Raw genomic sequence first — 130,103 nt, forward strand, 5'->3', positions numbered from 1 at the left:
CCACGTGTGCCTGCCAGCCAGGGGTCTTCTGTGAGGGAAGGGAGAAGGACCTGAGGACGGGCTGTCCCCTCGGGGAGACTGGCTGGGGTCTGCCTGGAGTACTCAGTGCCATCTGTGAGCTCAGCAGCACTGTGCAGCCAGGTGAGCAAAGGGCGGAGGGCGTGGGAAGGCAGTCCATACTTCCTGGAAGTTGTCAAAATCCCTTTCCAGGAAACGTGAGGTGTGGGAGACAAGTGTTGCCCACAGCATAAGATTTTTCCAGATCCCAATTTATTTCCCAGTGAGGAAGGCCACTTTTGTAAATAATCGGATCCCTGGCACCTCATTTTCAGGTAACTGGGCATCATGCATCCCAAATATAGTCAATGGAAACTGATGTATAGCAAACAGTAACACTTTAGTGAAAAAAAGCACAGGGAGCTGTTGCCACAACTCCGTTGAAGAGCTGCATGCCAGTGACCTAAAGGGCATTGGCTGTGTGCACCAGTGGGGTCAGGGCCACGGGGAGTGGTCTTTTCTGAGGAGCGGAAGAGATCTGAAGAGCTCCGTTCTGTTACGGTGACCTCAGCCCCACAGAGGGTGGCCTCGAAGGGGTATGGGGAAGAGGGAACCCCCTGCCTTCCAGTGGGTCTGAAGAGCGGTGACTCCCCTCCATTCCAAGTGACTTGCTCAAGGGGAGACCAGACCCCCGGGGACCCTTTTCTGAAATCTATGAGAAGCTTCAGGAGACCAGACCAGCTGCGCCAATTTCCTTCCACAGAAGCTTTGACCCACAACGACCCATATCAGGATCTCTCGCGATTACTGCTCTAAAGTGTGCCTTCTAAGACTCAAGGCAGATGATTGTGAAATTATGATTCTGTCCTTTATCTGCCTTCTGCAGAACTTCAGACGTCAGGCCTGTCAGCTTTTTCTCACCAGAACAGCCCTTCCACCCACTGGCCGTGGCTGCAGCATCCTTTCCCGCCTGCCCCAGGTCTTTGCAGGAAGGCCTGGATGATGTCGGTTCCAAACGGTCTGAGGAGATGAGAAGCAGAAGACGGCACCGTCTGTGAAGATGGAGGGCTGGAGGTGTGGCTCCTACTGGCTCCTGAGAGCCAGTTCTTGACTTTTCAAGGATTTTGTGAGCCGGTTCACATCACATTGGTAGCTTTAGATGGACCAGAGCAGGCTTATTGACACCATAGAAATTGGCAAATGCTATCATTGAGGGCTTTGTGTTCACTCAGAGAGCCGGTTGTTGGCACTCACCGTCACACCACTGCCCCACTGCCCTGCTGGCTTTACCACCTTCGGGGACCACACTCGTCCTTACGGAAAGCAGTTTCCCTCCTCCTGAGTGAACCCCAAACCTGCTCCCCCTTCCTCTTGAGCATGCACACACGGCAGTAAGAGCCTATGCAGGTTTCTTCGCAACCATAAAGGCTAGAACCCGTCATCTGGGCAGAAAGGATTGTAAGTCAGTCATCCATTAGCATCTGACACTAGCGACCTGCTTCTCCCTCTGGACACAGGCCCCCGTGCTCTGGCCTCTGTAGGGGTGGCTTGTGGACTTTTCCCCCAGGCGAGCTCCATTCTGGGTGAGGTCCTCAGGAGTGGCGGCTCCACCGTGAATGAACCTTTTGAGATGCCTTTGTCAGCAAATCAGAGTCTTGCAGCAGATTAAAACCAGACTAGAAGAAAGGAAAATCTGTCCAGGATAGGTTTCTTCCTTACTCTCTGCAAAATTAACATCTCATCTGAGTCTCATTTTCCCTTGAAGAAAACTAGTCCAGCACTGAAGTTCCACACACATGAAATCTTATTTCTGTCTTCAGTTACCGGATCCTATCGTGTGGCTCACCAGAAAAGCTGTGTGGCCGGCAACCTATGGCTGAGCGTTTCTACGTAAGTCAGTCATCATTCCCACAATTCCCTGCCTTCTGGTGGTGATTCATTTTGCTAACACCTTAAGATCTTGGCACCTACGTTTATGAAAGATACTGGACCGAAACTTTTCCTGTCTCAAAATTTACTTTTTGGGTTTTGCAACAAGGCTATTCTGGTTTCTTAACACAAGTTATCCATTCTCTGGAGTTTATGTAAGATTGCCATTAATATTTTCCTAGATTTACTAATGAGGTCATCTGAGCCTGTAGATTTGTTGGTGGGAAGATTTTAAACTACAGATTCAATTTCTTGTCTCAGTTTCAGTGAGTGTTTTCTAGAAAGTTGCCCGTTTTATCCCGATTTTCAAATGTATTGGTATAGAACGTTTGGAACAGCTTCTTATAGGCTCTGTAATGATGTCTCACTTTTCTCCATTCCTAATGGACTGAGGAGAGGACAGAGATGAACAGGGCAGGCCATGGAGCAGCATGAGCCAAGCCCTGGCACAGAGAATGGACCAAGAGCTGGACCTGATTATTTGGAGGTCTGGGGCATGTGCCCCAAGGCTATAGAGGGTCACCAGACCAGGTCCTGCTGATACTGGAGGGGTTCACCTGTTGGCAGAAGTAGCTGCCATTTGATTGGATGGTTCCATCAGCCTGGGGTCCTGGAAACAACCTGAGTGACTCTGCAGCTTGAAGCCAGAGGCAGGACAACCATCACCCCTCCTACAGGCTCTGCTGCCCTATCGGGGCCCCATTTCCTGGGCCTGACATCTCCGTGAGGCACGATTACCCCAGGCCCCACCCCCACGCTTGCCTGAGCCCAGCTCATCGTCAACAGTCACACCCACCCATGTCACCTTCTTATGCCAGCCCTGCTCTGCATGGTCCTGCCCTCTCTGGCCTCCAGCTCAACCCCCTGCCACTTTTTCTGATGCCCTCACATCCACCTTGCTCCACCACCCAGCCAGCTGAAGGCAGATGTCACCCTGGGCCACCTGCTCAGCTTGGATCAAGTGGGGACCTATCCAGGCAATAATGGCCAGGACCCTCACAGGCTGGAGCAGAGCTGGCATGGCTGTGCTGCCACAGGACCCAGACATACCCACGGCCTGGTGTCCAATGGACCCCAGAACTCAGGACAGAGCCCAAGGGGAACATGTCATCGCTTTAGCCTCAAAACTTTAACAAATAGTGCTTCTTTGCCTCCGAATAGAGGTGAGTGTCCTCCTTTGTGAATGACCCACTTATTTTCACTCACCCATCCATGTGTGTGCTATCTTCAATTTTCAGCATTAGGATGACAGGACTGTAGCGGCTTTAAACAGTCTCACGTGATCACCGTTTTAGGAAATACTGACGCGGAAGCCTGGCGCTGGGGCGTCAGAGAGGGCGTCCCTCCAGTCAGCCGTGGACTCAACTCAACTCAATTCTCGACAACGAGCTGTTTTTGAGAACTAAGCGTGAGCCACGCTCTCTGGTAAGCATCAGGCAACACAGCAGGAAGCAGGACCGGTTCCTGCCTCAGGAGCTTGTAAAAGCAAAGAAATCGTTTCAGTCGGCCGGGTGCTCGGGACAGGTCCCGAGAGGAAGCAGCGCAGATGGCTGAGAGAAAGAACTTGATTTCTCAGTGGCGCTGGGGTGGGGTCTGGGGAGGGTGCACGTCTGTCCCCTGCCAGGGCTCTGATGTCCACCCCCGGCCCCTGCGGCTGCTGCTGAGCCCGGAAAGGGACAACAAGTGGGTCTTGGGGCGGGCCCTTTGGGGCGGGGGAGGCCTCAGGTCCCCGTGCCAGGAGGGCCCCCTTAAGGAGCCTGTCGCAGAAGGCTGGTGGCCATGGATGCTTCTGAAGGAGCTGCAGGCCTGCCTCCCAGGCTGCTGGCTGCACCGCCAGGGCAGTCACCTCACGACCTGGGAGGACCGCCAGAGTGAGGGGCCGGATTTGCCAGTGCCACCAGCTCTGCGTCTCCTCCAGCTTGGGCACCTGGTGAAGAGGAACAAGTTGGGCTCCGCGACGGGCTTCCTGGTGCTGGCTAGAAGGGGTGCTGTTCTCCAGCCAGCACTCCTGGTCCTCTGCGCAGTGGCAGTCCTGGGGAGGCACTGAGGTCCACGGGGCAGAGAGGCAGCTGTCCCTGTCCCACAGCAGGTGCCACGAGGGCTCGCAGAAAGTGGTCTGAGTGTTGGATGCCTCTTCGGGCCGGGCCCCATGTCCCTCCCACCCCCTTTCCTCTCCACCCTCTTCCACGATGCTCTGACCCTCAGGGCCGAGCCAGTCCACCCCCCAATCTTGTCCCCTGTTCTTATCTGGGTCCCTATCCCTCTGCCCTGTCCCTATTCCATCCACCATCTCCTTATTCCTGCCCCTCGTCTGTCCTGCTGTACCTCTGTCTGGGTTCCTCGGGCCCCTCCCTATATCCCTGTCTGTCTCTCTGACTTCCTCTCTTGCTGTCTGCCCCCGCCCCTCCTCTCTCTCCTCCTCCTCTCCCCAAACCCCAACAAGAGGCGACTGCAACCTTGGAGTAGGCTCTGCAGGCCGTCCTGGGGTTTGGCGGCCTGGATGGGACTGGCAGTGGGGGCGGGTGCGCAGGGGAGCAGCAGCAGCAGGGGCGGCAGGACCAGCGGGCGCCACATGGCTGGGAGGGCTGGGCAGCTGGGAGGGGGCGAGGGGTGCGGTCAGAGGCCGTGCCCTTTGTCCAGGCCCCGCCCCTTCCCCAGGCCCCGCCTCCCATCCCGCCCAACCCCTCTATATCCCTCTTCTGTCCCCTCTCCCCGGTGTGCCAGGCCCACCGCCCCCGAGACCCCGCACCGCACGCCCAGGCGCCAGTCACTCTTCACTTGCCTGCAGCCCTGCTGTGTCTTCCGGGCGCCTGCGTGTCTGCCCGCGGCCCGGTCACCGGCATCGGCTCCCCAAGGACTGTTAGATCCAGAGAGCGCTCACCTGAGCGCCCGGGAATGCCTCCTTGAGCCCGAGCCACGCCCCCTGATGACCACGCCTCCAGCCCGAGCCACGCCCCTCCACTGCTACGCCCTAAGCTTCACACAAAGGCCACGCCCTATGACATAGCCACGCCCCATCCTCTGTGAGGCCCCGTCAATCCTATACACAAAGGCCACTCCCCCATGGCATAGCCACGCCCCGTCTGCCACGCCCCCACCCACTGGCCACGCCCCACGACCTAGTCACGCCCACATTCTTTAACCACTCCCCTGGAGTCGAGGCAAGTCCCCACGCACTGGCCTCCTCCCTATCGCGGTGACCACGGCCCCAAGTCAGGGCGTCGCCTCTATTTGTTGAGCAAGGCCCTGCAGACCCACCCACCCCTTGCCCCTCTTCCCTGACTCGAGTCCCGCCCTTGTAGCAGCAGGCCACGCCCCCCGAATTAAGTCACCCAGCGCTGTCAGCCCAGAACTCCTCCTTCGGGGCAGTCCTGGGTCCCTCACTCACGTCTCTAAATTCTCCATTCTTCTTGAACATATGGAGTACATTTATAATGGCTGTTTTAACGTCCTTACCTACTGATTCCGTCACCTGTGTCATTTCTGGGTCCTTGTATTGACTGACTTTTCTCATCATGGGTTGTAGCTTTTGGCTTCTTTGCATGCCTAGTAATGTTTTAGTGAAAGCTTGACATTGTGAATTTTATGCTGTCAGGAGCTCACAAGTCAGCAATTCAGTGGTAGTTCACCAATTTGACAGGAACTACATAAATATGGTTTCTTTAACGCGAAAGATTTTTTTTGTCATGATTACCAAGGTGGCAATTGGAGGGAATTATACTTTATTTCTGTGTGGCTTTCACATAATTTAATTTGGGGACTATGCTAACCATGCTGTGACACTGGTCATGATTTCCCCTCTTTGAAGAGTTTAGTTGGCAGGACAACATACGTGGGCATAATTTGGGATGGAACAAGGAACAGGGAGGGAAGTTTTTGTTCTCAGGTATAGGTGGTCTTGCATTAACGTCTTTTGAACCATTTAAGAGACTTTAGAGAAAAATCTGGAAACTTAACTGCTAAGCGGAACAGTAGTAAATACGGGAATGGGGGGCACCTCATGATGAAGGGCTGGTAGGAAAGGGGGCCTGGCCTTGCTTGACCATCCGCCTCGTGGCTGAGCCCTAAGCTTAGCCAGCCCTCCCCCTCCCCAGGCCCCCAGGCCGAGTGCTTTTATCCTTTGTGGTGCAAAGTCTCACTTAACCCTTTCTTTCACTGACTCACATTTATGCTGTTAACTGTGTATCTTACATTTGCTGAAAGGATTACCCAAAAACCTCTTACATATAATTTTTCATCAAATCAAACTCACCGTTATATTTATTTACCTCCAAGAAAGGTCATCTCTATGATAGGGTAATGGTTAAGATGCACCCCGAATTCAGAAATGTGAGAGACAATTTGTCTGAGAAAACATGAGAGGCTCACACACATTGGTTCTTTATTGAAGAGGCAGTTCAGATCCATCTACATATGCAAGAAGGTAGGATGACAAACCAAGTATGTAATGGCCCTGTCACCTTTCCAAATATTTTACTTAAAATATACATTATATTAAGCTTTAAGGTCACAGTGTAGGAAATCATAGTAGTTGCCATTAAAAACTACCATAAGGAGTATTTCCTGCACAGAATTATGCAAAATCTACCATTTAATTCCTGTTGTGCAGCATATTCATATCTATCTAGAAAAATATGGCAAGAGTGCTGAGCAACAAAAATGGTCGACACATGATTTTTAAAAAAATTTTATGAAAGTATAATATACATGCAGAAAAATACACATATCTTAAGTGCATAGAACACTCAGATATCCAGCACCCACACTGAGACAGAGTACCACCAACACCAGATACCACCCCTGCAGCCTTGGCCAAGCCTAACCACGGCCCCAAATTCTACCTGCACAGACAAATTTTGCCTTTCTACTTCACATGAATGGAAACATCCAGGATGTTTGCTTTTGTGTCTGGATTAGTTCATTCAGCATCGTTTGGGAAAGTGAACTAGGTTACTGCATGTACTTAGAATTTGGTTGTTCTCATTGTTTTCCAGTATTCTCTGGAGGAAACATACCACATAAGTTCATTCTACTGCACAGATGCCTTCAGAAAGTTCTCGGCTTTTTGCAGTTTTATGCCATGAACATTCTAGTACATGTCCTTTGGTGGACATACACATGCATGGTGGACATGCATGTGCATTCCTGCCAGGTTTGGGTTAAAGGGGTATACATACATTCAGCTGTACGTCCTAGCTTTCCAAAATTGTCCTATCAATTGGCAATACCACCAGCAGCATGGGAGAGCTCCTGTCGCTTAGATCCTTGCCAAAACTTGATGCTTTCTCATTTTCACCTTTTAGTGGGTGGGTAGTAGTACCACTTGGTGCTTTAAATCTGCATTTTCCTGATTACTAATAAAATTAACATACCTTTTCGTGTTTCTTGGCCATCTGGCTGTTCCCTTTTGTGAAGTGGATGTCCAAGTCTTTTGCTCATTATTTTTTTCTTGTTGACTTGTAGGTGTTTTATATTTTAGCTCAGAGGTCAGCAACCATGGCCTGCTGGCCAAATCGACTGCCACGAGTGTTTGCGAATAAAGTTTTATTGGGACATAGTTATGTTCATTCGTTTACATACTGTATATGGCTTTCACACTACAGCAGCAGTCAGGCAGTTGACAGAGAACTTCTAGCTTGTAAAGCCCAAAACAGAATCTGGCCCCTTACAAAACGTTTACCAACCCCTCTTCAACTCCCTGCTGACGCATGTATGAATTGCAAATACCTTCTCCCCCCCTGCGGTTTGCCTATTTGTTTTAATGGTGTCTTTTTGATAAACACAAGTTTTTAAACTTAATATGTCCAAATTAACAAGTTTTACTTTATGGTTTAGTGCTTTTGGGGGTCTTAAAACTTTGCTTACTTTAAGGTTACAATCTCCAAAGCTTTCTTAAAGCTTTATTATTTTACATTTTCATATTTAAACCTGCAATCCATCTAAACTGATTTTCCTACTAAATTATGAAATTTAATTAACAAGGCATTTATTGGAAAGAACACTTTCCTTGCCACCACTACACTGCATTATCACCTTATTCTGTCCCATGGCCAATGTGTTTATCTCTGCACCATCATTCCTATGGCTTCATAACAGGTCTTGATATCCTGCTATGTAAGTTCTCTAGCTCCATCTAGTCTAAAAGAAACCCTTGACTATTAGCAGTCTTCTGAATTTTCACGTTTATAATTAGCTTAATTTTGATTAAAGAACTTGCTAGAACCTTAAGATGGCACTGAATATACGAACTAATTTGGGAGAAGCCGACATCTTTTTAAGATTGTCCTGGAATCCACAAACAAGACATATCCCTCTGTTTGGTAGTTTTTGGTTTTGGATACAGTTCTTGAAAATATGGTAGTCAGTACTTTTTCTCCTAGGCACTTGAGGATTTTTGATGCTACTGTAAGCAGTATTGCTTTTAGAAATTTCATTTTCTATGTTTGTTCCTGGTATACTGAAAAAAATTTTTGCATAATGATCTTGTATGTAGAGACCTTGTTAAATTTACTAATTCTAATTATCTGTATATTCTTCAGAATTTCCTATGTACAAAATCGTGTCATCGGCAAATAAAAGTTTTACAGGTTCTTCCTAATCCTTATGCCTTTTGATTATTTTTTCTTCCCTGACTTCGCCGGCTAGGCCCTTCTGCACAATACTGAATAAAATTAGTGGTAGCAGATAGCCTTGTCTATTTTCCTAATGCTGGGAGAAAACTTTCAGTATTTCACCATTAGTCGTGCTGTTTGTTGTAGTTTAAGACACGCTTTATCCAATTAACAAAGTTCCTTCCTATCCACAGTTTGTTAGGAACATAAGTGGAGGTGGATTTTGCCACACGAATTTCCTGCATACTAGAGAACTTTTCCCCATGGGATGTGTGGCAGTGATTGAGTTGTGATGATTAAAATACCCTCGCATTCCAGTCGCTCACTGTTTTCTCCATTTCTCCAAAATGGAAACCGTCTCCATTTAGTTCACTCAGGTTTGGTTCCCGTGACCACTAGAAATGAGTTCCCGACAATCAGAATGGAATTATGATTGGATGAGACTTATCAGGTTGTATGTACCCTCTGTGTCACGTGAAGAAATGCTAGACAGCCAAACTCTCCCAGCGAGGAATGAGGGGAGAAAGGGAACAGAGTTAATCAACCAAAGATGCCTGCCAGAAACCTGTGTTTTTTGTTCCAAAATACTGAGACGAAGGGGCAGTGCACAAAACAATGATACTGTATTCACATCAAATAAAAGTATAGATAAAATTTCTGAATTACAGAATAGTGGCACACTGCACATTCAAACCTATGGATTAAAAAACGAGAGTGGTCTCAGAGCTGGGAATACAATACAGCTGTCCTCTTACACGGAAACGGACTTAATTCCAAATTATCTACGTGTAGTTTATGAAAATAGTATGTTTTAAAATCTTTTTATGCTCAAACGTGGTTGAAAACCTTATAAAAATCACTGGATCCTCTACTGATGAGGCATTCATTAAAAACCCATTTGTGAATGCCCCTAAAGAATAGAAAGTTATGTACTGAACTATTTTGTACCTATCAAACATCTCACCAACAGTATATCCTGCGCTAGTACATTTTGCCATCTTAATGCTCAGATATTTAATATTGCCTTTTCACAAATTATTCAAATCCAAACTTACATAGAATTGCATAGAATTAGTTACATTGCATTTTTAAAACATGATAGAAACTGACATATATGTATTTAATGCTACTGTTCTCATCAACTTCTGATGATTTGAAAATTTCATGGTATACAACGGTTTACTTGGAACTGATAGCTTAGGATCTCTTTCCCATAAACATTTGACTTTATATCAGAAATATGGCTTTTAGTATGACATATTTCCAAGACAACATATTTTTCCATGTTCATCACTTGGACAGATTTCGCCTTGGCATGATTCCCTGATATGTAACTACAATTTGAACCCAAAATAAATATTAAATATTTATAAAGTTTCACTCCTGGAGAAATTACCTAGTGTCCAACGAGTTGTAGGTCTTGCTGAAGGATCTACTTCTTGTTGCGTTCTTAGGGATTCTGCTCTGCGAAAATTCAGATTAAAACGACTCTAATGCCTAAAGGCTTTTCCTCATTCAGAAACATAACTTTCAAACGACGACATGTGACTCCCTATTGGATTTCCCGTATCCATTACACTCAGAGGGTTTTCTAAAATAAAACCTGACCTCACAGGAGATTTCCCACGTCAAGTACATTCACATTCCCTCTCCTGTGAATTCTCTGATGGCTGTTGAAGGCTGATCTGTGGTGGAATTTCTTCCCACATTCGTTACATTCATAGGGCTTCTCCCCTGAATGGGTCCTATAGTGAACAGTGAGGTATGACTTCTGTGAAAACACTTTTCCACATTCGTTACATTCATAGGGTTTCTCTCCTGAATGGCTTCTGTAATGTACGGTGAGGTTTGACATTCGGGAAAAGACTTTCCCACACTTACTACATTCATAGGGCTTCTCTCCTGAATGAATTCGATGATGTATAGTGAGATAAGACTTCTGAGAGAAGAACTTCCCACATTCGTAACACTCATAGGGTTTCTCTCCTGTGTGTACTCTTTGATGTCTAAACAGGGATGAATTATGGGAGAAGGTTTTCCCACATTCGCTACACCCATAGGGCTTCTCTTCTGAATGACTTCTGTAATGTATAGTGTAGTATGACAACTCGGAGAACAATTTCCCACATATGTTACACTCATAGGATTTCTCCCCTTTTGGAAGTGACTGGTGCCCGTTGAAGGCTGGATTTTCAAGGAAGGTTTTCCCACATTCATTACATTCATAGGGTTTCTCTCCTAAAGTCGTATGATGGTCAGTGAGATGTGAGAACTTTCCACATTCACTACATTCATGGGGTTTCTCATCTGTGTGTACTTTCCGATGTCTAATGAAGGCTGAATTTAAATTGAAGGTTTTCCCACATTCATTGCATTCATAGGGTTTCTCTTCTAAATGACTTCTATAATGTATAGTGAGGTATGACACCCGAGAAAAGAATTTCCCACATTCGCTACATTGATAGGGCTTCTCTCCTGTGTGGGTTCTCTGATGTGTAATGAGGGTAGATTTTCGGTAGTAGGATTTCCCACAGTCGTTACATTTATAGAGTTTCTCTCCTGTGTGTGTTCTCTGATGGTCACTGAGGGCTGACTTGCGGGAGAAGGATTTCCCACACTCGTTACATGGGTAGGGTCTCTCTCCTGAATGATTTCTCTGATGTAGGGTGAGATGTGTTTTTTGGCAGAAGGTTTTCCCACATTCATTACATTCATAGGGTTTCTCTCCTGAATGAGTTCTCAGATGTTGAGTGAGATGTAACTTCTGACAGAAGGTCTTCCCACACTCATTACATTTATAGGGCTTCTCCTCTAAGTGGGATCTCCGATGTACAGTGAGGGTTCCCTTTTGGCTGAAGGATTTCCCACACACATTACATTCGTAAGGTTTCTCTCCTGTGTGAGCTCTCTGATGTATAATGAATTTTGACTTTTTACAGAAGGATTTCCCACACTCACTGCATTCAAAGGGCTTCAACTCCATCTGTGACCTCTGGTATATGTTAAAATTTGACATCTGGATGAAGCCTGGTCCAGAATCATTCCACTCATAGGGCTTCTCTCCCAGGTAAGCTCTCTTATGAGTAATGAAAACAGCTTCATTGCCTAAGGCTTCCATGCATTCGTTATATTCAAAGGGCTTCTTCAAAATATTAATTTTCTGAAGAATATTTTCTTCATTTTGAGAAGAGCTTTTCTCATTTTGAAATTCATAGGGGTTCTCTCCATGGTCCATTTTCCCACATTCACTACACTCATCAGATTTCTTTCTTGCATAACTTCCATCACTAATAATTAATTCCGAAGTAGATTCTAAATTCTTTCCACATGAGACACAATTATGAGACATCATGCCTGAAGGAACAAGGCTTGTTTTGGTATTATAAGTTTTATCAAACGCATTCTCTCTCTCTTCAATCAGGGTTTTGCTGTTGATATGAACAGCTTGCTTTGAATGTTCATCTTCATTTTCTTGGATTCTCTCTATGAGGTCATCAACTTTCCAAATTTCTAAAAAAAGGAATAAAATTAAACAAACCTTGTGAATCTCAAGATTGGGCCAGCTATAGGACAGGAGTGGTACTTGACTGCCCTATTGTGGGGTTGACTCTGGCTTTAAGGCCAATCTCCACAGATAAAAATAAATACAAGTGTATAGTCATCTTTCCCCCTTGATTTATCACACAAGACAGACAGACAGACACACAGGGGTGGGGGAGGTATGAGGAAGAGATGAGGGTGGAAGAGGGCTCGACAATAGTGGAAAAAGGAAGAGTAAATTCACACTGAACACAAGTACCTTTGTTACTTTACAAATATGTTCAAAACTTTGGTAGAAAAGGGGAAATAAATCCAAAAAATTACAAGTAGAGGACAAAGTCATTGAAAAAATGCTAGATTCAGGCAGAAAAGAGACTCAGGGCAAATGGGGTCAGTGGGAGAAGAACAATCCTGACATATATTCAGAGGAGAGATTCAAGCATGGACTGCATTTAGGAGAAAGATTACGATTTCACTTCATACCGAGATTATGACGGTGACATCTTCACCAGCCTAGACCCTTGCAAAATCTTTGCCCTTCTACTCTGCACATAAATCTAAATAAATATTTGAAAAGCTCAAATTTCCTTGTGTTTAGAGAGAGTCACACAAGCAGGCCTGACTCACAGTCGCCTAGAAGGAGAGGTCCAGGCACGTGAATGTCTGAAGGAAATGTAAGACAGACCAGATGACAAGACCTCTTTCCCCTAAGATGAGCTCTCTGGAGGGTGCTGACAGTCTTATTTAACCCTAACTGAACCTGTTGTTTGCACAACAGAGCACGTGGCCAAGAGCACTGGACCCCAGCTCCAGCACTTCACTGGCTGGGGGACCCTGGGCAAGTCACCTCATCTGAAATGTTCACAGCGGAGCCTAAATCAGAGGGCTGGAGAAGGACTAACTTACTTAGTCCATGTAAACTGCTTAGGATAGTTTGCAACACAAAATCCATGCTCACTAAGTTTCACTTTTAATTTTCTTTCAATTTGCTAACTTAAATTTCCTAAAACCAGTCATGTTCCTGACATAATACCCTTCCTTAATTCTGAATACAAACAAGAGCTCCCTCTTCCTGGGTCTCACTTGGTGTAAAAGCTTCAGTATGAGATTTCCGATGCTGCCCGTACAATATTGACTTTTATTTCCACATATCTTAATTTTTGGATCCTCTGAACTACTGTCAGTTGCTCTCATCCACGTTCAATGCAACACTGACAGTTCTGTGCTCAGAAATCTACAACATCCCTGAGCCCAAATACCAACAGAAAAAAACCAGAAAAGTTATCATTCCCCAATAAGATTTTTCATTATCTGGATTCAAAATATATATTCAAACTAGCTGTGATATTGTGATTTATTGTAAGAAACATATAATTGGTCTTCATCCCTATTTTTGACTCACAGCTCCCAAAACCCTTGGAATTTCCAAAGAGTTGAGAGTGAAAAAGTTGTCGCTTGTTTCTGTTAATGAAGGTCATTTTTGGACCCACCCAAGGGTGGGGACTGGTTGGCAGGAGAACCAGCTCTGTGATTGGAGGATTGGAACTTTCAGCCCCACCCCGATTTCCAGGGAGGGTAGGGGAGTGTGAGGTTGAATTGACTGTCAATGTCCAGTGACTTCCTCAATCATGACAATGCAATGAAGCCTTTATAAAAACCCAGAAGGATGGCTCATCAACCCCTTTTTCAGACAGCTCCACGCTGGGGAACCAGAACACTGCCACGTGCCACCGTGTGGGGCCCCAAGCTCCACTGGGACCTTGTTCAGGACGTCATCCTACATATCTCCTCATCTGACTGCTGATTCCCTTCCTTTAATGGCCTTTGTAATAAATCGGTAATCTAGTGAATAAATAAGTTTTCTTGAGTTCTGTGAGCAGTTCTAGCAAATCAATCAAAACTGGAGAGGGGGTCGTGGGAACCTCTCATTTATAGCCAGCCGGTCAAGTGCAGGTTACAACCTAGACTTGTGATGGGCACCCTGGGCTGGAGGGGTCTTTGGAACCCCCAGTTTGTAGCCAACCGGTCACTCAGAAGCAGAGGAAACAACCTGTGCAGGTAGACAGTGTCAGAATTAAGGTGAATTCCCAAATACATGCTGCATCTGAGAACTGCTTGTTGGTGTGGGGAAGCCACACACACACACACACACACACACACACAGAGCAACGCTGGGACTGGGTCCAGGAACCCTTTGCACTAGCATTGCACTAATCTTCCAAAGACCTTCTGCTGCAGGAAGCCTCGGCTGTGCTGTGCTTATTCCCAACCACCATCTGTGCTCGTGTTCTTGTTCACTCAATCTGACTGTCACTGTTGGCTATACTCAAAACCTATCTATGTTTCCAGGGGGGCTTTGAAATATTTATCAAATCTCTTGCCAGCTTTTTGAAGTTCTCTTTCCCTTAAAACTTAAAGTAGCTTTAACTCAAAGTTGTCTACCCTGTATCTGAATATAAACATTGCAGGTGAGGGCTGAACTTTAAACTAGATCACGCAGCTATGTTTTCCTTTCCCGACTAAAACCTGCGCTTGTGCAAAGTATGACTTCCCATTTTCTTTGAATCTGCCCAAACAGAAACTAAAGGCATAGCTCCTAATCCGAATCAAATGAGGTGCTTTCAAGTTCTACTCCAATCCCTTCTGTTTTATCTGAATCTGCAGTTCAGAATACATTCTCTCTCAATGAATAAACAACAGAGGTCTTTCATTTACTGAGCTCCTCAGTTAGTCAATAAAAAAATCCACGGAGTGCCTACTATGCGCTACGTATCAAAGCAGGGTAAAAAGAGCCTTCCTCTTTGGAGGATTATAATTCAGATGGAGAAAGACGCTCCACCAACAGAAACATGCCACTACATGGCAGAGCACTCGGCCACCTCTCACTGCTGTGCTAATGAGCACCAAGGGGAAAGGATGTTACGATGGGCATGGTGGGTGAGCAAGGAAGGAAACTTCAGGGAGGAGCTGAAGTTTTAAGCTCAAATTTAAAGGCTAAAGTTCTAGAGATTCTGTTTCACAAGCGTGTGAATGTAGTTACCAATGAACTGTCCACTTAAAAATGGCTACAATGATAAACTTTATTTTTCACTACAATTAAGGAAGGAAAATATATTATCTGGGCAAGTAAAGTGCATGCAAAAGACAAGGACAATGACAGCCTGAATGGAAGACATTTAGAAATCTGGCATTTAACAAGCCTGGGGAAACAGAGAACATTAATCCTGATAGGCAACATCGCATCACACTCAAGGAGAGGAGAATTTAAATTCCCTTTAAGAAGAACCGTTACAGGCTTATCTTGTCAGTCTAGTGACAGGATCAAGCGGAGGTCTTAGACAAACAGACTGTGCCCTTTCCAATAGGATTCTAAGTAATTCAGGTAGGAGGAAATAATGTTTACACCAATGTCAGAAATGCATGAGAATATGCAGAAAAATTTCAAGGCACTGCACAAAATACAAAAACCCCAGAAAACACTAGTACAATGTAAGAAATAAAGGGAGGTGGAGAAGACGCACAGTCTGTGGTTTGGAGAGTCTGAGAAAGAAGGAAGTGGACTGTGTCACTGACACTGTCACCGATCACGTAAAGAGCCAACTAGACCACAGGTTAAAGGCGTCAGATACCAATTTAGAGGAGCAGCATAAACACAAACAAAAAAAGCCTTAATAGCTGAGACTACATGAACCCTTTTAAGGTACACAAAGAAAACTAAACAAGTGGAAAACAGACCAGAGGAGGGCACTCCCAAGGAAGGCAAAAGAATGAACGGAAATTCACTTAGGAAATACACATCTCCTGAACATCTACTGTGGACCCTTGACAGAGAGGCAGACAAGACACGAATGAGCACTGGGGGAAAGAGGAAGGCCCAACTGTGTCGCCTCACCAGACCCACCCAGGGCGCACCCCAAAGATAGAGACAGGCACTTCAGAACAAGCACGGGGCACGCCAGGAGCGGCAGTGACTGACCTCACCAGCTGAGGCTGAGGGCGAGGTTTGGTACCTGAGTGCACAGATGGGGAAGTGAAACTGGGGCAGAAAATCAGCCTGAGGCATTTCACAGCAAGGAGGGAAAGAAAATGGAAGATAAAAAGAAGGAACGTGAAAGCGTTGAGTTAATTTTTGAATGCCTGAAAACAAAAGAATTCTGTGGTGACGGAGAGTAGGTAAGTCACGGAGAATGCACGGGACAGAGGAAGGAAGGATCCTTGGTGCTGGTAAGCAGGGACAATCCATCAAATGTAAAACAAAGTAAAATCAGAAAGGGAGTCTGAGCGTCCGTGTGGGAGGGCAACGCCACTGGGTACCGGGAGGTATGATTTAGGGCACCCGAGGAGTGGACAGACCACAGTGACTCCAAAGGCCCAGAGTGGACACGTGCACAAGTGTAAAACTCTACTAACTTACCTGCATGACCCCGACACGGGAATTCACCCTCGGCCACCCACGGCTCTTCGCCTTGCTCCAACTTGACGATCACGTTCGGTTTGGTGCTATCGTACCCTGGCAATGAGAAACGGAGGGCCTTGGACCAGCTGCTTGGCGTCGGGACCTCCGAGGAGATGGTGCTGCCTCAGAGGCCGTGTGACAAAGTGCCCTATTTTTCAAAATTAGTACCTATCATTGGAGAAGCAAAGACGCGAATGCTCTACTTGGCGACCAAAAGGAATTAAATGGTCTTTTTACTTAATTTCTTCAGACTCGAGAAATAAAATCATTAAATTGGAAGCCTTCACATAGCAGCGGCTCAGAAAGCGAGCTCTCCTCACCCAGGGACACGAGATGGCTGTAGTTCTCCAGCATCACATCCCTGTAGGTCGTCTTCTCATCAGGGTCCAGCTGCTGCCACTCCTCCTGCGTGAAGTCCACGGCCACATCCTTGAACGACACTGGCCCCTGTAATGGCACCGCGATCGGAACTGGGTGACGTGGAGAAGGCACACGGGGACAAGAGCTTACCGAGCTCGCTGGTAAAGTTAACTACGAACATTGAGAACCTGATTTTATGTTACAGATCACGGAAGGAAAACCACCACATTGGAAACATGACTGCCTTTGGATTCTTTAATGTGTCCCCCCCACAAAAAACCGCAAAACAAATCCCTCAAACCAAAAAACATCTGAGTTCCAATTTTGCAACTGAACTATCTTGAGGTTTGGGGGCAAAGAGGAGAAAAACACCATTCCTGTTTGCAAAAAGCTTTTGTCGTGATAAAGGAGACACCATGTAAATAAACACACATTTCAGTCCTCGCCATTCCTTCAGCTGCCTTTGTGGGCTGGGGTCGGGCCTCCTCTTCCCGACCTCTCCACGCTGGTGCCCCCAGACTCAGGTCCTGGTCTCCCCCTCTGCACTCTCACTGCTCTGCTGCCCTTGGCCTCATTCAGCTCTTTGATTTTTTGACTCTTTAGTCTCACAGCCGCTATCTCTACCGACCTGCGTGACTAAGCTTCTACTTCCTTCAAGTTTTATCTTGAATATTTTCTCTTGAACATCTCTTTCTGGCAGCAATTAATATTCGTTGCTTGAATGAATGCCCAAGGTGTCAGAGTGCTGTCCACCAGGTGGAGTGGTATAACCAAAGAGAAGCAAATTATTTTAATTTTACCTTGCCAGATTAAGCTTCACGAGGTGTTAAAGTGCCAACGGCAAAAACCGAACTAGCATTAATACTTAAGAGGCTGGCAGAGAAGAAGAGGGCAGAGAGACCAAGAAAGGACTTTCTGAAGGACAGCTTTTTGACAGCAGGACTTGACTATAATCCAACAGAGCAGTTGAACATACACGATTACTTTCCTGCCTCACAAACAAAACTCCCAAAAAGTCCAATTCAAAGAAATTAAAAAATAGAGCACTGGAACCCAGGGGTTACCAGGAGCAGGAATTTTTTTGAGGAAGTTCTCGACACGTGGAGCCGAGTAGAAGGTGAGAAATCAGAGCTGCAGGACACACAGCTTTACTCAGGGCAGATGTGGGCCCACAGCAGGAGTGCGGCCCAGACTCCCCAGCAGGGCCCTGGGACTCTCCAGGCCCATCACGGGGGCAGCACAGCCACTGACTGACAGGGAAATCAACCCCAGGAGCGGCTCCCTGCTTTCAGGGCACAGAGCAGCCAGACGAAGGGTGCGTCTGATGAGAACGCTCTGGCTGCGGGCACTGAGCCCAGACGCACAGCAGAAGGCAGCGCACTTTGGACCTCTGTGGTTAGGGTGACCACACACTCGCTGTCCAAACAGAAAGCTCCTGGCTGGGACCAACGTTAGACTAAACGGGAGAGCAGGGATAGAGGTGCCGTGGCAGAGGACCTCAGGCAAACGGGGACATGCACTCAGCCCTATCCGTGTTGGGCGTGGATGGTTTTCCTCAAGGTGACTCTTGGAAAACCCCTCTCAGTGTAAAGCAACTTGAGCGACTTAAACTTGTCTGCCAGCCGCCAGGTCAAAGTGGAGTGCTTCCTATGAATTCTGTGCATCAGAAAACACTATCAACAGAGGAAAAAGGCAGCCCACAGAATGGGAAAATATACGGCTACTACGAAAAAAACAGGAAATAACAAATGTTGGAGAAATGTAGAACCCTTGTGCATATTGCTGGGCACGTAAAATGCCACAGTCACTGGAAAACGCTATGGTGGCTCCTCAAAACTTAAAAATAGATGGGGCTGGCCCCGTGGCCGAGTGGTTAAGTTCACGAGCTCTGCTGCAGGCGGCCCAGTGTTTCGTTGGTTCGAATCCTGGGTGTGGACATGGCACTGCTCATCAAACCACGCTGAGGCAGCGTCCCACATGCCACAACTAGAAGGACCCACAACGAAGAATATACAACTATGTACCTTGGGGCTTTGGGGAGAAAAAGGAAACAAAGAAAGTCTTAAAAAAAAAAAAAAAAAAGCTTAAAAATAGAATTACCATGTGATCCAGCAATTCTGCTTCTGGGCATATACTCAACAGAATTGAAAGCAGGGACCTGAAGAGACATTCACACGCCTAAACTTACAGCAGCATTATTCACAACAGCTAAAACACAGCAGTAACCCAGGCGTCCACTGACTGACGAATGACAAGCAAAAGGTGGTATCTACGTACAATGGGACGTTATTCAGCCTTAAAAAGGAAGGAGACTCTGACATAGTCTACCACATGTGAACGAACCGCGAGGACATCGTGCTAAGTAAAATAAGGCAGATGCAAAGAGACGTACTGTATGACTGCACTTAGATGAAGTCCTCAGAGCAATCAAAAGCAGAGACAAAGCAGAATGGTGGCTGGGCTGAGGAAGGGGACACTGGGAGTTAGGGTTTAATGGGGACAGAGGCTCAGTTTTGCAGGATAAGTGTTCTGGAGACGGATGGTGGTGATGGTTACACAACAGTATGAATCTATTTAATACCACTGGCCTGTACACTTAAAAATGGTCAAGCTAGGGGCCAGCCTGCTGGCATAGCGGTTAAGTTTGTCCATTCCGTTTTGGTGGCCTGGGGTTTGCAGGCTTGGATCTTGGAGGTGGACCTATGCACCGCTCATCAAGCCAAGCTGTGGCAGCGTCCCACATACAAAATAGAGGAAGATTGGCACAGATGTTAGCTCAGGGCCAATCTTACTCACCAAGGGAAAAAAAAGGTTAAGATAATAAATTTCATGATATATTTATTTTACCACAAAAGAAAATACTGGAAAAAAAAAATGAAGTGATGTCTGTCTAAATACATATCCCTACGCACTCACTTCTGGAGCTGTGTCCATCCCCTCCATAAAGGAAAGAGGAGTCAAACGGGGTCAGCAGTCGAATATATTCACATTAGCCATTAGTAATCATTCTCTCAAAAACTGAAATTGAAAAATCAAGAAACATCAGGTCATTGAGGAAACCAGTGTAAATAAAAAATAAATGCCAACATTTTTGGGATACAGTAAAAGTGGTTCTAAGAGGGAAGTTTATAGCAATTCAGGCCTACCTCAACAAACAAGAAAAATCTCAAATAAACAATCTAACAGTGCACCTAAAGGAACTGGAAAAATAAGAACAAACAAAGGCCAAAATCAGTGGAAGGAAGGAAATGATAAAAATCAGAGCAGAAATAAATGTAATAGAGACTAAAAAAAAACCCAGAAAAAAATCAATGAAACAAAGAGCTGGTTCTTTGAAAAGATACACAAAAGAGACAAACCTTTAGCTAGACCCACCAAGGAAAAAAGAGAAGGCTTGAATAAATAAAATCAGAGATGAAAAAGGAGAAATTACAATGGACACCTCAGATATACAAAAGACTATAAGAGAATACTATGAAAAGGTATACGCCAACAAATTGGATAACCTATGAGAAGTGATAAATTCTTCAAGCCATACAACCTTCCCAAACAGAATCAAGAAGAAACAGAGAATTTGAATAGCCCAATCACCAGGAAGGAGATGGAAACAGTAATCAAAAAGCTCCCAAAAAATAAAAGTCCAGGACCAGACAGCTTCCCTGGTGAATTGTACCAAACATTCAAAGAAGAGTTAATACTTATCCTTCTCAAACTCTCCCAAAAAATTGAAGAGGAGGGGAAGCTTCCTAACTCATTCTATGAGGCCAACATTACACTCATACCAAAACCAGACAAGGACAACACAAAAAAAGAAAATTACAGGCCAGTATCACTCATGAACACTGATGCAAATATCCTCAACAAGATACTAGCAAATCGAATACAACAATATATTAAAAAGTTCATACATCATGATCAAATGGGATTTATTTCAGGGATGCAGGGATGGCTCAACAGCTGCAGATCAATCAATGTGATACACCACATTAACAAAACAAAGAGTAAAAATCACATGATCACCTCAATAGATGCGGAGAAAGCATTTGACGAGATATAGCATCCATTTATAATAAAAACTCTGAATAAAATGAGTATAGAAGGAAAGTTCCTCAACATAATAAAGGCCATATATGACAAACCCACAGCAAATATCATTCTCAATGGAGAAAAACAGAAACCCATCCCTCTAAGAACAGGAACCAGACAAGGATGCCAACTGTCACCACTCTTATTTATCATAGTATTGGAAGTCCTAGCCAGAGCAATCAGGCAGGAAAAAGAAATAAAAGGGATGCAAATTGGAAAGGAAGAAGTAAAACTGTCACTATTTGCAGATGACATGATTTTATATATAGAAAACCCTAAAGAATTCACCAAAAAACTTTTAGAAATAATAAATGAATACAGTAAACTTGCAGGGTACAAAATCAACATAAAAAAATCAGTTGTGTTTCTCTACACTAACAACGAATTAGCAGAGAGAGAAACTAAGAATACAAACCCAATTATAATTGGAACAAAAAGAATAAAATACCTAGGAATAAATTTAACCAAAGAGGTGAAAGATCTGTACACTGAAAACTATAAAACATTGTTGAAAGAAACTGAAGACGACACATAGAAAGACATTCTATGCTCTTGGATAGGAAGAATTAACATAGTTAAAATGTCCAGACTCCCTAAAGCAATCTACAGATTCAATGCAATCCCCATCCAATGACATTTTTCACAGAAATAGAATAAAGAATCCTAAAATTTATATGGCACAACAAAAGACCCCAAATAGCCAAAGGAATCCTGAGAAAAAAGAACAAAGATGGAGGTATCATGCTCCCTGATTTAAAAATATACTACAAAGTTATAGTAAATTGAAACAGCACGGTACTGGCACAAAAGCAGACACACAGATCAACGGAACAGAACGGAGAGCCCAGAAATCAACCCAGACACCTATGGACAGCTAATTTTTGACAAAGGAGCCAAGAGCATATAATGGAGAAAGGAAAGTCTCTTCAATAAATGGTGTTGGGAAAACTGGAGAGTCATGTGCAAAAGAACGAAAGTATCTTACACCATACACAAAAATCAACTCAAAATAGATTAAAGACTTGAATGTAAGACATGAAACCATAAAACTTCTGGAAGAAAACATAGGTAGTACCCTCTTTGATGTTGGTCTTAGCAGCATATTTTCAAGTCCCATGTCTGACCGGGCAAGGGAAACAACAGGAAAAATAAACAAATGAGACTACATCAAACTAAAAAGCTTCTGCACAGCAAAGGAAACCATCGACAAAATGAAAGGACGATATAACAATTGGGAGAAGATATTTCCAAACCATATATCTGACGAGGGGTTAATATCCAAAATGTATAAAGAACTCATACACCCCAACAAGAAAAAAACTAACAACCTGATTAAAAAATGGGCAAAAGATCTGAACAGACATTTCTCCAAAGAAGATATACAGATGGCCAACAGGCACACGAAAAGATGTTCCACATCACTAATCATTAGGGAGATGCAAGTCAAAACTATAAGGAGACAGGGGGTGGCCCCACGGGCGAGTGGTTAAGTTCACGTGCTCCAGCCTGGGGTTCACCAGTTCAGATCCTGGGTGCCGATTAGCACCGCTCATCAAGCCGTGTTGAGGCAGCATCCCACACAGAAGAGCTAGAAGGACCTACAGCTAGGATATACAACTATGGTGGGGGGTGGTTTGGGGAGAAAAAGAGGAGGACAGGTGACAGATGTTAGCGCAAGGCCAATCCTCCTTACCAGAAAGCATACCTTAAAAAAAACACAACCCCCTCCTTCCCAAGGACGTGGACTCCAAAAAGAACACAAAAAACAAAAAACTACAATGAGATATCACCTCATGCCGGTCAGAATGGCTATAACTAACAAGACACGAAATAAGTGTTGGAGAGGACGTGGAGAGAAGGGAACCCCCGTACACTGCTGGTGGGAGTGCAGACTGGTGCAGGCACTATGGAAAGCAGTATAGAGTATCCTCAGAAAATTAAGAATAGATCTACCATATGATCCAGCTATCTCACTGCTGGGTATTTATCCAAAGAACCTGAAAACACAAATGCGTAAAGATACTTGCATCCTCATGTTCACTGTAGCATTTTTCACAATAGCCAAGACTTGGAAGCAACCTAGGTGCCCATCAAGGGATGAATGGATAAAGATGTGGTATGTAGACACGATGGAATACTACTCATCCATAGAAACGAGGAAGTCTTGCCATTTGCGACAACACGGGTGGACCTTGAGGGTATTATGCCAAGTGAAATAAGTCAGAGGGGGAAATCAAATATCATATGATCTCTCATAAGTGGAAGATAAAAACAACGCACAAACACAGAGAGACAGAGACTGGATTGGTGGTTACCAGAGGGGAAGGCGGGAAGGGAGGAGGGGGAAAGGAGGCACAAGTGGTGATGGATTGTAATTAATCTTTGGGGGTTGAACATGATGTAATCTACACAGAAATTGAAATATAAGACGTACACCTGAAATTTACATAATGTTATAAACCAGTATTACCTCAATAAAAAAATTTCCTATAACTGAGAAAAAAAAATAAGCATCAAGATGAACAACTCAACAATGACAGAACCAAATTCATAAAGGAAAGAACTTTTTTCCTGTTGATTTATATTTTTTAATAGATTAAGCAGGATACTGCTCCCTTGAAATGAGAACATTCTGCTAAGAAACAGCCATCAAAGAATACTTAGAAATTAAAGAGTGGATTGTTGAATTAAAAAAAATATCCTCAAGTAACAAGCTTGAATAACAAATGGGACATACAATATATAAGTTAGAAAATTTCTCAGAAAATAAGAAATTGAAATGGTGAAAGAAAATTTGAGACATGCCAACCAGATCCAACAGATACAAAATCTTTAGAAAGAGAGAACCAGGAGGATGAACAAAAAAAAAAAAAATCAAAGGCAGAAGTGAAAATGGTGCCTGTGCTCAGAAAGCTGGGAGCCTTCACATCAAAAGCCTGTCTAATGTGAAAACAAGAACATTGGGGAAAATACAGAGATCCAGAAATCTCTTGATAAAATATCCAAAATTGAAAAATTAAGAAAAAAATCCTAAACTTATAGAGAAAAAAATATACTAGTTACCCTGGTAACTGACGTTCCACTCAGCTGAGAGGAAGCAGTGGAGAGCTGCCCAGGACTTCCGGAAGAGAGAGGATTTGGGACGCAGAGCTGGACACCAGCTGAACCATCACTGAAGCCTAAGGACACCACAAAGGTGTTTTCAGAAAAGCAAGAGCGTTTATTCCCAAAGAAGACAGTTTCCTTGAAGCGTTCGCTGATGTCCTCCACGGGAACCCAGGAGATCCAACAGGGAGGAGCACAGGGACGTGGAAACCTCGCTGACAGGCCAGCCAGAAAGGGCCTTCGGTGCTGTCATAAGGAGCAGTTCTAGGCACGGGAAAGGTTTAACTCGTATTCTCGAAGGGACGCACTCAGCAGACACGCTCCTCATCCTATTCTGTACAAGGATGTATCGACAGTGGGTTTGCATCCACTGACAGCCACACTGTGTGGGTCCCACGGCTGAGATTCCCCAAGACCACGGAAGTAGAGCTGCTCCACTGACCAGTGAGAACCCAAAGACCACCCAAGACCATCCAGAGGGCAGCCAATGAGCACTCAGGACCCCTACTGAAGAAATAACCTGTGGGTGAAGTCAGTCCAGAAGGCAAGGGGTGGAGGGGGTTAGCAGACTGGTCAATCAAATAAATAAATCAAATCACATACCAGCATCACTTATATCAACATAGATGTTCAAAATAAAACATTAGTAAACAACCCAATACCAGATGGAAAAGATAATATGTAATAGCTAAATGGGACCTGTTCTGAGACTACAGATTGGTTTAATATTTGGAAACCCATTAACATAATATGCCACTATAATTCAGCCAAGAAGAAAATTCTTCTCTCTCCAAACATGCTGAACAAGCCTCTGACATTTTTCAAAATGCATACCTGATTAAAAAAAACCCTCAAGAAAATAGGAATTGATGGATACTTCACAAATACGAATATATGTATATACACACACTTTTATACCCTAATATGCATAGTACATATGACATACACATATGTATGTGATAGATATGCACATCTATCTCAATTTAAATAAGCACATATATACACTTTTTCTTTTTTCTTTTTTTTTTGGTGAGGAACATTGGCCCTGAGCTCACATCTGTGCCAATTCTCCTGTATTTTATATGGAGGACACCACCACAGCATGGCTCGATGAGCAGTTCAGAGCTATGCACCCAGGATCAGAACTCACGAACCCTGGGCCACCAAAGCGGAGTGCATGAACTTAACCACTATGCCGCTGGGCTGGCCTCTACACTTTTTAAGTTTACACACTCACCCCCACATGCACCCACATATATATTCATGCTTCAGGCCTCTCAGGTCTAAAGCCAGGATGTTACTTTATGGAGAAACGCTAGACACATTCCCACTAAGATCAGGAACCAGGCAAAACGCTCACTCTCTCCAATTAGAGAAAAGAATTAGAGGCATAATAATCAATAAGAAAAAGTAAAACTACTTCTACCCGCAGACGGTATACTATACATAGAAAACTGAGAAATCAACAATGAAACCAATTTAATAAAAGAACTCTGATAGGTAGCAGGATATATAACAACACACACAAAGCAACAGCCCTCGCTACATAAACAAGAGTTAGAAGATGTAATTCCAGTGTACGCACAGTGCACAGTAGGAAAAGAAAAGAGAAAACTCTAACAAGAGACGTACAAAATCTATACTAAGAAAATTTTAAAACACTCCCGAAAGAATGGAAGTAGACTTGAACAAACAGAACGATATCCTTTGTTCTTGGATAGGTCAACTTAACAATACAAAGATGTCAGTTACCCTAAATTACTTTAAAAATATATGACCCCAATAAAAATACCAAAGAGCTTTTTCCTGGAACTACACAAGTTGACACTAAAGTTCGTATGAGGGGGAAAAATCAAGAACAGCTAGTAAGATCTCCAAAGAAAAGCTGTGAAGGGAGTCTAAATTACGATATTTAAAAGCTAGCCTCTATGACTAAAAGTTTGGTACTGGCACATGAATGGAGACAGACCAGGAAAAGAAAGAGAATAAGAAAAGAAATAAGAAAAGAAAATGAAAAGGAAAAGAAAAGAATAGAGCACAAAGTCTGGAAATAGACTTCTATGATTATACGATATATTATGACGATTATGACTACATTATGATTACTAAACCATAATACAGTGATCAGGTGGCACTGACTTTTAATAAACAGTGACAGAGCAACTGATAGTCATTTGATGTGGATAAAACTACATCCAAATCTTGCAACATAAAAGAATAAACTCCAACTGGATCAGGGTTCTAAGCGTAAAATATGAAACTGTGCAGAAAGACACATACTTGAATTTCTCCATAACACTGATGAGAGGAAAGGCTTTCTAACTATGACTCAAAACACAGACATTAAGAATTCTGCTTTCAGCCAAGACGAACAAGGATTGGATTTACCCTCCCACCTGAAACAACACCAAAAATCAGACAAAATATACAAGGCCATGGTTTTCAAGAACCCCCGACCATCAGGCAATGATGGACGGTAACCCCTGAGAGGTGGGACATAAACAAGGTGAGCCCTACAGCTACCGCCCGGAGTCTCCAGCCGTGGAGCAGGGAGGGAGAACTGAGAGCAGAGGAGGAGGAGCTGGGAAATTGGGGTAAATAGGTAGGAAAGTATAACACACAAGAAACTAATCAATCAATCAATTGATGTGGACCTGGAACTGCCAGAGATGTTACAATAGCAGAGAACATGAAAATAGCCTATAACTGTATTCGATGTGTTCAAAAAAACTGAGCAGAGACAGGGAACATATAAAAAAAGACTCAAATTGAACTTCTACAGATAAAAACAACATCTGAAATGAAAATTACACTGGACTAGATTAACAGCATTGCCGAAAAAAATATCAGTGAACATGAAGACACAGCAACAGAAGCTGTATAAAATGAAACACAGAGAAAACAGAATTAAAAGAAAACGAAGGGCATCAGTGAGCTGAGGCACAATTTCAAGCAGCGTCATATTCAGGTAAGAGGTATCGCAGAGGGAAGGGTGGGGGAGGCAGAGGGAATATCTGAAGAAATAAAGGTCAAAATCTACCCAAAGTTGATGAACACCATAAATGCACAGATCCAAGAAGTTCGATGATCCCCAAGCACAGAAACATGAAGAAAACAATAGCAAGACATATCCTAATCAAACTGCTCAAAACCAGTGATAAAGAAAAAACCTTAAAAGCAGGAAGAGGAAAAAAAAAAAGACGTTACATACAAAGGAACAGAGATGAGGCTGACATCAGATTTCTCTTGCAAACAACGTGAGCAAGAAGACAGTGGAGGAACACCTTTAAACTACTAGAAAAAAAAACACAGCAAAGCTCCTTTTAAAAGCAAAGGCAAAATAAAGACATTTTCAGATATACAAGAGCTGAAAGAATTCATCATCATCTAGATATGGTAAATCCTTCGGGCAGAAGGAAAATGGCAGCAGATAAAAATCTGGATCTACACAAAGGAATGAAGAGTACCAGTAGTGGTACCTATGTATTTTCTCTTATCACTTGAATCTCTTTAAAAGATAACTGTTTAATTAAAAATAACAATATTGTAGGATTGATACTATCTGTAGAAGTAACATATAACAATAGTATAAGACCAAGAGGGGAGAAATGGAAATCATCATAAGCCTCCTATACTCAAAGTGAAATGGGATGCTCCTTGAGGATAAACTATGATAAATTAAAGTTGCATAAACCATAAAGCATCCACTAAAATATCAACTCCATTGTAGCTCACAGCCCAAGAAAGGATATGAAGTGGAATAATAAGAAATGCTCAACTGAGAACCAGCCCTGATGGTCTAGTGGTTAAAGTTTGGCCCTTTCACTGCTTCGGTGGCCTGGGTTGATTTCCCGGTCATGGAACCACACCACCCATCTATCAGTTGTCATGCTGTGGTGGCAGCTCACATAGAAGGACTTACAAGTAGGATATACAGCTATGTACTGGGGGGCTTTGGGGAGAAAAAAAAAAAGGGGGGGAAGATTGGAAGCGGATGCTAGCTCACAGTGAATTCTTCCCTGCCAAACAAACAAACAAAACAAAACATCAATCGAAAGAAAGGAAGACAAGAAGGAAAAGGAATCCAACAAGGTGAGACAAATAGAAAACAAAGACAAGACTATTATCTCCCAGTTACGTCAGTAATCACATTACATGTAAATGGTCTTCACACCCCAGTTAAGAGGCAGAGATTGTCAGATAGGGGGGAAAAAAGCAAGACCAAACTATATGCTGTCTACAGACATGCACTTTATTTATTTATATTTTAAAGTTTGGCGCCTGGGCTAACAACTGTTGCCAATCTTCCCTTTTTTTTTTAAGGATTGGCACCTGGGCTAACAACTGTCGCCAATCTTTTTTTTTTCTGCTTTATCTCCCCAAATCCCCCCTGTACACAGTTGTATATCTTAGTTGCAGGTTCTTCTAGTTGTGGGATGTGGGACGCCGCCTCAATGTGGCCTGACGAGCGGTGACATGTCCGCGCCCAGGATCCGAACCCTGGGCCGCCGCAGTGGAGCGCGCGAACTTAACCACTCAGCCATGGAGCCGGCCCCCAGACATGCACTTTAAATGTAAAGATGCAAACAGGTGAAAAGTAGAAGGATGGAATAAGACACAGCATGCCCACACTACTCAGAAGAAAGCTGGTGGGGCTCTATAAATGTGAGAGAAAGTCCATTTCACAGAACAGAATGTTACCAGGGGTAAAGAAGGCCATTTCACAAGGACAAGGTGGTTAATCAATCAAGGGAACATGGCAATCTTAAATGTCAACGTGCCTAATAAAATACATAAAGGAGAAACTACAGAATTGCAAGGGGAAGCAGATTATCCACGGTTGTTGCAGGAGATTTCGGTTCCCCTCTCTCACGACTGATGGGACAAGTAGGTGGGAAATCGGCGAGGATACAGCACCCCTGGACAACAGTGCAACTTGATCTGACGTTTACGGAACAGCCCAGCCTCCAAGAGCCGGGCAGGCAGCTTCTCCAGTGCACGGGGAACTTTCCCAAGAGACACCCTGTGCTGGGCCACACGTTTAAAAGAGTCATTGTTCCTGTAGTAGCCCCGCCAAAAAGTCACACTAAATCCAGTCATGAAGAAACATCAAAGAAATCTAAATCCAAAGAATCCTATAAAATGATTAGCCTGTATTCTTCAAATATTATAACAGCATTGAGAAACTACTCCTTTTTAAACAGACTTACAAAGCATGAAACCCAAATGCAATTTATAATCCTGAATTGGATCCTCTATCAGAAACAAAAAATTGCTATAAAGAAGTTACTGGGAAAATGGGAAAAACTGGAAGATGAATTCCAGATGAGATAAAGTACTATATCATAGTTAATTTTCCTGAATTTAATGACTGTGTCAGGATATGTAAGAGAATATTCTTGATCATAGGAGATACTATCTGAAATGTTACAGGGTGAAGGGGCGTGACATGACATCTACTCTCAGTCTGGGAAAAAATATGTATCTACACACGGAGATGCTGATACAGCAAATGTGGGAAAATGTCAAAAATTGGAGAATCTGGGCAAAAGGATCATGGGAGTTCTTTGTACAATCCTTGCAACTCTGCTGTAAATTTGAAGTTTTTCCCCAATAAAATGTTGAACAAAAAAGAATGCTATCAAACAGGTAGGGAATGTTTGAAAAGGACTCAGAAACCGACTCGAAGGGATTCTGCTGGTCAAAGATGGACCCATTTAAACATCAGAAAAACTAAAAGTTTCAGTGTACTGAAATACTTACAAATACGGTTAAACCCATGAGCTCATGAGAACAAAACGAAACAAACAAAAATCCTGTGGCTCAGGAGCCTGTTCAGTATTTTGAAAATGTTCTTTCCTGTATGAACCACAGACCAAATAGAGAGAGGTTTTTCTTTAGAAAAGTAGTCTGGCTGGTAAATGAGAAGAAATGGCAGTAGCCGATGATGTTTCTGTCTCCCCTCTTGAGTTAGTAGATCACAACAACAAACATCGCCAACAGATGCTGACATCGCAAAAACAAAAAGAGGAGGGCGATACGGACCTCCAGAAGAAAGGACACGAATGTCACATACAAGGAAATCTTGCCAAAACAAGTGAACATGAATCTGAGTAAACTTCTAGATTTAACTACGGATTTCACAAGGTCAACTGGAAATAAAAAAAGGTGTGAAATTAAAATGATGGCGAGGCAATCAACACAACCCAGACTGTGGGAAACTGAGGACAAACCACCCAATTTCTTCAGATAATAAATTCCAAAGAACTAACACAAGAGAGACAGAGCGGGAGATACTATTAAAGATTTAAAAGAATTAGAACCAGCTGCAACGTATGGACTTTACCTGTATCCTGAGTGAACAGAACAAAGCAGAAGACACTGAGAAAATCGTGAAACTTTGAACACTGAATATTATGTATTAAGAATGAATGGTATAGTGGGCTATCCCCACCCACTTTTTAAAAGACTCCTTATCATTTAAAGACACATTCAGAAATATTTACAGGTGAATTATTTTTCAGCCAACAGAATCCTATGCACTCAGTGCTCCCTGGGAGGCAGGCCCTCTGCTTACATAAGCAAGAAGGATAAGCCATAGATGCACCATGTAGCCGTCTTATTAAGAAAGCTATCCACAGTTTATCAACCTTGTGAAAGAAGATTTTCCGGATGCTAGGAAATCTTTACAACCCACAAGTAACAACAATGGTGTCTTCTTGTAGTGAATACAAACCGCGTAAAGGATGGCATTTTCCTTTTTCTGTGACCATCAAGGACATCAGTCCTATCTGCAGCTCAGCTTCAGCAGCCCTGGGGTCCCACAGCGCCCACACACAGGAGCTAGCCGAGGACTCTTGGTGCTGATCTCTCGCTCTCACCACTGTACTTGAAGTGATCATGTCTTTTATCTGTTTCTACGTTCCCGTTTTAAAGTACGGATCCTTCTAAATCTCCTAAGATGTGTTAGAAAACAAGGTGGGGGAACGTATGCGCAGACAGGAAGACTCACCTGGGATTCACTCATTTTCTGCTGCTCTTGGAAAAGCGTAGAGACTGTTAACAGTGGACCTGGGGGAGGAGAAGCAAGTGATTGAAGTCCTGGGTGAGCTGGCCGGGAGGCAGGAACCTCCTGCCTAAGAACCACTAAGGAGAGCTCAATGGAGGGACACCCTGGGCACAGTCAGCGGGGCTGAAAGGGCGATAGGGGACCGCACACCCCACGGTGGAACTCCAGCACGATCAGGAGGTAACTGGACACGTTACTCTCGTTGGTGAACAGAGACATTGATGCCTTTTTCAAATAGTTTGCCACCATTAAATAAAAGGTGCAAAAAAATTCCCATTACACTGCTTACGATTTTCCTACTGTCTTTCTAAACTGTTCAAAATAAAAGAATCCACAGGAACAGAGAATACGAGCTCTCAAAAGTGAGATACATGTGCATTACAGCACGGTTTTGTTTTTAAAACGACTGACTAAACATGGTTACCGCTGCATTAAGAAAACTGTAATAGAGGACACAGCACTCGGGATGGGAGTTTGAGTCCTGTTTGCAATCCCACCCACAGACCCGCTGACCCTGGACAAGTCACGTCCCTTCTCAGGCACAACCTCCTCCTCTGTCATCAGAGGCTGCAAGACAGAACCCGGCAGACTCATCCTGCTCTGCTGGCTGTGATCCCAGAAGGACAGAACTCAGGGGGAATCAGCATCCCTAAGATCAAAGAACAAAGGTGCTGGTGGCCTTTAGAGACACATGTGGAATTTGGAGAGGACAGGAGGAGCAGGAAGGGGTGCTGGACGTGAGAGAGGAGTGGACACGGCGCGTCCGCAGCCGAGGCCGTGGCCCTCCAGCCCCAGGAAACCCTGACCTCACCAGGCCCCGCGTAGCGCCCACCCCGCGCAGCCACGCGGCCCCCCGGGAGGCCTCCACCTCCCCGTCGCACACGCTCGCGCCCTCCGCCCGGGCCCGGCCCCCAGCCCCGCTCACTGCAGCGGGGAGACCCACGGCCGCCTCGAGGCCCGCACGCCCGCCACCTACCCCGCCGGGACTCGCTCATCCGCCCCAGCCGCCGAGGCCCCGGGCCGGGGGCTGCTCCTCCGGCGCCTTCTCTCCCGGGTCCCCTCCTCTCCGCCTCCCAAGGCCGCTGCCCCCCCAGGAGCCGGCTCCGGGCCTACGGGACACACTCACTTCGGGCCACCGTCCCTCCCGGCCCAGATCGGCCTCCCGGGGACGCCCCGGCCCAAGAGCCTCGCCCGGGCCGCCGGGGGTGCACACGGACCGGGACCGGGACCCGCCGACCCCACGGCCCAGCCCGCGGGCTCCCGGGCGCGCTCGGGGGTCCCCCTAGAGTCTCTGCCGGCCCGCAGAACCCGCGCCCGCTGGGGGCCGGCCCGGCCGCACGGCGTCCGACCCCGGAGGCCCGGAATGCTCGCCGCCCGACGCCGGAAAGGAGGGCGAGCCGTGACCTGGGCACCGACAGGAAGCCTGGGCAGCGCGGCGGCAGTGCGCGTGCGCGGACACGCACACAGGGCAGCTGCACATGCGCAGCACGATGCCGGAAGTGCGCCAGCCAGGGCCTGCTCCAGGGAGCCAGACACATACCAGGACTCTCTTTCCCGTGAGTCTACGCGCCGACACGTTTAGGGAACGTCTTAAAACTCTGTACATCATCGAGCCATATTTTGAGAATTGGCCGCTAAGACCTGGGACGCAATTTCCCCTTTATCTTCACTGCTGTTAGGGCTCAAGGAAAGTGTCGCCTCAACTAGGAGGCGGTGCGATTGTGTCCTGGATCCCTGATCTTTTCCCTGCGCTGAGATCTTTTGGGTTAGAACTGAGACTCCCCCACCACCAGCAGAGGGGAAGGAAAGGGTGGATCATGTCCCCTTGACTGAAATACCTGGAGAAGTTTCAATGAAAGACTAGGATCCAGTTAATGCCCCGCCGTGACGTGAATTACTATCACCCGTGGGCGTATAGTTTCTCCAAGGAAGAACAAGAGTACAGACATTGTAGCTCTAGTGGATTAGACACCTAATGCATAAAAAGTGTAGGAAAGTCAGAAAGGAAACACAAACCGCAAAATAAAACAAATACCTGGGATCTTACCTCTCAAAGAGGATGCAGTTTGTGGTAGGGAACAGTGTCGTTGTTCAAACATGGGATAAGAATGACCATGATTATCATTACTGTTTTGGTGAATTAATTTGACCGTGTCCTTGACCAATTGTTTCTTAAAAGCTGGGGTTGGGATTAAAACTAAAATCTCCTGCCAACCCAGATCCTCTCCAGAAATGTAGAAATAAGGAACAGTTTTGTTGTTGAATGACCGTTAAGTCAAGACACTGTTATGCATTAGCACGGGGACCACTAGTAAGACTGCAAAGAGAGAACAGTACCTCATCTTTTTATCCAGCTCAACACAGATAATCCAGTACGGCCATCGTCTCAAGATGGACGGTAACTTGCCTCCTGTAAGGGGACTAGACAGCCCCATTTGCTGTGCATTCTTTCATAGATCATCCTCAATTCACCTGGTAGTCAGGGTGGCCGTCCACCTGTACCCAAAGGAAAAAGAAAACTTCTATCTGTATGACAAGCAGGGAGTTATAGCTCAGAGCGAGATGCCTAACATCTAGCCCAAAGGCCCATGGTGACAGAGATAGGGACATTATCTTCCCTGAGGTTTACATTTTAAAGAGAGAGCTCTTATCAGGCCCTTAAAAAACAACCGTGGGTTGTAATGCTGGGGAGAGTCTTACTTAGCTTTTCAAAGATTTAGATACATATGCAACTGACAGAGGAAGTCTTTATAGTAAAAGTTTTCTAGAAAATGCTCTTAAAAAAATAAGGGACTAAGTACTGATTCACCCAAATGAATGGGCCCGTCACCCATTCCTGATTTCCCCAGCTGAACTGCAGTGTTAGATGAATCCCGAATCCCACACAAACGTGGGAGCCTCCCAAGTTGCTCGTGGAAGGGGCTGCGTGGCCAGGAAGGGTCTTTCCCAGCTTTGCTGCTGTTAAGCGTGGCCTGTGCCTGAGTTCTCACAGAGGCAATGCTGCAATGGGAGCAAGCGAACCACACTTCCTCCGGGCCTGAGCCAGGAAAACATGCAGGGACCATTTCCCCACATCCTTTTCCACTTTCACCAGGTGAAGGATGGCAGCTTCTCTGAGCAGCTTGGAAGGGCCACGGTGAAGTTGAGGAGAGGGCCCGTCAGCCTGGGTCACCGGCCTCCACTGCTCACTTGTACTACTGAATACCGTCATGTCTAAAAATCAAATACTCGAACCCAGTTTCCCACCTCAACAAAGAAAATGAGACAGTGCTCCTGAAGTGTCTTATGAATGACAAATGTTTATTTCAAAAGACCTTTTCTAACATAAATGGGCACATTGGTGTTTAAACAACTTTTTGTAAGACTTGGCAGATGGGCAATGAATCCCAGAGTCCAACGAACCTTCTTTGGGGATCCACCAAGAATATCTCAGCCATGAGGGAGGGGGGTATAAAAGTTAACGAGCAAGATTTGCCCATAATAATTAGCTTCAGACACCAGACCTTCGAGGGCAACAGCCAGCACCTCTCCTCCATGTCCCCGTCACGGAATTCTCTTCTGTGATTTAGCAGTCGCTGTCATTCTCCCAGGGGTTTTTCTAGGTCTTTTAGGTCACAGAAGGGGAGGTACAGTGACCACTGTTCCCTGGAGGATGACAGAACGGGCAGATGGGCAGCCCCTGGCAAGTGGTGAGCTTCCTGGAGGAGAGGGCAGTTTCTTCATGGGCACATGCACCATTGGGTGGGTGCTCAGGACAAACTCGGATCGCAGGTCTCCTTGTCCACGTCAGCACCGAGGCTGCTGGAGGGGTTGTCGTGGGCCGGTTGGCAGGAGGATTGGAGGCTGGTTCATAAGGCCCGCTCAGCATGGACTCAGTCTGGCCACAGCCCTGCCATGTGAGGCCCAGATCACAGCTGACCTCCCTTCTGTTTATTTCACTCAGCAGTGACGTTGCTTTCTTTAGGATCCCCATTGCCCTGACCTGGGTGGCACATCCAACCCAGAAATTTCCAGATCCCAGTGTGCGTCCATGAGAAAGTTAAATCAGGCCCCACCTCAGTTCTGTTAGAATCTATGGGGCTGGGTCCAGGCATCTGTATTTGAATTTCTCCATGTGACCCTCATGTGGAAAGGATGGTGTTTGCACAGCACTTCTGCTTCACTCTGCTGATATTTCTGCTCTGTCGCTACAGCCACTGTGGTGAAACCGCTCCACAGGAGGAGTTTCCCCCAAACATGTCACACCCAACGTGGGCTCTTTAGTCCACTTTTGAACAACATACCGACGTATCTTAAGATGGGCACTGCCTAGTTGTGACCTATCTAGACAAGGTGGCTATTTCCTGCACTTTGTACCCCCACGTCCTCCCCATCTTCACAGAAACATCATATTCTGTCTTGAATTGGAGGTTCTTCCATGTCGTCTTTTTGTGCATGTGACATTTTATTCATAGGATACACAAATGGTAGTGAAATTTCTGGGTCAAGAGTGATGCACACGGTCAAAAATTTGTTCTGTAGACTAGAGTTTCTTAACTGGAATCGAGGGGCAGACTTTAGGCAATCCACAGACTCCTTGAGATTGGAGACACCATGTGAAGTGTCAGGGTGTCTGTGTGTGTGTGTGTGTGAGCACAGGTACAGTTTTCTATGGTCTTAGGTGCTCAAAATGTCCCTTGACTCAAAGATGCCTGAGGGTAGAGGCTGTGTGTCCCCAGCACAGAATCCTGAGCAGAGTGTCAGTAACCACGGAGCAGAAGAGCTTGGCCAAATTGAGTGTTTTAGTGACTTTTTAATCCAGAAGTCAATGCACCTGGGATGGTTTTTACATACTTATTTCACTCTTATAAGGTCTTCCCATTTCCGCTTCCCCTCAGTTTCCTCCTCACTTCCCTTCCTCCCCCACAGACTATGCTCTGAAATAGGATCAGGAAGGAGGGAGAGAGTCCAACGTGTCTCAAGTCTAGAATGGAGAGAACAGGGCATCTGCTGGGGAGGGATGACGAGGCATCCGGACCCCTGGAGGATGGCTGAGGAGGATGGTCAGAGGTGGGGTCAGTGGCAGGAGTTCTCGCTTACCCCTGATCTCCAGGAGAAGTGCACACATTGGTTTGGCAGTTACACGCATTTTCCTTCAAACTGGTTGCCAGGTTGGAATGACGATGACATCAGAGGCTTCCGACCTTCCTGATTGGAAGGACCAAACTCCGTGGTGCTTGGCAGCGGAGGTGGCCAACAGCATCTTCTCAGAGCTTTTCTCCGCTCCTAGCTTCTCCACAGCTTGGAGAAGGGATAACGGGCTTATATTCAGCCAGAATCCAGAGGAGGATTTGGGGCAGACTAGGGTGTAGCTTTCTTGGCAGGGAAGAAAGAGTTTGGGAGAAATCATGAGCAGTCGTCCACCGAGTCCCCAGCCTAGCACGTCAGGGTACCCCCTGGAGGTGATAGTGAATGAAGAAAGCCCAGGACCATCAGGTGAGGAAGCTGGAGTGAGAAGGGGTCTGAGAGGGTCGACCAGTAAGGAGGAGAAGGAACAGAAGTCAGGAAGGAGTAGCTGAGCAGGGTGTGTGTGCGAGAAGGAGAGATGCCGAAAGCCGGGGATTGGAGAAGGAGCACACAGGAGTGGGGGACCAGGATATCCACATGGAAGGAAGAGAACCTGGGAAGCAAGGGAGGAGGGTTAGGAGCTGAGATCCAAGGGTGAGAAAGGGAAGAGAGGAAACAAGTGGAGGCTTCCTTTTGTGTTCTTTTCCAAATGGGAGAAATTGTCTATAATGCGGAGGAGTTTTGAGCACAGGGCGAGGGAACAAAGACCAGGTGAATGGGAGCAGATGGATGTCATCGAGGAGCAAGATGGAGAGATGGATTGGGAGAAGGCCAATAGTCTACGAGGCTGCAGAGAATGGAGAGGAGGTTTGGTTTTCGGGGTGGCTGGCGCTTGGGTGACCAATGGCTGAATTCCAAAGACAAAAGCTTGAAGTGTTGGCCTGGTCTCTTTCCTCAGCCCGCTGGGTAGATCCCAGGCCCCTGCCTGAGTCCTCGGGCCTGAAGAGGAAGAGGGAGTGGTCGGAGTCTCTCCAGGAGGAGACGGAGGAGGAGACAGCCGCCAAAGCTGAGGACAGCTGGGCGGTGGAGTGGCTGTGTGGACTCAGGATGAAGCTGAAGAAACAGCGGGCGTCCACAGTGCTGCCTGAACACCACGAGGTCTTCAACACACTGCTCGGTAGGAAGAGCCCCCGACAGCACCCTCCATCCTATTCTTTTTTTTTTTCGGTTAGGAAGCCTGTCACTCAGCTAACATCTGTGCAATCTTCCTCTATTTGGTTTGTGGGTCACCGCCACAGCATGGCTTAATGAGTTGCACATGGGTTCGCGCCCAGGATCCAGCACCATGAAACCTGGGCGGTGAAAGTGGAATGCGCGAACTTAACCAAAACACTGCAGGGCAGCCCAATCCTATCCTTTTTTTAAAAAGAGAAGAAACTTCCAATGACTACCCATTTCCAGTGGAAAAGAATTCCCTGCCAGGTGCTGTGCTCTCCTTCTTGGAGCACTGAGTAACGATCACTCGCTGGAGACACTTAGGCGTCACAGAGGGTTGGGCAAGACTTGGGAAGAGTGTGCACTTGGGATAAGAGCTTGGTTTTGACTGTCCCTCTGAGACGTCTTCACTCTTGCTGGCCTTTGAATATGTCTAAGGGGGATGGCAAGGCTCCCTCTGCACTCTGATGTGGCTGTCAGTTGAGAAAGTGACTGAGTGACTTTGCGGCCTCTGCAGTGTACACTCATGCATGGTGAGGGAGCATCACTGTTTATGTCAGATCTGAGCCACGCAGACATGCGACGGACACCTACCTCTCACTCAGCCGCCCCAGGCAAGGGGGGCACCATCTTTCTTGAATGGTCTTCTCTCCCCTTTTCCCATCAGCCTCACCCTTGGACACAATGCAAACACTTCTCCCAGGGAGGCCTGGTCCTCCTTACTCTGGAACGCTCCCAAAGCAGCCCTGTTCCGGTTGTCACCCTAACATGTGCCCTCTCTTCTCAGAGGATCCTGTCGTTAAAAGATTCCTGGCCTGGGACCGAGATCTGTTGGTATCTGACAAGGTACAGTGTTTTCCGCTCAGATGGACTCCTGCTCCAGCATCTCTCCTGGGGCGGGGGAGCGCTCTCAGATCCCACAGGTCACTTCCCTCTCCACCCTGACGCCTGTCCCAGGTCCCGTGGGAGCCTCGTGGTCTCTTACAGATCCTCCGGGACCTGAGCGGGAGGCGAGCCCCTTTGATTGTTGCCACCTTAAGTCCTCTCTCCTCTCAGCTCCTGGGTCTCCCTTTTGCTCCAGCTTATGAAAGGCTCTCCTGTGCGGGCCGTCCTCAAGCAGACGCTTAAACCAGCAGAGCCTGCTGTCCTGGGAGCATCCCAAACTCTGACCCTCTGACGACCCCTGCCCCTCCCCAAACGCGCAGGCTCACTCAACACAGGGGTCTCCTCTCTGAGCAGCAGCAGCACCTGCCCCAGTTCCCGCCCCCTTATCCCGCTGTTCCTCCCCCTCCAGGGTGGGACATCTTTGGTGATTTTTTCCCCTCCTGTTTCCATCAGTATCTGCTGTCCATGGTCATAGCTTATTTCAGCCGGGCTGGCCTCTTCTCCTGGCAGTACCGGCGGATTCATTTCTTCATCGCTCTGTGAGTATTTCCCCTGCTCCCTTCAGTCAATGTTCTGCCCCCTGGGAGGGTGGAGGAGAGAAGTGGGACCCTGCCCTCTCCTCTGCTTGAACTTATTTGTCCAGTTTCCTCTCTGCATAAAAATGACAGGGTTACTGTATAGTGTTTTTTCATGCTGTTCTTTGCAAAAACAAATAATGCCAAGGTCAGTTAAAAGATCAAACAAAAGAAAACAGCAAACATCCTAAAAGTAGGGAAAGGAAGAGCTGACAGCATCCTGCCCCCAAGCAAACAGGCCATCGAAGGTGCCCTTTCTGATCCTCTCTCTCCTCCCAGATCAACACCAAGTGTCACTGTCCCCCTCCTCTGGATTCCCAGGACCGAGGCCGCGGTTCAGGGCCTCGTGACCTCACACAGATCTATCGGAAAGTGCCGGTGTTTCCTACATTCTCCCCCAGGGCCAGTGGGCTTTATCTGCCTGAATATCCTTCCAAACACAGGTCTAGCGCCTCCACACCCTCCTTCGCCGTTCCCTGGGCTCAGTGCCTCATAAATCAAGGCCAGAGTCCTCCGTTTGAATGCAACCGTCTCTAGTGTCTCCATCAAACCCACTCTCTCCTGATATTTCATCCCTCTGGTCCACTGCTCTCTCCAAACACCCTTCCCTCTGCTTCCGTATGGTGCTTTCCGTCTAGCTGCCCCTCATGCGTATTTATCTGGAGAAAATGCCTATCCTTAGAGTCGGTTCAAACATCGGAACCTTCCTGATGCCTTCCCGGCCCCCCCTGACTTCTGCCTCCCGGTAGCACTTTAATTATAATGCGGTCTCTTGGATTATAGATATTTCTTATCTCTGCGCTCCCCTTCTTTAGCCCATTAGACTAGACACCTGTTGACGGCAGGTCCTGTCAAAACCTCAGTGCATTCTCAAAACACTCAGCACAACTCTTCTCATTTTGTAAAAGTTTAAGGTATGTTGTGTCTAGGAGGTGATCAGTATTGCATTTGGCTATGAGATAAAGCGTTTACTCACTCATCCATCCATTCAATCATTCATTTAACAAAACCATATCAAGTGTTTCCTGCATGCCAGGGAATACGAGGTGACAGGAAGAGACAGTCAAGATGTGCTGTTGAATTAATGCATCAGTAGGAACCAAGGCCTGTGTCAGTCACTTGGCGGGAAGGATGAAGTCAGAAATAGCGTCACATCCCTTCCTGCCCTCAGGAGCTGCATGTGTGCTCACAGTCTGAGGAGACGGCTGTGGGCACAGACACCCGGGGAAGGGAAGAGGGGTTTTGGGTTTTGTCTTCATCATCAAAGTGTGAGAGGCGTCCTTCGGGTCCCTGCCCAGCAGTGGCGTTTTGGAGGCTGGGTGGCACTCTGTGACGCTGGGCAGGGCTCCGCAGGTCCGGTGTGAAGATGATGAGCCTGTGTCCTGTCTGGGAAGCTGACCCCAGGCGGAGGGCCTTCCTGGTCCCCTCCTGAGCCCATCCTGATGTCTCCCCCAGCTACCTGGCCAACGACATGGAAGAGGATAACCAGGCCCCCAAACAGGCCATCTTTTCCTTCCTCTATGGGAAAAACCGCGCTGAGCGCCCCTTGTTCCACAAACTGCGATTACAGTTCGTCCGTTCCATGGACTGGAGGATGAGGGTCACCCGGGAAGAGTGCGAGGAGGTGGGTGGGCTTGGGGGCTGGGGGAGGGGCAGGGCCCAACTGCAGAGAGAGGGGATCCTGGAGGATTGGAGTTGGGACTTGGGAAGAGAAGGAACTGGAGGCTGGACAAGGGAGGGTGGGGGTCCAGCTGCAGAGTCGTCATCTCTTCAGGAGGCTGTTTGTCTTTCCAGATCCAGGCTTTTGATCCCGATCTCTGGGTGTGGGGCCGAGACCGCGCCCTGCTGCCCTAGGGCTCCAGGGACCGTGGAGGCCTGAGGGAAGGTAGGTCTGTGTCCTCTCAGGTGTTGACAGGACGGTTTCCTGTCTGTTTAGGAAACCTGAGGAATCCACTTGCTGGGCCCACCGTCAAGGGCCCCCCACCCCACGTCACCCTTCCACACACCGTGCAGTCGAGCAGCCGAGCTCCGCCAGACACCGACCCAGCTGCAGCCACGAACTGCCAGCCACACACACGCACGACCTCGGGGCCTGTCTGCGTGGCCACACCTCAGGAACCAGCTTGTCACCAAGTCCTGGATTTGGCTGAAATCACTGCACCCAAAGCTGTTGGGTCTTAATAATAGCTTTAGTGAAACATTGATTTTTATGAAAATGAATACGTTTCCCATTTTTTCCATATATTGTGTTTTTGAATTTCTTTTTTAAATTCGTTTTTGGCCTGCCATCCTTCGGTGATACCAGCCATAGGAACTTGTTCACAAAAAGTCAATGCTTAACAAGAGGATGTTAGATGGGACAGTCTACGTAGCCAATCATAGACGATAAATGACGACCAGCTATGTTTTCAGCCAAATTTACTTTCAAACACACTGCTTACGGCCAGATCTCCCGTGAGCCCTTCCTTTCGCCCGACTCGCCCCTTCTGCACCAACCTCTCCTCTTGCACCATTGCACTTTTTCCTGCAAGTTTCTGGTCAAGGAATGTGTCGGAAAGAGCAAAGGCTAAGAAAACTAGCTTCAGTGCGGCTGCTGACAATCAACAGGCGAGAGTGGGAGATTTGGGCAGAGGATGAAGCAAAGATTTGGTTTAAACCTGTGAACTAGTGTCTTAGTCCAGTAGGGCTGCTAACAGAGTACCGCAGGCTGTGTGGCTGATGACCAGCATTGACTTCTCGCAGTTCTAGAGGCTGGAATTGGGAGCCCAGAGGACCAGCGTGGTCAGGTTCTGGTAGAGACCCTCTTCTGGGTGGCCAACTGCCTACTTTTGCTGTGTCCTCACCTGGTCGAACGGGCCAGCCAGCTTTCTGGGGTCTCCTTTACAGGGGCACTGATCCTATTCATGAGGGCTCCACCCCACGACCGAATCACCTCCCAAAGGCCCCATCTCCCTACACCACGGCCTTAGAGGTTAGGATTTCTGCGTGTGAATCTGGGGGACACAAGCATTCAGACCACAGCCAAGATTAGGGCTAAGTGTCATGGTTAAACATTGGCATCCAGGGTTAGCATTAGGGACCAGGCCTTCATCCTTAGGGATCTGGTCTCATGGTTCCTGATGCTGACAGGTTAGTGATGTTCGTAGTGTGGTTGGAAGTCCAGATTTTAAGCAGCACAAAGGACGACGTGCAAGGTAAGCCTAAAGCAGCATCTCCTCCACGTGGGCGCCACTCCCTGAGCAGCATCCCCCAGTCTTGTCTATAAAGCCGATCACTGGGCCTGCCCTTAGGCGTGTTAAGTAATTTTTGGCGTCAGGCTCACCAAAGTCCAAGAATCACACCTGAAAATGATGGTTCAGGATTGGGGTTTAGAATGGAGATCAGAGACACAGTGTGATTTATCAGTTTGTTTAAACTCTGGTTAGAGTTGACTGAGAATGTGACCCATCTTCGTATGTGGGGAGTTGCCTCTTCACAATCTGACCTCCTCTCTTTCTCTTACTTCCAGGTCACTGAGGCCGGGGAGACGCGGGTTGTGAGCAGGAAGTCATCCCAGACACCAATGACAGACATGAGGAAGGAAGAGAGGAGCCAATTGTGCACATAGTCTAGAAGAACCCAGAACCTGAGAATGAGCCGAACGGTTCTCGTGTCGTACTCCTAGGAGCTGGGGGCACAGCCAGGAGTCCAGGGAGGGACAAGAAGGAACCAGGGTCTTCTCAGCGTCCACCCCTTCCTAAGGCACTGCCACATCCTCAGACTGTTGAACTCAACCGTCCCCCGAGGTAGAAGCTGCAGGCCTGGTTGTTACCCACGTGGTTTCCACAGTCTAGAACAATCTGAAGGCGGAGTGTAGGGGTTCCAGATAGGAGGGAATTATTTTAAAAATATCAAATTAGAGCCAAGGATTGGGATGGATAACTTCACATATGCCAGAAATTTCATTGGTTTATTTTTAAAATGTTGCCCATAGGATTACTATATTGATTTTTATAATTTATATTTTTATTGTAAATAGTTTTGAAATAGTCATGGTTTTGAAAACACGCAAAGTTTGGTAATGAGCATTATAGCTGCTATATACGTAATTTTGTTTACATTTTTAAGAGACTTTTTGTGTTTTTATCTATTATATTTACATAATATATATATTATTTTTACTTATAGTCAGGTGGGTAGTTCCCGCAAATTCCTGTAAATATAAATTTATATATTTTAGACTTCCTTATTGAATTGGGAGAATTCAGTTGTACTTTTTAAACTTGCCTTGATGACATGTCTGTATGTTATTTAGATTATGAAACAGGCGGTGATGTTTCATCTCTCAGGGAAATATAATAAAGAGGAAAGTCTTCTCACCTTCACGATGTGTGTGGTGCAAAGCCTGGTTGCCCGTTCGGTGTCAAACAATAATGTTGCTTAATGGGGTTGTGATGATTCAAGCAAGTTTCTTAACTCTGAAAGATAATCCTGAATTATTTTTCTTTAGAAAAAGCAATAGAAGATGAGGCAGATCTTAAGCTAGACTCTTTTTTTTTAAACATTGGCACCTGAGCTAACATCTGTTGCCAATCTTCTTTTTTTTCCTTTCTCCCCAAAGCCCCTCAGTACGTAGTTGTGTATTCTAGTTGTAGGTCCTTCAGGTTGTGCGCTAAGCTACAGGAAATAAGGAAACACGGTGAAGATATTGAGGGAGAGCAATGGGAAGAGGGGAAAGAAGGAAGAGAGTGCTCTGGGTACCTGGATGGTAATCTGAAATTCAGAGTAAGGAACGGCGACCCAACAAGATGTGCATTCCTGGAAAGGGTCCCTGGCACGCGGACCCAAGGGCACAGGGGCACACACGCAGTGTGCTCTATTTTAATCCTCCTGGGAGTCCTTTCGCAACCTCTCATTCCAAGTTTATGTGATAGAAGGGAAATCTAGAGTGAGTGAAGAAACAGGAACAATGAAAAAGAAATTAGGGTGTTGGAGAAATTTCTGGAAAAAGCAAGAAGACAGGAAGAGCTAAAGCTGTTGAATAAGATGGGCATGGAGAAGAAAGAGTAATAACAAGAATGCTGAATTATTGGAGAGAAACATCTTGCGAGTGGGAGCATCAGAGAGCGCTGGGACAGTCCCTAATGCCAGTCTTCCATGTCCTCTGGCTGTGCCACCCCCACAGCACACAGATGTGTGTCACCAAGAGAGCAGCTCACCTGAGCTTTGGTGACCCGAGTTTTTGTTGGGGTTTCATCATGCAGGCACCACTGACTCTCTCACTGGCCGTGCAATGAACTCATCTCAGCCCCTTTTCCTCCTCAGAGACTAGCTGGTACCAAGGGCTTGGAGCCCTGTAATCTCAGGATCGGTTTTCTGGCATGGTTGGCCCCCATCCTCAGTCGCTCAGAATATCCAGATGCCCCAAAGGAAAAGAGACACAGTTTCAACTCTGTAAAACCTCTGAAATTTGATATGCAAAAGGACAATGTAATCCATTCCAAAAGACAAATGACACACTGGAAAATTGATTTACAACATATTTTATAAAGGTGGGACATTTTTAATATAATATCTCCTACAAATAGGGACTTTTTTGTTAAAGAAAACTAGGCAAAGAATATGAACACGTAATTCACAAACAATAAGGGGTAAATGTCTGATAAATACGTATGGAAAATGTCTGAGCCTGACAGACTTAGTCAGCTCGGGCTGTCATGACAAAATCCTCAGACTGGGGACTTTGAGAACTGACATTCATTTTCTCACAGTTCTGGGAAGTGGAAAGTCCGAGACCAAGGTTGCTTCATGGCTGATTGCCGGTAAACCCTTTCTTACTGGCTTGCAGACGGCCCCGTTCTTGCTGTGTCCTCACTTGGCCATGCGTGTGTGTGTTTGTAGGGGAGACAGAGACAGAGAAATCTGTAGCGTCACTTCCTCTTCTTATAAGGACACCACCAGTCCTATCAGATTAGGGTCCCACGTTGTGACCTCATTTAACCTTAATCACCTCCTTCAAGGCCCCGTCTCCAAATACAGTCACACTGGGGGGTGAGGGCTTCAGCAGATGAATTTGGGGAGGGGACATAATTCAGTCCATGACACTTACTAATGGCCAGGAATATAGAAATCAAACCACAGCAACAGGCTGTCCTTTTCCCATCATGTAAGAAGTTTGACAATACTCAGTGTCACCACAAGGTGTGGAGAAATGGACACTCTCACACCCGCCGGTGGGCAGCACGGGGCACGTTCACGTCCTGGTAAAGCGCTGAAGCAGACAGACTCCAAACACGCAGTTTAAGTGAACCGGCCGCTCTCTCCTCCTCCTGGGATCCTGCAGCGAGAGGAGGGAAATGAGTCTGTCCTGAAGCCACCCGGGGACGACGGCTGACGGCTCGGCTGTGCCATGCTGACATGTGGCTCCCACCTCTGGGTCCAGGGCAGCTGCCGCACTGGGCGCTCTGTACTATGGAGGGGGCGGGAGGAGGAAAGAGATTCCAGGGCGATGTCTTTGCCGTTAAGAAGACGGCCTAAGGATGCTCAGACTGTCTCCTCTCAGATATCTTCAGCCTGAACCAATCACAGGACCGCACCAGCCGTAATCCAAGTTGAGAAAGAAGTTAGGGTTGTATCACTCAAGGGACGAGGGAAGCGTGAACACAAGACGGCTTACCCGTCATTGCTACCTAAGAACCGCTACATAACTGTTAAATAATCTGGAAAAACCACTTGTTTCGAAAATCAACTTTATTAACATATAGCTTATATCCATATAAAAAAAGCATTCACTTACTGTGTACATTTTGATTACTTTTGGAAAATTTACATGATGAGGTAGCTACCACCAAAATCAAGACATACAGCAAATATTCCTGTGCCTCTTCCCAAACTGTCCAGCCAGCCTTAGCCCTAAGAAGCCGCCAATCTGCTCTCTGTTCCTATCCATCAGACTTGTCTTTTCTAAAGACCCGTAAAATTGGAATTACACAGACCTCTTTTGTGTCTGAATTTCTCACTCAACGTAATGTGCTTTGTTGGGATTTTTAGCCTTTTATTTTGCAATAATTATTGATTCACAGGAAACTGCAAAGGGGATACACAGAGATCCCGTGTACCATTTGCCAAATTTCCCCCAACGGTGACATCTTCCGTAACTATAGTGTACTATCCACATCAGGAAACTGACCTCGGTATTACGTGTGTGGGGGTCTACGCCCTTTTACCACCTGTGTGGATTTGCGTAACTATGGCAGCAATCAAGATACAAACCTATTCCATCAACACAAAGACCTCCTGTGTGCATCCTACACTCTTATACTCACACTGCTCTCCACCACCAATGCCCGCGCTATCCCCACCTCCTGGCGATACTCACGGTCTCTCTCTATAACCCTGACATTTTGAGAATGTCATATAAAGGGAATCACACAGTCTGTAATATTTGGGGATTTGCTCTTTTCACTTGACAGTTCTGTGGAGATGCATCCAGGCTGTTGCGTGCGTGTATTGATGGCTTGTTCACCTTCATTGCTGAGTCGTATTCCTGAGTCATATGCTGCTACAGATTTACTGCAGTTCAACCATTCACCCGCTGAAGGACATCTGGGTGTTTCAAGTGTTGGGCTGGTACAAATAAGGATGCAGTGAACATTCAGGCACATTTTTTTGGTGGACATAGGTTTTCATTTCTCCGGGATAAAACACCCAGGAGTGCGATCATTGGGTTGTACGGTAGTTGCATATTTAGTAGTTATGAAACTGCCGAGTGTTTTCCAGTTTGTACTATTAAAAAAAAATTTTCTTTTTGATGGGGAAGATTCACCCTGAGCTAACATCTGCGCCAACCTTCCTCTGTTTTGTACGGTTGACGAGTGGTGTAGGTCCATGCCCAGGATCAGAACATGCAAACCCGGGCCACTGAAGCAGAGTGTGCCGAACTTAACCACTACGCCACTGGGCTGGCCCCAGTCTGTACCATTTTGCATTTCCACCAGCAATGTATGAGTGATGCAGTTTCTTTGTGCCCTCACCCACATTTGATGTTGTCATAGTTTTTTATTTTCCGCCATCCTGATGGGTGTGTGGTGATACTCATTGTGGTCTTCATTTGCGTTTCCCTAGTGGGTAATGATGTTAAACCTCTTCCCGTGTGGTTATTTGCCATCTGTACATCCTCCTTGGTGAAACGTTTCTTCCCCATTCTAACGGATTGCTTTTTTACTGTTGAGTTTTTAGAATTCTTTGTAGGTTCCAGACAGTAGTCCTTTCTTGGACGTGTGACTTGCACATGTTTTCTCCATCTCTGTAGCTTGTCTTTTTTTTTTTTTTTTTGGCGAGGAAGAGTGTCCCTGAGCTAACATCTGTGCCCATCTTCCCCTGTTTTGTATATGGGATGCCGCCACAGCATGATTGATGAACAGTGTATAGGTCTGTACCCGGGATTCGAACCTGCGAACCCCAGGCCGCTGAAGCAGAGCTGGCAAACTTAAGCACTACGCCACTGGGCTGGCCCCTCCATCTCTGCAGCTTGTCTTTCAATCCTCTTAAGAGGATCTTTGTCAGAGCAAAAGATTTTAATTTTGATGAAGTCCAGTTTGTCAATTTTGTCTTTTATGGATTGTGGTTTGGGTTTCAAGTCTAAGAAATTTTTGCCTACCCCCAGATCCCCAAAATTTTCTCCTATGCTTTTAAAAAAATCATAGTTTTACATTTTGCACGTAAGCCAGTGATGCATTTTGAGTTACTTTTTTGTTTAAGGTGTGAGACAGGTCAAGATTAAATTTTTTGCCTGTGGCCGTCCAACTTTCCATCACTATTTGTTTAAAAAGCTCTTTTCTGCCCATTGAGTTGCTTTTGCACCTTTATCAAAAATCAGTCAGGCATATTTGTGTGGGTCTATTTCTGGGTTCTCTGTTCTGTTCTGCCGACATGTGTGTCTACCCCTCGGCCAATACCACACAGTCTTGATTACTGTAGCTATATAATACATCTTGAAATCAGGTAGACTGAGTCTTCCCATTTTCTTCTTCTTTTTTTTGTGAGGAAGATTTGCCCTGAGCCAACATCCATTGCCAACTCTCCTCTTTTTTTTTTTTTTTCTTGAGGAAGATTAGCCCTGAGCTCACATCCATGCCAATCTCCCTCCACTTTGTATGTGTGATGGCTCCACAGGACGGCTGATGAGTGGAGCAGGATCTGAACCTGTGAACCCAGGCTGCCAGAGCAGAGCACACGGAACTTTAACCACGCAGCCATGGGGCCAGCCCCCTATCCTTTTTTAAAGTGGTTTTAACAATGCTAATTCTTTTCCTTTATAAATACAAAATTTAGAATAATCTTGTCTATATTTACGGAAACAATTTGCTGAGACTTTCCAATTGGGAGCATTGACATCTTTACTATGTTGTTGATCCTCCGTGGGCTGAGCTGGAAAAACGTGGGCACCAGCTCTGAGCTCCTGCCTCTGCCTGGAGGTGGTGGGCTTCCCATGGGAGGAATGGGAGTCTTACTGGCCCATTAGTCCTGGAAGTGGCCGGAGTGAAATGACCCACCTCCCCATGTGAATTCCAGGGCAAGGACATGAAAAGCAACTCAGCCTCCGCCTTGTCCCTCGGAACACTTAGTTTGGAAGCCCTCAACTTCCCAGGCAACTCATCGATAGCAACATATCCATAAACCTAGTTATTTCCAACACTTCTCTTTCTATAAGGTGAAAGGACAAATCTTGTCATTTTCCAGGGACCCTCTGGGAAGTTTCAAGGATGGTTAAGGTACAAAAGATATCCTGGAAGTTTTATTTTACTGTATTTCATTTTATATTTCGGATTTGATTTTTGGGAAGGAAGAACCAAAAACTGTCAGGAGATTTGAACGCTTACGATAGGGTCATGGGTCCTGAAAATGTACTTGCTACTTACAAATCAAAGGCAACAATACACTATTTTAAATAATCATACAAAAAGGAACACAACTTCAAGGAACTGGAACTTTCTCAGAACCGCAGAAATTTTGTTGTGTGTTTTATTTTAAAGAAAATAATCAAAGGCCAGAACCAAGTATAGAAAGTTCTTCTGGTGAGATACAGCGTCTCTGCTGTTTGGGCAGATTACGCACAACATAAAGAGAAACTCTTACAACCTCTGTTTAAGAGCAGACCAATGCACCATGATAAATTCATCATTTCGACAGAAAGAAAATCAAATTCCAGTTTTGCATCAAGATAATATTGATACCAATAGAACCATAAGCTCTTTTTGAAAATCTCAGGGTGAAATTTATCAAAAGTGAGCCACCTTTGGCCAAGACAAATAAAATTCACTTTCTACTAATTACCTAGAACTTTGTATAGCCACAAACATCCTCTACGCAACTTCTCAAAATGGTAGAAATAAACACATTCATTAACAGATCCAAAGATATGACCTCTCAGTAACAAACAGAAATTTGCAGCCAGAGCATATAAACTTAAAATTATGTTTAGTAATCAATGTTTCAGGATTCTATCTTGCTTAGAAACGACCTGGGTATCCAATCTATATCTACTAACTGACACAACTTAATATCAGTTCAAGGGTTTAAGTGAATTAAAGATCTTGGAATTTGTTGTCAAGCTAACATACTACGAAACATAGTTACTGTTGAAATAAAGTTTGTTGGAATAATAATTAAATTGGGCTAAATGCAAATTTGTATTTTTCATAACCTTAAACATTAAGTAGAAGTAATGTTACCCTATTTGATCACTAAACCTATATATGTTTAGGAAGAATACACCCAAATACAATAAAAAATGTATGCCTAACACTGATAAATAAGACAAGACATAACCATTTTTATTAAACCAAAATTATTAAACTAGTCTCACTTGTCAAAGATTTACCCAAATTGTGTGAACTTGAATTCTTAAACTGTTTGAATAGGTTTCTGTAGGAATACTTTTCTAGTCTATTGAAAGTATTAGAAGTTCAATTTCTTTTTTTCTAAGAATTTTAGACATATTCGACTTCTGTGTTTGTATCTCTATAAGCCAATCCGAACAGAGATTCTTTCCTTTGAGAGACGACAATATACTTTAATGCCCTCCTGAAGTGGGAAAGCATTACACACTCACAATCAGAGATAAAGATCTTTCTGAATTACAGACACATAGACACACAGAGAAAAAGAGCTTATAGCTTTGTCAACTTAAAAGGAAATTCGCATGCTGTTTTGTCCTCAAAATGAGTTTATTCAAATCTGGAAAACAATGGAGGGGAGCTGCTTTTACAGAGAAGAGAAGGAGTGGGAGGGGCTGTTCGAAAGGCAAGGCCATTGGAGGAAAGTCACAGTTCAGGGCGGCAACGGCTTCTCGTTGGTTGAGCTGTTGCCAGGGGTATCTTCCTTCAGGTGTAAAGTAGTTGTACTTCCTCTGTTAGATGTCAAATGGACATCTCTTCCTGTTTGGTGTAATGAGTGTAATTTGGTGTAACCTCAGATGTGGGTCAAGAGTAAACACTGAAACAAACACTCAACAGTCAAAGCACTGCTCTACTCCATGGGCACGAGATTCTTAATTGATTTGAGCTCAAAATAGACAAACAGAAAAGACTGAAAAAACACTAACAAACCAATTCTCTGTTGTCTCTCACCCAACAGAGATAGGATCTCTAGAAACATGAATTCCTTAATAAAGATCACCAACTGTTCAAGCCAGAGAGCCAAACTCCCGGTCGTTGATACCACCTCTGGGGAGCAGCTTTGCTGTAAACAAAGCAAAATGCCAAAGTAGTAAATGGGGAAACTACCAAAGAAACAGAAAGTTAGTCAGGTTCTATTGCTGCTTTGGATTCACCCCTGGAAGCTGAAAAAAGATGAACCTGGGCTTCACCTGCTCCTGAGGTGCACCACTCATTTCTGTTTTCTGTTTTCTACAGTTTTATTGAGGTATAATTGATATAGAAAAGCCAGCACATGGTTAAAGTATACAATTTGATGAGTTTGAACATAGGCATGCACCTGTGATACTGTCATCACCTTCAAGGTAACAAACACATCCATACCTCCAAAAGTTTCCTTGTGTCCCTTTACTTTGTGTTGTGTGTGTGTGTGTGTGTGTGTGTGTTAAGAATACTCAACATGGCAACAGGTATAGGAAATGGTGTTCAACATCACTAATGATCAGGGAAATGCAAATCAAAACCACAAATAGATATCAGCTCACATCTGTTAGTCTGCCTATTATAAAAACAAATAAAGATAGCAAGAGTTGTCGAGGTTCTAGAGAAATTGGAAGCCTTGCATGCTGCTGCTGGGAAGCCACTATGAAAACAATACGGAGGTTCCTCAAAATATTAAAAATAGAACAACCACGTGATCCAGCAACCCCAATTCTGGGTATATATTCAGAAGACATGAAATCAGTATCTGGAAGAGATACTTGCACTCCCACATTCATTGCTGCATTATCCACAATAGCCAAGACATGGAAACAACAAAAGTCCATTAACAGATGATTGAAATAAACCCAGACAACTATGGACAGCTAATTTTCAACAAGGGAGCCAAGAACATACAATGGAGAAAAGAAAGTCTCTTCAATAAATGGTGTTAGGAAAACTGAACAGCCACATGCAAAAGAATGAAAGTAGACCATTATCTTACACCATGCACAAAAACCAAAAAGGAAAACAATAGAAAAAATAAATGAGACTACATCAAACTGAAAAGCTTCTGCACAGCAGAGGAAACTGTCAACAAAATGAAAAGACAACATTAGGAGAAGATGTTTGCAAACCATGTATCAGATAAGGGGTTAATATCCAAAATATACAAAGAACTCATACAGCTCAACAACAAGAAACCTAACAACCCAATTAAAAAATGGGCAAAAGATCTGAACAGAGATTTCTCCAAAGAAGACATAGAGTTGGCCAATAGGCACACGAAAAGGTGTTCAACATCTCTAATTATCAGGGAAATGCAAATCAAAACTACAATGAGATACCACCTCACACCCATCAGAATATCTATAATTAACCAGGCAGGAAACAATAAGCGTTGGAGAGGATATGGAGAGAAGGGAACCCTCATATGCTGCTGGTGGGAATGCAGACTGGTACAGCCTCTATGGAAAACAGTATGGAGATTCCTCAAAAAACTTGAGAATAGAACTGTGATACGATCCAGCTATTCCAGAGCTGGGTATTTATCCAAAGAACATGAAAACAAGAATGCATAAATATATATGCACCCTTATGGTCATTGCAGCATTATTCACAATAGCCAAGACTTGGAAGCAACCTAGGTGCCCATAAAGGGATGAATGGATAAAGATGTGGATATACACAGTGGAATACTACTCAGCCAGAAGAAAGGATGAAATCTTGCCATTTGTGACAGCATGGATGGTCCTCAAGAGTATTATGCTAAGCAAAGTGTCAGAGGGAGAAATTCAAATACCATATTAGCTCACGAATAAATAGAAAATAAAAATAACAACAAACAAACACATAGAGACAAAGACTGGATTGGTGGTTACCAGAGGGAAAGCAGAGAGGCAGGAGGGTGAGAGGGGTGATTAGACACATGTGTGTGGTGATGGATGGAAATTAGTCTTTGGGTAGTGAACTTGATGTAATCTACACAGGAATTGAAATATAATAACGTACACCTGAAATTTACGTAAGGTTATAAACCAATGTTAGCACAATAAAAAATGATAAAGAAATTGCAAAGAACTAACACAAGATACCTGGAGGGGGAGCTACCATTAAAGGTTTAAAAGACTTCTAACCAGCTGCAACATATGGACTCTGTTTTTATCCTGAGTGAAAAGAACAAACCAAAAGACGTTTAGAAAATTGTCAAAATTTGAATATCAGATATTATATGTTAAAGAATGAATGGTATACTAGGTTATCCCACCCGCTTTTTAAGAGTCCGTATCATTTAAAGATACATTCAGAAATATTTACAGGTGAATTATTCTTAAGCCAAGAGGAGGGAGCCTCCATGAAGAAAATATCAGTTTGGATGTCAAAAGCAGATGGAGACTCATGTGAGGCAGGACTGGAAAGTGTCCCCTGGGACTGACTGTAATTGGGTCACTGCTAATCTTTACCAACAGATGCAGGACCAAACCAAGACCCTGGGAACAGAACTGGGATGGGAAGTGATGACATTTTTCCCAGAGAATACCTTTTTGTACCATCTGCTGTGCCACCTGAATAGACAGACTAACACAATGTCTGAGGGTGAGCAGGCCATCCCCGTGACGGGGGTTTCATCCCTAGAGGAAACAGTCAAAACGGAAGTGTGTCTACGTGGGTCAGGGTATTTTGGTGGCTGGAAAAATCCTATGCACCCAGTTCTCCCTGGACAGCAGGCCCTCTCCTTACGTAAGCAACAAGGATAAGCCATAGATGCACGATGTAGCAGTTTATTAGAAGAGCTATCCACAGTTTATCAACTTTGTGAAAGAAGATTTTCTGGATCCTAGGAAATCTTTACAACCCGCAAGTAACAACAATGGTGTCTTCTTGTAGTGAATACAAACCGCGTAAAGGATGGCATTTTCCTTTTTCTGTGACCATCAAGGACATCAGTCCTATTCGCAGCTCAGCTTCAGCAGCCCTGGGGTCCCACAGCGCCCACACACAGGAGCTGGACGAGGACTCTTGGTGCCGATCTCTCGCTCTCACCACTGTATTTGAAGTGATCATGTCTTTTATCTGTTTCTACGTTCCCATTTTAGAGTACAGATCCTTCGAAATCTCCTAAGCCGCGTTAGAAAACAAGGTGGGGGAACGTATGCGCAGACAGGAAAACTCACCTGGGATTCACTCATTTTCTGCTGCTCTTGGAAAAGCATAGAGACTGTTAACAGTGGACCTGGGGGAGGAGAAGCAAGTGATTGAAGTCCTGGGTGAGCTGGCCCGGGAGGCAGGAACCTCCTGCCTAAGAACCACCAAGGAGAGCTCAATGGAGGGACACCCTGGGCACAGTCAGCGGGGCTGAAAGGGCGATAGCGGACCGCACACCCCACGGTGGAACTCCAGCACGATCAGGAGGTAACTGGACACGTTACTCTCGTTGGTGAACAGAGACATTGATGCCTTTTTCAAATAGTTGGCCACCATTAAATAAAAGGTGCAAAAAAATTCCCATTATACTGCTTATGATTTTCTTACTCTCTCTCTAAGTTGTCAAAATCAAAGAACCCACAGGAACAGAGAATATGGCTCTCAAAAGTGAGATAAATGTGCATTACGGCACAGTTTTGTTTTTAAAATGCCTGACTAAACATACTTACCACAGCATTAAGAAAATTGTAATAGTGGACAGAGCGCTTGGCCCGGGGTTGTGTCCTGTTAGCAATCCCACCTACAGACCCGGTGACCTTGGACAAGTCACCTCCCTTCTCAGGCCCAACCTCCTCCTCCGTCAACCGAGGTGCAGGACAGAACCCGGCAGACTCATCCCGCCCTGCAGGGTGTGCTCCCACAAGGACAGAACCCAGGGGGATTCAGCATCACTGAGATCAGAGAACAAAGGCGCAGATGAAGACAGGTATGGAGTCTCTAAAAGGAGAGAGTCTTGAGTTTCATGGCAGTTACATCATCACATAAATTTTCCAAAAGTAATCAAAATGTACACAGTAAATGAAGGCTTTTTTTATATGGATATAAGCTATATGTTAATAAAGTTGATTTTCAAAACAAGTGGTTTTTCCAGATTATTTAACAGTTATGTAGCGGTTCTTAGGTAGCAATGACGGGTAAGCCGTCTTGTGTTCACGCTTCCCTCGTCCCTTGAGTGATACAACCCTAACTTCTTTCTCAACTTGGATTACGGCTGGTGCGGTCCTGTGATTGGTTCAGGCTGAAGATATCTGAGAGGAGACAGTCTGAGCATCCTTAGGCCGTCTTCTTAACGGCAAAGACATCGCCCTGGAATCTCTTTCCTCCTCCCGCCCCCTCCATAGTACAGAGCGCCCAGTGCGGCAGCTGCCCTGGACCCAGAGGTGGGAGCCACATGTCAGCATGGCACAGCCGAGCCGTCAGCCGTCGTCCCCGGGTGGCTTCAGGACAGACTCATTTCCCTCCTCTCGCTGCAGGATCCCAGGAGGAGGAGAGAGCGGCCAGTTCACTTAAACTGCATGTTTGGAGTCTGTCTGCTTCAGCGCTTTACCAGGACGTGAACGTGCCCCACACTGCCCACCGGCGGGTGTGAGAGTGTCCATTTCTCCACACCTTGCAGTGACACTGAGTATTGTCAAACTTCTTACATGATGGGAAAAGGACAGCCTGTTGCTGTGGTTTGATTTCTATATTCCTGGCCATTAGTAAGTGTCATGGACTGAATTGCGTCCCCTCTCCAAATTCATCTGCTGAAGCCCTCACCCCCCAATGTGACTGTATTTGGAGACGGGGCCTTGAAGGAGGTGATTAAGGTTAAACGAGGTCACATCACGGGACCCTAATCTGATAGGACTGTTGGTGTCCTTATAAGAAGAGGAAGTGACACCAGAGATCGATCTTTCTCTCTCTCTCCCTGCCCTCTCTCTCTCTCTCTCTCCCCCTCTTTTCCTCTCTCCCTGTGGGCATGCACAGAGGAAAGCCATGTGAGGACGCAGGAAGAAGATGGCCATTTCCAAGCCTGGAAGGTGACTCCTGCCAGGATCCTCACCTGCCAGCACCTTGATCTTGGACTTTCCAACCCCCAGATTGAGAGAAAAGAAATGTCTTGTTGAAGCTCCCAGTCTGTGGATTTTGTTAGGGCGGCCTGAGCTGACCAAGACCTTCGGGCTCCTACCTTTTCCATGTGTATTTATCAGACAGTTACCACATATTATCTGTCAATTATGTGTTCATATTCTTTGCTTATTTTTTCTTTAAGAAAAAAGTCCTTGTTTATTTGTAGGAGAAATGTTATACCTTTACAAAATGTATTGTAAATAAATTTTCCAGTGTGTCATTTGTCTTGGTTTACGTTTCCTTTTTCATATCATAACCCAAAAGTTTTACAGGTTTAAATCTGTTTATCTTTGGCGAATCCAGATCGTCTGGATTCTAAAGAATCTTCCTCTATGTAGAATTTATACAAATATTCTGCCAGAGGGCTATAAATCTTGGAAAAATATATATACCATGCTATACTATACTGCAATGTAATGTAATATACTCTAATATACATATTATAGTACTATAATGTACTGTAATATATGCTCACACACCGATTCTAGCTACGCCACTCTCATCTCTACCTCTGTCTTCACAAGAGATGGAGGTAGTGACAGGTCAGGATCGCTGAGCAAGCGCAGTGTCTCAGGAGTGGGAGGTCTTGATGAGGAAGAGGAGCACAGCCTCAGAGTGGATGTGGCAGCATGTCGTGGGAGGAGCGGGCAGGTGGGAGTAGCTGCAGACACAGGTGCCTTTGCATTGTCTGCAGGACTCCTGTGTCACTCCTGTCATTTCATTCTATTTGTCTCAATGTTTTGTCTCTATAAAGCTGCTTCCCTTTGCTTGTCCCTCACTCTTAAATGATCCCACACCCCTGCAACAGTTCCATCTGCCACAGCATCCCATTTGTCTTCGAAAGTCCTATAGAATCCTTTTTTCCCACAGAAAGTTCCAGATGCCCAGTACCGGGCCATTGTTTCAGCTTTGTCATCTGACCCGCTCTGCATAAGCTGTTACTGCATCAAGCCCTTCAATCCTGTGACTCTTACTTTCCAGCTCTCATCCCTCGAGTTCTCCCGTCACTCCTGTTTCTCCAGGAAAGCATGCTCCTCCTCTGCTCTGCAGCTGAGCCTCCATTGCTGCAGGCTCCTTAGTTCTGCTCAGCCTCTGCGCACAGCCCTTGATGCTCTTTGGTTCCAGGAGCTTGGCTGCTCTCACTCTTCCATCTTCTTCTTTTCCTAGTAGTTCCTAACATTCCTCCTCTGGGAGTCACACATCTCTCTGTCATCCGCTCACATCTCTGAAGCAGCTCTCTTGATTTATTTGCCTTCTCAGCCTTCAGTGACCTCCAGCCTTGCCCTCCTTCTCAACTGGTCCATCTCTTTGTCCTCGGAGTCTCTGGGGCTTCACCTCCTTCTCAATGGCCTCGGCTTCCCCTCCTCTTCAACTGGACCAATGCTGACCTCAGGCTTCTCTCCACTTCTGGGCTGATGCCACAGCTTTCTGCCCTGGTCTTTCCAAACACCTCCAATGCTCGCCTTGCCCTCAGCAGCCTGGCCATCCCTTTTCTTACCTGTTTGTTGTCTGCATCCCTCGTCCTTTTTTTTGCGTGACTTTCTACTCAGCCCTTCCCTCACTTTAGCTGCTATTTCCTTGTCTGCCCTCACCTGCTATCCGGTGGAGACCTGGGGCTTCTTAAATGCATGTCAGTTCCTAAGGGTCTCCTAAGCTGTATCTATTTCCAGGCTGCTCCCATCAGACTGTTACTCCTCTTAGTTTTCTAGTTGTTTCCACGTCTGCTGAATCTAGTTTCCCTGCTACCCTTAGCCCATCAGCCATGTCCCACTGCTGAATGCTGCCCATCTCCCAGAGCTGGTGCCATCAGATGTTCGTGTCCCCAAGCTCTTCTGGCCTTGGTGGTTTCACTCTCTTCAGTTGCTCCATGCTCATCAGCTGATCTCATGTACCAGAACTGCATCCCAACTCTTGATACACAGACCTGTTTTTTCTTTGGCTTTTCTTCACTCAGATACTCACATGTCATTAGCGGTTCCTGTGTATAGAGTTGCTCCCGTTTCCTAAATTTCTCACATCTCCCAAGCTATTACAGTTGTCTGTGAGCACCCCATTATTTCAATCCTTAATTCTCTGGCTTCTCCTGTCTCCCCTGACGTAGCTCTGACCTGAAGTGTTCCTGAACCTGCACCTGTTTACCTTCCCTGACCACCTGAGTTCTAACGGAGCTCAGACTGGTCAGTGTGTCGGATAATGAAGGATTTGGCTGGTCCCTTGCCCTGGTTCCCAGGAGGAAGCCTTTAAATCCTTGGAACTTCCTGAGTGATAGGAGTGTCAGGTATTCACGCTGGGCCATTGGACCGCACTTGAGTTTATGCTAACACGGTGATGCAGGATGCAGGCCAGTTACCCTAGAAAGCCCAGCCCTGTGATCACAGGATCAGGGCTCTGAGCCCTTGGTACCAGCCAGTCTCTGGGGAGGGAAGGGGGCTGAGATGAGTTCATTGCATGGCCAGTGAGCGAGTCTGGTGCCTGCATAAGGAAACCCCAACAAAAACTTGGGTCACCAAAGCTCAGGTGAGCTGCTCTCTTGGTGACACACATCTGTGTGCTATTGGGGTGACAAAGCCCGAGGACATGGAAGCTTGGCCTTTAGGGCTGTCCCAGTGTTCTCTGATGCTCCCACCTAGCAAGATGTTTCCCTCCAATAATTCAGCATTCTTGTCATTACTCTTTCTTCTCCACGCCCATCTTACTAAACAGCTTTAGCTCTTCCTGTCTTCTTGTTTTTTCCCAGAAATTTGTCCAACCCCATCATTTCTTTTTCATTGTTCTTATTTCTTCACCCACTTTGGATCTCCCTACTATCACATAAACCTGGAATGGGAGGTTATGAAAGGACTCCCAGGAGGATTAAAATAGAGCACACTGCGTGTGTGCCCCTGTGCCCTTGGGTCCGCGTGCCAGGGACCCTTTCCAGGAATGCACATCTTGTTGGGTCGCCGTTCCTTACTCTGAATTTCAGATTACCATCCAGGTACCCAGAGCACTCTCTTCCTTCTTTCCCCTCTTCCCATTGCTCTCCCTCAATATCTTCACCTTGTTTCCTTATTTCCTGTAGCTTAGCGCACAACCTGAAGGACCTACAACTAGAATACACAACTACGTACTGAGGGGCTTTGGGGAGAAAGGAAAAAAAAGAAGATTGGCAACAGATGTTAGCTCAGGTGCCAATGTTTAAAAAAATAAAAGAGTCTAGCTTAAGATCTGCCTCATCTTCTATTGCTTTTTCTAAAGAAAAATAATTCAGGATTATCTTTCAGAGTTAAGAAACTTGGTTGAATCATCACAACCCCATTAAGCAACATTATCGTTTGACACCAAATAGGCAACCAGGCTTTGCACCACACACATCGTGAAGGTGAGAAGACTTTCCTCTTTATTATATCTCCCTGAGAGATGAAACATCACCGCCTGTTTCATAATCTAAATAACATACAGACATGTCATCAAGGCAAGTTTAAAAAGTACAACTGAATTCTCCCAATTCAATAAGGAAGCCTAAAATATATAAATTTATATTTACAGGAATTTGGGGGAACTACCCACCTGGCTATAAATAAAAATAATACATATATTATGTAAATATAATAGATAAAAACACAAAAAGTCTCTTAAAAATGTAAACAAAATTACATATATAGCAGCTATAATGCTCATTACCAAACTTTGCATGTTTTCAAAACCATGACTATTTCAAAACTATTTACAATAAAAATATCAATTATAAAAATCAATATAGTAATCCTATGGGCAACATTTTAAAAATAAACCAATGAAATTTCTGGCATATATGAAGTTATCCATCCCAATCCTTGGCTCTAATTTGATATTTTTAAAATAATTCCCTCCTATCTGGAACCCCTGCACTCCGCCTTCAGATGGTTCTAGACTGTGGAAACCACGTGGGTAACAACCAGGCCTGCAGCTTCTACCTCGGGGGACGGTTGAGTTCAACAGTCTGAGGATGTGGCAGTGCCTTAGGAAGGGGTGGACGCTGAGAAGACCCTGGTTCCTTCTTGTCCCTCCCTGGACTCCTGGCTGTGCCCCCAGCTCCTAGGAGTACGACACGAGAACCGTTCGGCTCATTCTCAGGTTCTGGGTTCTTCTAGACTATGTGCACAATTGGCTCCTCTCTTCCTTCCTCATGTCTGTCATTGGTGTCTGGGATGACTTCCTGCTCACAACCCGCGTCTCCCCGGCCTCAGTGACCTGGAAGTAAGAGAAAGAGAGGAGGTCAGATTGTGAAGAGGCAACTCCCCACATACGAAGATGGGTCACATTCTCAGTCAACTCTAACCAGAGTTTAAACAAACTGATAAATCCCACTGTGTCTCTGATCTCCATTCTAAACCCCAATCCTGAACCATCATTTTCAAGTGTGATTCTTGGACTTTGGTGAGCCTGACGCCAAGAATTACTTAATACGCCTAAGGGCAGGCCCAGTGATCGGCTTTATACACAGGACTCTGGGGGATGCTGCTCAGGGAGTGGCGCCCACGTGGAGGAGATGCTGCTTTAGGCTTACCTTGCACCTTGTTCTTTGTGCTGCTTAAAATCTGGACTTCCAACCACACTACGAACATCACTAACCTGTCAGCCTCAGGAACCATGAGACCAGATCCCCAAGGATGAAGGCCTGGTACCTAATCCTAACCCTGGATGCCAATGTTTAACCATGACACTTAGCCCTAATCTTGGCTGCTGCTGTGCTCTGAATGCTTGTGTCCCCCAGATTCACACGTAGAAATCCTAACCTCTAAGGCGATCGTGTAGGGAGATGGGGCCTTTGGGAGATGATTCGGTCATGGGGTAGAGCCCTCATGAATGGGATCAGTGCCCCTGTAAAGGAGACCCCAGAAAGCTGGCTGGTCCCTTCGACCAGGTGAGGACACAGCGAAAGTCGACAGTCGGCCACCCAGAAGAAGGTCTCTACCAGAACCTGACCACGCTGGTCCTCTGGGCTCCCAATTCCAGCCTCTAGAACTGCGAGAAGTCAATGCTGGTCATCAGCCACACGGCCTGTGGTACTTTGTTAGCAGCCCTACTGGACTAAGACACTAGTTCACAGGTTTAAACCAAATCTCTGCTTCACCCTCTGCCCAAATCTCCCACTCTCACGTGTTGATTGTCAGCAGCCGCACTGAAGCTAGTTTTCTTAGCCTTTGCTCTTTCCAACACATTCCTTGACCAGAAACTTGCGGGAAAAAGTGCAATGGTGCAAGAGGAGAGGTTGGTGCAGAAGGGGCGAGTCGGGCGAAAGGAGGGGCTCACGGGAGATCTGGCCACAAGCAGTGTGTTTGAAAGTAAATTTGGTTGAAAACATAGCTGGTCGTCATTTATCGTCTATGATTGGCTATGTAGACTGTCCCATCTAACATCCTCTTGTTAAGCATTGACTTTTTGTGAACAAGTTCCTATGGCTGGTATCACCGAAGGATGGCAGGCCAAAAACGAATTAAAAAAAGAAATTCAAAAACACAATATATGGAAAAAATGGGAAACGCATTCATTTTCATAAAAATCAATGTTTCACTAAAGCTATTATTAAGACCCAACTGCTTTGGGTGCAGTGATTTCAGCCAAATCCAGGCCTCGGTGACAAGCTGGTTCCTGAGGTGTGGCCACGCACGCAGCCCCCGAGGCCGTGCGTGTGTGTGGCTGTCAGTTCGTGGCTGCAGCTGGGTCGGTGTCTGGTGGACCTCGGCTGCTCGACTGCACGGTGTGTGGAAGGGTGACATGGGGTGGGGGGCCCCTGACGGTGGGCCCAGCAAGTGGATTCCTTAGGTTTCCTAAACAGACAGGAAACCGTCCTGTCAACACCTGAGAGGACACAGACCTACCTTCCCTCAGGCCTCCACGGTCCCTGGAGCCCTGGGGCAGGAGGGCCCGATCTCGGCCCCACACCCAGAGATCGGGATCAAAAGCCTGGATCTGGAAAGACAAATAGCCTCCTGAAGAGATGACGACTCTGCAGCTGGACCCCCACCCTCCCTTGTCCAGCCTCCAGTTCCTTCTCTTCCCAAGTCCCAACTCCAATCCTCCAGGATCCCCTCTCTCTGCAGTTGGGCCCTGCCCCTCTCCCAGCCCCAAAGCCCACCCACCTCCTCGCACTCTTCCCGGGTGACCCTCATCCTCCAGTCCATGGAACGGACGAACTGTAATCGCAGTTTGTGGAACAAGGGGCGCTCAGCGCGGTTTTTCCCATAGAGGAAGGAAAAGATGGCCTGTTTGGGGGCCTGGTTATCCTCTTCCATGTCGTTGGCCAGGTAGCTGGGGGAGACATCAGGATGCTGCTCAGGAGTGGACCAGGAAGGCCCTCCGCCTGGGGTCAGCTTCCCAGACAGGACGCAGGCTCATCATCTTCACACCGGACCTGCGGAGCCCTGCCCAGCGTCACAGAGTGCCACCCAGCCTCCAAAACGCCACTGCTGGGCAGGGACCCGAAGGACGCCTCTCACACTTTGATGATGAAGACAAAACCCAAAACCCCTCTTCCCTTCCCCGGGTGTCTGTGCCCACAGCCGTCTCCTCAGACTGTGAGCACACATGCAGCTCCTGAGGGCAGGAAGGGATGTGACGCTATTTCTGACTTCATCCTTCCCGCCAAGTGACTGACACAGGCCTTGGTTCCTACTGATGCATTAATTCAACAGCACATCTTGACTGTCTCTTCCTGTCACCTCGTATTCCCTGGCATGCAGGAAACACTTGATATGGTTTTGTTAAATTAATGATTGAATGGATGGATGAGTGAGTAAACGCTTTATCTCATAGCCAAATGCAATACTGATCACCTCCTAGACACAACATACCTTAAACTTTTACAAAATGAGAAAAGTTGTGCTGAGTGTTTTGAGAATGCACTGAGGTTTTGACAGGACCTGCCGTCAACAGGTGTCTAGTCTAATGGGCTAAAGAAGGGGAGCGGAGAGATAAGAAATAACTATAATCCAAGAGACCGCATTATAATTAAAGTGCTACCGGGAGGCAAAAGTCAGGGAGGGCCGGGAAGGCATCAGGAAGGTTCCGATGTTTGAACCGACTCTAAGGACAGGCATTTTCTCCAGATAAATACGCGTGAGGGGCAGCTAGACGGAAAGCACCATACGGAAGCAGAGGGAAGGGTGTTTGGAGGGAGCAGTGGACCAGAGGGATGAAATATCAGGAGAGAGTGGGTTTGATGGAGACACTAGAGACGGTTGCATTCAAACGGAGGACTCTGGCCTTGATTTATGAGGCACTGAGCCCAGGGAACGGCGAAGGAGGGTGTGGAGGCGCTAGACCTGTGTTTGGAAGGATATTCAGGCAGATAAAGCCCACTGGCCCTGGGGGAGAATGTAGGAAACACCGGCACTTTCCGATAGATCTGTGTGAGGTCACGAGGCCCTGAACCGCGGCCTCGGTCCTGGGAATCCAGAGGAGGGGGTCAGTGACACTTGGTGTTGATCTGGGAGGAGAGAGAGGATCAGAAAGGGCACCTTCGATGGCCTGTTTGCTTGGGGGCAGGATGCTGTCAGCTCTTCCTTTCCCTACTTTTAGGATGTTTGCTGTTTTCTTTTGTTTGATCTTTTAACTGACCTTGGCATTATTTGTTTTTGCAAAGAACAGCATGAAAAAACACTATACAGTAACCCTGTCATTTTTATGCAGAGAGGAAACTGGACAAATAAGTTCAAGCAGAGGAGAGGGCAGGGTCCCACTTCTCTCCTCCACCCTCCCAGGGGGCAGAACATTGACTGAAGGGAGCAGGGGAAATACTCACAGAGCGATGAAGAAATGAATCCGCCGGTACTGCCAGGAGAAGAGGCCAGCCCGGCTGAAATAAGCTATGACCATGGACAGCAGATACTGATGGAAACAGGAGGGGAAAAAATCACCAAAGATGTCCCACCCTGGAGGGGGAGGAACAGCGGGATAAGGGGGCGGGAACTGGGGCAGGTGCTGCTGCTGCTCAGAGAGGAGACCCCTGTGTTGAGTGAGCCTGCGCGTTTGGGGAGGGGCAGGGGTCGTCAGAGGGTCAGAGTTTGGGATGCTCCCAGGACAGCAGGCTCTGCTGGTTTAAGCGTCTGCTTGAGGACGGCCCGCACAGGAGAGCCTTTCATAAGCTGGAGCAAAAGGGAGACCCAGGAGCTGAGAGGAGAGAGGACTTAAGGTGGCAACAATCAAAGGGGCTCGCCTCCCGCTCAGGTCCCGGAGGATCTGTAAGAGACCACGAGGCTCCCACGGGACCTGGGACAGGCGTCAGGGTGGAGAGGGAAGTGACCTGTGGGATCTGAGAGCGCTCCCCCGCCCCAGGAGAGATGCTGGAGCAGGAGTCCATCTGAGCGGAAAACACTGTACCTTGTCAGATACCAACAGATCTCGGTCCCAGGCCAGGAATCTTTTAACGACAGGATCCTCTGAGAAGAGAGGGCACATGTTAGGGTGACAACCGGAACAGGGCTGCTTTGGGAGCGTTCCAGAGTAAGGAGGACCAGGCCTCCCTGGGAGAAGTGTTTGCATTGTGTCCAAGGGTGAGGCTGATGGGAAAAGGGGAGAGAAGACCATTCAAGAAAGATGGTGCCCCCCTTGCCTGGGGCGGCTGAGTGAGAGGTAGGTGTCCGTCGCATGTCTGCGTGGCTCAGATCTGACATAAACAGTGATGCTCCCTCACCATGCATGAGTGTACACTGCAGAGGCCGCAAAGTCACTCAGTCACTTTCTCAACTGACAGCCACATCAGAGTGCAGAGGGAGCCTTGCCATCCCCCTTAGACATATTCAAAGGCCAGCAAGAGTGAAGACGTCTCAGAGGGACAGTCAAAACCAAGCTCTTATCCCAAGTGCACACTCTTCCCAAGTCTTGCCCAACCCTCTGTGACGCCTAAGTGTCTCCAGCGAGTGATCGTTACTCAGTGCTCCAAGAAGGAGAGCACAGCACCTGGCAGGGAATTCTTTTCCACTGGAAATGGGTAGTCATTGGAAGTTTCTTCTCTTTTTAAAAAAAGGATAGGATTGGGCTGCCCTGCAGTGTTTTGGTTAAGTTCGCGCATTCCACTTTCACCGCCCAGGTTTCATGGTGCTGGATCCTGGGCGCGAACCCATGTGCAACTCATTAAGCCATGCTGTGGCGGTGACCCACAAACCAAATAGAGGAAGATTGCACAGATGTTAGCTGAGTGACAGGCTTCCTAACCGAAAAAAAAAAAGAATAGGATGGAGGGTGCTGTCGGGGGCTCTTCCTACCGAGCAGTGTGGTGAAGACCTCGTGGTGTTCAGGCAGCACTGTGGACGCCCGCTGTTTCTTCAGCTTCATCCTGAGTCCACACAGCCACTCCACCGCCCAGCTGTCCTCAGCCTTGGCGGCTGTCTCCTCCTCCGTCTCCTCCTGGAGAGACTCCGACCACTCCCTCTTCCTCTTCAGGCCCGAGGACTCAGGCAGGGGCCTGGGATCTACCCAGCGGGCTGAGGAAAGAGACCAGGCCAACACTTCAAGCTTTTGTCTTTGGAATTCAGCCATTGGTCACCCAAGTGCCAGCCACCCCGAAAACCAAACCTCCTCTCCATTCTCTGCAGCCTCGTAGACTATTGGCCTTCTCCCAATCCATCTCTCCATCTTGCTCCTCGATGACATCCATCTGCTCCCATTCACCTGGTCTTTGTTCCCTTGCCCTGTGCTCTAAACTCCTCCGCATTATAGAGAATGTTCTCATTTGGAAAAGAACACAAAAGGAAGCCTCCACTTGTTTCCTCTCTTCCCTTTTCTCATCCTTGGATCTCAGCTCCTAACCCTCCTCCCTTGCTTCCCAGGTTCTCTTCCTTCCATGTGGATATCCTGGTCCCCCGCTCCTGTGTGCTCCTTCTCCAATCCCCGCCTTTCGGCATCTCTCCTTCTCGCACACACACCCTGCTCAGCTACTCCTTCCTGACTTCTGTTCCTTCTCCTCCTTACTGGTCGACCCTCTCAGACCCCTTCTCATTCCAGCTTCCTCACCTGATGGTCCTGGGCTTTCTTCATTCACTATCACCTCCAGGGGGTACCCTGACGTGCTAGGCTGGGGACTCGGTGGACGACTGCTCATGATTTCTCCCAAACTCTTTCTTCCCTGCCAAGAAAGCTACACCCTAGTCTGCCCCAAATCCTCCTCTGGATTCTGGCTGAATATAAGCCCGTTATCCCTTCTCCAAGCTGTGGAGAAGCTAGGAGCGGAGAAAAGCTCTGAGAAGATGCTGTTGGCCACCTCCGCTGCCAAGCACCACGGAGTTTGGTCCTTCCAATCAGGAAGGTCGGAAGCCTCTGACATCATAGTCATTCCAACCTGGCAACCAGTTTGAAGGAAAATGCGTGTAACTGCCAAACCAATGTGTGCACTTCTCCTGGAGATCAGGGGTAAGCGAGAACTCTTGCCACTGACCCCACCTCTGACCATCCTCCTCAGCCATCCTCCAGGGGTCCGGATGCCTCGTCATCCCTCCCCAGCAGATGCCCTGTTCTCTCCATTCTAGACTTGAGACACGTTGGACTCTCTCCCTCCCTCCTGATGCTATTTCAGAGCATAGTCTGTGGGGGAGGGAGGAGAGTGAGGAGGAAACTGAGGGGAAGCGGAAATGGGAAGACCTTACAAGAGTGAAATAAGTATGTAAAAACCATCCCAGGTGCATTGACTTCTGGATTAAAAAGTCACTAAAACACTCAATTTGGCCAAGCTCTTCTGCTCCGTGTTTCCTGACACTCTGCTCAGGATTCTGTGCTGGGGACACACAGCCTCTACCCTCAGGCATCTTTGAGTCAAGGGACATTTTGAGCACCTAAGACCATGGAAAACCGTACATGTGCTCACACACACACACACACACACATATACCCTGACACTTCACATGGTGTCTCCAATCTCAAGGAGTCTGTGGATTGCCTAAAGTCTGCCCCTCAATTGCAGTTGAGAAACTCTAGTCTACAGATCAAATTTTTAACTATGTGTATTACTCTTGACCCAGAAATTTCACTACCATTTGTGTATCATATGAATAAAATGCCACATGCACAAAAAGATGACATGGAAGAACCTCCAATTCAAGACAGAATATGATGTTTCTGTGAACATGTGGAGCACATGGAAGTACAAAGTGCAGGAAATAGCCACCTGGTCTAGATAGGTCACTCTAGGCAGTGCCCATCTTAAAACATGTTAGTACTTTGTTCAAAAGTGGACTAAAGAGCCCACGTTGGGTGTGACATGTTTGGGGGAAACTCCTCCTGTGGAGCGGTTTCACCACAGTGGCTGTAGCGACAGGGCGGAAATATCAGCAGAGTGAAGCAGAAGTGCTGTGCACACACCGTCCTTTCCATGTGGGGTCACATGGAGAAATTCAAATACAGATGCCTGGACCCAGCCCCATAGATTCTAACTAACAGAACTGAGGTGGGGCCTAATTTAACTTTCTCATGGACGCACACTGGGATCTGGAAATTTCTGGGTTGGATGTGCCACCCAGGTCAGGGCAATGGGGATCCTAAAGAAAGCAACGTCACTGCTGAGTGAAATAAACAGGAGGGAGGTCAGCTGTGATCTGGGCCTCACGTGGCAGGGCTGTGGCCAGGCTGAGTCCATGCTGAGCGGGCCTTATGAACCAGCCTCCAATCCTCCTGCCAACCGGCCCACGACAACCCCTCCAGCAGCCTCGGTGCTGACGTGGACAAGGAGACCTGCGATCAGAGTTTGTCCTGAGCACCCACCCAATAGTGCATGTGCCCAGGAAGAAACTGCCCTCTCCTCCAGGAAGCTCACCCCTTGCCAGGGGCTGCCCATCTGCCCGTTCTGTCGTCCTCCAGGGAACAGTGGTCACTGTACCTCCCCTTCTGTGACCTGAAAGACCTAGAAAAACCCCTGGGAGAATGACAGCGACTGCTAAATCACAGAAGAGAATTCCGTGACGGGGACATGGAGGAGAGGTGCTGGCTGTTGCCCTCGAAGGTCTGGTGTCTGAAGCTAATTATTATGGGCAAATCTTGGTCATTAACTTTTATACCCCCCTCCCTCATGGCTGAGATATTCTTGGTGGATCCCCAAAGAAGGTTCGTTGGACTCTGGGATTCATTGCCCATCTGCCAAGTCTTACAAAAAGTTGTTTAAACACCAATGTGCCCATTTATGTTAGAAAAACTTGTTTTGAAATAAAGATTTGTCATTCATAAGACACTTCGGGAGCACTGTCTCATTTTCTTTGTTGAGGTGGGAAACTGGGTTCGAGTACTTGTTTTTTAGACATGACAGTATTCAGTAGTACAAGTGAGCAGTGGAGGCCGGTGACCCAGGCTGACGGGCCCTCTCCTCAACTTCACCGTGGCCCTTCCAAGCTGCTCAGAGAAGCCGCCATCCTTCACCTGGTGAAAATGGAAAAGGACGTGGAGAAATGATCCCTGGATGTTTTCCTGGTTCAGGCCCTCTTGCTCCCATTGCAGCATTGCCTCTGCGAGAACTCAGGCACAGGCCACGCTTGATAGCAGCAAAGCTGGGAAAGACCCTTCCTGGCCACGCAGCCCCTTCCAAGAGCAACTTGGGAGGCTGCCACGTTTGTGCGGGATTCGGGATTCGTCTAATGCTGCAGTTCAGCTGGGGAAATCAGGAATGGGTGACGGGCCCATTCATTTGGGGGAATCAGTACTTAGTCCCTTATTTTTTTAAGAGCATTTTCTATAAAACTTGTACTATAAATACTTCCTCTGTCAGTTGCATATGTATCTAAATCTTTGAAAAGCTAAGTAAGACTCTCCCCAGCATTACAACCCAGGGATGTTTTTTAAAGGCCTGATAAGAGCTCTCTCTTTAAAAAGTAAACCTCAGGGAAGATACTGTCCCTATCTTTGTCACCATGGGCCTTTGGGCTAGATGTTAGGCATCTCGCTCTGAGCTATAACTCCCTGCTTGTCTTAGAGATAGAAGTTTTCTTTTTCCTTTGGGTACAGGTGGACGGCCACCCTGACTACCAGGTGAATTGAGGATGATCTATGAAAGAATGCACAGCAAATGGGGCTGTCTAGTCCCCTTACAGGAGGCAAGTTACCGTCCATCTTGAGAACATGTACTTACTGGATTATCTGTGTTGAGCTGGATAAAAAGATGAGGTTCTTTTCTCTCTTTGCAGTCTCACTAGTGGTCCCCGTGCTAATGCATAACAGTGTTTTGACTTAATGGTCATTCAACAACAAAACTGTTCCTTATTTCTACATTTCTGGAGAGGATCTGGGTTGGCAGGAGATTTTAGTTTTAATCCCAACCCCAGCTTTTAAGAAACAATTGGTCAAGGACACGGTCAAATTAATTCACCAAAACAGTAACGATAATCATGGTCCTTCTGATCCCATCTTTGAACAACGACACTGTTCCCTACCACAAACTGCATCCTCTTTGAGAGGGAAGATCCCAGGTATTTGTTTTATTTTGCGGTTTGTGTTTCCTTTCTGACTTTCCTACACTTTTTATGCATTAGGTGTCTAATCCACTAGAGCTACAATGTCTGTATTCTTGTTCTTCCTTGGAGAAACTATACGCCCACGGGTGATAGTAATTCACGTCACGGCGGGGCATTAACTGGATCCTAGTCTTTCATTGAAACTTCTCCAGGTATTTCAGTCAAGGGGACATGATCCACCCTTTCCTTCCCCTCTGCTGGTGGTGGGGGAGTCTCAGTTCTAACCCAAAAGATCTCAGCGCAGGGAAAAGATCAGGGATCCAGGACACAATCGCACCGCCTCCTAGTTGAGGCGACACTTTCCTTGAGCCCTAACAGCAGTGAAGATAAAGGGGAAATTGCGTCCCAGGTCTTAGCGGCCAATTCTCAAAATATGGCTCGATGATGTACAGAGTTTTAAGACGTTCCCTAAACGTGTCGGCGCGTAGACTCACGGGAAAGAGAGTCCTGGTATGTGTCTGGCTCCCTGGAGCAGGCCCTGGCTGGCGCACTTCCGGCATCGTGCTGCGCATGTGCAGCTGCCCTGTGTGCGTGTCCGCGCACGCGCACTGCCGCCGCGCTGCCCAGGCTTCCTGTCGGTGCCCAGGTCACGGCTCGCCCTCCTTCCCAGGCTCCGGCGTCGGGCGGCGAGCATTCCGGGCCTCCGGGGTCGGACGCCGTGCGGCCGGGCCGGCCCCCAGCGGGCGCGGGTTCTGCGGGCCGGCAGAGACTCTAGGGGGACCCCCGAGCGCGCCCGGGAGCCCGCGGGCTGGGCCGTGGGGTCGGCGGGTCCCGGGCCCGGTCCGTGTGCACCCGCGGCGGCCCGGGCGAGGCTCGTGGGCCGGGGCGTCCCCGGGAGGCCGATCTGGGCCCGGGAGGGACGGTGGCCCGAAGTGAGTGTGTCCCGTAGGCCCGGAGCCGGCTCCTGGGGGGGCAGCGGCCTTGGGAGGCGGAGAGGAGGGGACCTGGGAGAGAAGGCGCCGGAGGAGCAGCCCCCGGCCCGGGGCCTCGGCGGCTGGGGCGGATGAGCGAGTCCCGGCGGGGTAGGTGGCGGGCGTGCGGGCCTCGAGGCGGCCGTGGGTCTCCCCGCTGCTGTGAGCGGGGCTGGGGGCCGGGCCCGGGCGGAGGGCGCGAGCGTGTGCGACGGGGAGGTGGAGGCCTCCCGGGGACAGCGTGGCTGCGCGGGGTGGGCGCTGCGCGGGGCCTCGCGAGGTCAAGGTTTCCTGGGGCTGGAGGGCCACGGCCTCGGCTGCGGACGCGCCGTGTCCACTCCTCCCTCCATGTCCAACGCCCCTTTCTGCTCCTCTTAGCCTCTGTTTTTATTCCAAGCGTGTCTCTATCAACCTCCATGAGCACCTTTGTTCTCTGATCTCAGTGATGCTGATCCCGCCTCGGTTCTCTCCTTGTGGGATCACAGACTGCAGAGCAGGATCAGTCTGTCGGGTTCTGTCCTGCACCTTGGTTGACAGAGGAGGAGGTTGTGCCTGAGAAGTGAGGTGACTTGTCCAGGGTCAGCGGATCTGTAGGTGCGATTGCAAACAGGACTCAAACTCCCGTCCCAAGTGCTCTGTCCTCTGTATTATTTTTAAATCAAAGTGAATTTCTTAAAAGGTCCTTCTGAGCAACAGGCTCAAGTTGGTAGAAATAATTTAAAGGCTGAGCCTTGCTTGAGTGTGTCTCTTTATTCAGAGCATTCTGTCGATCTTGTGCTCACAAGTAGTTACAAGAGTTAGTAAGAAGATCGATGACGATAACAGAATCCCTTTTTACCTTCTATTTAACGACGGAGGGTTATTCCAATCCGATTTGACGTTTACTTTCTAATGAGAGATGCGTCCTTTCAGTGACCACATGGTCAGGTGGAGTTCACACTGACAGGTGAGGGCTCCCTGCTCATCATTCTGGTCGCTTCTGAAGGTTTAAAGGGACAGTCTCTAGTAGGTGTCTTTCATGAAACTTTCTGGCTGAGGTCTGAGGCAGGAGAGTGCTTCCTGGACAGGCCAGATGGCCCATGACTTCATTGCCTGCGTTTTCCTTCCCAGGTCTGCCTCCACTTTCACAGTCCTCCACGTTTTTCCAAGAGCAGCAGAAAATGAATACACCTCTGGTGAGTTGTTCTGTTTGTGTCTTTCTTCCCTGCTTTGTTTATTGCACACCTTAGGAGATGAAGAGTTCAGAGTTCAAAGTGGGAAAGGAGGACCAGGTCAAAGATCCGGTGAGAGAGGACACAGCGCAGCATATCAGCAGCGAGCGTTTATCATGGTCACTCGTGCAGACAGCGCGATTCTTCCAAGCTCTTGCAGCCAGAGTGAAAGTGCGCCTGCTGTCCCTGACGCTCACTGCAGACAGCGACACGTGCCTCCTGCTACTGACTCACGGTGATCTGCCGAGACGCTTTTGTGTCCTTGTGCGTTTTCCAGATTTCTTGGACAGGCTCGCTCCGTGTGGCCAGCCTTCCTAAGTGACAGCCCTCACCCATTGCTATTGGTCTCCTGCTCGTGCCTTCTGTAAGCCGAGGGCGCGCCGTCCAGGGAGCTCTCTGTGCGTGTGACTTTCCTGGGGATTAGAACGTTGTTGTCTCATAGAGACATTTTCCCTGCTCAATCCGGGCATGGTATCCAGAGCAATGGCCTTCTTGCCCTTCAGATTGTCTCCCTGGTGTTTCTCTGTTTGGGTTGCACAGTGGCCCGTGCAGTGATGTCTCAGGCGGATTCCTGATTGCCTTTCATGTCTTGTCCTGCAGCCCACGGTCTGGGTTCTGCCCCGGCCTCCCCTGGACTGGTTTTGGTAAAGGTCACCTGTGATGTAACAGACACCTGGCAGAGACTTGCCAGTCGTTGCCTTGGAGCCTGTGCTGCCTTTCCCGCATGCACAGGCTCGTCGCTTGGTTCTGTGACAAACCTCTCCTTGCTCTCTTCCTGGCTGATCCTCTGCCCTCCTCGTGTCTTTTTCCACCCTTGGCTTGCAACTCTCACACCTGTCTGGCCTCCCCCTCCCGTGCTTACTCGCCAGCTCTGACACTTCTCCTGCGAGGACCACAGGACGCCTCAAGTGAATAGATCCGGAAATAATAATTTGCAGACCCCCACCTGTGCCTTCTCCTCTTGTGCCTATCGGGTCATTGTTCCATCATCCACCCTGTAACCCTGTCCAGAAAAAAGGGATTCATTCTAAACTCCTTCTCTCTCCACTGTTACCCCTTTCGATTGCTCAGGTTTGCTGATATTTTCTACGTGGTCTTTATCCCTTGCTTGCCTCCCTGCTGCCCTTCAAGTCGTGTATTTCTTCACCGTGGCCTGTGACAGAAACTTCGCTCTGTACTGCTGCTTTCCCCCACTGGCTCACGTGTGGTTCTGCATTGAGTGTTTCTTCTCAAATGTTAATCACGTGACTTGCCTCTGTGTGGAAGGCACTTTAGAGGCTCCCTGAGTGACTAGACAAACGAGGCTGCCGCTCCCCTGAGATGGGGAGATTGTGGGAAAAGCAGATGTGAGAAAAGGCCAGAGTGACGTTCCAGACATTCTAAATTTGAGCTGTCACTGTGACGTGCACGTGGTGACGTCAGGAAGGCAGGCGGGTGACGAGCCTGGGCCGGGAGTGGAGCAGGTTGTGCGTTGACTGCTGGGTCCATGAGCCACAGGGCGAATGAGCCCAGGGCTCTCCCACTGAAGAGTCTGGGAGAAGGAGGAACTGAGCAGGGGCTGCCGGGAAGAGGGGGAACCAGGAGAGTGAAGGTGGAGAAGCCAATGGAGTGACAAGCTATGTCAAGTGCTGTCAATACTCAAGTTCCATGAAGACTGAGAATTAGCCGCTGAACTTAGCACTTGGGGGGGGCTGTTGCGTGATGATGGCTGGTTTGCATGGATTTGTGGGGTAAAATCCTGATGGCAGAGGCTTAGGGGAGGGGGCTGGAAGAGCTGGGTTTGGCCTGTCGCTCACTTTTTTGAGAAATTTTGCCCTCCTGGGGAAAAGAGAAATTGGCCAGTAATTGGCATAGGAGTTGAGGTGAAGAGGGGATTTCCTAGTTTGTTTTGTTTTAGTGGGAATGGGAGTGATCCAGTTAGAATGAAAGTAGTTGCTTCATCCGTGTGGGGAGGGGAGGGTTATTGGAGAGATCCTGAGTTAGAGGGGACAGGACGGCAGGGTCACGTTGGAGGTGGGGCAGGACACGTGGTGTCCCCCGATGGCTTCTCTTCCTCAGGGAAGCAGCCCATCAGCTCGGGGAGGAGGAGATGAGGGGTTTGAGGAGAGAGCAGAGCTTTGGGGCCCAGCTCCGTCCTGCCCATCTGCACACAGCTCAGCTCGCTGGGAGGACTGGAGTTTTCCCTCTCGTGTCTGAGGCATCATCTCCTTTCTTAAACCGTGGGTGTCATTTCTCCCTTGGGGAGTTGATGTCGTCCCCCGTGCTCCTCAGCTGAGAGCGATTGGAGCATCTGTCGTCCTGCTTGTGGAGGCTTTCTGCTCTGCCCCCTGAGAATTCCCGGCCGAGCATCCTACTCACGTGGCTCTTTGCTTTTGTGACCCTTCCCGTCCCCAAGGATTTTGTCTCATCTTAGACATTGGCGTCCTGTGGCTTCAAGTTTTGGACGTGATTCTACGAGGCAGTTCTTTCCCTCCAGGAGCTTCCGTTCTCCCTGGAGGAGGTGCTTCTGAGCGAGGCGGGGGCTCCTCCTGGTCCGTCCGTGGGAGACTCGCAGTGATGCCGGAGCACCGTCTGGTTGGAGGTGTTCCGTCCGAGGTTGGGGCTCAGTCGCTCAGCGAAGGGAGAGGTGTCCGTGGATGAGGCGGTTTGTGATGGCTCTGCGATGATGAGGCTCTGGGGAGTTGCCAGGGGTGGTGAAGGTGCTCGGAGCAGCCAAGGTGGACTGGATGAGCTCCCGAAGTGCCAGGAAGGACCTTTGCTTCCCCAGCCTGTGGGCCTCCTGTCAGGAACAGGGAGAGATGTGAATGGAGGTGAACCCTGAGACTGACTGGAGAGCCCCTGGGGCTGTCCTGCTTTCGTCCTGTGGAGAGTTTGAAACCCTTCAGTTGGGAAAGTGAGTCATCTGCTAAGAAGCCGTGATACACAGAGACTGTTGGAATCATGTGTATGTCGCCTCTTCTCACTGGCCCGTTTCTATTTTCACGTGAGGTGCCTGTCCACATCCACCGCCGGGCTTTCTAGCACAACGCTATTTTCTTTCATGGTGCTTTTCTTCTTAACTTACAGAGTAGTCTTAAATGTTTGTATGTTTTTCCCGTTTGGGTCATGTTTGTAAACATTTTGTTCCAAGTTTATTGGTGTTTTTAGCTTAGTTTCCAGCATCGCCATATAATTCTTCAGTATTTTCATTTGGAGAGATTGAATACTGTGCGTGTTTTCAGTTCCTCAAGGTGAGCGTGCCTGTGTGGGTGAGCTTCCTAGGTCGAGAGCACGCTCTTGGGTCCGTACTGGAGTGCGGCTCCTTGCAGGGATGGGCGGTGGGGTGAGGTAGGAGGAAGCTGTGGTCTTGTGCTTCTCTCTCATTTCTCTCGGTTCTTGGTTTTCCCCTTTCTGGCCCTGCAGAACTGTGTCAGTTGCTCTTCTGGGACAGGCCACGTGGGTGGTGCTCTGGCTTCCTGACTCTGGGGATGTGCATGTTGGAACGTGTCTTTCTCTCTCCCTCATGTGCAGGAGGCCTCTGTTGGCTGGGGAGGGCATCTTGGGCCGAGGTCTTTTGGCCCCAGTTGGCTCTCACTGTCTTTGGCTGTCGTTTGGGTCCCAGTGGTCTGACACATGGAGGCAGCCGTGACACACAGCCTGTTTATTAAAGTCCTTGGGTCTTTGTCATTTACAGTCCTCTGAGGAATCCTCTTTCTCTCAGCTTTTACTAATGGGATTCCAGTCCTTAACCTTCCTAGCCATCAGGACAGGAGTCTCAGTAATGGGGCAGGCCTTCTGCTTCCCCCATCGTAAACCCAGCTGTGTGACGGCAGTGGATCGAGACGTTCACAGACGGATTCTCACTCTCACATCCGACGTTCTGGCTCATGTGAAAAGATGTCCCCCACTCTGAGTTCTGCAATTACAGAGCTGTTTCTGGAATATTCTCCGTACCGAGCGGTCGTTTAAGACATACACGTCATGGATTGCTCCCTTGTCTTTTGAAACTGACCTAAAATCTCTAAATATATGCGGTTCTGATTGGTTGTCTTAATTTGTTATCCAGGTTTTCTGAAACTCCTTAAAGTTTAAAACGCTTGTGAAGCTGCTTGTTTTAAGCTAGAGGAAGAACAGTGCACATTTCTTCTCGCTCTGCATGAAACTGAGCTTGGGCTACTTGAGCCCATCACCAAAGAAAGGATCACTTTGGAACTGATAATGCTGTTTCCAGGCAGCAGCAGGGCTTGGATTTTAGATATATGTGTTACAAATAACAAAAACTAAAATTTTTTCCTATTGTGCTGTTTTTTCCTCATAAGGCAAAATTACAAGCAATTAAAAAAACCCTACAAATTGCACATTTTGTGAAATTACAAATGCAGAGCCAGAAGTCGGAATAAGATGTGCGTTATACTATGTATGCGTTAAATTTAGAGTACTTTATGCTCTGTTCCTCACTCTCTTGCATTTGGTCATGACTTCATCAGGGCGGCCATAGTCGTGGGTGGTGGGACCCTGAATGAAGTGCGGGCAGAGCTTCTAGAAGACTCTCTGTTGCTCTCTGAGGCGGTGTCCTCGCAGGCTGGGCCTCGGGCAGTTTACCCTGGGCAGGAACCACTGCTCCGCCACAGTGTGTCCCGTCAGCAGTTGTGCAGTCTCCGACCTGAGCACCCTCAGCCTTCCCAGGCCAGCAGAGCCTGGTCCCTGGACACCCCTGCACCCAGAGCCTGGGAGAAAAACAGGGTCGGATGACCAGGCACCTTAGAGCATCTTGCCAACAGCACCTGTCCTACACGCTTCCATCGTTCCACACAAAAAAATCTTAGATTTTGTCAGCCAATGTGAGGAGTTTGTCATCATCTCAAGTGGCCCCTGAGCATGACATGGGCTGTTCCCTCTCCACCGCCACACAGCACTCCTGCCTCCATGTTTTGTTGAAATCCTCTGACCCTTTTTGTTTTTAACATACTGTTACTGTGTTATAAACCCTTTGTGGCAATCGCATAAACTTAACAGCCGCATTCCGTCAGTTATTTAAACTTGCTTCCATGTTTTCTGGTTAACTTCTGTCCTGATTTGGAAAGAGTGATAAGATACACGATAGACAGGTAACAGTAACCGTAGGTATCAGTGAGGGGTACGTCTTGTGCCCACAGAACCCTGGTAAGTGCTTTCTGTGCATCAGCCCATTTAATACTGGCATTATGGGGTAGGTGCCGTTATTATCTTTATTTTAGAGGTAATGATACTGAGTGGAACAGTTAGAATGACTGGCGTATTTGTGAGTCGGACAATTCCCCCGAAAGACCTGCATTTAAAGGTGTGGTTTTGGCTGGATCCAGGTGTGTTGTAAGCCATCCGCCCCTCTTTAGGAATGTGCTCCTTCTCTCCTGGAATGTGTGAATGGGCAGAAAGGGAATTCGCAGGGCCCCAGCTGGGAATTCAGGATGACCGAGCCAAGCTGTGACTGACAGTTCTTGTGGTGGGCCACAGGCAGACCTGCTGTAGGCTCACCTTGCAGTAAAATACGGCCCGGGGAGGTGTGTTGGTTATTAGCTTGCTTGTCGCTTTGGTGATTGTGGCTAATACTGCAGATCGGCTCCTTCTGGAAGCTGTGAGCGGAACACATTTGGACAGGAACAGCAGCTGAGTTTCAGCCATGCTGAGTTTGAGATCTAGGCCATAATGTGTCTGGGGTCTAGGAGAGAAGTCTGGGCTGGTGATATAAATTCAGGGAATGTTGACATATAGATGGCAATTAAAGCCATAAGGCCAAATGGGATCACCATCAAAGCCATGAGTGCAGGCAGCAGAGAGTGAAGGACAAAAACTGAGCCCCGGGGCCATCCAGCTTCAGGATGACCTGGAGGCGAGGAGGAGCCAGCCAGAGAGGTAAGAGGAGAACCCATACTGCTAATGTTCTGGAAGAAAAGTGAAGGCGCAAAGTGCATCCTGGGTTTGCATGAGTGCCCCTCAGGCCTCTCAGGGATGGGGGCTACGTCTGCTGCTCTTACCATCCCCAACAGCCAAGATTGTCCCTGGCTTGCAGCGCGAGCCCAGTGGTTTCTTCTTTGATGTACACTGAATGAACTCACGCCCTGTATTCCTCATACGTTTGTTTTCCTTCCACAATCTGTAACATAAAAAAGGTATGCAGCGTTCGTAACTTTACCAGCGAGCTCGGTAAGCTCGTGTCCCCGTGTGCCTTCTCCACGTCACCCAGTTCCGATCACGGTGCCATTACAGGGGCCAGTGTCATTCAAGGATGTGGCCGTGGACTTCACGCAGGAGGAGTGGCAGCAGCTGGACCCTGAGCAGAAGACGACCTACAGGGATGTGATGCTGGAGAACTACAGCCATCTCGTGTCCCTGGGTGAGGAGAGCTCGCTTTCTGAGCCGCGACGATATATGGGATTTCTCGCAAGTTGACTGACTTTGATTTTGATGGGATAAATGTGAGTAGTCGGTTTTGGGCGCCAGGCAGGGCATTTTGGTCTTTACCCCCCCCCCCCATGAAAGATTCTAATTTTGATACAGCTCAGATGGGCACTTCTGTTACGTAGCTCATATGGCAGCACTTTCCTCATACGACAGAACCGGAAGCCCAGCAGCCGGGTTCAAGTTCTCTTTCATTTCTGTTAACAGGGTGTCACATTATCAAACCGGAAGTTATCATCAAGCTGGAGCAAGGAGAAGAGCCATGGATAGTGGAAGGAGAATTCCTACTTCAGAGTTGCCCAGGTTTGTTAGCGGAGGCAGGGAGGGGGTCGGTAACTCAGAAGGGTTTTCCCGGGAATTTTTTAATGGTCCCAAACCTTTACGAGTGACTGAAGATAGTTGCTTGTCTGCCTTAGCCTCCTGAATCCAACCCCAAAGACTTCTGCCTTCCCCACAAAAACTTACGTTTGTATTGCTTTTCCATGCCTGCCTCTACCCATAACCCAAATCCAGTCACTGCCTCTTCAGCCTTGGGTCTTGTTCTGACGGCATTTTCAGGAACCTGTCATCATAGACACTTTTTGTTTTCAGGCACTCATCATCAGTCTGTTAGTAAAAATAACTTATGTGACTCTTATGTTCTTCCTACCTTCCTTTTCTCTGCTTCTTCGCTGTGAAATGCCTCAGACTTGTTTCTCTCCCCAGTTTCACTTTCATGTCTCTTTCTTTGAGGTCAGATTCCAAAGCCCCAACCTCCCCCTAAGCCAGGTGGTTCCATTCACCTGTGTTGTCGTGGGCACATGTGCTGTCATTGTCCCTGAGGTCCAGCCCTTCTTCAGTTTGGTGACAACAGTCCTGGGTCTCTTTCTCCCCAAGTGCTCGTTTGCCTCTTGGCTCTCTTATTTACTGCCCTGTTCCCAGCTCCTTGAATAGTGTCCCATACAGCAGGCTCAGTAAGCATGATGTACAGAGAGAATTGTGGTCCGTTTGTCCTCCCATCCTCCAGAAATGTCTCTAAAGGATCTGCTTCCACCTTCGGTGGTTTCTTTGTTTCCAGAGTTCTTTAGAGGGCTCCTCCTGTCTCAGGTGTGTAGGGGTTTTGTCTGTCTGTTCGGTGCCACACTGTCCACTCTGTCCTCTGGTCCGGTGCTTCCCATGATAGCACTGCAGTGCGCCTTCAGGCTAATGGATTTGGAGGATGTGTTCGCCTTAAGTTCCCAGTCGATCCTATCACTGGTCTCACAGGAGAGGCCCAAAATGAGTCCCTGTTGCTTCCTAAAGGACATTTAAATTCCTTGTTCTTTAAGAATCACCACAATATTGGCCCTCTTTTGCCTGGAAAAATTAATTTTCTATTGTTTCTCAAGACTCTTGGTAAACTCCATTTGGTCCACACTCCTAAATGTCTTCTGATCATGTGATTATCATCCCTATAGTTTTGCGTTTTGGTAGGGACATGCTTTATCCACCCAGGTAACACGTTATTTCAGACTGAGCTTGAAGTTTTCCTTCTAACTCTCATCACCACTCCAGTCTCTTCCTTCTCTCAACTTCGACTCCACCTCATGGTAGAACCTTAAAAAAAGTGAGATCTGATCAAGTAATCTGTAATTTGATGGTATATATTTTTTGGTTGAGCTTCTTTCTTACCCTGGATTATAATCCTGTAAAGAAAGGGGCATGCTCTCTTCCCTCACCATAGTACGTAACATACCATATCTAGTTATTTCTTTGATTATCTAAGGAGCTAGAGGTGAAAGAACCCTCTTGTCCATCCATTCAGAAATGATCTGTAGACAGTTGTTTCTAAACAAGCATGCCTAAGTGACATCCCTTTATGTTCTCCGGGTACTCAAAAGATACCTGTATGATTCAGATTAAGAACAACTTCTCTGGTTTCTACTCAGCGGTTCAAAGGAAATAGGAAGTAGTCATACTTCCTAAGAGATGGGTTTTGGCCGAGAAAAGAGAACAGAGTGGCATGGAGTGGTGTAAACCTCCGCATTTCACATGCAATGTTAGCATTCCAATGCAAGGCTGAATCACTTTGTGCTAAAATGATTGTATGGAGAGTAATTCTTTTCAACTTTAAGGGGGAATGGAGCTAATTGAAATGAGAGAGGATTTGAAGAGTATTGTTTTTTTAAATGGAAACTCCCTGAAAGAGAGGTTTTGAGTCAATCAAGGCTGGGAGTCAAGCAAACTGGGAGAAAAGAGGAGTAGAGACCTGTGGTTGAGCTGGGGCGTTGTTGGTACCACGGCAGTCTCAGCTGGGCCGGGAGTGCCTTAGGTTGTCATCTGTCTCTCCCAGCTTGATGTGAGGTGAAGAGAAGCGCTGACCCACCTCCTCCACGACTAATGCTGTTTGTGTCACATGACCCTCCTCGTCCAGCAAGTAGCTCGGTTTTCCTGGAGCCGAAGTTGGTAGACTGGCATAGTCTTAGTTTGCAATAATTGTGAATCTAGGTGGTGGAGAGTTTTTTTTGTCAGATTTTCCCCCCATTTTATCTGCTGATATTTTGGCAGTGGACTGAGGGAACTTGGAGGTTTTGGTGGACAAGGTTGATATGGTTTCATTGGATGGGGATGATAGCAAGTAAAATAGTCAGGTTCATCCAAAAATTTGTAAGATAAGTAAAAATAAAGGTTACTGTTTTAGGAGCAGATCGAGGAGTCTGATTTTTAACGTTTGTGCACTAAATGAAACGTAGGAGTGGGGAAGTGCTGTTCACATTCCGAATTCAGTGACAATGGTATGTCAGAGACAAGGCTGGTTTAAGGGAATTGTCAGGAGATTGAAAATGGGATAAATAATTGCTAAATTTCTCGAGCGTGGATGAACAGCTCTTTATAGTAATTGCGAGATTGCACGACAACGCTGTAAAATAGGCACCACTGTCTGCATTTCACTGGTGGATGATGCTGGGTCACAGGGCAGTTACATACCTTGCCCTGGGTCACCCAGCCAGAGCTCATGCCGCGTTGTCCAAGCAGGAGCAGATAGTTTCATCGTCAGAATGAGTCGAGTCTAAATCACGTCATTAGAATATTTAGGAAATCTGAAACTCTTGCAAGGATGGCGTGCTCTGTGGTCTATTTTGTACTTCCTATTAGACACACATGTTTCTGGGACTCTCCTTCCACGTAAAACAGAATTATAGAGAGTTGGAGCCCTGGCTGCAGCACTGTTGCTCTCAACATGAGGAGATTGAGGCGTAAGTTTATGTGGCACCACTGTATGCAATCTGCAAAAAAGGCAAAGTGGTTTGGAAGGATCTAGACTAGTCAAAATGCTGCCACAGAAATCTCAGTGTAAGGTGATAGCACCTTAGGTTATAATCGGTCTCCCAACTCGATATGAAATGAGATGGTATAAAGTGCTGACCCGCCGCCTCCAACAGAAGCCCCTTGGATGTGTCCTGTGACCCTCCTTGTTGCCCTGTCGGTTCACCCCATTTGCTGTGAGTCCTTCCACATCCACCTTGTCAGTCAGTCCTCCGGCATCCCTTGTCCTCCAACCATCGCTCCGTGTTTATATTTTACCTCTAGACCCAGTTTTGAACAAAATCTTACAAAGTAGCAAAGATCAGAGGTGCTTGTGTTTTTGTCAGTTTACTTCCCCCTTTCCTGACCACTGGAGAGAGAGAGAGAGAGAGTGTGTGTGTGTGTGTGTGTGTGTGTGTGTTTATTCCAAACCAACAGAGTAAGGTAAAAAGTACACCTGGAATTATTTTCATCTGCCCATGAAGCTAACATCTATGCCACAATGAAATGCTCGTGTACAAGTCACATTCCATATTTTATGTAGGAAGTTGTACAAAATTTGGTTAATTCTGCCTCTTTTTAGAGGAAGTCTGGAAAGTCGATGACCTGATAGAGAGAGTCCGGGAAAGTGAAGACAAACATTCAAGACAAACTGAATTCGTGAACACCAAAACTCTGAGTGAAGAGAGAGGTCATGTTCCTGGTAAGACTTTTAATGTGGAAACAAACCCTGTTCCTTCAAGAAAAATGTCCTATAAATGTGACTCCTGTGGAAAGAGTTTAAAGTCTGTTTCAGAGTTTATTCGTAGTGATGGAAGCTATGCAAGAATGAAACCTGATGAATGTAGTGCATGTGGGAAGTCACTTCTCCACGTTAAGCTTGAGCAAACTCATCCCGGAGATAAATCTTATGAGTTTAATCAAAATGGGGAAGCTTACACTCTAAACGAAGAAAGTATTTATCAGAACATTCATATTTTGGAGAAACCCTTTGAATATATTGAATGCCAGAAAGCCTTTCCAAAGGATACAGTTTTTGTTAATCAAATGGAGGAGAAGCCCTATAAATGGAATGAATCCGAAATAGCCTTTCTCCAAATGTCCAACCTAAGTGTGCACCAGAGATCTCCTGTGGAGCTGAAACCCTATGAATGCAGTGCATGTGGGAAATCCTTCTGTAAAAAATCAAAATTTATCATACACCAGAGGACTCACACAGGAGAGAAACCTTATGAATGTACTCAGTGTGGGAAATCCTTCTGCCAGAAGGGAACCCTCACTGTACATCAGAGAACACACACAGGGGAGAAGCCCTACGAATGTAACGAATGTGGGAAAACCTTCTACCAGAAGTTACACCTCATTCAGCATCAGAGAACTCACTCAGGAGAGAAGCCCTATGAATGTAGTTATTGTGGAAAATCCTTTTGCCAGAAGACACACCTCACACAACACCAGAGAACACATTCAGGGGAGAGACCTTATATTTGTCACGACTGTGGAAAGACCTTCTCCCAGAAGTCAGCACTTAACGACCATCAGAAAATTCACACAGGTGTGAAACTCTATAAGTGTAATGAGTGTGGGAAATGCTTCTGCCGCAAGTCTACTCTGACTACCCATCAGAGGACACACACAGGAGAGAAACCCTATGAATGTAACGAATGCGGGAAGTTCTTCTCTCGGTTATCATATCTCACTGTGCATTACAGAACTCATTCAGGAGAGAAACCCTATGAATGTAATGAATGTGGGAAAACCTTCTACCTGAATTCAGCCCTCATGAGACATCAGAGAGTCCACACGGGAGAGAAGCCCTATGAATGTAATGAATGTGGAAAATTGTTCTCCCAGTTGTCATACCTCACAATACATCACAGAACTCATTCAGGAGTGAAACCCTATGAATGTAACGAATGTGGGAAAACCTTCTACCAGAATTCAGCTCTTTGCCGACATCGGAGAATTCATAAAGGAGAGAAGCCCTATGAATGTTATATATGTGGGAAATTCTTCTCTCAGATGTCATACCTCACTATACATCATAGAATTCATTCAGGAGAGAAACCCTATGAATGTAGTGAATGTGGGAAAACCTTCTGTCAGAATTCAGCCCTTAATAGACATCAGAGAACGCACACAGGAGAGAAAGCCTATGAGTGTTATGAATGTGGGAAGTTCTTCTCGCAGATGTCATATCTCACTATCCACCATCGGATTCATTCAGGAGAGAAACCCTTTGAATGTAACGAATGTGGGAAAGCCTTCTCTCGGATGTCGTACCTCACCGTACATTATAGGACCCATTCAGGAGAGAAGCCCTATGAATGTAATGAATGTGGGAAAAAATTCTACCACAAATCAGCCTTCAACAGCCATCAGAGAATTCATAGGAGAGGGAATATGAATGTAATCGATGTGGGAAGGCTTCTCTGAAGTCAAGCCTCGTTTTATGTCTGTTTGCATTTTATGAGAGGGAACCCTTTCAATATAATGAATAAGAAACTCCTACCAGTGTAAGTCAGAGGGTTCACACAGGTGAATGTGGACAAGGCTTTGTGCATTAGTCAGACTTGTAATCTGAAAGTTCACAGGGTAGAAGTCACAATGGCAACAAGACCACATGACTCGATGGATACCAGACTGTGCAGGAGTGAACATTTATCAATATTTCGACCATGTATGTGGATTCAAACTGTTCCACATATCAGGGAATTCATACCAAGGGGAACTCTCTCAATTCAAGGAATGTGGAAAACATACTCCTTTGGAAATTATTAATACTAAATTTTATGTTTCTGATATAACATCAGGCTTTTTGTAAAGAACCAAAAACCCAAAAGCAGAAGATAGCTCTTGTGAATAAACATACTCCTGTGTAAATAGAAGCTGTAAAATCATCAGATGGCTCATCGAGATAGCAACATGGTGACATTTAACTCACATCTGAGTGGTTACTGAGAATGTAGGACTCGCATTTTTGAGAGTTTTTGGGTTGGTTGGTTAGTTTGCTTTTTAGGATGCTACATTACAGGAATTGTATGTTCAGTGTGAATCATGTTTGAAAGGGCATCGTATCCTTATTAGAATAATTTGTAAGATATATATTAAGATTATCCATCTTAAATAGCACCACCCTGTTAGTATCTTAATATGCATTGTCATTGAATTAATACTTGATAAGTATAAAGTATGCTTCGTGTACTTTTCCCTGGCATTTATAAATGTATTTGATCATTGTTAATGAGCTAAATAGTCCATAAAGAAGCCAATTTTTAAATGTTTTCAACTGATAGAGATCTATGCATAAAGTAGATAGAAAACTGCAGATAATTTTAAATTGTTAATGCCAGAAGTCTCCAGTAGTGAGAAACAGCCGTAGTACTAATTGCACTCTATACAGTTAAAAAAATGTACTTTAAATATTACTATTTTTATCTAATTTTTTTCATCTATTTTTTATTTGGATGCCTACGTAAGTGTAAGTGTGCAGAGCACACGTACTGTGTAACTTAGGACTTATCTGTATTTTTATCTGATATGATAGTGTTTTTAAACATTGTGCTCTACTCCTTCCCGTTCCTGAATAAATTAAGGACACATTCATAAGGGTTCGTGGCAGACACTGTTGAGTGACCACCCCAGTCACTCGCTCCTTACTGTTTGCTGGCAGAGTTCGGGTATCCATTCCTTCTCACAGAACAGGGGATAGATCCTGATTAGTTTCAATCAATAATGAAAATCCCTTTCTCATTGCCAGCAGTTGGTTTAGAGTGGTCATAAGACCCAATTCTAGACAGATACACAAAGGAGATATCAGACAGGTTATTTCTGGAAAAGGTTTCCTCAAAGATTCAAGGAATGATGCAGGGTGAAGTGGAGTCTTCTGCTGGACGTTTCCTTGTCTGGATGTGATGCCTGCTTATGTCTTTCCACCATAAGTTATAGTTTAAGCACGGCAGAGCAAAAAGAGTACAAGAACCTGGGACCTGGATGATGTCAGTGAGGCACTGAGCCAACCAGCTGTGCAGCCGCTCCACCTCTGGACTGTTGCTCTTGTGAAAGACTAAATTTATTTTAAGCCAGTTGACTTAAGTTGTTCTGTTAGTGATAACTGAAGGTACCAAGTTACACTTTTGTAGGAGTTATGCAGTTGAGAAGTGGACTAGGTAAATCGTTTATTTTGAGGTGTTGACATAGAGATTTATCTTTTCTGTATATTTTGGTGTAAATAGTTTGAGCATTAGAAATCGACTCGAAACAATTAGATATGTATGTTTCCTTGAATTGTTCCATCATTGACCTAAGAACCTCTGGAACCTGATACAATGTCAGGTATACCTTCCTTTTCATAATGTATGACATCCATTTTGTTTAGGTTAATTTATGTCATTCACGGATTGTTCCTACAGTTGACAACAGATGGTGTGAGGTACAGACCTGCTTTTGTTTGCTTTCCAGTGATTAGCCTGAGAACCTGTATTATTTGAATAATTTGCCCCTTTCCACTGAGGTGAAATGCCATATTTTTCAAGTATTTCAATTACTCGTGGCGCCTGTTTTTGTTGCTCAGCACTTTCCCTCCATATTCTTCTGGATGATTGTGAGTATGCCACATAACAGGAATTCAAAGTCTGGTAGAGTGTATAGCTTTTCATAGGAACTATATATTCTTAGTATATTTGTTGAAATGATCCCTACAAAGGTTTCCCACACTAGTGTGACATTGTAGCTTAAATACACAGTATGCATTGTAAGTAAAACGTTTGAAAAGTTGACGTGGTTTACCACATTCTTTTCCTCTTACGGCGGTGTGCCTGCACATAACACGGCCTGGGACGTGTGAGTGGCCCTGAACTCCCTGTTCAATAATGCAGTCGTGTAATTTGTTTATAGTTTCAATGATGTCAAATGTTTTCATATTATTACATCTCTGAAATTAGAATCAATAGCATGTTCTAATTTAATTGGCATTTTGTTTTTCCTTAGGGGTACTTAAAATAATGGTTTGTCTTAGATTTGACGGAATGTAATATTTGGAAAGTTTTTGACTATTCCCGGCAAGTGTGTGAGACGCACAAGGCCTGAGTTCATGAAAGATGGCTCTGTAGGGGACACGTCCAGTTTACCGATCCTGCAGCAAGGACTGAAAAAGGAATTGGGGCAGAGCATGCTTTTTATACACAATGGCTCATAATTTGGAGTGTTAGCAGATTAGGAACACAGATTTTTCAAGGGCTGGGCAGGAGGTTGACCCTTCCTGGTGGTGGAGGTGAGATCCCCCCAGTTTTTTTAATCATCCTAGGGTTAGTGAGGTGGTGGTTCCTTTGTTGCTTCCAGGGCCTCTCATATAGGTCAAAATGAAGATGTGGTGTTAACACCTGGACCATAGTCTACCTGAGGCCACAGAGTCGCCCTCTCTTTATTCCCTCTCAGTACTCTGCATGGCTGTCCAGTGAAGCTCCCCAAAGAACGTTGTATGAGAAGCCACGTGACTGCAGCCCAAAGAATCGCCAGCTTTATCGAATGCTTCCAATTAAACAAAGCAAGGAAATGCATTCTAAAAACTATGTTGCTTTTTTCCTCTCATCACAGAGATAACTACATCGTAAATTGCTTTTCCCTTCCTTGAGTTTGAAGTCTCTGCTTCCTGCCAAGTCAGTGAGCTGGCATGAGCTGCTGACTTGTTTCCATAGCCCAACTCTGGAGATGCCATAGAAGTAAGAGCCACTCACGGCTCCAGGGAGCTGAAGTGAAGGGGAACCCACAGGGAAGACGGAGAGGTGGCGCTTTTGTCGGGGAGGTCTTAGCACCCAGAGGCAGTGGACAGGCCGGTGCTGAAGAAAACTCAGATTGTAACTCTTTTCTACGCTGTACTTTACTCTCCACCACAGTGGCCCCAGCATGTTATTGCCCACCACGGTGCCTTCATGAGACAGGAATGCAGGCGCATCAGCTGGGCCCTGCAGGGGCGCTTTGGGTCCCATGCGAGCAGACCCTTGGTCCAGCTGAGATGAGGGGTGGACACAACAGACACAGGTAGTGTCAGCCTGGAGCATCCTGTCCTCACGCCAAAGCCAGGTCACTACAGGAAGTGGCGCGTTTTCCTGGTTGGAGGAGGTACTTCTGGTGATGAGGTAAAGGGCCCAGAGGGAGAGTGATGCGTCAGGAAGGGGGTTGGTCCCAGCTGGGGCAGGCTTGCTCTTCTGTAACACATACTTGTACATACCACCACCCCCCCCTCCCCCCCCAGGGATTATACCTTCTCCCTGCTGCACATGTCAGCCAAGATTTGTGGATACCTGTGAAAATTAATTCTGGGAAAAGCAGTCAGACAGATGAGTTTACTAAGAGCACACCGTACCATCTACACAACTGGCAAGCTTAAAGGGATGTGGAAACCCAGATGTCAAAATTTTCTTAATAGACATCCTTGCTGAAAAGTATATGGGTGATAGGAAGCAGGAACAGAGAGGTACCCAAAAAAATGGGGGAGGGGGACTGAGCATGAATAATTGTCATGAAGCAAATAATTCAGTAGGTGACATTAATAACAGAATTGGTACAGCCAAAAAACAAATTAGCGGACTGTGTGTTAATGGCAAATAATTCTCTCTGAACTCCAGAAAGAATAAAGAAATGCAATGTGAAAAATAAATAATTCAGATGGAAAAGAGAGTAGAGAAGCTAATAGCCATATACTGAGATTCCCAAAGAAAAAGAGACTAGATGGGAAGAAAATATATAAATTAAAAGTTTTAACTTAGAAAGAATGAAATTGAAAGGAGCGTCCTTGATGTCAAACGGAAAGATAGAGAAAATCTCATCAGTCTATAAAGAAAAATTTGTTTAACCTTAAGCAAGACCAAGAACTATTGAGTACATGAGGATATCTAGTAAAGTAGTAAGAAAAGGGCAGTACCTTAAAAGAAAGGATGTGACAGTTGGCATCTGAAATCATTAGTAATGAGAAAATGCAAGTTAGAACAACAAAATACCCCTTTACACTCATCAGAATGGCAAAAGTCACAGCGATGTTGGAGCCAGCCCCGTGGCCCAGTGGTTAAGTTCGGTGCATTCCACTTAAGTGGCCCAAGTTCACAGATTTGGATCCCAGGTGTAGACCTACACAGCTGTCAGCCATGCCATGGCGGCAACCCACATATAAAGTAGAGGAAGACTGGCACAGATGTTAGCTCAAGGCTAATCTTCCTCAAGCAAAAAGAGAGGAAGATTGGGAACAGATGTTAGCTCAGGGTGAATCTTCCTCAGGAAAAGAAAAGTCACAGTGATGTATAATAAATATTGATAAGGACGTGAATGGTAATGTGGATACTGTAGAAGTGTGAAATGATAGAGCCATTCTGGGAAACTGACCTGGAAATACCTTTGGAAATTAATCATGTGTATGTGGTACCCTCATCTGCTTATATATCCCAGAGAGAATCTATACACAGGACGTGTACATGGAATTGCATCACAGCTTCTGAGATTTCCCAGGTGAATGTCACTAGAAGAGGTAAGTAAAATGTGGATCAAGCAATGAATTGCTGTCCAGCAGTTAGAAGTACATGCTATGTCTGCATGTAGCACATTTGATAAAATCTTTTAGATACGAATGAGAGAAAATGGATAGAATGAGATTTCATGTAACTAAGCAATATCTGAGTTAATTAAAATCACACACACACACCCCTACGTAGATTATGATCATATGTGCTTAAGGCTGTTAGTTTACTAATGTGAATGCCTCTGGGGGAAGGGAATGGATTAGGGGTTTGCTATGAAGAGAAAAATCAGGTAAGTAAGAACAGGGTCCCTGCAGAAACCAATGTTGATAATAAATATGGTTTAAACTGAGTAGTATGATTAACACTGTACCCCAGACTTCCAGAACCATTAACACACAGAAAAATTAAAGGCCCAGAGAAATTAAAATCCTCAATAATGTTTTGTTCTGGTCAGTTTTATGGCTCAGATGCCTAAATGATGCCTGGGCCTTTTTTGGCAGCTTCAACCCAAACCACCTTTCAGGAAATGGTCATAGCTGCTCCATCTGGTGGTCACTGTCCTTCCTCTGATGAAAGGGCTACCCCCCCTGCCCCCACCAGGAGTATCTGCCTCCAGTCCCAGAACTCGGTGTGACACCCTGGGCTGCCACCTGTCCCACACTGTTACCCTTTATTCCCGTAGGAGATTCCCCTCCCCTCCAGCGTCAGGTGGGCACGTCGCTGGAGAGGGAACGTCCCACCTTTGCTTTCACCTCGGCGTGGCCAGGTGACGAAGTTTTGCTCCATGGGGTGTGAGGGGAAATAATGTGTCACCTTCTGAATCACATCCTTAAAAGAGGACTTTGTGTTTTTTGCTGCCTCCTTCTCCCTTCCCTTGGGCTGTGACAGAGCGGTGAGCTGGTGAGCTAGCTTCCACCCTAGAACAAGGACGACACAGGCAGGGGTCAGCAGACTTGTCCTGAGAAGGGCCAGATGGGGATACTTGAGGCCTGTGGGCCATACGGCCTCTGGGACAAACACTCAGCTCAGCCACCGTAGCATGAAAGCACCTCATCGCATGCGGAACTGAGCCTGGCCACGTTCCAATAAACTTATGCAAGGATGCTGAAATTTAAATTTCGTGTAATTTTCACATGCCATGAAATATTATTCTTTTGATTAAAAAAAAAAAAACAAAAACACTTGGGGCCGGTCCCGTGGCCTAGTGATTAAGTTCACGGTGTTCCACTTCAGCAGCTCAGGTTTGGTTCCCGGGCGGGGACCTAAACCACATGTTGACAACCATGCTGTGGTGGCAACTCACATACAAAATAGAGGAAGGTTGGCATGGATGTTAGCTCAGGGCTAATCTTCCTCAAGCAAAAAGAGGAAGAATGGCAACAGATGTTAGCTCAGGGCAAATCTTCCTCAGGAAAAAAAAAAAAAAAAAACCACAGTGTAAAACCATTCTTAGCTTGTAGGCTATACAAAGAGGCAGTGGGCCGAATTTGGCCTGTGAACCATATTTTGCTGACTCTTGCTTTCAGGGATGGAAAAGCAACAAGATAAAGGAAACTCTTTGGATAGCACCATGGAACAGCGCTGCCCTGCCTCCCTGGACCACCTGTTTAGAATTGTACATGAGCTATCAACCTTCTCTCTCGGTTCAGCCCCTTTACTTGGCAGCCAATCCAACACTGGTAGAGAATTACCTGGAAAAAATGAACTGCAGCCATTTCTTGTAAAATGCAACACAGGCATTCCTCCAAAACCTAGGAGCGTACAGATGGCTAAGGGAAAGAGTAAATCTTAGGAAGAAAGAGTTAAGGTGAACCCACTCAGAATCTTTGTGATGTCATACCAAGAGTATTAGCAGAATCAGTAGCAATCCTAATAAAAAATACTAGCACCATTTAAAACAATAAATTCCTAATAAAATATGCAGTATTTTTATATTTAGGAAAATGTGTCCCCAGATCTTGGTTTCTAAATATTATTCCTCTCTAAATGGAACCAGAGCTCTGTAGAGTAACAGCCTATTCCAAGGCTGACGAGGAAAAGTAAAAAAGCATAGAACATAAATTATTTGTACCAGGAAAGAGGAGGTGCTCAAGGATTGATAGGAAGTGACTCCACCAAAAATGCCCGAGTAGGGAAATGGAGGGCTCTGTGCCCACCGAGTGAAAAACGATCAAGCTGGCAACTCTCACAGAACTCTAGAATCTAGACCAAAATTTGCCACCACAGCGGGAGGCTTGGCGAAAAGGAGGGCACAGCACAGAGAGAGCTGTGACCTGTTTAAAGCGCCCACTTGCTGTCATCTGCGCAGCTCAGATCAGTGGCCGAATGGATGACAGTGTGTGCTCCAGGCACGGGTGGCTGGCCTGGGGAGGATGGCGGACCTTGTTCTCAAGAACTTGTGGCTGTAGGTTTCCCTATTGGGCCGCTATCTGTCAGACTGTCGCAAGGCTTGCCCTGTGCTTCCTTGACTCAGAGAAGTCATGGGCCTGGGGTGGCTTCCCGGATGGCTTGTGCCAAAAGCCTTTAAAGGCACAAGTATTGGCTGCAGCAACCTGGGGCAAGGAATGGCAGTCAGGGTGAGCAGACATACCGAGAAGCCTGGGAAGGAAGAGGGTGAAAAAGATGTGTGTGGGAGTAAAGGATTTTCAGAGCGTCCATGTGTACCAGGGAGTCATGTGTGCCCAGGGTGGGACAGAGGCTCAGAGAAACCCTGAGAAGTCCCTACACTGCCCCCTTGGACTGGCCTCCTGGAAGCTGAAGTGAAGGCAAAGGCAGCCCAGCCACCAGCTCGCTGGGTGTCGAAGGAGCACCCCGCACAGAGCCCGTCTGCAGAGACGGGGAACAGGTTTTTTTCTTTTTCTTTATTCTTTTTTCGGCTCCAGGTGTTTAAGGAAATTCCAGCAAAACACACCTGACCTCTGAGCTAATGGAACAAAGAATTCATTGGCCACACATGCCAGAATATAGACTTACAAAAATAGAAAAGTCAATTAGAAAGCAAACCATGAGAACCCGCAACAAACAACAAACACCGTGGGGCAGGAGGGAGAGTCTGATTTCCAGAGTTGTCACATTATAATGTTTAACATGTCCAGTTTTCAGCAAAAAAGTGTAAAACATCCAAAGAAACAAAGTATGACCCACTCACAGGGAAAAGAAAAGAAGAGAAGCCCTCCGCACGAGCCCCCAGTGTCTGGCTGCCAGGGGTGGCCCCCACCGGCTGGACTGAGGGGCCACTCTCCGTGGGCAGTTACTGGAGACTAAATTAACTGCAAACTGCGAATCTGCAAGGCTTTGGAGGGGAGCCTGGTATGTCCATTCCAAAGGGCACCTCTGAGAACTAATGTGGGGAAAGTCAAGAAAGTTGTGAAAAGCAGAAAAGGGACTTGCTCTTCAATATAGGGGAAAGCATTACAAAGCAAGAGCAATTAAGGCATGATATTATTTAGCACAATTGAAAAATAGTTCAGTAAAACAGGAAAAAACCCCAGCAGAATCAGCGTACTTCCAAGCTATCAGTCAGGACTGAGACCGCCAATAAGAGAAAACCCCGTATACCCACGCCACTGGCAGCTCCAGGGTCAAAACAGACCACGGTCTATGATTATCCACCGTTACAAAAACCCCAGCAAGGACCCCGCAGACTCTCAGTGACCTCTCTCAGATCAAGTGTCCGTCGCAGGAACAACACTGGGCCCAAAGGACGGGAGCAATGGTTGGCCCACCAGGGATGTGCCACCTCTGGGGTCTCAGCTTCTCTTTCTGGAAGGATCAGGGGAAGAGAGCTGAGCAGACAAAAAGCAAAGCCACTCCAAGTGATAAGTGAGTCAGCGATCTGTAGCTAACACTTCTGAATTGCATCATTAAAAAAAATAGACACCTCTGCCTCTTTAAGGTGCCTTATAGCTCCAAGTAACAGAAAATCTCAGCTCCAACAGGCTTAAAACCATATGGGAAATGAACGCCCTCGGTCTCCCTGGTGCAGAGCAGCTTCTGAGCTGGTTAATTCACAGCTCCCTCTGACCACTGCCCACAGCTCTTCCATCTCTCTGCTCGCCATCCTCAGACTACCAGCCCTGAGTCACAAGATGCAACCAACGGTTGTACCCAGACGGACAGTGCCATTCTGCTCGTGACTCTTTATCAGTGGTGACACCTTCCCCAAAAATCACCCAGAGTGCTTCCCTAAACATCCTGCTGGCCAGTGCTTGGTCACGTGCCCAACCCAAAACGATCCCTGGTGGGGGGGGGTGAAAAACAGGCCGCATTGAGGCTCTCCAACGAGGGCGAGGAGGAGAGCGGCCTGCCAGCCTGCTGCTAGGAAATGGGGTGAAGTAGGAAGCCTGGGTCAGGGCACAGTATCTGCCACCCTCGTCTGCACACGGTTCCCAGGTTCCTAACACGTGGGCTCTACCGCTGTACCTCTGGGGGCGCCCTCTGAATCCGCCAGGAGTGGGAAAAACGAGGGTATTTTCTATACGCGGCACTATTTTCAGCGTAACGGGCACTGCTGTTTGCAGCTCTCTCTGAACACGAGCGTGTGTTGGTGACAGTGCTGCACTCTGCCTTTCCATACTTCATGATGTGTTTTCAGTAAACCAGCTAAACCCAAGACAGTCTAACACTTTTTTTAAAAAAGGCATTGTTTAGCTCCTTTATTAAGCAGATCAGTAACAATAGGCATCATTATTTATAATATTTGCCAAAAACCAGTAAAGGAATAGATAAGTAGTTGTATTTTTCCAAAACTTTTTAGAAAAATTTTCAGAGTTCTTTTAAGAAAAATATAGTGAACACTCATGTGCCTTCCACTAAGTTCAACACTTGCTAAATTTTTGCTATTTTTGTTTCATCTACTAAGTATGCCTTTTTTCCTGACCCACTCCGAAGTTGCCAGGCATCAAGACAGGTCATCTCTGTATTCAGCATGCATGTCCTAGAAACAGTAACATTCATAACCACAATGATCACGCTAAAGAAAATTAACTCTAATTCCCTAATGTCATCTTGTACCCATTCCACTTTCAAATTCCTCCAATGGCCTCCAAAATATCTATGAGCTAGTCTTTTTTTTTTTTTTTTTGAGGAAGATTAGCCCTGAGCTAACATCTGCTGCCAATCCTCCTCTTTTTGCTGAGGAAGACTGGCCCTGAGCTCACATCCGTGCCCATCTTCCTCTACTTTATATGTGGGACAACTGCCACAGCATGGCTTTTGCCAAGCGGTGCCACATCCGCACCTGGGATCCGAACCGGCGACACCCCTGGCCGCCGAGGCAGAACGTGCGCACCTAACCACTGTGCCATGGGGCCGGCCCCTTGATCTAGTCTTTTTGAGCCAGATGTCTTTGAGATCCAAGCAAGGTTCATGCACTGCAGTTATCTCTTTAGTCCGTGAACTGAAAAAGTTCCCCCCTTCTCTCTCTCTCTTTAAAATGACACTGACTCTTTGAAGAGACCAGCCAGTTGTTTTGTGGAATGCCCCACATTCCGGACTTGTCTGATGGTTTTCTCCACTGAAGCTTTTCCTCTATCTCCTGTGTTTCCTGTAAACTAAAAGACTAAACATTTGATTAGATTCACATTAAATATTGTGGCAAGAACACGCCACAGTGCCCCGTAAGCACTTCACCCTGCATCTCCTCAAGAGGCACGTGAGGTCACTGCTGTTCGTGCTACCTTTGCTCACGTGGTTACAGTGGGGCTGTCAGTGGTCCCATTGCAAAGCACGCTTTTTCCAGTTTCAGTGAGTAAGATATCTGTGGGCGATACTCTGCAGAGAACTACACAAATACCGTTTCCTTTGCATCCAGTGATCTTAGCATCCGCTGACGATCTTTGCCCAGATGCACTAGGGGTTGCAAATTAGCAACTTTTCAAATTCTGTCATTCCTTCTGTTTATTGGCTGACATCCTTCTAGAACGGACAGCCTTCCCACACCTGGAGATGAACAGCTGCTCCGACTAACGGGGCACAGGGAAAACCTAATACTTTCTCTCTGATTACGGAGTAAGGAGTGTGTCTAAGACGTGCCTCTGAAGGTGGAAATGAGCTTAGCCCCCTTCTCCTTTTGTGTATTGCTGTGGACTCAGCCTTTTGTTTATTCAAATGTTACAGTCATCCTGTTTGACCATCAAATTACCTCAAATTTGGCCTGTGGGAGCTGCATCTAGCTACCTCTGTGACCTATGACACATCCCCATTAATCTTGGACTGCTTCCTTGGTTCTCGACACAGAGGTCCCAGGCTCACCATGGACGCTTCAAGGTCCAGACCCACGGTCAGCTATTTCTCCAAGAAGTCCTGGTTCCTTGTAATAGGCAATGTTGGAGACTGAATTTGCACATCACCATGGGGGCAACATTGCTTCTAGGCCCTCTCAGTGGACAGAGCTGGAAATATAAAAATTTTTTAAAAAATAATGAGCAATATTTTCAATTCATATTTATCATTATAGGGAGTTTTACATACATTCTTTGATTTTCACTGTCTTCTTTTCTCTTAATTTGGTTCTTTCGGCGCCTAGTAACTTTAACAACAGCTTTTTGCTTTATCTACAATACACACAAAATAGCTTCAAAATAACACCAATATTATTAGCAAGAAAATTAATGAGTGATGTTTATAGTTTTTTGCAGATCTTTCTGTCCTTAGACACATCCCATTAAGGATGGACAGTCATAATACCCTGTTCAGAAGTTTCTGGAAAGGATTATTTTCTTTGTGTGGCGAAGTTACCAATTTGATATAAAGTTAAACTGACATCTCTTTTCAATTTCATAATCTACTTTTATTTTTATTTCTGAATATGTAAATCATTTACATTTGCTCAAAAGTCAAAATTTCATAAAAAGGTATAATCAAAGAAGCCTTGTTTCCATCCCTGTCTCCACCGCCCTGTCTACTCCTGCCTCCACAGGTGTTCATTTTTATTAGTTTGTACGTCTAACGCTTGTCTTGCAAAAATAAGCAATGATGTGTGTGTGTGTATACATAGACATATATATATACTTCTTTCCTCTCTTACACAAAAGGTATCATGCTCTATACGGTTTTCTGTATTTTGCTTTTCTCACTTAATATGCTGTGGTACAGTACTTCTGATTTGTCAAACATGTCACTGATGATGTACATTGTACTACCAAAACACAAACACTGGTGGCATCTAGTGTGAGAAATGTCATGATAATTATTAAGCTGTGGGGAGATATTTCCTAGTGACAACTCTTTTGACATCCACTACGTGAATCAGACATACACACACGTGTATGCTGCACACTAACATACGTAAGCCTTGCTCAAGTACACTTCGTGTCTAATGCTGTCCACTTGCTGCTGCAACTTCTGTTTCCAAAGGCTTCACATTCCAACGAGTATCATTAGCATTAGATAGATGGTATGTCACATTTTCAAAACTTGGCACCACACCAGAATCATGACTTCCAGTATTACATTATTTCTAAAGAAAAAAATGTATCCACATTTCCTAAATTGATAGATTCCCCCTCATTCTTTTCTTAGATAATAAAGTTTTCTTTTTTTCTTGAAAGCTTTCGTGCATATAAAACATTTGTATCATTTCACCCCAGTATCAATCACCTGATGTCCAGTAAGTTGTGACTTTGTAAATGCTTTCGTATTTCTGTTGCATTCTTTGCATTTTCACCCTGTGATTTCTCTGAAGCATATCTTTGATTAGTAGGTGGATACTAATATACACAATGTTCTGAGATCTCTCTCCCTGTGAGTTCTCTGATACTTAGTAAGGTATGATACAGAAGGTTTTCCAATATTCATTTCCTTCATGGAGAGCCTGCCAACCCCTACCCTATGTGTGTTTTCTGATACCAACGAAAGACTGAATTTACACAGACGGAAGTCTCCACATTATGACATTCATAAGGTTTCTCCTGTGAGTTCTCTATGGTGTGACAAAATTTGACTTCACACAAGAGGATTATCCACATTTGTTGCAACTTAGGGTCTCTCGTGTGTATTACTTGACGTTTAGCGAGAGTTGACTTCATACAGAAGAATTTCCCACATCTCTTACATTCGTAAGGCTTCTCCCCTGTGTGAGTTCTCTGATGATTAATGAGGTTTGATTTCACATAAAAACTTTTCCCACATTTATTACATTCAAAGGGGTTCTTCTCTGTGTGAGTTCTCTGATGTATAGTGAGGTGTGATTTCATACAGAAGGATTTCTCACATTCATCACATGTATAGGGTTTCTCTTCTGTGTGAGTTCCCTGGTGTATGGTGAAGGCTTACTTACAACAGGAAGACTTCCCGCATTTATTACATTCATGGGGCTTCTCTCCAGTGTGTGTTCTCTGGTGTTCAATGAGGTGTGACTTCTGGCAGAAGGTTTTTCCACATCCCTTACATTCATAAGGTTTCTCCCCTGTGTGTATTCTCTGGTGTTGACTGAAGGCTGACTTCATATAGGAGGAATTCCCACATTCATTACATTTATAGGGTTTCTCTCCTGTATGAGTTCTCTGGTGTACAGTTAGGGTTAACTTATGGTGAAAGGTCTTCTGACATTCATTACATTTATAGGGTTTCTCTTCTGAATGTGTTCTCTGATGATCAGTGAGGTCTGACCTCATAGAAGAGGCTTTCCCATATTCATTACATACACAGAGTTTCCTCCCTGTGTGATTTCTCTGATGGATATTAAGTGACTTCACATAGCGTGACTTCTACATTCATTACATTTAAAGGGTTTCTCTCCAGTGTGACTTCTCCGATGTATAATTAAGGTTGATTTCCCATGGAAGGCTTTCTCACATGCATTACATTCATGTGGTTTCTCCCCTGAGAGTTTTCTGACGTTTAGTGAGGGCTGACTTTTTGTAGAAGGACTTTTCACGTTCATTGCACCTGTAGGGTTTCTCCCCCGTGTGAGTTCTCTGATGTACAATGAGGACTGAATTATAGAGAAGGATTTGCCACACGCATTACATTCATAGGGTTTCAAACCTGTGTGCATTTTCTGATGTTTAGTGAGATTTAACTTCACACAGAAGGTTTTCTCACATTCATTACATTGATAGGGCCTCTCTCCTATCAATTCTCTGATGAATTCTCTGATGGACTTTTAAGGCTGAGCGATGATGAAAAGATTTCTTGCACTCATTACATACATAAATCTTCTTTTCTGACTGTGTTCTCTGCTGATCAGTAAGGGTTGACTTCACAGGGACTTCATGACATTCATTGGGCTTCTCTCCTCTGTGAGTTCTCTGAGGGTCAGTGGGTTGTGATTTCCAGAAGTTTTCCCCACATTTGTTACTTTCTCATGGTGTCTCCCTCATGTGTGTCTTCTGATGTCGAGTGAGGTGGGAATCCTGGTGAAAAAAAGAATCTTTGCAATGACTACATTCAAAGGTTTCTCTCCTATGTAAGTTTTATGAGGTTGAGTGAGGTAGGACTTCTTGCTGAAATTATTCTCATTTTCCTTAGATTCATGGGTTTTCTCCTCCATGTTAACTTTCTGATGTTTAAAGAGGATTGGCTTCCCACACTCGACTTCAAAGTGGTTCCTCCTTGTGTGAGTTTCATGATGGGCTTTGAGTGTTGACCTGTCACTGATATTTCCCCACATTCCTCATAATCACAGGATTTCTCGCCTGTTTGAACCCTCTTAGGTGGAATGACAGCTGCCTTCTTAAGGAAGGTTCTCCACATTCATTATCTTCAAAAGGTGGTCCCAAACTTTGAATTTTCTGTTGCTCAGTAAGGTCCTCATTATGATTCAGGGATTTCCCATCTTGGTTATGTTCATCAGATTTTGTCCCAGTATTAGTATTTTCTTCATTATTATCAAGAAGCCACTTCCCACATGTGTTAATTTCATCAGAGTTCTTACCTGAATGACTTTTATCACTAATAATTGATTCTGAAACATCTTTCAAACTCATTCCACGTTAAGTCATATTGACAGGGTGTTCTTCTGAAAATATTATTTCTCTTTTAGTCAGTGTTTTTTTGTTGATGAGTGAAACTTGCCACAAATGTTCATCTTAGTTTTCCTGGCTTCTGTCTATAGGGTCAAAAATTGAAAAAGTTAAGTATACTCTAAAAATGTTAACACATTTCCTATGTAAGTATAATTTACTGTATCACTGATACTCAATTTTCAGGTCTAAGCTCCCAGGATGAAAGCCCAAGTATATATTTCTCCTTGGCCCAGAAAAAACAAAAATAGAAAACACCTACTATAGTGGAAAAGGGAGAGTAAAACTACAATGAACACACATATATTTGCTATTTTAAAAACATGAACTTCAGGGGCCAGCCTGGTGGCACAGCAGTTAAGTTCACACGTTTTGCTTCTTGGTGGCCCGGGGTCCACCAGCTCGGATCCTGGGTGCAGACATGGCACCGCTTGTCAAGCCATGCTGTGGCAGGTGTCCCACATATAAAGTAGAGGAAGATGGGCATGGATGTGAGCTCAGGGCCAGTCTTCCTCAGCAAAAAGAGGAGGATTGGCAGCAGTTAGCTCAGGGATAATCTTCCTCAAAATAAATAAATAAATAGTCTTTAAAAAAAAAAAAACATGACCTTCAGAATTAAAAAGAGAAAAGGAAACAAACACAAGGCATAGTGAACTGAGGAAAAAGCATGATACAGACAATTGGGTGAGCCCAACAAAAGCCATGACAGGAAGCAGAGTGACAAACATCAGTATACATGGATGTCTGGAAGGAAATATCACAGGAAGTCCTGGGTGTGAGATAAAATGGATTATCGACATCTATATAGATATAGCTCACTATGTATATGCCAATGGACAAAATAAGATTTATATTAGTTTTTCCAGATATCCTTACAAAAATATACAATAAACATTTTTTTAAATATCCGGTCCCAATAACGAGTCACAAGTCTGATACAGATTCTGACACTCAGCTGGCCTCCTTCTCAGCTTTGCTTTTACTAAAAACTCAGGCGTCCTCCAGGAAATGCATCTCTCCACCTACCCTCCCTCCCTGTCTCTCTCACACACGTATTTTTTTCAAATCATCCCTCTTAAACTCCATTTTCTTGAACGTTGAAAGTAATCACTACCTATACTTTTCATTGACGCATTTTGGAAAGCATTAACTTTATCCAGATAGCACTTGATAACACTGAATTTCAAAATCTATCGTACAATTTTGTTTACCTCTCCCAACTACAACCTACGCTTTTAGCAGGTTTTATATATGGTTGGTGGCCCTCAAGCTGTGTGCATCAGAATTACATGGAAATTTTTATTCAAAACACAGGGTATAGATTATCATGGCCCCAGGTTAGTCTATATACGCTATGAATCAGAACCTATAGGAGTGTGATGTAGGCCTATGCACTTAGGAAATGCTTTCTGAATACATAAGCATATCTATCAGTATTAATGGATGAACATAGCTATTATATATTACACATCAAAGTAAGGAAGAGTAAAACAAGAGACCCTTCAGATGGGGACAAAAGCCTTAGGCAACACCAGATGCTCTCAGGTGTGACAGTATATGATGAAGTCTGCATTTCTTGTGGCTTAGCCACTAAGTGAAATGGGCATTCTAAGAAGGGAGAGATTAATGTTGGCTAGAGTAATTAAGAATCACTGCAAACAGAGGTAAAAACCTTAGCTAAAACATAAAATATTTGCACAAGTAAGCACAACAAGCATTAATTATATGGCAAGCATAGTCCTAAGCCCTTTCTTAGGATCTGGACAGACAAACCCCAAGAAGAGGTGATGGGGGGGAGATTTATGAGTAATATTTACGAGGCTGCATCGAATGGAACTTATGAGTTTTTGAGCAACATCAACAAAAAAGAGATGGATGTGGAATTACATGTTAGTGTTAAGAAGAGGTGTCTTAAGTAACAGAGGGCAACCCAAGGTTTATATAAGGCTAGCAACTAGACAAAATGGACGCTTTAGGTTTAAAAACATATACTTACAATTAGGAATGAAATACAGCATCAGAGAATAAAGATCTCGTTTTGAGTGAGGTCACGGGAAGGTAAGAATAAAAGCTACAGAAGACAGTCTTCAAAGCAAAATAAAAAATAAGAGGAACTATGGAGAGATCAGTATTACGGGATTTTCATGGTTGTCAGATATGGGAGAAGAAAATGGCAGAGCGTAATTGAGTGGAAATAAGGACTGTGAGAAGATTTACGATTGGGAAGAAATGATTTTAGGGTTTGTTTTTGCCATACTGACAATGATAGGACTGGAGACCCAGGTAAAGTGGAGAGTAGACTGCGGATGAGTCTGCGAAAGAGGCAGTGGGAATTTTTCAATCGTCGGCTAAAGCGAAAAGCTTAAATCTCAGCAATGGATGAGGCCGTGGGGGAGCATTACAGAGAAGGAACGCTGGAAGACCTACTCTTGATGAATCTTCCCAGAAGAAAGAGTGACCACGTGATCAAAACTGCTTCCCACAGTAAGGTCAATTTTTGCCAAATTTGAAGATATAAAATGCTATTTCACTGTCACGGTTTTTCTTTCTCTGATTACCATAAGTTGCAGATATTCTTATTTATCATTTGTGTTTTTGTTTCCTGTGTCTTCTTTTCACATATGTCTTTTGTCCATTTCTCTGTTGGGTCATCTGACTTTCTCTTATTAAATTGTAGGAGTTCATTATTCAACAAACTTCTCCTGAATGCTAAAATGTGGTTGGCACTATCCTAGACAGTGGAAACAGAGACATGAAAAAAACCCAAAAACTCTGTTCTCATGAAGTTCACATTCTAGTGCGAGGAAGCAGAAATTCAGTAAAATAACTAGTGTAAAATCCCTTATTTCAACTTCTACTGGAAAAAAGCCATGAATGTATTTTAGATATTAAGCCTTTGCTGGTTATATGTATTACTTATAAATAACTCTTCTCACTTTGTGCCATGTCTTTTGAATTTTCTATGGTGCTTTGTGATGAGTGACTGTTCTTAATATAATTAATCTATATTTTTCTTCTATAAACAGTATTTTCATGCTCTTTGGGAAATCCTTTCCTAAGGACTGTACATGCATGATGATACATATATATCAAGATCATACATAGAGTCCCCTATTTCTACAGAGTTATAAACATATCCCACTACACTTTCTTATAAAGGTTTTATATATTTTACTTTTAAATTGGTTTTTGTATAATGGTGAAGGCAGAAATGTTTTTCCCCATATGGATAAATAATTTTCTCAACATCACTTATTGAATTATCTCCTCTTTGGCTGTTCTCTCACATATCTTATTTCCAGATGTGTAGGGCTGGTTCTGGGATCTTGCTTCTGTCCATTTATTTTTACACCAACATTGCACTCTTAATTACTACAGCCATGCAAGGAGCACTGACATTTGAGACGGCAAGCTCCCCAATCTAGTTTTTCTTAGCCTTCAAAAGGACTTTGGTTATTTTGGGACTTTGTTCCTCCACACAAATTTAAAATTCTGTATCTAATAATTCTAAAATTTGAAGTCCTTTATGTTTTAATTCTGCTCTGATATTCAGTCCCCACTGTTAGGCTTAGTTTTCAGTTAAACAAACCAGTACTCAAAAACAGTCTTCTCCTGTATTATATTTTACCATTTCTTGATTGAAGTTAATTTTCTAGTAGATTCTTTAAGAATTCATGAGAACAATATTTCCCTGTGTTCTTGCATATTCAAACTTATTTTATTGCTTTTACTTTGAATGACATTTTGTCTACATGTAAAATTACTGGGATTTACTTTTAGTCTCTAAGGATTTTGTAACTTTCTCCACTGCTTTCAGCACTGAATGCTATTGGGAATGTCTGAGATCGGCTTGATTTTTCCCTCTCTTTTAAAAATGACAATTCAAAGCTCTGAGGATCTAACAGTCAGCACAGTGACTATAGTCAATAACATGGTATTGTATACTTCAAAGCTGTTGAGGGTAGGTCTTAATCATCCCCACCACACACACAAAATCACCCATGTTAACTATGTAAAGTGATGGATGTGTTCATTATCTTGATCTTGGTAATCATTCTACAGTATATATGTACATCAACTCATCACATTGTACACTTTAAATATATACAATTACACTTGTCAATTATTCCTCAATAAAGTTTGAATAAATGACTTAATTCTTTGGTTCGGCAGACCAAAAAGAACCTTTCTTCAAAAATCTGTAACTTCCCTGGGATAGATCATGGTGGCGACCATTTCGAGTTAGTTGTCCATAAGTTACTCTGTCCTTTTCATGTAGATTCCGGTCTTCTTTTATATCAGGACGCTTTTCTTGAAGTACATCTTTAAATATTTCTTCTTCTCAACTAGCATTGGGTTCCTACTTTGGGGACTGAATTGTGTATGTGTGGAATCTCCTTTTTCAGTCTTCCACATACAATCCTCTTTAACTTACGTCCAGTTCGTTTTGCTCACTTTCTCTATTTTTCTCTTACAGGTCCCTTACTCTGTTTTCAGCATCCTTGTGCTCCTTCCAATTTCACACATTGTATTATTAGGATGTTCTTCCTTCCAGTCATTTCTGATCACTGGGTGCTTATGGATAATCTCCTCCTGTGGTCTCTCCGTCTCTTCCATCTCTCACCTAAGTTCTTTCAGCTCCTGTGTGCTTTTGCATCCTAAAGGCAATTGCTTTCTTAAGCTGTAAAATATTCATAGTGAAATACTTGGTCACAATATTTATCTCTTCTATGACAGTATTTTGCAGGTGAATGTTCTTCACTTACTACTTCTTTTTGACTTTTCTTTTTTTCTCTTTCTTTTTTTTCTTATGGAAGTATCTATACATCCTACACTGGTTGCTTAGGACTAAGGACTTTACATTGAATTTAAATAGCTTTTATTTCTCCCAGAAAACCCCTGCACATTTTCACATGCAAAGTCTCTTTTATGCACAAACTGCGACAGAAACCAACACTTCATGCAGCGAAGGCTTATGTGTGTGATTCCACCCTGAACCCCACTCCTCACTTCTCAGAACCAAAGCGGGTAACAAAGACGTTCCTGCCACAATCTTGTTCAGCTCCTTCCTGACATTCTGATGAGGGTCATGCACCTCACCTTGCCTCCTCAGGTCAGCCGCCCTGGAAGTCTCTCTCTGGTTCCAGGTGCACGCACACAGCTTGATTTTGAATTGCTTTCAACAGTTCTTCCACTTATGTCATAGTTTCAAATTTAGCTATTTCTCAGATTTGTAGAAAATAGGTCTGCAACTCATTTCTCAATCTCCTAGTTGGTTTTAGATGATTTACAGGAAGAGAAGGTGAAAATGCTGACTTCCCATTTCCATTTTCAAGCCAGAAATTCCTTCCTTCTTGAAAAGCACCTTTCTTGGCCGCCAGGACATACTCTTTGGGTTTCCTTCTGTCTTACACCCGTGACTTCTAAGCGTGGTAAGGCCCTGGTTTCAGCCTCTTTTCTTATCTCTCGGCATCCACTCCCCCAAGGCGCTGTCATGACCACACACCATCTTTTAACTCATGACTTCCACATTTAACCTGCTCTCCTGTCTTCTTTCCAACTCCAGATTTGTATGTCCAAGTGCCTCATTAGATCTAAACATGAATAATTAATAATCACTGAAGCTTCTAAAAGTAACTTCTTGAAAAAGTTTTTCCCTAACTGTTCCTGCCCAATTTTCCCGTTTCTATAAGCACCTCCCACCGCCATCATCATGTTGCTCAGACTAAACACTGAGGTTGTCCTTGCCTTCTCTCTCTCTCACACTCCATATCCAAGTTAAAGGAAATCCTACTGGCTGTTCTCTCAAAACATGCAGCCGCATTTCATGACCTTGACCAGCTCAGAGTCTAAGCCCCCATCATTTCTCATCTGAGCCACCGCAAACATCTCTTCACTGTCGGGAGCTGAAACCATCAACACCCACACTGCTTACTCGCTACATTAACTTGACTACCATTCCACAGTCTTCGTCACCAGGACTTTGTTACTCCAGGAAACTCTTGCCCAGGAAGCGAAAAGATGCAAATGATTTTACTGTTCATTTCAGAAGCTTCCCCCAAAACCCTTTTAAACAAACTGCTCAGTTTTCCAGTAGATACTTAACTATTCACTCTCCAGGATTCTTCAATCCTTGTCCACAAATCGTAAACTATTAAATCATGATTTTTATCCAATGGTAATCAAACCCCTGCATTAAAAAATATACCTTAAATCATACCCTCAAATCTCATAAATAACCCAACTTTGTTCACTATCCTCCAAGATGCTACTAAGACTGTCAGGCTAAGCAAAACATTCACATCTGCCTTATCGAAGGTGATTCCTGGGGGAGCCAGCATTCCACATTGCCTTTCTGCTTCTACACTGGTCCACCATCTTTGCTGTCTCCAATTTTCTCAGCACAGTAGATGGAGAAATTCTTTTAAAACATATCCTTTTGCAGAAACCCATTCATCACTACCTATTTCACCCAAAATGAAGTCAAAGCCCTTCTGTGTCCTGTAAAACATCACTTGGCCTCTGTCTCCCTCTCTGATGTCACTTCCTACCAGCGTCCCTCTCAGACACTTTCCTGCTTCCCTCCCATACTGGCCTCCCTGCTATTCCGGGAGCACTTCCAACAAACTCCTGCCACAGAACTTGGCCCCAGCTGTTCCATCTGCCTGGAACCCCCTGAATCCACATGACTCAGCTCCTCACTTCATTCAACTATCTGCTTTAATGCTGACCTCATCAACAAGGCATTCTCTGACACCCTCTAAAAGAGCACACCCCACTCTCTATCTCCTGTTAGCCCGCTTTAACTCTCTTCATCATTCTTCTCGCCACTTGACATGTAAATTTCCTTATTTACGTCTATCCCCTCCTGCTAGCTTGTAAGCTCTAAGATCTCAGGGATATTGCTGGGTTCACTGGCGTCTTCCCAACACCAAGAACATGAGTGGCACATAGCAGAATGAAATTAATTAATTAATTAATGCCTGGGGGGAAAATAAAAAGAAAATAGTCCATAAAAATGAAAGGGAAATGACTACTTGAGAAAGAGAAACCAAAAACAGAGGCAAGATGAGGCAGGCAGGGGTTCAACACTGAGTACGAGAATGGTCCACTTCCCTAAAAGTTAGGGAGAAAAGGAAACCATCTGTATTGAAGAGTGATGAACAGAAGGGCCATTCAGCTTACCTGAGGCGTGCTGGCTCGCTGTTCAGTTGCTTCCAGAGGTCTGAGGGACCTAAATAGAATTACTGAGACACAGAGCAAAGGTCCTAACCTCAGCACCAACTCACCTGGGATTTCCACTAGCTTCTTGTTTTTGCCTGCTAATGACGAACTCACCTGGATCACCCTGGTCTGGGAATTCTCCCTCTAATGGTCATGGCTCTTCTCCTTGCTCCAACTTGAAGACCACTTCTGATTTGGTGATGCGATACCTTGTGAGTGAGATACGGGGTGACACTTCTGACAAGCTACTGGACATCAGGGCCCCTGAAGAATGAGGAAGGTACAGCTTCAGGAGTCACACGATAAAGGTGCCCACTGAACCTTTCACTAAGGAGGTGAGAACACACACATTCTTTCTGTGCCCCGTGGGAACAATCATCTTTGACCCATGAGATGTACACACAAATATCATTAAACTCCACCAAAAGCCCATAAATTTTGGCAGCTAAGAAGTAAGAAAAGAAATGCATGCTGTGAGGCATTACACAGGGAACACTCCTCACGTACTGAGACCAAGTGGCTATAGTCCTCCAGCATCACGTCCGGGTACAGAGTCCTCTGCATAAGGGTCAGTTGTAGCCACTCATCCTGCGTGACGTCCACAGTTACATCCTCAAATGACACAGATCCATGACCAGCACATTTCTGCTCATGCCAAAGAGATCAGTATTGGGTGACATGAAAGAGATACATGGGAAATAATTCCTAACATCTTTATTTTGAGAGTTTAGCATAAATATTATATAGGTTCCCTATTCTATGCCTTGTTTTGTGTTTTACTTTGTGGAATAAAGTGATATCATGATAGAAAAACCCAGACAATGCATTAACTTATTACTTGAAACAAAAAATATTAAAGTTCCTACCATGTGTCGGAAACTATCCTAGATTGCCAGGAATATTAAACTAAATCAATCCTTTTTTTGTCTCTGGAAGGAAGTTAAATCCTAGTAAGGAGACAAATGATATTTATAAACATTTATTCTCCAATAAGGTCTTATGAGAGCTATGCCAGAATCAGTTATAATCGGTGTCAAATAACTACGGAAGATATGGTTCTATTTCGTACGGTTGGGTCGGGCCTCACTGAACAGTAGGTCTTCATTAACGTGGCACCATCACACGAGCAAAGTCAAAGAGGCATGAGAAACACACAGCAGCGTAACAGGAGAACGGGGCTTAGGGCTGTGAGAAGATGAAGAGCTGCAAAGTATTCAGGAAAACATTACGGAGTAACTCTGGACTTAGTCCTGTCGTTTAGTGGTCATCAAAATACTTCACCACCACCCTAGCAATAAAGGTTTGGGCACCCCCAATTTATCTATTTTTTCAATAAATAATATATACATCCTGCTAATCCACACAATAATGGCGAGCGCAATTTGTCTCTTTTTCTTCCAATTAAAAGTTAATCATGCCACAACTAGAAGGACCCACCACTAAAAATATACAACTATGTACTGGGGGGATTTGGGGAGAAAAAGCAGAAAAAAAAAGTTAAATGTAGACAACCTATTGCTTTCTTCCCATGGGAGAAGAAAACACTGGAGTACCTGTGCCCGCCACAGGTGTGGGTGTGACTACTGGAGACAACAAGGAGCCATGAGGTCATGCAGCCATCGCCATCACAGCCATCATGGTGACATTAAAAACAAGACAGATCTCAAATCAACAACCTAACTTTACAACTTAAAGAAAGAGAAAAAGAAGAACAAAGTAAACCCAAACTTAGCAGAAGGAAGAAAATAATGAAGATTAGAGCAGAAATAAACAAAATAGAAAATGGAAAAGTAACAGAGAATATGAGACCAAAAGCTGGTTTTTTGAAAAGATGGACAAAATTGACAAACCTTTACCTAGATGGACTAAGAAAAAAAGAGAGGAGACTCAAATTACTAAAATCAGAAATGAAATAAAGACCTTATGACTGATTCTGCTGAAATTAAAAAACAAAATTATGAGAGTACTTGGAACTGTAGGCCAACAAATTGGATAACCAATGGACAAATTCCTAGAAACACAAAACCTTACCACGACTAAATCATGTAACTAACAGACAATCTGAATAGACCTATAATTAATAAGGAGATTGCATAAATAATCAAAAACATCCCAACAAATAAAAGTCCTGGACATGATGGATTCACTGGGTCATTCTACCAAACATTTAAAGATGAGCTAAAACCAATCCTTCTCAAACTTTTCCAAAAATTGAAGAGGAGCAAACACTTCCTAACTCATTCTATGAGGCCAGCATTACCCTGACACCAAAGCCAGAAAAAGACGCCGCAAGAAAACTAGAGACCAATATCCCTAATGAACATTGATGCAAAAATAATCGACAAAATACTAGCAAACCAAATTCAGCAGCATATTAAAAGGATTATACACCACGACCAAGTGGAATGAAGGATGTCAAAATATGAAAATTGAGGGGGCCGGCTCCGTGGCCGAGTGGTTAAGTTCGTGCGCTCCGCTGCGGCGGCCCAGGGTTCGGATCCTGGGCGCGGACATGGCACCGCTTGTCAGGCCACGTTGAGGCGGCGTACCACATATCCCACAACTAGAGGGACGTGCAACTAAGATATGCAACTGTGTATGGGGAAGGGTTGGGGAGATAAAGCAGGAAAAAAAAAAAAAAAAGATTGGCAATAGTTGTTAGCCCAGGTGCCAATCTTTAAAAAAAATATATATATATATATGAAAATTGATCAACATAATACACCACATTAACAGAATAAAGAACAAAAAAAATAAAGATCATCTCAATTGATGCAGAAAAAGCATCTGACAAAATTCAATACCCATTCATGATAAGGACACTCAACAAACTATGAATGGTAGGAAACTACTTCAACATAATAAAAGGCATCTATGAAAAACCCACAGCAAACATCATACTCAATGGTGAAGACTGAAGACTTCTCCTCTAAGATCAAGCACAGGACAAGGATGCCCACTTTTGCCACTTCTATTCAGCACAGAATTGGAAGTCCCAGCCAGAGCAATATGCAAGAAAAAATTTTTAAAACATTCAAATTGGAAAGCAAGGAGTAAAATTATATCTGTTCACAAATGATATGATCTTATATGCAGAAAACCCTAGAGAGTCCACAAAAAAACTGTCAGAGCTAATAAATGAATTCAGCAGAGTAGCAGGATAAAAAATCTACATACAAAAAAACCGTTGCATTTCTATACACTAACAATTAATTTGAAAAGGAAATTAAAAAACAATCCCATTTACAATAGCATCAAAAAGAATAAAATACTGGCCAGCCTGGTGGCATAGTGGTTAAGTTCACACACGCTGCTTTGGCGGCCCAGAGTTCATGGGTTTAGGTCCCGGGTGCAGACCTACACACCACTCACCAAGCCATGCCGTAGCAGCGTCCCACATACAAAATAGAGGAAGATGGGCACAGATGTTACTCAGAAACAATATTCCTCAAGAAAAAAGAGGAAGATTGGCAACAGATGTTAGCTCAGGGCCAATCTTCTTCACCAAAAATAAATAAATAAACCATCTTATTAAAAAAAAGGAATAAAATACTTAATAATTAACAAAGGAAATGAAAGACTTGTACAATAAAAACTACAAAACATTGCAGAAAGAAATTAAAGACATGACTAATTGGGAACCCCATGTTCATGGATTGGAAGGCCTAACATTGCAGAGATGCCAGTACCACCCAGAGAAATCTACAGATCCAATGCAATCCCTATCAAAATCCTGAAGACGATTTTTACAGAAATAAGGAAAAGCCATCCGAAAGTGCATATGGAATCTCAAAGGACCCCAAACACCCAAAACAACCTTGAAAAAGCAGAACAGAGCTGGAGGACTCACACTTCCTGATTAGGAAACTTATTACAAAGCTACAGTAATCAAAACAGTGTGGCACGGGCATAAAGACAGACACACAGACCAATGGAACACAACAGAGCGCCCAGAAATAAACCCTCACATATATGGTAAAACGATTTTTGACAAGAGTGCCAAGACCATTCAACGGGGAAAGGACAGTCTTCTCAACAAACAGGGCTGGGCACATGGATCTCCACAGGCAGAAGAATGAAGCTGGACCCTTACTTAACACCATACGCAGAAATTCACTCAAAATGGAGCAAAGACCTAAATGTAAGACTTAGAACTACAAAGCTCTTAGAAAAAAACATAGGGCAAAAGCTTTGTGCTACTGGATCTGGCTGATTTCTTGGATGTGACATCAAAGGCACAGGCAACAAAAGAAAAAATAGACAAATTGGACTTCCTGAAAATTAAAAATTTTGTACATCAAAAGACACTATCAACAGAGTGAAATGCAACCCACAAAATGGGAGAAAATACTTGCAAATCATACATCTGATAAGGGATTAATATCCAGAACATATAGAGAACTCCTAAAACTACACAACAACAAAAAGAAGCCCCAAACATCCAACTGGAAAATGGGCAGGGCCGACCCAGTGGCGCAGCCGTTAGGTTCACACATTCTGCTTCTTGGCGGCCCAGGGTTCGCCGGTTCGGATCCCAGGTGCGGACATGGCACCACTTGGCAAGCCATGCTGTGGTAGGCGTCCCACATATAAAGTAGAGGAAGATGGGCACGGATGTTAGCTCAGGGCCAGTCTTCCTCAGCAAAAAGAGGATTGGCAGTAGTTAGCTCAGGGCTAATCTTCCTCAAAAAAAAAAAAAAAGACAAAAGAAAAATGGGCAAAGGGGGCTGACCCCATGGCCGAGTGGTTAAGTTCACGTGCTCCGCTTTGGTGGCCCAGGGTTTGCTGGTTCGGATCCTGAGCACAGACATGGCATTGCTCATCAAACCATGCTGTGGCAGCATCCCACATAGAAGAACTAGAATGACGTATACAACTATGTACTAGGGCTTTGGGGAGGAAAAAAAAAGGAGGAAGATGGCAACAGGTATTAGCTCAGGGCCAATCTTCCTTACCAAAAAAAAAGGGGGGGAATACTTAAAAAAAAATGGGCAAAGGACTTGAAGAGACATTTCTCCAAAGAAGATATACAAATGGCCAATAAGCACATGAAAAGATGCTTGACATCACTGATCATTAGGCAAATGCAACTTAAAACTACAATGAGATACCACCCCACACACATTATGATGGCTACTATAAAAACACACACACACACACACACACACACACACACACACACACACAAAATAACATAGTGTTGGTGGGGATGTGGAGAAACTGGAATCCTTGTGCACTGTTGGTGGGGATGTGAAATGGGACAGCCACTATGGAAAAGAGTGTGGTAGTTCCTCAAAAAATTAAAAACAGGGGGCTGGCCCCGTGGCCGAGGGGTCAAGTTCACACACTCCACTTCGGCAGCCAGGGTTTTGCCAGTTTAGATCCTGGGCACAGACATGGCACCATTCATCAAGCCATGCTGAGGTGGCATCCCACATAGCACAACTAGAAGGACCTACAACTAGAATATACAACTATGTACTGGGGGGCTTTGGGGAAAAAGGAAAAAAAAGGAAGATCGGCAATAGATGTTAGCTCAGGTGCCAATCTTAAAAAAATAAATAAATAAAAACAGAATTACCATATGACCCAGCAATTCCACTTCTGGGTATATACCCAAAAAACCCCTGAAAGCAGGGTCTCAGAGAAGTATCTGAACATCCATGTTTATAGCAGCATTATTCACAATAGCTAAAATGTGCAATCAACCCAAATGTTCATCAAGAGATGAATGGATAAGCAAAATGTGATATATACATAAATAGAATATTACTCAGCCATAAAAAGGAAGGAAATTCTCACATATGCTACAAAAATGGATGAACCTTGAGGATATTATGCTAAGTGAAATAAGCCAGTCACAAAAGGACAAATACTGTATGATATCACTCATATGAGGTACTTGGAATAGTCAAAATTATAGTGACAAAGAATAGAATGGTGGTCGCCAGGGACCAGGGGGAGGGAAGAATAGGAAGTCATTGTTTAATTGGTACAGAGTTTCAGTTTTACAAGATTAAGAGAGTTAGGAGAAGGGATGATGGTCATGGTTACACGACACTATGATTATATTTATTTAATACCACTGAACTACACATTTAAAAACGGTTAAAGTGATAAATTTTATATGTGTATTTTACCACAATTTTAAAAAATTGGGAAAAAAATAAGAGTAAAACTCCTCCCCCAAAATGTTCATGGATGGAGAAAGATACACCATGCTAACACTGATCAAAAGAAAACAGGAGTAGCTGTATTATTGTCAGACAGAGCGGACTTCCAAGTAAGGAAAGTTATCAAGGCTAAAGAGAGGCATTCATGCTGACAAAGAGGTCAATTGTCCAAGAAAGATAAAAATCCTTAACATTCACGTGCCCAACAACAAAGTGTCAAATACGTCAGGCAAAAACTGGTAGAACTACAAAGAGAAATAGATAATCCACTGTCATAGGTGGAGACTTCAACACCCCCTATCAGAAATGGACAGATCCAGCAGGCAGACAATCAGTGAAGACACAGTTGAACTCAACATCACCATCAATCAACTGGATCTAACTGATATCTATTGACAACTTCAACCAACAAAAGTAGAATACACATTTTTCTCGAGTTCACATGGAACATTCACCAAGATGGACCACATTCGGGGCCATAACACACACCTTAATAAATTTAAAAGAATAGAAATCATTCCATGTCTGTTCTCAGGCCAAAATAGAATTAAACTATAAATCAATAACAAAGATAATTGGAAAACTCCAAAATATACTAAAATTAAACAACACACTTCTAAATAACACATGGGTGAAAGAAGAAATCTCAAGAGAAATTTAAAAATATTTTTAGCTAAATGAAAATTAAAACACAATTTATCAAAAGCGTGTGGGATGCAGTGAAAGCAGTGCTTAGAGAGAAATGTATAGCATTGAATGCATATATTAGAAAAGAAGAGGGGGCTGGCCCTGTGGCTGAGTGGTTAAGTTCGAGAGCTCTGCTACAGTAGCCCAGGGTTTCGCTGATTCGGATCCTGGGCACAGACATGGCACCGCTCATCAGGCCACATTGAGGCGGCGTCCCACGTACCACAACTAGAAGGACCCACAACTAAAAAATATACAACTATATACTGGGGGGATTTGGGGATAAAAAGCAGAAAGAAAAAAAAAAGATTGGCAACAGTTGTTAGCTCAGGTGCCAATCTTAAAAAAAAAAAAGAAAAGAAGTAAGATCTAAATTCAATCAGCTAAGATTCCACCTTAGGACAAGAAAAAAAAGAACAAATTAGTAAAAAGCAAGCAGAAGAAATAATAAAAATTAGAGTAGAAATCAACGAAATTGAAAACAGGAAATTAATAAAGAAAGTCAATGAAACCAAAAGCTGATTCTTTGAAAAGATCAATAAAATCAATAAGCCTCGAGCCAGGCTAACTAAGAAAAAAAGAGAGGACACAATTACTAATATCAGAAATGAAAGATGGATATCACTACAGATACCATGGACGTTAAAAGAACAATAACGAATACAGTGAATAACTCTACGCCCACAAATTTCATAACCTAGATGAAGTGGACCAATTTGTTCAAATACAATCTGCTGAACTCACACAAGAACAAATACACAATCTAAATAAGTCTATATCTATGAAAGAAATTGAGTCAATAATTAATAACCTTCCAAAACAGAAAACACCAGGCCCAAATGGGTTCACTGTTAAATTCTACCAAACATTTAAGAAAGACATTGTACTAATTCTCTATAATCTCTTTCAGAAGACAGAAACAGAAGGAATAGTTTCTATCTCATTCTATGAGGCCTAATACCAAAACAAGACAAAGATATTACCAGAAAAGAAAACTACAGGCCAATATGTCTCATGAACATCAATGCAAAAATCCTCAACAAAATATAAGCAAATTGAATTCAATAATGTATAAAAAGAATCATACACCACAACCAAGTGGGATTTACCCCAGGTATGCAAGGCTGGTTCAACATTTGAAAATCAATTAATGTAATCAATCACATTAACAGCTAAAGAAGAAAAATCACATGATCCTATTAATAGATGCAGAAAAGGTACTTGACAAATGATAAAAAAAAACTCTCAGTAAACTAGAAATACAGAGGAACTTTCTCAACTTGATAAAGAATATCTATAAAACACCTACAGCTAACATTATACTTAATAGTGAGAAACTAGAACTTTATCACTAAAAATAGGAATAAGGTCCCCTCTCACCGCTCCTTTTCAACATTGTACTGGAAGTCATAGCTGATGCAATAAGACAAGAAAAGGAAATAAAAGGTATACTGATCGGGAAGAAAGAAATAAAAGTGCCTTTGTTCGCAGATGACGATTATCTACGCAGAAAATCTGAAAGAATCAACAAAAAAAGCCTGAAAACTATTAAGCAATTAAAACAAGTTTGCAAGGATACAAGGTTAATATACAAAAGCCAATCTTTTCCCTATATACCAGCAATGAACAAGTGGAATTTGAAATTAAAAACACAGTACCAGTTACATTCACACACCAAGAAATGAAATACTTAGGTATAAATCTAACAAAATATGTACAAGATATAAATGAGGAAAACTATAAATGCCTGATGAAAGAAATTAAAGAAGAACTAAATAAATGGAGAGAGAGACCATGTTTGTAGATAGGAAGACTCCTTATCATCAAGACGTCAGTTCTTCTCAACTTGATTTATAGATTCAATGTAATCCCAATCAAAATCCCAGCAAGTCATTGAGTGAATATCAATGAGCTAATTCTAAAGTTTATATACAGAGGCAAATGAGTCAGAATAGTCCACACAATATTGAAAAGGAACAAAGTTGGAGAACTGATATTCCCTGACTTCAAGACTTATTCTAAAGCGACAGTCATCAAGCTGGCGTGGTATTGGCAAAAGAACAGACAAATAGATCAATGGAACAGAATAGAGAGCCCAGAAAAAGAACCACATAAATACAGTCATCTGATCTTTGACAAAGGAGCAAAGGCAATACAATGGAGCAAAGAAAGTCTTCTCAAAAAGTGGTGCTGGGAAACTAGACATCCACATGCAAAAAAAAATTAATCTAGACACAGACCTTTGACTCAAAACCTAATTAACTCAAAATGGATCACAGACCTAAATGTAAAACACAGAACTATAAAACTATAAGATAACATTGGGGCCGGCCTGGTGGTGCAGCAGTTAAGTTCTCACGTTTCACTTCTCGCAGCCTGGGGTTCGCCGGTTCGGATCCCGGGTGTGGACATGGCACTGCTTGGCAAGCTATGCTGTGGCAGGCGTCCCACATATAAAGTAGAGGAAGATGGGCACGGATGTGAGCTCAGGGCCAGTCTTCCTAAGCAAAAAGAGGAGGATTGGCAGCAGATGTTAGCTCAGGGCTAATCTTCCTCAAAAAAAAAACCAAAAGACAAAAAACTATAAGATAACACAAGAGAAAATCTAGATGACTTTGGGTTTGGCAATGACTTTTTAGACACAACACCAAAGGTATGATTCATGAAAGAAAGAACTGATAAGCTGGACTTCATTAAAATTAAAAAATTCTGCTCTATGAAAGACACTGTCAAGAGAATGAAAAGACAAGCCACAGACTGGGAGAAAATATTTGCCATAGACATATCTGAAAAAGACTGTTATCTAAAATATACAAAGAACTCTTAAAATTCAACAATAAGAAAACCAACAACCTAAGGCCTTAAGGGACATTTCACCAAAGAAGATATAGGGATGGCAAATAAGCATATGAAAAGATGCTCCACACTACATGCCATCAGGGAAATGCAAATTAAAATGAGATCCCACTGGGGCTGGCCCCATGGCCGAGTGGTTAAGTTCGCACGCTCCGCTGCAGGCGGCCCAGTGTTTCATTGGTTCGAATCCTGGGTGCAGACATGGCACTGCTCATCAAACCACGCTGAGGCAGCGTCCCACACGCCACAACTAGAAGGACCCATAACGAAGAATATACAACTATGTCTTGGGGGGCTTTGGGGAGAAAAAAGGAAAAAATAAAATCTTTAAAAAAAAATGAGATCCCACTATACATCTATTAGAATGCCCAAAGTCCAGAACACTGACAACACCAAATGCTGGCCAAAACATGGAGCAAGACGAACTCTCATGCACTGCTTTGGAAGACAGCTTGATGGTTTCTTACAAAACTAAACATACTCTTACCAAACGATCCAGCAATCATGTTCCTTGGAGTTAAAAACCTATGTCCACACAAAAACCTGCACACAGAGGTTTCCAGTAGCTTTATTCCCAACTGCCCAAACTTGGAAGTTACCAAGATGTCCTTCAGTAGGTGGAGAGATAAATAAACTGGGGTCCATCCAGACAGTGGAATATTATTCAGTGCTAAAATGAAATGAGCTACCACGCCATGAAAAGACATGGAGGAATCTTAAATGCATACTACTAAGAGAAAAAAAAGCCAATCTGAAAAGGCTACGTACTATATGATTCCAACCATATGACATTCTCGAAAGGCAAAATCATGGAGACAATAGAATATCAGTGGTTGCCAGGCAGGAGGGGGATGGGAGGGATGAATGGGTGAGCACAGAGGACTTTTAGCATAGTGAAAATATACGATACTATAATGGTGATATGATACCATATTTGTCCAGACCCACAGAATGTATACCACCAAGAGTGAACCCTACTGTAAACTTCGGGCTTTGGGCGATTACGATGTGCCAATATAGGTTCGTCACTGGTAACACAAATGTACCACTCTGGTGGGGGATGTGTGCGGGCAGGCGCTACATGGGGAATCTCTGTACCTTCCACTCAATCTTGCTGTGAACCTAAAACTGCTCTAAAAAAAATAAATAAATTCTTAAAAAAGCAACAACAACAAAAGTCCACCTTGCATGACCCAAGTCAGAGTTCGGAGAAGGCAAAGGAGGCCCCAGTTGTCCCAGATGGCCCTGCGCTGTGTTCAGGTAGGATGGTTATCCACTTTGGGTCCCAAATTAGATCAAACCTACCATTTGTCTCGTCAGCCACAAATACACGATGAGCACCTCCTGGGAGTGAGAGGCAGCGTGAGGAACTGAAAGAATAAAGATGAACATGGCGTACATCTGGATTTTGAAGGGCCAATGATCTGACTGTCAACCCAGACACAAACAGGTAATTTCCACAAAGTGGACAAAGTGCAGTGACAGGGACAGCACGGGGTACTGTGGGAGCGTAGAGGAAAAGGGCAATTAATCAGAGGAGGGCAAAGAAAGAGGAGAAGGGCTTCCTGGATGAGCTACCCCGCAAGTTAACCCCTGAGAAGACAGAAAAGGAAATAGAGCCGGGGTGCAAAGTCAGTCCATCTGACCAGAACATGAGTGAAATGCCCACACAGGCAGCAACAAGGTGTCTTAAGGAAATGACGTCAGGTTTGGGATCACGGAAGAATAATGCTGCATACTGACTTTTTAAATGTCACCTTCTCCACTGACCTGTGAACTCCATCAAAAAGGGAGTAGGTCTCCACATCGTTCAGAGCTGAGTCTGTGGCACACAGTTCAGCACCTGGCACACTGAACACATGCCCAGTAAACCACTATTGAATAAAAGGTAAAGACTATTAGAATAAAAAAATTTTTAATAAAACAAAGAGAAACCGGAAGTGGCCATGTTCTCAACAGCCTTAACTTCACACTTTGTCCCTATGGGTGGCTGGAGGCTACTCAAGTGGTTTCTATATTGAAGTGGCATCATCTGAATAGCATTTAAGATTAATTACTCAGGACGAGGACAGATTCCACCTGGGGGAGAAAGAAGCAAGAAGCTGTTGCAACAGCCCAGGGGAGAGAAAATGAAGCTCTGATAAGGGGAGAAGGGATTAAGCAGAAAGAACAGGTTTAAGAAATTTGACATCTTAAGAGTAGTAAACTGAGAGGCCACACAGGATGAGGTGCGGGAGGGGACATCTAGGATGAATCCCATTTTGGTGGTTTCATTAAGCGCTTGGTGTGGGCCTTCACCCAATAGGAAACAGAGGGGCCAGAATAGATGGGAGACGGGGGGACACTGCAAATAACTTTAATTTTGAAAACTGAGGTGCCCCTAGCATCTGCACAGAGAACGATGATTCATGAAGGAAGAGCCCAGGCTAGAAAGACACTTGGTATTACCACCACAGAGGGTGTGAAATACTTAGGTAGGACTGGCAGAGTAACAGGATGAGGGAGCTAAGGATAGAAATTTGAGGATAAGCCAGGAGAACGGGCAGAAGACGAGAAAGATGCCATGAGGGAGACAAAGAAATCAGAGTAGGAATAAAGCCAGAAGGATGATGTCACAGAACACCAGAGAAAGAGGTGTTTTTAGGAGAAGGGGAAAGTGGGTTAACTGCCACACACAGCAGAATGTTCTGGCAAGGGAAGGTCTGGAAAATATCTATTGGATCCTACTGTAAGGACATTACCACTGAGCTTTATCAGGACATACTTAGGCAGGTGGTGGGGAAGAAGCGAGAATGCATACATGGATTAAAATATCAATGGATAAACAGATATCTGTACCCGAATGCTCATAGCAGCACTATGATAACAGCCAGAAGGTGGAAACAACCCCAAGTGTCCATCAACGGATGAACGGATAAACAAAATGTGGTCCATACACACAATGAAATATTATTCAGCCATTAAAAGGAATGACGTTCTGATAAATGCTACAACATGGATGAACCCTGAAAACGATATATTAAGTGAAAAAAGCCAGAGACAAAAGGACAAAGATTGTATGAATCCACTTCATCTGGGTGACGAAAAAGTTTTGGACACAGATAGTGGCGATGGTTGCACAACATGGGGAATGTAATTAATGCCACCGAATTGTACATTTAAAAGCAGTTACAATGGCAGATTTTGTTATCTCACCACAATTTAAAAAAAAAGATGAATGGAGAGTGCAGAAACATTTGCCAAAGACTATGAGTTTGAACTCTTTCCTGTCCAACCCGTGCGGTTTAAGAGGTTATTTTAAGGACTTGCAGTCCATTTCTTTCATTCCTCCAGACAGTCTTAGGTTTGTCTCTAGATCAAAGCGGACGTTCAGAAAACTCTCTACAGAATCCACGATGCTTTGGTCCCTCATAAAACCTCACTGAGTTCTGCCCTCCGCTTCCAGCAAAGAACAATTACAGGCAACAGGGGGTCACTACAAGGTTCTTCCCCACCTGAAGACCTTCACAGACATTTTTTCCAGACTCTGGTGCCAGGAAGTCTTTCTGTCCCAGGAATACTGGCCGGGTTCTCTCTCTGGTCAGCGAAAACCCGGTGTGGAGCAAGAAGATCAAAGACAAATGTGCTGCTCACCTGTGATGACTGTGGGATCCGTGGACCTACACAGAGGACAGCCACCTCTGCCTGCTAGCCAGGTGCCACCCACTCACTAATTCCGGAAGGAGCTTTCTATCTATTTCCATTTTTGCATCATATAAAAGCCATGAAACCCCCTGGAAAACGAAATAGGGAATAAAGAAAAGAAACAACTCACTTGGGATTTGTTCATTTTCTATTGTTCTTGGAAGAGCATCAAAACTTGGAAAGGCACACCTGGAAGAGGAGGAAAGAGGGATGGAATAATGAGAGCGGGCTAGCCCTGCAGCTCAATTCTATTCCCAAAAACTTCTACACATTTTTGATCCTGGAGAAGGAGAGAAAGGTGCCATCAGCCCTTTGTGACCCCTTAAACCTGCCATGTTCCCTACTGCTTTAACTATTTATGTCCCCCTTGCACTAACACAGAAACATTAAAACAGAATTCTTAAGCAAATAATAGCATCTCAAAATATGAAATACGATGCCTTCATTAAAACTGAGGTTACAGGGGGAAAAAGCTCTACAGGCTATTTTGTGTATCTGTTTTACTACCAATAATGGTAACCCCTTGAGGGTTACCATACTCCCTATGAGGAGTCCAAGAATCCTCATAAAGCTTTGGGAAAAGAGAGAGGTTCCTTAAACACAGATCTTTTAAAAAACTTTTTTCTAATCGGATTCTCAAAAAGATCTTTCGCAGGAAACATGCTTCAGTGCAACTGTGTGGACAGCACCAAGCCAGGAGTGGGAGACTCTGACTTCTTCCCGTCGCCTCTTATTGATCCTAGACAAGTCATTTGCCCTTCCAGGTTCTTCTTCCCCTTCTGTCAAAGGAGACAAAAACAGATAACCCTGGCAAACCCTCTCGAACCACTGCTCTTGACCCCTTCCGATCAGGAAAGACAGACGAGCACATCTCCAGATTCCGGACATGGTCAGAAAGCTGCCCAGCTTCTGGAAAGAATTAATGGAGGGAAGGTGCCATCTGGGCGTGGCGATTGAAGATAAGAGCTTCCCAGCTGTGGAATCCCCCAGCACCCCGCCAACGCGGTGACATTGCTCCAGCAGTCTGTCCCTTGCCACCACTCTCAGCCCCAGCTCCCTTCTCTCTTCTGCAAAGAGACTCACGGCTTCTAAACGTGAAATCACTCAAGCCTTGACCCCTCTGGGCGAAATGCTCCTTTCCTGGGTTTCTTCTGCCTCTCTTCTGCAGCTCTCATGGGTGTCGGGTCAGAGGCGGGGGGCGGAGGGGTCCTTCCCAGTGAGATTCCTGTTCCTGAAGCTCCTCCTTCTTGCCTCAGTAGAGTTGCTCTGTTCCAGCGGAGCCCAAGGGGCAAATTCACTTTAGCTGGAGCCTTCTTCACCAGGGGCCCCAGATCTGCCTAAGAGCACACAGAACCCTCAGGCCGCACTTCCACAAACGCAGAGCCCGAGGCTGAGGACACAGGCGGGCTGGCCACAGCGGAGCGCCCCGAGCCCTCGGACAGCGCGGATGCGGGGCGTCTCCATCCCGGCCGGAGGCTCCCCCGGACAGCGAGCGCCGGGCGGGCGGGGGTCCTACGAGACAGAGGGAAACTTAAGGACCCCCGGATTCAAAGCGCGCCGGGGAGCCGCGGGCACGCACATTTCAGGGACGTCTCAAGGATCCTAGGAGCGCGCGCCACGCCGAGTCCGCGGAGGGAGCCAGGCCGGCTCGGACCCGACACCAGGCCTCGGGTCTCCGCCCTCGGCGGTCACGGGGATGCAGCCCCCACGGCCAGCGTGACCTCTCCAAGTCCCGCACCTGCTGCGCGCTCGCTCGGCCCCCGGGGCGCCCCGATTCGGGTGGACACGGCCCCGGCGGTGGTGCCCGGCCTCGCGGGAGCGCGCCCCGAGCGGGCCGGGTCTGCGGCCGCCGCCGCGCTGACCACTGCCCCGAAGGGCCCCACGCGCCACCGCGCCGGGGCAGGCCCCAGACCTGCAGGATGCGCCGCCGAGGAGAGACCCGCGCCTGCGCACAGAGCCCGACGCCGGCCGGCCGCGCGCACCGCAGGCCCGCGGGAGGCTCCGCCCACGTGCGGGGAGGGGCCCGCGCGGGGCCCGCCCCACCCCGCCAGCTCCTCCATCACCCCCGCCTCTCCACACCCCCGTCACCGTCCCCTCCCCACATCACCCCGCCCCAGCCGAGCTCTCCCACCCGGAGATGAGGGCCTCCTCGAAGCCACGAAGCAAGGGAGAGATTCAGGAATACAGATGCAAATCTAAGCAAATTAGCCCAAGCAATTTTTAAAAATGTGAATGAAAAAGAAATAAAGGAGGGGGCAAGAAAATTTAAGATGCAATACACGAAAATTGAAAGTAAGTCAAAATGCACACACACGAAAAGAAAAAAAAAGTATCTTACACCTTCTCCCAGAGATGACTGAACTGAACCATCAGGTGTGCGTCTTTCTAACGTTTTTACACTACAGAAAAAAATAAAAAGGGTCATGAAGAGCCAGGAAACTGGCCTGGGACAAAGGGTATTCAACACTTTACCAAATGATAAAGGGGTCCTTGGGATTGGTGGGAGGATAAAGTATTGACGCATTATGTTTGCTCGACTAGGGACCACCTCAGATACAATCAAGGTGAAATCCTTAGCTCACGCATTACAGTAAATAAGTTTTACCTGGATTCAAGATTTTAAAATTCAAAAGCAAATTCTTAAAGCATAAGTGAATTTTAAAATATAAAGTCCATGGGTGGGAAAACATATGACAACAAATTGAGAAACCGTTAAGCTAAAAACTGGTTTTATTTTAGAAAGTTACAGATTTCAGTTTCAGATCAAAAATTTGAACAAAATTTAAAGACAAACTAGTAAAAGATCTTTATAGTGTACGTGAGAAACAAAGGCTCCATAATCTTAATTTATTAACAGTTCTCATAAATCATTGAAAGATCAGCATTATGATCATCACTCCTTTAAGATATGAAAAGGGAATTAACAAAGGACAAGATGTAAATGAACAATAAAGTTATGAGAAAGTCGCTCATGACAAATACAAGACATGCGATGTTTAAGATATTTTTACGAAGTAAAATTTGAAAAGAATAAAATAGTAGTGATATCCAGGGTAGGCACAGATTTAGAAAAATATTCATTTCCCTCATGTCTAGTGTAAGGGTAATTCATCCAAACTTTCTGGAAACGACTCTGTATCAACATTAAAAATGTCCTTTAGTCTAGTACTTCCACTTCCAGTAGTGGGTATTAATGAAATAATCATCCAAAGATGCATGTACACGAGGCTTGTTCACATTTTAGTTGTAACAGAAAAAAAAAGGGGGGGGGGCGATATAAATTTAAACAATTTAAATGTCTAACCAAGTGAATATATAAAATAAATTGTGGACGGTGGTAGCCATTCAAAATGATAACGTTTGGTATACTAACTCACATGGGAGAATGTTCACGATCTATTTTGGAAGCAAAAATTGCCGTTTATACTCCAATATATAAAAGAGGGTCCCTTTTTTAAAAAAATTGCACATGTACCCGAAAGAATATAAAGAGACGTGTTTTTAAAAATGAACTAAGAAAAACCCACAGACATAAGGATACAAAACAGCGCGGACATTCTGGACATGCTTCATTCCTAAGAGTCTACAGAAGAATGGAATTAACATCCGAACGTCAATTCGAGGGACACCGCCCTGCACCAACGGCAAAGCACGTAAACTTCAGCATGGTACAATTCCTGACAATTCCTAAGAATTGTGTTATTTCAAATTTGGGGCTTACCATGAGAGTATTAATATGTTATTAGCATTTCTTTGAATCTGCGGGATTCAAAGACCCGTAGGAGTGTGACAGCACTCTCCTATGCTTCCTCTATAGCTAAGACATTTGTATATAAATTTGTAGGAAAGGTCAGGATGGCCGCACAATTTCACAACAGTCATGTCCTCTGAATGGAGGGCCTCTACTGTCCAAATAAGACTTTCGATTTCTCTGCCAACATTTACTTTTTTCGCAGGGAAAAGATATTCACTCCTTATCTGTGGAATTTTAAGGCTCAAGGCAGCACCGTATAGCAGTCCTGCCCCCAAAAGGGGCCTGCTGTGTGGCGCTACACAGAATGTGGGGTCAGTCATGTGTCACCACACTGTACCAAGCTCTCCCCACGTGTAACTCACGGCAACTCCATCATGTAGATATGCAGCCCCGTTTGTGGAAAAACACAGGCTTTTGGCGGTTAAGTCCCCGGGAGAGATCATGACACCAGTAAACGTTGGAGTTAGGATTTGAGCTGTGACCATTTCCCTCAGAGTCAGCTCTTAAGCATGTGGCCAGATGAGCTCCACTGACGAAAGTGGCTGCCAGCAAAACAGGGGAGCGCCCCCCAAGAGGCCACGTTCTCTTTCTGACCGTGAGGAAGTATGGAGAGTCAGGCAGGGAAACACGATCCCATGTCTCGTGATGCCTCCCTCCCTCCGCCTACACCTAAAACAGGACACCGGAAACGGAAACGGTTCAGGACAGTTGCATTTGCATCACTCTGCTTCCTTCCCCTTGAAGGAGGAGAGAAAAGCTCACTCGTTCCGGGAGGAAACCCACGTGGACCGCTCTCAGAGCCCGCGCCTCCCCTCCTCCTCGGCGACCGCGGCACCCTGATGATGCTCTTCCTCCACGTTTACTGACTAAGCCGATCTCAGCCCAAAGGCTCTGCATCTGGGAGGGACACGGACCCTTTTTCTCAGGGGTCTTTGGAGAGACTAGAAAGGGCAGAAACTCAGAGCCAGAAGAGAGGCACCCGCGTCCCAGGACACTTGGTTAGTTAAGGGGCAAACATTCAGCCTCGTTTTGCAAGGAAAGGCATGCCCCTGGATTTACACGGGTAAATTTAGGCGTCCAGGCTGGATTCAGACCCTGCAAAGGTCAGGAGCCTCCGTCACCCCAGGTCCGAGTCCCACGCTGGGCAAGGTCAAGGGTCAGAGGCAGAGGTGCCGCGTAGGGGAGGCCTGAGGGGTGCCCCATGTCTGCGCTTCCTGAGTAGAGCAAAGGAGAGGACACCGCCCAGGCCCCAGGCACAAAAGCAGGGACAGGAGGGGAGCTGCACAGAGAATTCCCCTCAGGTTCCTGACGCCCGCCATGCTCGAGGCTCCACTCGGGCCGACTAGCGAGGGCCAGGACGAAGGAGACAAGATGGCGGCCCAGGAGAAGGCCGGAAGAACGTCATTGTTTCAGCCAATCCCAAGGGAACGTCATAGGGCGTGGAGAGCTGCCTCAGCCAATCCTGAGAGAGCAGCGAAAGGCACGGAGAGCTGCCTCAGCCAATCCCGAGGGTGCAGCAGTCGTATTGGGCGAGCCCTTCAACCAATCAGAGAACGCCATTTATCCCCCCAAGGTCCTTTTACGAAGTCATTTTAGGCTGCGGAAGTTTTGGGATTGCAGGAATCGGGGTAAGGCTAGACGCAAGTTTGTCTTAGAAAATGTAAATCCTCAGTTATTAATGTTGAACAGTAATATCTTCTGCACCAAGAAAGGCTCTTGGTTCTTGATCTCTCCCACAAAACTGTATTTCTGGAGAAATACTCCCAGGGTTCTCCAAAGGATTTAAACCATGGCAAGATGGGAATTACAGGTAACTTAGGAAAATTATCATGAAAGCATCATTATTTAACACCTGAAATTAGAATTGGTTTAACCATCAATAGGATTTTTTTGACCGTTTGCATTTTTTAAGATAAAAATAGATTTTTCTTAGAAAGTAAGTGAATTTCAGGAAAACTAAGAAAGAAATTTTGATTTTAATTGCAAGGCAGTTGATTTCTATACTGTTTAACTCTCCACGTAGAAAGTAACATTGCCTACTTAGTAAGAAAAAAATTCCTTTCTTAAGACTCTCTTCTGAGTCATCGTGTTTGTAACAACAGCACCAAGAGCCAATGCTTTTCGAGAACTTACCACTAACAGGCCAGGAGGTGTTCTAAGGGTTTCTACTCATCTGATTCTCACGAGGAAGGTGGGAGGTAGGCATTGTGTTGAGGCAACAGAGAAACAGTTTTAATGGGGTATAGTGACATATGAGTTGAACATATTTAAAGTGTGCAATTACGTAAGTTTTGGCGTGTGTGTGTGTGTGTGTGTGTGTGTGTGTGTATACCTGTGAAAACATCACCACAATCAAGATAATGAACAGATCATACTCCAACAAGTTTCTTCGTGCTCCTTCATAATCCCTACCTTCCACTCCTCGATGCCCCCAACCAATTCCTGGGCAATCACTGATCTGCTGTCACCATAGATGAGTTTGCATTTTCTAGAATTTTACGTAAATGGAATCATACACCTTTTTGAATGGCTTCTTTGAAACAACGTAATTGTTTTGAGGTTCATTAGCGTTGTTGTATCAATACTATATTCCTTTTCATCACTAAGTAGTATTCTGTTGTATGCACAAACCATTATTTGTTTACCCGTTCATGTGTTGATGGACATTTGGGCAGGTTCAAGTTCATTTCTCTTGGGTAAATATGTAAGAGTTGAAAAGCTGAGTCATATGGTAGGTATATATATTTAACATTTTAAGTATGTTGAGCCAAACTACCAAACTGGCTGATCGTTTTACACTTCCATAGCAAAGTATGACAGTTTCAGTAGCTCCACGTGCTTGGTATGGTCAACACTTGGTGTGCTCAGTTTATTTAGTTATAGCCATTCTGATAGGTTGTAGTGATTTTCGTTTGTATTTCCCTAATGACTAATGATGCTGAGCCCCTCTTCATTTGCCTAATTGCCGCCCATAGATCTACTTTAGTGAAGTGTCCAAATCTTTTGTCCAATTTTAAAATTGAAGTTCTTTGTTTTCTTGTTATTGAACTTTTAGAATTTTTTATATATTCTGGGTATAACTTCTTTGTCAGATATGTGATTTGTAAGTATTTTCTCCTAGTCCTTTCATTCTCCTAACAATTTCTTTCAAAGAGCAGAAGTTTTAATGAATTCCAATTTACCATTTCTTTTCTTTTATAGATCTTGTTGTGTCTAAGGAGTCTTTGCCTAACCAAACATTCAGAAAATTTTCAGTGTTTTCTCAGCAGCTTCATGGTTTCAGTTCTTACTTTTGGGTCTATGATCTATTTTGGGCTAATTTTGGTACCTTGAGGGAGGTGTGGCTCAAAATACAGGTTTGGTCCAGTAGACAAATAGGAACTCAGAAGAAGAAAATAGAGAGAATGATGGAAAGGAAATATTTGTAAAGTTATTGACTAAGAATTTTCCATATTTGTGAAATGTGTTCATCTACCAATTCAGAAAATAAAATAGGTTCTAACAGGACAAATTAAAAATCCCCATTTTCCCATTAGACTGCTATCTCTTTTATTTATAGGATTTCCTTGAGTATTTTAGATGATAATCCCTTGTTGACTTTAGACATTGCAAATATTTTTCCCCTATGATATCTACTTATTATCTCTGGAGTCCTTCACAGTGCAAAAGTTACCAATTTTGAAGGAATCAAGTTCATCAGTTATTTGCCTCATGGCCAGTATTGGAGTTTTCTTGAGTCCTTTCCTACCCCGAGGTCACAGAGATATCACCTCCGTTTTCCTCTGCTCTTGTTATGGTTTTGCCTTTATTTTTAGGTCTTTAAAGTCCCTGGCATCCACTTCTTTCTATGATGTTAAGTAGGGATCCAGTCTTACCACCCAGCCTCCCTACTGAACAATCTGAGCGTCCTCCCATTGGTAGGGTAACTTACTCCCTCTTTACGCATCTTCTTCCAGGGAAATTTATCAAGGCTCAAAAAGCTCAACGGAAATTTGTGTTCAAATTGCATCAAATGCATGGATTAATTTGGGGAGATTTGCCGTCCTTATAACATTGTCATCCCTTCCAACAGCATGAAATATCCATTTATTAGGATTGCTGGTTAGAGAAACACTGTTGATATTTGTGGGTTGAGCTGGTATGAACACTTCTATGAGTTCTAATATTTTAGCAATGGATTCTTGTGTTTATCTGGATCACGTTAACTGGGAATGATGACATTTTTATTTCTTCCGTTGTAATTCGTACACAACCTCTTTCCTGACATGGAAACTCTAGCACTGTGTTAAATAGTAGCAGGATAGTGGACACATTTGTTTCCAGCTTTAAAGGCAATCCATCTAATGTTTTTCCATTCAGTATGATGTTTGTATAGATTTTTGTTATATGACCCTTACAAGGTTAAGAAAGTCTCCTTTTAGTTCTAATTTGTTGAACTTTATCTAATGTTTTTTCTGTGTCCATTGAAATATATGAATTTGATGAATAATAGACACAGTTTAAATAGTTATATATAACTGTAATATATAATTAGTATATATTATTCATAGTAATATATGTGTGTATATTACTATATGTATATGTAATATACACATATATTATGTATACTGATATATCCAATTTAAATACAGTTACATATACACAGAACTTAATGTCTAATATATAGTTTTAAAGCAATCAGAAATACTGTTTTAGAGACATAACTATGTAGTATAACTCTGAAAACGTTCGTGGGCGTGATGAACAGAAAATTAATGGTAAGAATCACTTCCATGGAGGAAAGGAAGAGAATGCAATTAGAGAGGGATTCATAGATGAGCTCCATTGCACTTGTAACATTTATTTCTAGCAAAATTAAAATTCTGAGGCAATATAGAAAAACGTTAAGTCTGGATCTGAATAAAAGGCTCATGGTTGTTCGTTATAATATTTTCTCTTTGCGGGTTATTGTTAAATTTTTAGTTAAAACAATTCCATTCTGTTTTACCCATCAGGTTACCAAAGGTCAAGAGGTCATAGTGTTGGCAGGGGCGGGGGGGAAACAGGAGTCTGTATGTTGTTGGTGAGGGCGTACTTCATTGTAATTACTTTGGCAAAACTCAGAATGAATTGCACCCTTTGACGCAGCAATCCTCCTTGTAGGAATTTATCCTACCAGTCATATTAACAGTGTGTGCAAAGGGCACATATGCCTTCCAGCGTTGGTTGTGGTAACAGAAGACGAGAAGCATCCAAAATGTCTGTTAAAGGGGAGCTGAGTGAATAAATGCAACATTCTTACAGTGCAACTATGTAGCATTAAAAGGAGGCGGTAGATCTGGTTGTGCTAATATGGAACTAATTCAGGATATATGGTTAAGAGGATAAAAGCATTGTGTTTAGTATTCCCCCATTCATTTAAAAAGAAGGTAGAGATACATATATATCCCAAATACATATGTGTGTGTGTGTTTGCATAGGCATCTAGTTTCTGTGGGGCACACAAGAGATTAATAAGAGCAGGTGCCTTTCAGGAAGGGAATGGTGAGCAGGTGGGACTCTGAAATAGGTACGAGAGAAAGAATCAACCTTTTTTTTTTTCACTCTAAACTAAAAACTACTAATTATGTTTGGATTTTTATGATGTGCATTATGAATTTTTCAAAAAGATAAGGACATTTGTATTAGTGGTGTTCTAATGTCCATGTCACTCTTTTATCTTGCCTTTTATCATAGCAGTTTCTAAAACGGTAGTCTATCTTTGCTTCTTTTGGTGAACTGGGGGGATTATAGGCTCAGATTAAGATGGGCTGAGAGGCTCCCCAACTCAGTAGAGAACTGTGACTAGCTGGAGCCACCCCAAACCTAGTGTCCCTAGGTCTAGACGTCACCTTTCACGATTCAGTGATTCATCCATTCAGGCACGTTTATTATTCAGACTCTTCACCAGGCGCTGTGCTGGTCAGAGGGCAGAGAACAAAACGGACTGTCCCTGCCTTGTCGGATCGTACTGTCTATGGAGGAGACGGTCCTTAAACCAGTAAGACAAATAATAATGTGATCTGTGATAAGGACTGTGAAAGTCAGAACCCATGCCGTGCTCTGAGAGTGTAGGACAGGGAAATGTAAGGTACACGAGGGGAGCAGAGGAGACCTGCCTGAGAAACGGACGTTCAAGGTGAGACGTGAAGGAGGCTTTGCCATTTAGGACTGTTTCTGCCGCAGGTATGGAAATCCAACTCAAATTAGCTTGAGTTAAAAAAGAGAAACTATTGTCTTTAAGTAACTAAAAAGTCCAGGATGGATCTCACCAGCTTCAGACACAGCCAGATCTAGGGGCCCAAACAGCCACATCAGGACTGTGTTTGTTTCTCTCTGTCCTTTGGCCCCATTTGCCACTTTCCCTTGTGTTATGGCTTGAATTATGTCCCCCGAAAAAGATATATCAAAATCCCAACCCCTAGTATCTCAGAATGCGACCTTATTTGGAAATAAGGCCATTGCAGATCTAATTAGTTAAGGTGAGGTCATACTGGAGTAGGGTGTGCCTTTAATCCAGTGTAAGTGTTGTCCTTATAAGAAGAGGAGAGAAACATACAAGGAGAGCAATGCCATGTGAAGACAGAGACACACAGGGAGAAGAGACGGCCATACACCCACAAAGCAGAGGTTGGAGTGATGCACCTGTAAGCCGAGGAATGCCAAGAACTGACAGCACACACCAGGAGCTGGAAGAGGCCAGGAAGAATTCTCCCAACGCCTTGATTTGGGACTTGTAGCCTCTGAACCCTGTGACAAAAGATTCCTGTTGTGTTAAGCTGCCCAGCATGTAGGACTTTGTTACGCAGCTCTAGCTAACTGATACACTTAGTCTTTGTCCTTGGGAGACTCTGCTTATATAGCCAAAGTCAGCCATGGAAACCACAGGCTTTTCTCATTGTTAGTCCTCACAATCTCAAAGTAAGGGACATCCTAGCCTCACAGTTTTCTCTTTGCCCCAGTAGATTTTGTTATTGATTCTCATGGGACTGCTTGAGCCTGTGAGGATTTGCTCTCGGTCATAGTTAAATGAGATTTGAACATAAGAAGCCGCGTTGGGAGGACGAGGTTCTGTGTGGCACTCTGAGAAGTCGGTCAGCATGCCCAAAGCAAATGGCTTCCTACGTTGGAGAACTAATTCAAATCACACAAGTTGACAAGCCCCAGGGGAGCCCTCCTGGCCTGGAAAATGCTTAAACCTCTGGTCTAAACGGTGGGCTCCAGCCCTTGCTAAGGGCAAGGTCCTGCCCGTTCAGAACGAGGGAGGGAAAAATCCAATCTTTATTGCCCTTTTAGTTGCAAACTTCTTAGTTTACTGGGCATTCCATCCAAAATGTGTACCGTTTTCTTCCTTGTCACACCGGAAATGAGGCAGAGGTAGGTCTTAG

General features: G+C 45.0%; 4 protein-coding genes, 1 long non-coding RNA gene and 1 pseudogene across 8 annotated transcripts; 2 read left to right on the forward strand and 4 right to left on the reverse strand.

The window, feature by feature from the left end:
* Window positions 1-6,282: 6,282 nt before the first annotated feature.
* RBAK (RB associated KRAB zinc finger) lies at window positions 6,283-32,262 on the reverse strand. The gene is made up of 5 exons (XM_070567367.1): window positions 32,130-32,262; window positions 31,097-31,155; window positions 16,854-16,980; window positions 16,492-16,587; window positions 6,283-12,047 (listed from the first exon to the last, which is right to left on the reverse strand). Exons 1-5 carry the CDS (start codon window positions 32,146-32,148, stop codon window positions 10,147-10,149), a joined length of 2,202 nt encoding a protein of 733 aa, XP_070423468.1. The 5' UTR covers window positions 32,149-32,262; the 3' UTR covers window positions 6,283-10,146.
* Window positions 32,263-32,312: 50 nt separating this feature from the next.
* On the forward strand, window positions 32,313-43,238 carry LOC103545217 (speedy protein E4-like). Of its 2 annotated transcripts, none has more exons than XM_070567422.1 (7): window positions 32,313-32,709; window positions 37,158-37,376; window positions 38,202-38,260; window positions 38,753-38,838; window positions 40,330-40,498; window positions 40,669-40,759; window positions 42,383-43,238. In XM_070567422.1, exons 1-6 carry the CDS (start codon window positions 32,517-32,519, stop codon window positions 40,726-40,728), a joined length of 786 nt encoding a protein of 261 aa, XP_070423523.1. In that variant the 5' UTR covers window positions 32,313-32,516; the 3' UTR covers window positions 40,729-40,759; window positions 42,383-43,238. The 2 variants fall into 2 exon arrangements, with proteins under 2 accessions (XP_070423523.1, XP_070423522.1); XM_070567421.1 differs by lacking the exon at window positions 32,313-32,709 and adding an exon at window positions 36,347-36,628.
* A 15,706-nt stretch (window positions 43,239-58,944) lies between these two features.
* LOC139074823 (speedy protein E4-like) lies at window positions 58,945-65,842 on the reverse strand. The gene is made up of 7 exons (XM_070567420.1): window positions 65,565-65,842; window positions 64,817-65,035; window positions 63,933-63,991; window positions 63,355-63,440; window positions 61,694-61,862; window positions 61,433-61,523; window positions 58,945-59,801 (listed from the first exon to the last, which is right to left on the reverse strand). The coding sequence occupies exons 1-7, from the start codon at window positions 65,650-65,652 to the stop codon at window positions 59,794-59,796; spliced, it is 720 nt and encodes a 239-aa protein (XP_070423521.1). The 5' UTR covers window positions 65,653-65,842; the 3' UTR covers window positions 58,945-59,793.
* A 4,060-nt stretch (window positions 65,843-69,902) lies between these two features.
* On the forward strand, window positions 69,903-86,470 carry ZNF12 (zinc finger protein 12). Of its 3 annotated transcripts, none has more exons than XM_070567369.1 (5): window positions 69,903-70,062; window positions 71,062-71,126; window positions 77,388-77,514; window positions 77,787-77,882; window positions 86,280-86,470. In XM_070567369.1, exons 1-5 carry the CDS (start codon window positions 70,044-70,046, stop codon window positions 86,300-86,302), a joined length of 330 nt encoding a protein of 109 aa, XP_070423470.1. In that variant the 5' UTR covers window positions 69,903-70,043; the 3' UTR covers window positions 86,303-86,470. The 3 variants fall into 3 exon arrangements, with proteins under 3 accessions (XP_070423470.1, XP_070423469.1, XP_008536155.1); XM_070567368.1 differs by lacking the exon at window positions 86,280-86,470 and adding an exon at window positions 81,427-85,810; XM_008537933.2 differs by lacking the exons at window positions 69,903-70,062; window positions 86,280-86,470 and adding exons at window positions 70,436-70,545; window positions 81,427-85,810.
* Window positions 86,471-93,683: 7,213 nt separating this feature from the next.
* On the reverse strand, window positions 93,684-120,903 carry LOC139074824 (uncharacterized). Its single transcript, XR_011524669.1, has 7 exons — window positions 120,856-120,903; window positions 120,027-120,455; window positions 119,074-119,132; window positions 106,051-106,188; window positions 105,658-105,807; window positions 98,232-98,405; window positions 93,684-94,746 (listed from the first exon to the last, which is right to left on the reverse strand). It is a non-coding gene; the product is annotated as an uncharacterized lncRNA (long non-coding RNA).
* LOC103562798 (zinc finger protein 248-like) lies at window positions 96,031-97,111 on the reverse strand (annotated as a pseudogene).
* Window positions 120,904-130,103: the final 9,200 nt, after the last annotated feature.

The sequence above is a fragment of the Equus przewalskii genome, chromosome 12 (assembly GCF_037783145.1).
Source record: "Equus przewalskii isolate Varuska chromosome 12, EquPr2, whole genome shotgun sequence".
Classification (NCBI taxonomy): Eukaryota; Metazoa; Chordata; class Mammalia; order Perissodactyla; family Equidae; genus Equus; species Equus przewalskii.

Coding starts and splice junctions, on each gene's coding strand:
- LOC139074823 (XM_070567420.1), bottom strand. CDS start 65,652: ATGAGCAGTCGTCCACCGAGTCCCCAGCCTAGCACGTCAGGGTACCCC. Junction 65,036..65,564: donor AGAAAGCCCAGGACCATCAG/GTGAGGAAGCTG, acceptor CTCTTTCCTCAG/CCCGCTGGGTAGATCCCAGG. Junction 61,524..61,693: donor CCCGGGAAGAGTGCGAGGAG/GTGGGTGGGCTT, acceptor TTGTCTTTCCAG/ATCCAGGCTTTTGATCCCGA.
- RBAK (XM_070567367.1), bottom strand. Junction 16,981..31,096: donor AGAAAATGAGTGAATCCCAG/GTGAGTCTTCCT, acceptor GTGCCATTACAG/GGGCCAGTGTCGTTCAAGGA. Junction 12,048..16,491: donor CCCGTGTCGGGGTCATGCAG/GTAAGTTAGTAG, acceptor TCCTTTTTTTAG/AAATTTGGAAAGTTGATGAC.
- LOC103545217 (XM_070567422.1), top strand. CDS start 32,517: ATGCTCGCCGCCCGACGCCGGAAAGGAGGGCGAGCCGTGACCTGGGCA. Junction 38,839..40,329: donor ATTCATTTCTTCATCGCTCT/GTGAGTATTTCC, acceptor TGTCTCCCCCAG/CTACCTGGCCAACGACATGG. Junction 40,499..40,668: donor CCCGGGAAGAGTGCGAGGAG/GTGGGTGGGCTT, acceptor TTGTCTTTCCAG/ATCCAGGCTTTTGATCCCGA.
- ZNF12 (XM_070567368.1), top strand. Junction 77,515..77,786: donor CAGCCATCTCGTGTCCCTGG/GTGAGGAGAGCT, acceptor TTCTGTTAACAG/GGTGTCACATTATCAAACCG. Junction 77,883..81,426: donor CCTACTTCAGAGTTGCCCAG/GTTTGTTAGCGG, acceptor GCCTCTTTTTAG/AGGAAGTCTGGAAAGTCGAT.